This window comes from Leucopleurus acutus, assembly GCF_964270905.1.
Source record: "Leucopleurus acutus genome assembly, chromosome: 17".
In the NCBI taxonomy this organism is placed as follows: Eukaryota; Metazoa; Chordata; class Mammalia; order Artiodactyla; family Delphinidae; genus Leucopleurus; species Leucopleurus acutus.
In genome coordinates, this window is record NC_139159.1 from 35,045,089 (window position 1) to 35,189,267 (window position 144,179).

A 144,179-nucleotide genomic window follows, 5' to 3' on the forward strand; every position below is an offset into this window, starting at 1 on the left:
CTGCCCGAGGAAACCTGACATCAGCCCAAAAGCATCTCTGGAAATGGGCAGGAGGGAGCCTTACACCTGTCAGCGCCAGAGAAGAAAGTGCGCTCTGCAGAGTTCTCAGTTGTTCCACCTCTTGCGATGAAAGGAAGAAAAGGAGCGAATCCGCCACAGATTTACTGGAGACCAGGGTTACTTCATCCGGCTCCGGCCACAGTAACCCCTGAAGACCAAAGATGCATTTCCATTCCCAGCATTTCTTGTTGGCGTCTTTCCCTACAGGCTAGCCCAGTGCCTGGCCCCGGAGAAGTCTCTGCGTAAAGGTTCTTTAGGTCATCAATCAGCCTCCTGTGTGTATGTGTGTTTTTCTTAGGAAAAACTGGCACAGACGAATTAGCAGTACAGACTGGGGTCTCCCTACTACCCTTCATGCTTGGCGGCATCACCTTCGACTACCTCGCATTCTCCCGGCGCTGACAGTCCCGGCTCCGGACCTCAGGGTTGGAAGCAGTCAGCCCCAGCTAGAACCGCCCTGTCCGGGGCTGATGCCACCCTGTGCCTAGAATGTGCGTGTGGGTGCAGGCGGGCGAGCGAGCGGCTTCTACAGTGAGACCGAAGCAGGAGCTCAGCCTTCGCCTGCGACCTGCAATCCCCAGATTCCCTGGGGACCTCGAAACTCCGAATCGGAGGTACTCCCCCCCCCACAGCCGCCCACCCATTCCCTCCCCCCTTACCTCAGCACGCAGCCCCTCCCTGCGTGATGATGCAAAACCGTGGGGAGGGTGGGCGCTGGGAAGGGTGGGGAGAGCCTGAGAGCGAGCGAGGGTGGGAGGGAGTGGGCGGAGGAGGAGAGGGAGCCGAACGCGCATTTAAAGCGATAGCCATCCTCGCTCTCTCCCCAGTGCTGGGCTGTTGGAGAGCTCGAGCTGCAAGCCACCGAGCGCGAGCTCGAGCGCGGCGCGCTGGCCGGGGAACCCAAGAGCGCACGGCGCCCCAAGCTGGCAGGCGCCGCGGGACCCCCCACCCTCGCCGGCTGCCCTTCCCCGGGCGCCCCTACCCTCCTCGCCCGCAGGAGACCCTGGGCTTCCCCGGAGGAGCTCACCCCAAGGGGCCAGGACTCCGGCGAGCCCGCCACCGTCCCCTCGAGTGCCGCCGCCACCACCGCAGCCGCGGGAGCAGTATGGTCCAGTTGGGGAAGCTGCTCCGCGCCCTGACTTTGATGAAGTTTCCCTGCTGCGTGCTGGAGGTGCTTCTGTGCGCGCTGGCGGCGGCGGCGCGCGGCCAGGAGATGTACGCCCCGCACTCCATTCGGGTCGAGGGGGACGTCACCCTCGGGGGGCTGTTCCCGGTGCACGCGAAGGGTCCCAGCGGAGTGCCCTGCGGCGACATCAAGAGGGAGAACGGGATCCACAGGCTGGAAGCGATGCTCTACGCCCTGGACCAGATCAACAGCGATCCCAACCTGCTGCCCAACGTGACGCTGGGAGCGCGGATCCTGGACACTTGTTCCAGGGACACTTATGCGCTCGAACAGTCGCTCACTTTCGTCCAGGCGCTCATCCAGAAGGACACCTCCGAAGTGCGCTGCACCAACGGCGAGCCTCCGGTTTTCGTCAAGCCCGAGAAAGTAGTTGGAGTGATTGGGGCTTCGGGGAGTTCGGTCTCCATCATGGTAGCCAACATCCTGAGGCTTTTCCAGGTAGGGGGGCGCTCCCTCCGGGGCAGAGCGCGCCGTAGCTCCCCGCGCTCTTTATCCTGAAGGCTGGCTTGGACTCCAGGGGTGCGGGGTCTGGTCAGCCTTCGCTCATTTCCACCCTGGAGATCCTGCCGAATCCCTCCCACCTCACCCGAGGAGGTACTTGCCCTGCTTGATTCATTTCCCTTCCATCTCTCCCCTGTCCGCGCTCCACTCCATCCGGCTTGACATTCTGGATTTATGGCCCCATTGACAAGAAACAGTCTCCGAAAAACAAGGCGATGATTTAAATGGGTTTGCATTCCAGTGAAATATGGTTGCAAAACAGGCTTGTAAAAGTGCCGGGCTCCTGTGAGAGCCACTTAGGCGCAAAGAATATGAAAGATGAGAAGACGCCTAGAAACTAGGCATTTCTCAACTCCCCAGCTTCCCTGCCCCAAGCCGCCCGACAAGCTGCAGCTGCCTTGGAAAATTTCGAGAAGAGCTTAGGGAGGCAGTTCTTAAACCGAAGGCTAGGTCTTCACCTACATTTGGACGTGAATTGCCCATTTCGCTCGGGTTGGATTTCCCGACCTGTCACCTATCTCTGCGAGGGCATGGGGCGGAAGGCGTGGGGACTGTCCTCAAGCGGGGAGAAGCCACCCGCAGACGTGCCCCCAGGTGATTTGCTCTGGGCAGTTGTTTGCACCGTCTAAACCGCCTTTGCGATCCGGCCACTGGCAGGAGCCGGGCGATCAGCTTTCTACTCCTGCCAGCTCAGAGCCCGGAGGTGAGCTCATGCTAACTGCGAGACACAGTCTCTTTTTCTGCACCCACCCTGTGCCCATCCTTTCCCACGACCTCCCTAACGCAGCCCCCAACCCCAGTCCTGGGTTTTGAGGACGATTCTCAGAGCCAGACAAGAAGGCGCCTGGAGGGAGGCAGTAGGGTGCGCTGAGCAAGGCCGGGCGGTCCTCTAGCTCCGGGTACAGGCGGGCAACGGCGGAAGATGCGAGGACGGCGGATCGGGCCCGCTGAGCGGTGGGCGGTGCTGCAGTGCTCTCTCACGGCCTGCTCCCGCAGCCTCGGCCCCACGGCTCCTGTGCTGCCCTGGGTATAGATGGATGGCTTCTGGATGAAGAAATTGAGTTTCAGGGTCTGCGTGACTATGGGTTCTCTTGTTTCTCTGTCTTTCTTCCTGTGTGTCTCTCTCCTTGTGTCTCTTTCTCCCTGCTTTTTTTTTTTTTTTTGTCTCTCTGTTTTTATGTTCTCCCTTTCAATTTCTGCGTCTCTTTTCCTTCTCTACCCCTATCTCCAAGTTTTTTGTTCATCTCTGTCTTGAAGTGATCCTTTCCTAATGCACAGCTCTCTCCCTGCCTGGTAGGACCCAAGCTCAGTTAGTCCCTTCTCCAGATGTTCTGGCTGACCCTTATGCTCCCCGTAGCTAAAAAGTCGGCTCCCTCTCAAGTGCCTTTCCTGAAGCATGTTGGGTTTCTGGAGGGGACTCCTTGTGAGATTCAAGCTGTCACTACATCAGCACCCAGGAGTATGAAGTTTGTGTTTGTGCCAGAAGGAGGGGTGCCTGTCTAAAGCTGCAGCCTGGTATGGCCCCTCTGAGCCTCTGAGCATCCCTAGCACCTGTTGAGTATGCCACCTCTAGATGTTTGCAAGGCCAAAAGTGCTTCTGGGCAGCCTTCACTTTGAGGTAATGCTTTCAGGAAGAGCCTGGGTTGTCGTAAGCAAAACCCAGAAGCACTTCCTTTACCTCTGAGCTTAAACTAGAGAACCTGAGGAGGCAGCGCTGCAGGGAGGATGAGGCCAGAGGTCACCTGAGAAACACAGGGGCAACTCACAGTATTTTTATTGGAGCTCTGGGGGTTGAAGGCACATTTGCTGTTTGACATTTAAAAAATTATTTTGGTGCCTTCACTTGGAGCTTGGGAGCTTGCAGATGGGCCTGCCTGTCGAAAAAAGAGTGAAATCTTAAAGTCAAGAGAGAGCTTGCAGACTAGGTGAAGGATTGTGTTTGCTGAAAAAGATTCCAGGGGGAGCTGATTCCTTCTCTGGTGTGTGGATCTGAGGCACTTGCAAGAAAAGAGAACGCTTGCCTTATGGTTAGTTCCCCCCTTCCCTGGGCTGGGAAGGAAAGGAACTGAATGCCAGCATTAGCAGTGTGTGTTGGGACCAAAACCATTCAGAGAAAACACTGTCATTTTCCTCTAATTTGCAAATTGCAGCTATTCATGTTGGATTGAACAGCTGAGGGAAAAGAGCCCCCAGTTTTCACCTGCATTTATTGAGAAGAGGCTGGTAGTAGGAGGGATGCACCAACTTGTAGCTTGTGCTGCAAGCTGGATATAAGCTTGGTGTGAGCATCCTGGTTAACCACTGCCCATGTTCAAATATACAGAGATAGATTCCAACAATCTCTTCCAGTAGCCTTATTTTTGCGTGTGATCTTAGAAGCTCCTGGCATGTAAGTCCAGCCCCCAGTTTCCCAGCCTCTGTAAACCTGCAAAATGAATAGAGAGAATAGTGGAACACAGACCCCTTGTTCAAAGACACAGTCACTTTAGGGAAAGAGGAAAAGAACGGGTAGGTGAATCTTCTCTGGGATTGCAGGGTTCAGCTCAATGAAGACTGTCCTGTATAAAAGAAACTCCTCTAAATGGTTGAATTCTTAGCTCTCCAGAGATTTGAGTTTTCTTTTCCCCAGTCCCTGTGGGTTGCTGTGGGGAATGTGCCAAACCTATCATTTGAGATAAAAATTTATGGTGAGGTAAGCTTCTAGGCTGGGGGAAGGAAGACTTAGTGACTGAAATGGGGGATGCTAAGCACTGGGGGGCAGGAAGGAACAAGGAGCTAGTAATGGATGTAACAAATGCTGCAGCTGCCAGCAAAGCCTGGATTGAACTTCCTTCCTGAAAATGAGGACCCGGGCAAGAATGACCACTCAGATGTAAACAGTGTCTCTGACTGGGAATTCTCATCTGCCTGCCGGTGGGCCAGAGCTGAGCAAGTCCTTTCTCTCCTCTGTATGCACACTGAATTGGTTAGTAAGTGACATGTCAGAGGACAGGAATCATATTCAGTGGATCTTTCAAATCCAGGAGTTTGAGGCTAATGAAATTAGTGTGTGGCCAGGGCTCTGCCAACTAGAATTAAGGCACTGCAGCCACCCTGCAATGCATTTTCAGCCTGAAGGGAGCATCAGGGAGGAATTTCGGGAGATTTGTTTCTGAGCCTGTACAAAATAATACTCTCCTAATCCTAAGAAAGATTAAATGTAAATTAATATTGACTACGAGTAACATATTTAAAAAATAATCGCCGAGTGGGGGATGGCTTAAAGTGGAGAGATTATATAATATGGTGTGCAAAGAATAAATCTCTTCTGACCACTGTTTCATGGGCTATAAGTAAGATCTATTACAATGGAAAGTAATGGGAACGTTTTTATTCAAGGCTTCTCTGCTATTGACTTGAGAGCAAACACTCTGAGAGTATAAATTACTCTTGCTGTGTGCTGACTCTGAATGAACAATATTTCATGTGCAGTGACATGGTCTAAGCTATAGACTTGGAATTGAATGGCATCTGTTTCAATTGTTTTGTTCTCTCAAGAGCAACTAGATAGAAAAAAGTGGTCAATTTGACCCTTGTGGGAGCGTGTTGCAAATCTAAACCTGTGTCCCTCATACCATAAATGAAATACATTTGTAAATTTGTAAGTGTTTTCCTTCTGTTCATTGATGCTTGAGTATAATCTCAAACTGGCAGCAACATTTTATACATAAGTACTTGGTTTTCTTCCTTTCTTCTTTCTCTTTCTCCTCTCTCTCTCTCTCTCTCTCTCTCTCTGTTTCTCCATCTTATGTAATTGGATAGAACTGGGCACCTAGGATGATGTGGTGTTACTATAGTGGGATTTTTTTAAAAAAAAAAACAACTCTAAGTTACCCTTTTAAAAATTTCATAAATACAGGTGTCAGTGCCATTTGGAATAGTCTCTATAACAATTTCTGTCTCCACATTTACTGTGTTTCAGCAAATTTACCTAACAGATGGTGAGTGGGCAATTTTTAAAGGGGCATTTTTTAAAAGAGCGGAGAGGGAAGGAATAGAGACAGGCACATACTATATTTGAAGTTACCTCCACGTGTATTTTATGTATGCATACCCATACAATTAAGAAGTCTTTGGATGTCTTATCTTCAAGAATAATTCAGATAATGGATTACTTGAATATCATAAACATTTAGGGTTTAACAGATTTGTTACATATAGACGTTGTATCATGGATTTAAAAGACCATAGCAAGCGGGCAGCGGCGGGCGGAGCGACCGAGGGGCGACGCGGGCAGGGCGGCGGGTGCGGCGGTCCGTGCTTCTTCGCGGTAGAGGGCTGGGGTTCGCCGGAGACGCCGGGTTGTTCCGCGTTGCCAGGTTACCGAGCGCGTTCCCTGCGCCCGCTCTTCCGCCCGGGCCGCCCTCGGCGCCGCCTGAGCCGCGGTGCGGGCTGCGCGGGGCGCTGGTTCCGCGGAAGCCTGGGTCGGGCGCTGCGTGCGGGACTCTCGTCGCTCGTGGACGGGGCGCGAGCGCGCGGGGGACATAGGGCGCCGACCTGGGCCTCCCCGGCGCTCCGGCTCCGCTCAGGGCGCCCGCTCAGGGGCCTCCGGCGCGAGGCCCCCTTCGTGGTCAAGATGGCGGCGCCCAGGCGGGCCGCGCCGAGGTGAGCTGGAGCATGGCCCGGAGAGGGGCGAGTCGGCCACTCCTAGGACTTGCACCCCGGGCTGGTCTCCCGTCTCCCGGGGAGCGGCGGGTGAGTGGGCGCGGCCGCGCGTAGGTCCCTCTCGTGGGGTGGTCAGCTCTTCGTGCGTCCGCAGACTTTTGTCGTCTTATAGTCAGATCTGGGGTGGCCCAGGTTGGAGGCGAGGGTGCTTGATTGGGGAAACCTGAGGGGTTTAAGGACTCTATTGGGATCGTTTCAGACCCCAGCAAGAAGCTGAGCAAGTTTTCTCCTGACTCTCTTCCCGGCTAAGTTTTCTCCCTTCTCTGAAGGCGCCAGCTTTCCTGAATCACCTTGTTACCCGGGGGGATACAGTTGGTGGTTCTGACCGTGGAACGTAGGACCCGGCGCGGGGAAGCCTGAGCTGGTTCTAGTTACTTTGTTTGCAAAGCACTTGTCTTGTCTTTGGAATCTTTGTGTATGTAACCAACGTTGGGAAGAGCCAGCGTTTTCTCCTCCAAAACACTGCGAGGGGTAACTTTATACGTAAGAAACAAGTGGGCGTTCACATCCATCTCTTTTCCAACCACTGAGTTTTGGTTGTGTTTCTTTTCTTTAAGTTTGTCTCGTTCTGAAGTGATAACAAAAAAACAAACAAAAAAAAAGACCATAGCCAATTACACAAAGTATACTCTAGTCTCAGTCCTGCCATTAATTAGCTTAAGTCATTTAATTTTTCTAGGCCTCATTTTTCTCATGTGATGTTTTTTCTTTGAAAAAGTATAGTTTCTGGAAGTCTATAATCTCTGTGTCATAGTTCAGCTTGGAGAAAACCTGTTCTTATCCAAACTCCATGACATTGTATTTCCAGCTCCAACTTTGGACTTTGAGTGAGTTGGGGGCAACTTTTTAAGGATATTTTCACACAGCTTTTTTAGTTAATATCAGTCTAGCTGACTTGTCATACTTAGACTTTCTCCCATATTCTTTTACCAGTGTGTTCCTTAGTCATATATATAAAGACTGTTGTGGGAAAAATGACCTCCTGGGTCAGCTTACTGCATGGTCATCGACACAGGGCAGGGAGTAAGATTCTGTGGATTTTACAGAAGCAGATACAGGTTTCATTATCCATGTCCTCTCCCCTTTCATCTTACAAAAACAGCAGGCTTTTCTTGGAAAACTGCCAGATAATGCCATCCTGCCTCCTCATGAGCCCCGGGGATGAGTCGCCCAGGGACTGAACTCCAGTAAAGCAGGTGATTGGCTCATGGGTAGGCATCTGACCTCGGCTAAGTCTATCAGACTGCTCCCCAGGACTTTTGTCTCAGAGCAAAATGGAAGAATTGTCTTTTCTCTCTGGAATTTCTAAGCTGGGGAGATATGACTCTGGGACTCCCAGTGACCATCCAGCACAAGAAGAGACTTTCTGTAAAATAAAGTCTTGCAGAGGTAAGCAGGGCTGAGCGATGGAGAGAGAGCTGGAACCCTGCTGATACTCTGGAACTTCCAGATCCAACTGTATCTGAATATGGCTGCATCCCTGAATTTCTAGTACTTGTTTGTTGAGGTTGTTGTTGTTGTTTGGTTTTTGTTTTTAAATTTCCTTTGACTATTTTGAATTTGTTTTCAGCCATGTGCATTTGAAAGCATCATAGCTAAAAGAGCTAATTTCCTACATTAATGTCAGGTTTGCTGACTGGCATTCCTTAAGTGAAAAATCATATCCGCTATTTTCTTTAAATAAAATCCTTCTAGCTCAGGTTTGAGATATTCAAAACTCTGCCTCCTACCCCCCTCTTTTCCAACATTTACTATATCACCTTGAAGCATTTGTGACCACATCTTTCCCATCTAGATGCAGTTGAGAGAGAGAGCAAAGACTTCTGATATAAACTGCAACCTATACGCCTCCTACCTGGAAGCTTTAGAACATACTTGATTCTTGTCATTAAAGCAAATCTTTTGTTGTTGTCTCCAGGGCACAGAAGCATTTTCATGGCATAATGGAGTACAAAGTACATTAAGCCTAACTACTTCTCACCCTCTTTTACTTTAAATAGGCAGAAAAGCACAACCTCAAACACATTTTTCCAACAAATAAAATACGTATATGATTATGTTTAGAAGACATTTATTGCAACATATAGTTAGACTGATTAATTAATGGACCTTTCACCAATTGGCACAGTAAATATATATGTTCAATGTGCTTAATTAAAAAGAAGACAATAATATATTTTTACAGGTTGATTATCTGAGAAGAGTATTGTGCCAGCACACTTGATACTACAGTATTTCATGTTTGACAAGTAACCTTCTTTCAATTATATTTACTGCTAAATGTTTTTGGATCAAGCTATTAAATTATAAGGTCAAAAGTAAAATAATATGAAATTACAGTGATAAAGGGACACATATCCCACTTTATGAGAATAGAGGTTCTAATTTCTTTTCAGTACTACTAGTAGTGACCACAGTACTAATTTGAGCCCTTACTATGAGCCACTGTGCCCATATACATTTAGTTCTTACAGTAGTTCTGCAAAGGGCATATAATAATCCACAGTGTAAAGCTGAAGAAAGTGATTCTCATAGCTGAAAGTCACATAGCTGGTGAGTGGCAAAGTCTAGATTCAAACTTAGAGTCGTCTGACAATGCCCAGGTTGTTGACCACTATGTACACTGCTCAGTTTTTGCACCAATAAAGAAGTGCTCGAAATAATTATAGGTTTGCCTACCCCGAAACTGCAGTGATTTAAAGACATCAAAGTTGCCAGTTGCTTAACCACATCTACTTACAGTAAGAAATTACATTTTATTTCATTTCTAAAACAAGATTAGTTCTGCAGGCCCATCGAAACTTGAGCACACAAATCCTACCTCCAAATGAAAGATGCTTGTTTTCCATTATTCAACACATGGCCCTGTACAGAGGCAATAAATATATAGTAGAATTTTCATTGAAATAAATGAGAAGAGAGGTTTCTTCTTGTTCTGATTCAGTGCCCATCATTATGGATTATGATGGCTCTTCCCAAACTTTACTTCATTCACTCCACTCTTTCTACAAAACTCCAGTAATGGAATCCATCATTCAGATATATGTGCAAAGCAAAAGGACTGTATTAATACAGTTGCTGAAAGTCAAGTTGATCGAGCACAGGAAATACATCCTAATAAATGCAACATTAATGTTTGTGTGGGCCTTGGAGTGAGGGGTAGAAGAATTTTCAGTTTAATGGAATATTTTGCCTCTTGCTATGAAAGTGTGGCTTAATAGTCTTGTAATTGGTCATTTACAGAATTCTCCATCTCTGGGTTTCATGCTTTCTTTACTCTGCAGCTGTTGATTCCTTCTCTTGTTCTGGATGGAAGATAGCAACGAAGCCACTTCAAAGGGCTGAGCCTGCCTTTTTGTGTTATTGTTTAGATGAAGATATTTCCATTTATTAAAGCACACTATTTAAACATTTTTATCATGTTTCAAACTTGACTGTGTCCTGAAGGTATGAGCACAGGCAGACATAATGGGGGATGTTTTCCAGGAGAGAACATACCCTTATCAAAGGAATTATCAGAATTTTCATGTATGGATTGAGAATCAAATTCTGGAGTTAGACCTGAATTTAAATTCATACTCGCAACTTATTACCAGTCTCATCTTGATCAAAGGGTTACCACACTTCTCATCAATTTCCTTGTCTTTGAAAGTGGAATAAGAGAAGTATGCCTGGTGGAGTTACACATAAAGCTCATCTGATAGAATATTCATAAGGATTTTGCACAAAATATACATGGAAATATTTTAGCACCGAGTTTAGCATGCGATTCGTCTTCAATACATTTAAGAGCTATTATTTTATTATTATTATGCTATCATTAAATATCACTATTACTTAAATGTCATTATTGCTAAAATTGCTGTAAAACTACCACAATAACCCATGATGAATTCCCCTCTTCTGTTTCCTTTGTTTAAATGGAAAATATATATATAAATCTAGACAGAGAACACTTTAGTGATCCTATTCAGTGGAGTGAGAATTTCCATGGCACTGATTAAAACAAATCCTGAATTGCATGGACTTAAGATAGCAGAGAGGGGCTTCCCTGGTGGCGCAGTGGTTGAGAGTTCGTGACCCGATCCGGGAAGATCGCACATGCTGCGGAGCGGCTGGGCCTGTGAGCCATGGCTGCTGAGCCTGTGCTCCGCAACGGGAGAGGCTGCAACAGTAAGAAGCCCGCGTACCGCAAAGAAGGAGAAAAAAAAAAAAAAAGATAGCAGAGAGGCTAAGAGATTTGAAGTTAGACATCCCCAAGTGTGAATTCTACTGTGACCCTCTTCTAGCTCTAGAACCTTGAGGAAGTTACTTAAACTTTCTGAGCTTTACTACTAGTTTCCTCATCTGTATCTTTTTCAGGACTATTTATCAAGCATCTTCCTGTTCTCTATGCTTGGACGTATCAATGAATAAATTAGACAAGAGCCTTTGCCTGCGTGCTCCTTCTTGCATGCTTTCTCCCTCCTTACACTCTCGTGTGGAAACGGATGTTATAAATAAACTCTATGCTTTGTCACAAGGTTGATGGGCGCTATGGGATAAGGAAAAGGATGTGAAGCTCACTGAAGAGGCTTGGGTTGGGAGTGCTGGAGGAGTGTACAGGTAGGTTCTGATTTTAAATAGGGTAGTCAGGGTGGATTTTATAAGTTGACATTTGAGCAAAGACTTGAAGTGAGGGAGTTGTCAGAATGTATGATGGGGAGACCACTCCCTGGGAGCAAGAATAACCAGTCCCAAAACTCTAAGGCAGAAATATGCCGGGCAGCTTGGAGGAATATCAAGGAGGCCACCCTGGCTGACTTAGTCAGTGGGGAGGAAGAGACAGCAGGAGGGCTGGAGGTCAGATATGTGATGGGATGGATTGGGTAAGTCCTGGGAGGCCATCACATGCATTGTGTCTTTTACTCTAAATGTAGGCAGCCAGGGGCAGGATTTTAGCCGAGGTGTGGCATGAACTGTCTCTTGTTTGAAAAGCATAACTCTATCTGTGGTCTTGAGGATGTGGGGAGAGAGTGGAGTCAGGGAGAATCTCGGGAGGCGACTACAGGATCCTCGAGGTCTATGTTGGTGGCCTGCACCAGGCTGCTAGCGGCTGGTAATTCTCAGAAGTGGCACATTGGGAAGGTTGTGACAGCATTTCGTGGTAGATTGAATGCAAGAATGGAAAGGAAGAGGGGGTCAAGGGTGAATTCGAGATTTAGGGCCTGGGGAACTGGAAGGGTGTGGTTACTGTCACCTAAGATGGAAAAAGTTTGGGGTAGAGCATGTTTGGGGGATTAAAGACCAGTTTTGGAGGTATAAGATTTGAGATGTTTTCGTGACATCCAAGTAGAGATGCTGAGTACACAGTTGGATACACAAGTCTGCAGTTCTGAAGAAAGGTCTAAACTAGAGATACACTGTAATACAATGGAGATATTAAGAATAATTACATGGAAGCGCTATTTTAAAGATAAAATGAAGTAATGCAATTAGCACTGTGTCTTCTCAAAACATTTAATAACTGTTAGCTAAAATAATTACCTGAAATGAAAAAATACCTATAGTTTGTTTTGTTGTTTGCAGTAAAAGTGAATAAAATGTCACAATTATTTTAATAGTATTTGTGACACAGTAGTTTTAGTTAAGACACCATGACTACAAACATTTACACTAAACCTTTCAGTCTCCTGCTTTTCACTCTGATAGGGTACTTGGAACCATATTTTGTAAGGTTTAAGTTAGTTGTCATAGGGTACCTCTTTAATTAGAAGTAATTCTGAACTGCCTAGTTCCATGCAGTTTTATATACATATATGTATAATTATTATTTTATGATTTATCAAACTCAGTTGAAAATTTGCATCACTGATATACATTAGAATTTAAGCATTTACCCAGGTACTCAAGGAAAAAAATGTACTTGTCTTGTAATTTCCATAGGGGTACTTACTTTCACATCTTCCCTTCACTTTGCAATTGAAAACATGACAGGGGAAATATTATCTTACTGGTCTTTGAGTTCCCCTTAGCTATCTGCAAGTCCTTAAACAGCCTTTGTGGCTTAACCAAAATTCTCTTCCATCTACATTCCGCTAACAGATATTGGTCTAAGCATGTACTTATACTAAAAAATGCATGACCACGTTGTCTCTACACATCTGTAATTTTATGTTAACACTATCATTATGTAAGCTATACTTGAATTGTAATTATAACAGATTTTATGTCAACACACATCCATTTCTAGTGTTCATCTGGTGTTCAAGGGGAGAGCAGCATGTCGTAAATTTTATCAAAATATAACATCTGAAGAATAGAACAGAGGGTAATTGTGTAATTCTGTATTCACTCTAATTAAGTTCAGTGGAGTTGGCATAATAGAATTAAGATGAAAAAAAAAAGACATCGAGGTACCATGGCTCCCTCTCCTAACACACCCTTTTCGTATCCGAGAGCAGAGACTCAGCACCTTTCTGTACAGAAATGGAGACAGGAAGGGGCCAGAGGATGAATGACAGGCACGAATGAGGTGGAACTTTGAAGAGCAACATGGAAATGAAATACTTCTTTTGTATTTGGTAGGTGGGGAAAATGTACCAGCGTGTATGCCTACTGGGACCACGTTTTCCAGAACAGTTAAGCCCAGTGTCAACTGTGCTGTCCCACCTTCCTCATAAGTAGGAACATACTGTTACTTGAATCTTTGCTTCCTGTTTCTTGATAGCTGGTTGAGAAGATTATCACAGGAAGTGCATCTTGTTAGCAAATACACTGTTTTGAAATGATTGACACTCACTGAAGAGTGGCAACTCCAAGCTTGCTCTCTCTTGATCTTGGACTATTTAAGTCTGGAGTGCAGGAGTGGGTTATGGGGAAAGACCATTGGAATTCTTATGTCTTCAGCATAATGGTTATAGCATAATGGTTAGGAGTGTAGGTGCTGGTTCAAATCTCTGCTTTCCACTTGCTAACCATATGAGCTTGGGCAATTTACCTGATTACCTGAACCTCAATACTCCTGCCTATAAAATGATGTTAATAATATTTCATCCCCATAGACTTTTCAATGTTAAATGTTTTCAATGTTAAAATGAAGTCACTTACACCAAGCACTTAATACAATGCCTAGAGCATAGTAAAGTCTATTATTATTACTATTACTACTACTATTATTATTATTACTGTCACGATGCCAGGTGCTATTTTTCCTATGCCTTATTCCATTATCTTTTGCCCTGTCCCCCCATTTCTGTCTTGTTTCTGTACAAGGGTAGGTTTGTCACAGAGCATTTTCTTTCCCTAGTGTCTGACTCTTAGTCATCAAGGTGACTGGTCCACGACCCGGCATTCATTGCTGCTCGTTGAAGCAACCCATTTTGAGAAGGGGAGTTGGGTATTGATGCCAAGTTGGGTCAAGGAGAGAGAATTTTCTCTCTTCTGCACTCAGAGAGCTAAGTGAAATATTCAGGCCTCAGAAGGAGAATCAGGCAAAGGGCAACATGCTTAATTTCATACCTTAGTGATTAAGAACAAGTCAGACAGGCTGGATTTGAACTCATTTCCGTCATGTACTGACAATGGGATCTTAGGTGCTTTTGTAACCCGACTGAGGCTCAGTCAACATCTGAAAGAGACGAATAACATTATCAGGACCTAGCGTATAGCCTCCTTGTAATAAGTGAGTAAATCCTTTTAAAACGTTCAGCACGTTTTTTGGCATATAAACATGTAATAAAATTTAGCTTCTTTGACTACTCCCGCTGCTAATATTATTAAGTAGCTGAGCAGATCCGAGGCCCATTTTTTTCTTAGATTGCACATAATCATTTGGACAACCAGCTCACATTGATCAACCGTTGCTTATATATAAACCCCCATGAACCCAAAGGTGCTTTAACTCTCTCCCAGTCAGAGCCTGTTCTGGGGGCAGAAGCAACACCGGCACTACCCCCGTCATCTTTGCCTTTATTGTCACTACACTCGCCTGCCGTACTGAGCACCTTCTGTTTGCCAGGCACCAAATTTAGCCCTGCGTATGCACTGTATCATATAGTTCTCACACTCAGGTGGGAGACATTATCATCATCCCCAATTTGGAAAGGTGTTGGAAAAGTAAGAAACTTGACCCACAGCAAGAGATGGAGCCGGAGTATACAAACCCTTCTCTCTGACCTCAAGAACCCTTAAATATTAGCATACTACTACATCCTGGTAAGAAAATCTGCTTCCAGCCACTCTGGTGAGAGTAGAAATGATTCTCAGTCCCCACATTCCTCTATTGCCCATGCCACCCTAGCCTCAGGACTAGGGGGGAAAGGAAGTGATCTCTTCAAAGAGCAGCCAAAGGGAACTTACTCCCTTCTGCCTTTTCGTAATCAACTAACCAATATTTTATTTCCTTCTTAAGAGTCCCCACGTGTTCCTTTTGGTACTTAGCTTGGCCTTTTAGAATTCTGACATTCTGTACATGACTCATCCACTGTATTTCATGTTAATTTATTGAGGTCAAGTATAGGGTCTTACTCATCCTGAAGTCCAGTTATCCCCTGTCACATCTAACTCTGTTCTTTTCTTCTCGTAGGACATCTGCAGATATTTATTTGAATTTTGTTGAATTGTTCTCATCAATAGTACATTAGAAGTTATACAGAAAGTGCTTTCTTATAAGGAAAACCATCGAAATAGATTTCTAGCTCTTTACTTTTTATAGCACTATTGTAGAGATTATAGATCTCCAGGTAATATTTTTTAGATTGAGTTCTTCATATCATCTTATCTTTACATATAATGATAAATCTGAATTTTCTCTATCAAAGCTCCGAGACTTCACTGGCTTGTAACTTAGCTTGTTGATTATGTGTTGTTGACTTTTCCATTTACAATGATATTTGATCCTGATAAGGATGGGGCTGGGTGGGAAGGTACATCTTAGGGCCATCAATTGGTTTTGTAGAGAACTAACATAAAGATCTAAAGTCTCATCATATTTCTGCAGAACTCATGAATCATTTTATTATAATTCCATTCATTCAGGGAGTATAAAACCATTTTCAAATTGTTATTCCTAATTTGTTCATCTTCTCTTCCTTAGTCTTAGTGAGAAGAGAGCAGGCTGAATGGAAGAAAGTCATTATGACCACTGGGGCCACTAAAGTAGGCATCAGTCCCAGAGTTTTGTTTTCATCTCTCCGCTATGAATATTGGCTAATGTCTTGAGTGCTTACTTGGTGCAAATTACTTAGCCGACCATGGCAAATGGATTGTGTCATTTCATCCCCTGATAGTCATACAATTAATGTATGTATTATTATGATATCCCATAATGCATACATGGAACAGAGCCTCAGAAGTAGTTATTTGCTCACCAAAATATGGTAGATGTGGAATTTGGACTCAGGTCTGATAGACTCCTAAATCACTCCTAGTGATTTTTACCACGAAATTAAAGTTGTATACCTCTGGAGAGTAGATAGTTTCTAAAATTTCCTCAGCTCTAACGTTTTATAATTAAATTTTTGTCTGATGGCAAGCTTAACAGTTAAGATGGGTAGGAAGGAATGCCAGCCTGTTGAATGGAATTTCCCTGAAATGAGCCAGTTCACTCATTCATTCACTCAGCATGTATTGAATGTTTGCTCTGTGCAAAGGCATTTTAGGCATCACAGTGGAGTGAGCGCCCCTTCCATAGACTCTCCTGCAGCACTCAGAGAAGTCTTGGACTGGTTTGCCTGTTATGGAATGGGGCTTGGTGATAGAAGCCTGGTTTGTCCTCCACTGATAAAAGTAAGACATACTCATATGAGTTTAGAGGCATCTTGAAGCCGTGGGATAGTAACACACATGAATCTTACCATTTTTGCCTGGGATTAATGATATAAAGGCTTTGGATTTGGGTATGGAAAATGGGTGCAATTATGGGTGTCTTGGTTCTACATATATATGGACATCACGTGTCATCAGCCTGCAGCTACCTGCCATTTCTCACTACTCCTTCTTTTCACAAACCAAACAAGTACCTTCTTATCTCTCCTGTGGATAAGCTCTTGACAGTGGCACTAGGGCCTCCCTCAATAAGTACATCATTGGCTAAACCAGTGGTTTCTCAGATATGCTCATTGAACAACCCTTAAGGTGGATTCACGTTCCACTGCCTAGAATAGAATATGGTGTTCTTTAGAAATCGGGGGGAAAAAAATAGGCCACCAGATGTACTTTCTTTAATTTAAATTGTTTATATATATGAACAGTTGTTATATATGTGTATGTATACTTGTTCATATATATGAGTGATTTAAAATTGAAGAGATAGATATATACACATAGATATATACACACACACATATATATATATATATATGTATATTTAAATTTTGGCTTCTGTTAGTAAGTAGTAAATTAAATTATTAGCAGATCCATACTGCAGGGAAATAACCAATCAGATTTCATTCAATAGCTTGCTTTTTTGTAGATTTATGGTTGTGATTTTATATCTGCAGGTATGTTTGCTGAAGAAAATATTTCTGCCACTTTACACAAAATTAAATTCATTTAATACCAATGCGGCATGTCTCAAATGTCTTAATACAGTTTTAATCTTGAATCGCATCAGAAGTATGAGATTAGAAACATACCCCAAAATCATTTGAAGATATAATTACTTTCATTTCCCTTATACTTTTGAGACTTTTGAAAAACAAGTATTTAGTTGTACTTATCTGTTTCTGTCTCTCTAAGGATAGCAAACACTGAAACACAATTCTTTTTAAAAGTCAGTATTGAAAATATATTGTCCAAGATGATCAAAACTAAGGAAGTGGCAAAGAAATTCAAAAATTTAAACTTGCAAAGGGTGCTTTTTTTGTGAATGTGTAGTACTTGTTCTTCTGAAGGAATTAATCTTTTTAAAAATTTAATTAACTTATTTTTTATTGAAGTATACTTGGTTTACAGCGTTGTGTTAATTACTGCTGTACAGCAAAGTGACTCTGTTATACATATGTATATACATTCTTTTTCATATTCTTTTCCATTATGGTTTATCACAGGATATTGAATATAGTTCCCTGTGCTATATAGTAGGACCTTGTTGTTTAGCCAATCTATATATACCAGTTTGCATCTGCTAATCCCAAACTCCCAGTTCATCCCTCTCCCACCTGCTTCCCCCTTGGCAGCCACCAGTCTATTCTCTATGTCTCTGATTCTGTTTCTGTTTCATAGATAGGTTCATTTGTGTCATATTTTAGATTCCACATATAAGTGGTATCATGGTATTTGTCTTTCTCTTTCTGACTTACTTTGCTTAGTATGATAATCTCTAGTTGCATCCGTGTTGCTGCTGCAAATGGCATTATTTCATTCTTCTTTTTATGGCTGAGTAGTATTTCATTGTATATATGTACCACATCGTCTTTATCCATTCATCTGTTGATGGACATTTAGGTTGTTGCCATGTCTTGGCTATTGTGAGTATTGCTGCTGTGAAGATCAGGGTGAATGTGTCTTTTTGAATTATAGTTTGGTCTGGATATACGCCCAGGAGTGGGATTGCTGGATCATATGGTAGGTCTATTTTTAGTTTTCTGAGGAACCTCCATAGTGTTTTCCACAGTGGCTGCACCAACTTACATTCCCACCAACAGTGTTGTAGGAGGGTTCCCTTTTCTCCACACCCTCTCCAGCATATGTTATTTGTAGACTTTTTAATGGTGGCCATTCTGACTGGTGTGAGGTGGTACCTCATGGTAGTTTTGATTTGCATTTCTTTAATAATTGGCAGTGTTGAGCATCTTTTCATGTGCCTATTGGCCATCTGTATTTCTTCTTTGGAGAAATGTCTCTTTAAGTCTTCTGCCTATTTTTTTGATTGGGTTGTTTGCTTTTATTGTCATCAAGTTGTATGAGCTGTTTGTGTATTTTGGAAATTAAGCCCTTGCTGGTCGCATCATTTGCAAATATTTTCTCCCATTCTGTAGGTTGTCTTTTCATTTTGTTTATGGTTTCCTTTGCTGTGCAAAAGCTTGTAAGTTTGATTCAGTCCCCTTTGTTTATTTTCATTTTTATCTCTATTGTCTTGGGAGACTGACCTAAGAAAACATTGGTATGATTTATGTCAGAGAATATTTTGCCTGTGTTCTCTTCTAGAAGTTTTATGGTGTCATGTCTTATGTTTAAGTCTTTAAGACATTTTGAGTTTATTTTCGTGTATGGTGAAAGGATGTGTTCTAACTTCACTGGTTTATATAAGGCTGTCCAACTTTACCAACACCACTTGCGGAAGAGCCTGTCTCTTTCCCATTATATATTCTTGCCTCCTTTGTCAAAGATTAATTGTCAAAGATTAACTGAGGTGTGTGGGTTTATTTCTGGGCTCTGTATTCTGTTCCATTGATCCATATGTCTGTTTTTGTGCCAATACCACGCTGTTTTGATTACTGTGACTTTCGAGTACTGTCTGAGTCTGGGGTGGCTATGCCTCCAACGTTGTTCTTTTTCTTCAGGATTGCTTTGGCGATTCTGGGTCTTTTATGGTTCTGTATGAATTTTAGGATTATTTGTTCTAATTGCGTGAAAAATGTCATGGGTAATTTGATAGGGATCGCATTAAATCTGTAGATTGCTTTGGGTAGTATGAGCATTTTAACAATATTAATTCCTCCAACCCAAGAACATGAGATGTCTTTCCATTTCTTTGAATCATCTTCACTTTCCTTTATTAATGTCTTACAGTTCTCCGCGTATAAGTCTTTTGCCTTCTTGGTGAGGTTTATTCCTAAGTATTTTATTTTTGGGGTTGTGATTTTAAAAGGCATTGTTTTTTTACATTCCCTTTCCGATATTTCATTGTTGGTATAAAGAAATGCAACCAATTTCTGTATGTTTATCTTGTATTCTGCTACCTTGCTGAATTCGTTTATCAGTTGTAGTAGTTTTCATGTAGAGTCTCTAGGGTTTTTTCTATATAGTATCATATCATCTGCATCTAATGACAATTTTACCTCTTCCTGAAGGAATTAATCTTGACGTTCTACTAAGACTTTTGGGATACCTGTTTTAATGAGCCACTACTTCCTGCCTGAGATTGCACTATGCACCAGAGATTCTAGAATTAGCATAATAAAACTAATAATGCAAACAACAGCAACAAATCTTCACAAACCTTCCTTGCAAGGAAGTAAAGTCCACTGGAAAAACAGACAAGTGAAACACACATTCAAAATGGCAGTGATTCTCAAACATTTAGGTGCTGAAAAATCATGACAAGCATGATAACCAGGGCAATTACTAGACCCCTTCTCCAGCTGGTCAGGTGTAAGGTCCTGTAACTCTATTTTTGGTGAATGCCTCCAGGAGAGTCTGAGACAGATGTTCTCAGTTGTCGTCAACCTTTAGTGTGCATCAGATTTGCCTGAGAATATTGTTAAAACACAGATTGCTGGGCTCCAGTGCCAGAGTTCTAACCAGTTCCCAGGTGTGGCTGATACTGCTGGCCCAGGGACCACATTTTGAGAACCACCTTTCAAAACTCTGCAGTATGCGGTTGTGTGTGTTGTGAATGCAGTATGCGGTTGTGTGTGTTGTGAATGCAGTATGCGGTTGTGTGTTTTGTGAATGAGACGGGCCCAGAGAACCAAAGGAGGGCAAAGGGACTCTGCCCTAAATTAGCCAAAGGTAACAATAGCAGCTAGAATTGATTGACCCAAGAAAAAATTATAAGAACTTTACCTGCATTTGCTCATTTAATCCTTTCAGTAAGGTACATAGGTGCTACTTAGTGTTCCTCTTTTACAGGGGTGTCCAGAGAAGGTAACCACTTTGCCCACGTCCTAAACTGGTAAGTAACAGATTAAGAATTCAAGTCTAGGAAGTCTGATTCCAGAGCCCACACCTCTACCCTTTCTGCTTGTAGAGAGGAGTAAAGGGTTGTCAGTGAAGCCTTCCTGGGGGCCCTGGCCTCTGAGTGTAGATAGAAGGATGAGTGGACATAAAGATCATTATTTGTGTGTGGTGGGGGTAGGGGAGGAAGTATGAGGGCTTCCAGAAGAGCCCACCCTCCCCATACATCTGCTATAAGCAAGTCTGATGATCAGGAGTCTGGAACATGAGTATGACTATGGGATACTGAGAAGGGTTCTAGAACCCTGAGGTTAGAGTTCTGGATCAGTTAGTAGGTAACAGAAAGTGAATGAGTGATTTACCTTACTTTCCATGGGTAGCAGGAAGTTTGGAGATAGTCCCTCTAGTGTTAGTCCAGCTGCTGAAGGGCATCACCAGGGGACTGGGTTGCTTCGCTCTTCCAGCTTCCACATCTCTAGCACGTCCACATAGCTTCAAAGTGACCCCAGAATCTCCAATAGTGTTCCAACAATTTGGGCAGGAAGAAAGAAAAGGAAAAAAAAAAAGAAATTAAGTAAGGAAAAAAAGGCAATGTCTAACTCAGAGAGCAAATTTTTTACCACAGTTGGTCAGCAGACTTGCACTTAGATCTCATCAGCTCAGATTTTAAACTGGCCACCTTAGCCTTAAGGATAATGGGGTCTCCTAAACCAGGGCTCTGATGGTAAGGAATAAGGAGAGAGTGGTACTGATTAGCAGTGCCTGCTGTCCCAAACAAATATTATCCCCAAACTATTTGTTTTTATCCTATATTTTACTTTAAAGAATGGAGGGGAAACATTATGTATCTGTAAATAGCCTTTTAGAAAGGGTACAATTATATAGTTATACAACCCCCTGGAGGGCTCCTTTCTTCTAAAATCTCTTTAAAAACTGTTCAAGGTTAAGGACATTTTTATCTTAATTTAGTAACTTGCAGTCGATCATCTTGGAATGACATCCTCTCTCTGCAGATGTTCTGTCAGGCTTTAGAAAATTCTAGAAGTGGACAGAGAAGTGTTATGGTACATGTATTTGCAATATGCACGTCTTTGAAATGAAATCCATTTAGGGACCAAAAGGCATTTCATGTCTTTGCTATACATTTTCACATATTTGCCTTTCCAGAATTCCTTTGAGCAAATCTGTTAGATGTAACCCATCCGTTTCTCCCATCTGAATTCTTTATTACTAAACATTCTTCAGTATGCTCTCACTCCCCTCTGTCAAATGCGTTTCTCTGGGTCCTCACCCTTCTCATCTCATATGTGAATGCGTATCTTAAACTGAAGCAACAGTCTGCTATGACTTCTCCATAACTTGAAGAACCCGTCTTTGTGGGAAAAAAAGTAGACTTACTAACTTAAAAGGTAAAATGCGTGCAATGTTTCTGAGAATTAAAAACTAAGATAAAAACATAAGCAATGGAAAAAACTTACAGTGGATCCTTTTCAAAGACTTTATTTTACAGAGAAGGCAACTGAGGTTTAAAGAAAAAATGCGTTAGTTAAACACTAAATAATAAACCTTAAACTTCAGTGGAGCAACACATGGACAGTTCATTTCTCACTCACTCAGGAGTGTAGTATGGACTTTGGTGGTCTGCGGGTCAGTTTTCTGCTCAGTTATTCAGGGACCCACCACCTTCATCAAGTGGCTCTACGTTCGTCCTAAAAAGGAAAGGAGAGAGGAAGCTGCAAGCTACAATTATCAACTCGTTATCCTTCAGACATAAACTCTTCAGGTCACCTCTGGTCACATTCTTTGGGATAGAACCATACCCAGATGCAAGCGGAGATGGAGAATGTTGTTCCTATCTTGGTCCTAGTGATGCCTCTACAGGCTGGAGGAGCTAATTAAAGTGTAGTCAACAGCTCATTGTTTCTGCCACAATGAGTGATTAGCCTAAGGCTGTGGATTAATTATGTGTGTGTCACATATACATATAATACACACAAACATATATATGTGTGTGTGTGTATATACATTTTTTAGCATGAGTAGACACATGGGGCTTCTGCCGTATCAAAAGAGTACAAACTGCCTCTTGTTGCTTTTTCTTAATTGAAGTTGACTACTACTATCTATTTGCCTTCATTTTGCTACCTCCCCCCCGCCTTTCAGTATTATATGAAAATTCTGAAAGAAATAATTTCAAAGTTTCCAGTGCTTTTAAAGGTAATAGAATACTCAGACCTTAACAATTTTCCTGTGTGAAACTTTTGCCAGACTAAAATAGTTAACTTATGAAAAGTAAATTTAGATTGATACAAAAGAGAAAATAAGCTGATTTTTTTTCTTTTTTAAACAAATACCCTGAGCCAGGGTGGAAAATACATGGAAAACTGGAGGAATTTAGATCCTTTTGTTGTAAATTTAAATATTTTTAATTGTAAAAATAATACAGGCTCATTGCAGAAACTCCAAAATTGAAAGGATTTAAAGAAAAAAGGAAAAATAACTCAAAATCCCATTTCTGATAAATCATCTCTGTAACATTTTTGAGGGTATCTTTTGAAACTTTTTTGTGACGGGGTGCATATAAATACAATACAAGTATAAAATACCTTTAATTATTATATCAAACTACAAAACAGTTCTATAATATTTTTATTTAGTAATATAAGTATAATTACTCATCACCTAATAAAAATCTGCAGCATCATTTTTAATGGTTGAACAGCATTCTGTTATTTATTTCACCAGTCCCTACTGTTCAACATTTAGATTATTCCTGTTTTGCTCTGCTAAACAATGAGACAAGCATCCTTGTTCATATGTCTTTGAGCATTTGTTTATTTCCTTAGAATGGACTTCTAGAACTTGAATGGCTGGTTGTCAGTTCTGGTACATACTGACATATTGTCTTCCAGAAAGGTTACCGTGCTTTTTATTTCTACCAAGAATTTAACATCCAGTGTGGTTTCTTACACACACTCATCAGTACCAGTATTATCAATATCAATACCAGTATTATCAAGTTTTTTAAAACTTTGTCATTCTAGTCAGTAAAATATGACACCTGAATTATTTTATTTGTATTTCTTTGATTAATAATAGCAAGGTTGAACATATTTTCATATCTTTATTGGCTGTTAATACTTTTTAGTTTGTGACTTTAGACATCCATTTTTCATCGATGTATAAAAACCTTTTATATATCAGTGTGTTTATTTTGTTGTTTGTTGTAAATGCAATTTTTTTCTTTTCATTTATTAATTTTTATTTTGTGTGTGTTGAACTTCTTTAATACTGTCAAGTCTATTCAAAAACCCTTTAGTGAACACAACAAATGTGGAAAATCAGTCATTCTCCTGCATTTTGTAATCAATTTATTTCCTTTTGGGCAGTATGGAAATGTAAGTTCTTATTTCATCTTATGGTTAGAAAGAATCTATTCCCTCAGAAAGGGATTATAGTCTCCATGATGCAGTAATGGGAGATTTTATAGGGTAGGCAGGGTCTACAGAAGAAAACACCCTAAATCACACTCCATTGGTGGTTGCCTTATTTATAAAAATGGCATTTGAGGTTGTGTGACTGCCATCAGGTAAGCAAAATTAATTTTTAGCATGAAGTACTCCTATCAGCGAGAACAGCCTAGGATAGGCTAGCAGTAAGAAGTGAGGGGTTATGGGATTGGGGCATAGCCTCTGTTTCCTCTAATGCAGCTGGAAATTTAAACTCTGGGGCTCCTGCTTGATCCAATCAGCCCAGCTAGTATGTGTTGCCAGGTAGGGTGAATAGACTCAGAAGTACAAGAGCTCATCCTTGGTCCCCTCTGGAAATGAGCAGAGAATACTGTGTCAAGCAGAGGTGATCGATCAGTCCATGGTCTGGAGACTTGGATCTCCTCACATAGTCCTTAAAGTCAGGGTGAGACAAAATGCCAATACAAGTTATATTGATGACAGTATCAATGAGGTGACATTGAGTCCTTTGACCCAACGTGTGTCTGCAGTGTGCCATCCATTAGTAAATGGGCAAAGCCATTTGACAGATCTATCTGATACAATGAATGAATCTGACACTCACATTTTGAAAAACTGAAACTGTATCCATTTGTCAAGAACAGTGGCTACTTGTTCTGCTTTATTCCCCCTGGTAGAACTAGGTAACATTGCAGGCAGTAAGACGTTCCGGCATTTCACCCTGGAGTAGCCCCAAAACTGAAGAAGCTGTCTTATCAGTAGTTAGCTCCTTGTCGCCAAGAATATTAAAGTAGATTTGTATGATTAGCAAATTAAAGAGACTGTAGTGCCTACCACTACTGTATTCACTAAGGCACCCAAGTTATTCTAAAGAAATCCTAATAATACATTAGGACCATTTTGAATATTTTTATTTGATTAGCCATAATCTTCTAGTTATAACATCCATCACCATTTTGGCCTTCTTTTCTTACAGCCTAGCCCTGTGGTCTTGGGCTAATCACTAACCTGCTTAGATACAATTTTCTTCTCTATGAAATAGAAACAATATTATATGCTTTGAAGGACTGCAGGAAGATGAGCTGTAATGTTTATCAAGTGCCTAGTAAGTAGCCTGGCCCATAATAAATACTTGGCTAATTGTAGATGTTAGTTTCATTTTTAGTTTTATTTCCAAACATTGCTCTTTACTTTTGGAACTCTAAAATTTGTTTTGAGAGTGGAGGACTTGTTTGGATTCCTCCAACACTCTCTGTATATTCTGTACTTCTATCCCTACATCATTTATATTAATGGAATAAATGATCTTTGGTCTGGTGATTCCAAGGTGACGAGGAGCTAAGTGGAGGTTCCGTATACACCTGGAAGTATGGATTTTCATGCCCAGTGCAAATGTGGGAAAGGCATTATTCCCACATTATAAATGGGGTAAAGACCTCCAACTTGAGGAGACTCTGGGTTGAGAGATGAGAGATTTACAGGTACGTGTTTATCCTACAGGGTACCACAGGGGCTTTTATGTTCTGTAGCAAGAATTTGCACCTTATACCCTTGTAGTTAGAAGTAAAGCATACCACATAACTAATATCTAGTAAGCATTAGAGTTAGAATAAATACCGTTTCCTTTGTGTTAAGCATTTTACAGTTACAACATAAGGATGGATACTATATTGTAATGGTTAAGAGTGTAGTTTTTTGAGCTGGATAATCCTGGATTGGAGTCTCATCTTTATTACCTCTTTTTTTTCTGTTTTATTGAGGTATAATTGACAAAACTGTAAGATAGTCAAAGAGTATATCATGATGATTTGATATACATATCTGTTGTAAAAGGATCCTTCCCATCACGTTAATTAATACATCTAACAGCTCATGACACCTTTTCCTTTTTTTCTTTTTTTGGTGAGAACACTTAAGTTCTATTCTCTCAGAAAATGTTAGTTATACAATACAGTATTATTGACTGTAGTAACTATGTTATACAGTAGATCCTCAGACCTTATTCATCCTGCAGCTGAAAGTTTGTACCCTTTTACCAGTCTTCCCCTCTTTTCCCCACCCACACCCCAGCCCCTGGCAACCAGATTTCTACTCTGTTTCTATGAGTGTGGCTTTTTTTCTTTTTAGATTCCATATATAAATGATATCATTCGTATTTATCCTGTCTGGCTTATTTCATCAGCATAATGCACTCCTGTTTCATCTATATTGTCACAAATGAAAGGATCTCCTTCATTTTTTAAGGCTGAATTATATTCCATTACCTCTTAAATGAGTGACTTTTGGTACATTGTTTACACTTTCTAAGCCTCAGGGTTTCTTTTCTTCTGAAAAAAAAAAATATATATACTAACAGGTTATTTTCTGATATGTGGAATGTTTGTTGAATCAACAAATATTTAGCTGAGATCATAAATGTGACACTTAGCACTGTATTAACATTTATTAATACTCTCCCTGTTAATTTCTACAATAAATTGTATAATAAGTAACAATAATAATAGTACTACTGTGGGACTCGAGGGACATTGTTCCAGCTAATGATTAAGAACTCTCCAGACAATAGGGGCTTCTTAGACAATGGGTAAATTTCCAGGATGTCTGGCCCCCTTCCGAGAAGGAGGGAGATAAACAAAATGTAAAAAAGGTGTCTGTCAAAGACCAATCAGGAAGCTGGGGACAAGTTCCCTCTCTGGTCCGAGCCTAAACCGGGACCAATCAGCAGGAAAACACAACCAAATCTATAATTTACATACGGGGAAGTGGGAACCTATATAACTGACATATTCGCGCCCAAAAGGGGTTCCTTCTTCGACCTCCTGCGTGAGGACCAAGGAGCCCCGGTGCACCGGCCTTCAATAAACCTCTTGCGTTTTGCATCGGCTTCCGACTCTTGTTGTTTCCTGGGCGAGTCGAAACTCCTAGGGGACCACGAAGGTCTAACATTTGGGGGCTTGTCCGGGATTCCACTCGCCCCGGACCACAAGAACATCGGGAGTTGGAGGTACCAGGTAAGCTCGAGCTTGATTGTCTGTTTGTCCCTTGTTCTTTGTGGGCCATTATCGGAGGAAAGCCGTAAGAATCGGCTTATTATGGAATCTGTATCGGACCTCTGGCTAGGCAGACGTGCTAATAGCCGGCGTCCATGAGCCCTAGGGGACGCCCTGGTGGCTCATCTGGAAGGAGAGGCAAACTCTGTCTCCCCTTCACTCGGTTTCGGCAGTTCCCTTGGTGATAACTGCCATCTGAAGAGGTTTCGGTTTTGAAGCGAGCTCGCGGTGGCCCATGCGTATATGTGTTTCGTGGAGTTTTAACTGTTTCTGTATTGTGGTCTATTTTTCTTCTCTGACGGACGACAATGGGACAAACTATGACGACTCCTCTTTCCCTTACCCTAAGCCATTGGACCGAAGTTCGGGCCAGAGCCCATAATTTTTCGGTAGAGGTAAAGAAAGGAAAGTGGCAGACTTTGTGTGCCTCTGAATGGCCAACATTTCAGATAGGATGGCCCCCCGAAGGATCCTTTTTATTAGACAAGATTAAGCTGCTGAAGTCTAAGATATTTAATATAGATCCCCACGGACATCCAGACCAAGTACCATATGTCTTGGTCTGGGAAGATTTAATTCTCTCCCCACCTCCGTGGGTCCGGCCCTTTGTTTCCTCAACAGGTACGTCCGTGCACACATCAGCAGCGTCGGAGATATTAGCCTTAAAGAAAAACCCCAACACGGAGAAGCTACCCGACGCCCCGGATCCACCGAAGGCGATTTATCCTGACCCGCAGTCCGATTTGCTTCTTTTGGATTCCCCACCCCCTTATCCTCCGGCCCCAAATCCCCTACCACCTAGAGGACCCCCAGCTCCACTGCCCTCGGCACCAAGGGAACCATCCATGATGGAAAAAAAAAAAGGGGTCCCTCAGCGGGCACTAGGAGGGAGGGCTATCTCCCCAGACTCCACTGCCCTACCTCTTAGAGAATATGGCCCCCCCGACGGCCAAGGGAATAGACCTCTCCAATATTGGCCCTTTTCCTCTGCAGATCTTTATAATTGGAAAATGCATAACCCAACTTTTTCCGAAAATCCACAGGCCCTTACCGCTTTAATAGAATCTCTTGTTTCTCCCACCAGCCCACATGGGATGATTGTCAGCAGCTGCTCCAGACTCTCCTAACGACTGAGGAGAGGCAACGGGTTCTTTTAGAAGCCAGAAAAAATGTATTAGGCGCCAATGGGCAACCTACCCAGCTGCCTAACGAGATTGATGCTGGTTTCCCACTCGTCAGGCCAAACTGGGATTTCAATGCCCCGGAAGGCTACTGGGACTCCAAGTGGTCCAGAAAGAAATATGGTCCCAACTCGCCGAGGCCTACCAACCGGGAACACCGGGAGAAACTCATCCTTTCCAAGTCGGAGACTCCGTATACGTCCGTCGGCATCAAACCCAGACGTTGGAACCTCGATGGAAAGGACCATACACCGTCCTCCTCACCACCCCAACGGCCATAAAAGTGGACGGCATCGCTGCCTGGATCCATGCTTCACATGTGAAGGCTGCACCAGCGACGGCATCACCAGGATGGCGGGCCCAAAGAACCGACAACCCGCTCAAACTCAAGCTTCTACGAACCTAGGACTTATAATTTTGGTTTTACTGCCTTTATTGACTGTAAGTGATTTTAGCCCTCACCTCCCCCAACGTTTAACTTGGCAGGTAATTTCTCAGACTGGAGATGTAACCTGGTCCATTAGTCATACTGCACCCCCCTGGACCTGGTGGCCAGATCTTTTTCCTGATGTTTGTAAATTGGCTATAGGAGCACCTTATTGGGATACAGAAGATTCTCATGATATGAACACTGCCCCTTCCAAAGTTTCGGAAACTGATTGGTTTGGGCCGGGTTGCAAAAATGCAGGCAAAAGAATGATGCTTGGTATCCTCACTTTCTACGTATGCCCCGGGTTCCACCGCCCTCGATCTCTGAATTATAAATGTGGTGGAACTGAAAACTTTTATTGCAAAAGCTGGGGATGTGAAACTACCGGGGATACTAATTGAAAACCCACCTCAAGTTGGGATTTAATTACTGTAACGGCTAATTATTCTCATAATGAGGATACCGGACACCGGAGTAAATGTTCAGGATGGTGTCATCCCCTTAAAATTTCCTTTAGTAATCCTGGAAAAAGAGATAAAAAATGGATAAATGGTCATTCTTGGGGCGTTAGATTTTACATGAGGGAATATGATTTAGGAATATTAATGACCCTTAAGCTAAAGATTGAGACTCCTGCTCCTATATCAATAGGCCCAAATCCCGTACTTGGCCCCCCTTTGCTTCCCCCGGCCCCTTCAACTACGTCAACAAAGAATGAGACTAATGAAACCTCTGGATCCAAAGAACCCACAGTTAAGCCTGGGACTCCTCAGGATAGGATGCTTTCTTTGGTGCAGGCAGCCTTTACGGTTCTCAATGCTACAAACCCAGAGGCTACAAAATCATGTTGGCTTTGCTATGCTGCCCCTCCCCCTTATTATGATGCTATAAGATATAACTCCAACTATACTAATTCTACCTCCTCAGACCAATGTCGATGGAAGCAAGAAGGGAACAGTAAATTAACCCTGTCCTCGGTTTCTGGAAATGGTACTTGTATAGGAACACCTCCCCAGTCCCATAGACACCTTTGTCATGATTTTAGCCTCCCTTCAAGCTCAGGATATCTTGTACCTCCTCAAGATGGATGGTGGACATGTAACACGGGGCTCACCCCTTGTGTCTCTTTAAAGGTTCTTAATACTTCAGCTGACTTTTGTGTGTTAGTGCAATTAGTCCCTAGATTTATCTACCATTCAGACTCATCCTTTTTAGATAAATATGTAGGAAAAACAAAAAAACAAAAGAGAACCTGTAACCCTCACATTGGCTGTCCTTCTGGGACTAGGAATATCTGCCGGGATAGGAACAGGAACCACAGCCCTCATACAACAACCCCAGTATTATGCAAGTTTAAGACAGGCTGTAGACATCGACCTTCGAGCATTAGAAAGTTCCATAACTCAACTAAAGGAATCACTCACCTCACTTTCAGAAATGGTGTTGCAGAATAGAAGAGGCCTAGATTTGCTGTTTCTTAAGGAAGGGGGATTATGCGCCACTCTAAAAGAAGAATGTTGCTTTTATATTGATCATTCAGGAACCATTACCAAAACCATGGATAAACTAAGGGAACGCTTAGATAAAAGGCTAAGGGAGAAAAAACAAAAAAGGATGGTTTCAATCATGGTTTGATAAGTCCCCCTGGTTTACCACCTTAATCTCTACTCTGTTGGGACCTCTTATTGTTTTATTGTTGATTTTAACTTTTGGACCATGTATCCTAAATCGCTTGATAGCATTTATTAGAGAACATATCAGTACTGTACAAGTTCTAATGTTAAGACAACAGTACCAAAGTTTACGAACAGAAGGTTAAGATTCCATGATTGGAATCAATAGTCACAAGAAAAAGGGGGAAATGTGGGACTCGAGGGACATTGTTCCAGCTAATGATTAAGAACTCTCCAGACAATAGGGGCTTCTTAGACAATGGGTAAATTTCCAGGATGTCCGGCCCCCTTCCGAGAAGGAGGGAGATAAACAAAATGTAAAAAAGGTGTCTGTCAAAGACCAATCAGGAAGCTGGGGACAAGTTCCCTCTCTGGTCCGAGCCTAAACCGGGACCAATCAGCAGGAAAACACAACCAAATCTATAATTTACATACGGGGAAGTGGGAACCTATAAAACTGACATATTCGCGCCCAAAAGGGGTTCCTTCTTCGACCTCCTGCGTGAGGACCAAGGAACCCTGGTGCACCGGCCTTCAATAAACCTCTTGCGTTTTGCATCGGCTTCCGACTCTTGTTGTTTCCTGGGCGAGTTGAAACTCCTAGGAGACCGCGAAGGTCTAACACTACTAGTAGTTTTAGAAAATGCATAGGATGTGCCAGGCATCATATACTGTACTACCCTCCTTCATGTGTACCACAAGTTACATGTGGACATCATCTTCCACGTTGTTTCCTTTAAAGAAAATTGAAGCTCAGCAAGATTGAGTAGCTTGCTCCAGATGTGAACTCAGGTCTGAATCACTCCACATATAGGTTCTGAATGACTCCATGTCTTTAATTCCACATCTGCATTTCTTTGTTGTTGTTGTTTTTAACTTTCCAAGCATCTGATCTGAAATTCCTTTCTCTTTGGGGAATTTTCCACTTTGTGGGTCTTGGTGAGAAACAGAGCCTTCCTCTCGTTTTACAAGCTGAACATGTCAGGTACACTGTTTACTCACATGCTCAGTCTCCCTTACAGATGGAAAACAGTCAGGCGACCTCGGGTTGGCCAACTGCACCCCTCTCTTGGATTTTGAATTACAAATACATGATGTAAAGAAGCAAGGCCAGCAGTGCTGGGTCAACCTCCTGTTTCCTGTTCCTGCTTGGTAGCAAGGCCAGCTAGGACTTATAACATCACTTTGGCCTGATCCTATAATTGCAATAGCATAGCCTTGGCTTTCGGTTGTTTAGTCTGCTTCTAGTTACTGAGACCTAGCCGTAAACTTCCAAAAGTTTCCTTTTCTGCTCAAATTAGCCGTATCTGGTTCCTGATAATTACAAATAAGACCTTTCCTGATATACAATGGTGACCTACTTATCCAGGCAGATGTAACATCGTCCTGGCAGGGACAGAGGGCAGGCAAGTTCCTTGAACAGCTGAACAAGAAGAAAAAGACCTAAGAAGGAAGAATTGAAGCCAGTTCTGCTTGTGTTATAATTCTACCCGCAGCTGCCTCTGTTTCACAGAGCACATGCTAAGGACCATGTCCCTTCCCCTGTAACAGAGGAGCAAAGTAGACCCAGGCCTTCCAACCCAGAGACCAGCTGAGCTGTACCGTGGGCAATCTAGGATGTGAAAGACTTCACTCAATGTCTTTGTCACTTGACACATTGTTCCTCTCTTTGGGAAGTAGCTTCTTTGTGTGACAAGAATATGCTAAACCAACAGTTAAGTGGACAGAGGTGAAAGATGCCAAAATTAGCTACAGAAAAAAAGGCGTAAAGACTTGTATTTTCTGTTATTTGAAGGTGTTAAGATCCCACATGGAATATGAGTCCTTTAAAGGAAAGTTGTGAATGGCCCAGGGAATGTTGAATTTCCATGTGGCAATATGTTCGTGATCGGTCATGATGATGATGGTAGCATCAGTAGCATTTATCAGTGTTTCCTGGGTGAGAGGTACTTTATCCTAATGACCTTTTAACCCCATGATGACCCTGTGAAGTAGGAAATACTGTTTCAGCATCTTCAGGGTTTTTCTTTTTCTTTTTGTTTTCATCAGGAATTTACCCTAGATCACATTTGGGTGGTAGAACGACCAGAACTGGACACTAGCCTTTCCTGAATTCCCAGAGTGTGATCTTAGTAGTTGTATTGCCTGATGCAGAGCCATGTAAATGTTGCCAAAGCAATGAAACGTGTACTATTTCTAACAGATTCTAACTCAGAAGCTCTGGGGTTAAGTGCAGAGGAGTTGAGTGTGATTGTCTTTACAGACAGTAGATAACTTAAGAGAAGTTGTTTAAAAGTATATTTGCATATTGCACTACACTGTCATATCTGTGATTGGTTAGCTATTGTGTAACTAACACAAATCCCAATCCCATCTCTAATCTCATTCATCTCTTGTATGATATTTCACCTAACTGAGGCAGTTTTTTTTTGTTCTTTCCCACAAACACACATCGAACATCCAAAACATGCTTACCATTTGTGAGCATATTCTCTTAGTTATTTAGGAGTTGAGTAAGAGTGAGGGAGAAAGGCTTCCCTGGTGGCGCAGTGGTTGAGTGTTCTGCCTGCCGATGCAGGGGACGCGGGTTCGTGCCCCGGTCCGGGAAGATCCCACATGCCGCGGAGCGGCTGGGCCCGTGAGCCATGGCCACTGAGCTTGTGTGTCCGGAGCCTGTGCTCCGCAACGGGAGAGGCCACAACAGTGAGAGGCCCACGTACCGCCAAAAAAAAAAAAAAAAAAAACAGAGTGAGAGAGAAAAAGACACATAAATATGAAATACGGTCATCATTTTTTTAATATCCTTTATGTTGTTAATCCCTCTTAGCATTTACTGCCATTCACTCATTTGTATTATTTGGGGTATAGCAGTTTATTCACACAGCATTTTTACATATGGCTTATCATTTGTATTCTATTTTAATAACACTAATAATTATAGACTATTGACAAACTCATCAGACCCTACATATTCATTTCAAAATCATGAAAATAAGGTGGAAAATGAGGTGTAAAGTGGAAAATCTATGTGTATGTTTTCATTGGTGGAATGAGGAGCTACCTGAATATATCACTCCTTTAGCTTTTCCTTCAAATGGTGCACTTTTTCCTCCATGCATAGGAGTCCCTTCCATTAGGTAAACAGTAGTCTTGAGGGCAAACCTCAGAAGTAGAAACAGGAGAACTTTTCAGTTATGGTAAAATCAAACATATTTTTCTTCAGTAGTGAAAAAAAAAATTCTTCATGAGAAGTTCAACAACCGTGAGTTCCATGGTGAAAAACTTTCCACTTATAGATGCAACTTCCCCCAGAATTCTGAGAAATGTCGGTAGTAGAGAGGGGTGTTGCATACACCTGTTTCATTTCCCTCTGACTTTTCCTTCTCCTTTCTCTATTGACATTAAAAACTATAGTGAAAGCACATAGTAAGCAGTCTAGGACAATTGACATGACATTTGATCTAAATCTCCAAAGCCTATTTTAGATGGGGATGCTATGAGAGTCACAGGAGGGGAAAAAATCTAGAATTATTCTTATGTGATCAAATGTACTAAAATAACAAAAGCAAATCTTATTTCTAGCTAATAAAATAGCATTCCTTATATGATGTCATATTATGGCAGAAAAGAAATATATGCATCTATTTTCTTCTATATTAAAACTGCTAAGGAGTGGGGACCAATGAACTAAATCAATTGTTTTGGGTTCAAGTTGTAGTTTTTAGTAGCCATCCTTCTTAGCAAGTTTTCCGAAGCAAATGTAGTTCGTTTACTATCACCACTAAATGTGCAATTGTGTAGATTTGTGGAAAAAAGTATTGTCAAATATATATACTTCAAAATGATTTGTGTAAATTTATCTATTCATATTATTATTCTCCCCAAGTAAATCAAAATCTACTATATACTGTATTTTTCTTCTATAGCTTAAAAGGGGAATGTATGTTGAAACTTATTCAAATATTTATTAGGTGTCTACTAAGTGCCAGGCACTCTACTAGGCAGTAGAGATGTTGTATTAGAAGTGGAAAATGTCCTTGACCTCCAGAACTGATACTCTTGTAAGAGAAATACTGGGTCAAACTAAGTCAACAGTTTCTTTGCTACAGAGCTTTTTATGAGTCTTGTGAATTATGAGTCTCTGATAAGGAGATGTAGTGGACAACAGATCCCAAATTTATTTGAAATCTTTTCCTTCATGGACTGTCTCATAGGATTTATGATCCACTGAACACACCTTGAGAGACACTAGTATTCTGCAGTGGTTAGTTAATTGTTTTCTATTAAACAACTATATACTGAATCCGTGATATTATTATCTGGATTTTTTGGAGGATACAATGATGTACATGGCCACTGTGATGATAAGGGGGTCCAATTTAGTTAAGAAGAGAAACCACAGGAGTTATAACTTAATGTAACAAAGAAATACATACACATATATATATATTTATATGTAAATTACTATTTATATAGTATACAGTGTCTTCTGAAGAAGATAGAGTTGTTTGTAACTTGGGATCTCACAGGAGGTTTCACAGAGAAGGTAGACCCTGAGCTGGGCAGAATTTCAGTAAGTTAATTTGGTTCTGACCGTACAATAAAATCAGGTATTTGCACTGGTCAATCTGACCTTGATGGAACAGCATTCCATTTGCAGGGAATGGTGTGATCAAACATGCAGTGGTGGAGATTGCCAGATTGTAATATTCCAGTACCTGGAAAGTGTTGGAACATGTGCTTTCTCCACGGTCTAGAAAAGTGAATCTTGAGTGAAATGCAAGTATAATGGAGGCCAGTGCTCTTTGCTTTGTACACTGCTTTGATTCTACAACATGCAACAATGTAGTGATCTGTTTCAGATTGTCATTATTCGAGAGGGTTCTTAGTAACAGGAGTGGAAAAGGAAGACCTCTCTTCCTGTGTTTCTGCCCTATGCTCTTAAGCCAGAAAAGGTACCAACATCACTGACCTGACCTTGTCTCAGGTATCTATCAGGATCTACTAGAATCATTCTAGTGAAAGGTAACTAGACGTCCAAAGGACTTAAAAGATACACTATAACCTTTGTATACTTTATATACCTGGTGAAACAAAAATGTCACCTGAGTGGTCCCCTTCCCTAGAAATACCAGTATGTTTTTCCAGTGCATGGCAGAACTTTGCAGGTAAAACTGGGATAAAGGTGAAGAACAGTCTTAAAATTCTAGTCCTTGAACAGCACCTAACACACAACAGGTTTTCAATAATCTTAGCAACAGTATTCACAAATAATGACCATCGGTGTAACTGCTCTTTTGTGCCAAAATACATTACCATATTACTTTTTTTCCTTCAGCTTTACAACTTGGGTTCTATTATTGTTTCCATTTTACAGATTAGGAAAGTGAGGCTCAGAGATGCTAAGTCACTTGGGCAAGGTCACAGAGCTTGTAGGAGATAAAACTGCACCCTTACTGTTGGATCCTACAAAGCAGACCATAATTTAAGTCCTTCAAAATATACCTCAGAACATTTGAGTAAATTAATGAATAAATCCTCCTAGTCAGACTGACCAGATCATTATATTAGGTTCAGCTATAAGTGGAGGAAAGTCATAATCATAGTTGGACAGTTAATACAGTAATTTACTTGCTTTGAATTTTCTAAATGATGTTTAGCTGGTAGTTTCAAGATGATAACCATCGAATAAAAACAGGCATATTTTGGTGTTTGGAATAAGATCTCATATTGAGTAAAATACATATTGATTCCTAGACCTATATGATGTGAGTAACAGATGACATTGAGATGTCATCTAGAAGTACTCCTGTGCAGTTCATCATGTCAACCCAGCTAATAATTTTAGAATGTTCAGAGTGAATAATATATGCAGCCATAAAGCATATTTCTAATCAATGCAAATAATATTTTTCCTATGCTAAACCCATAGTTAAGTTATAACACGCATCATAAGATTAATTATTAAGATTATTAAGATATTAATAATTAATAAGATTAATGGGCCATTTTTTCTTCATCACTTTGCTAAATGACTTAGTCTGGAAACCATTCAGAAGGTTGCGAATTGGAGCTGAGCAGTAGTAGTGAGACTGTGCCTCTGATGATGAAACTATTTCCACCCCGACCCCTACTGCTCCCTTCTTGGGAAAGAAGGCAACATTTCTCCTAGAAAAAGTCACAGGTTCATAAGCTGGCTTGTATAATACGTTTGGAGGAATAGTGTGTCTTTTAAGCAGAGCCTATCTCGGCATATAATATAATTTTTGCCTACCATTTAATGAAATTAACACTCACTTTGAGGCTAGGTCTTTTGCCATTTGACTCCTGGATCACGTCTATGAATATATTTTTTTCTTGAGACGAAGTGTGAACCCAATATAGTATCCATCATTCAGTCTATCTAGCTGATGTACATCATCTGAAGCACAAGCTCCCTGAGGCCAGGCACTTTATCTGCTCTATCAGTGTAGCCCTGATGCCTAGTGTCTAGCTTTTGGAGATTCTTAATAAACATTTGTACTGAATAAGGTATGTATATGGTGAGCAAAAGTTGGCTTCCCATTTTACAGTCAAGAGTATCCCACTCATGTTCTGTGAACACTGGATAGCAGAATCTTACTATGTTGTTTTTCTGTTCCCTTTGCAAGTTTCCTGAAAGGGCATTTCTGTCCTTAGAATGTCCATCTCCTCCCATCTTCCTGGAGAATAACTCTTCTTTCTTAAATACTTAGCCCCATTATTGACTCTTTAAGATTGAATGTATTACCTCCTTACAAACAGGAAAATGCAGTGCTGTTTTTTTTTTTGGACATTTATCACCAGAAAATTATTCTAACACCTGAAATTCTGGACCTAAAATGCCTGGACTAGTGGTTCTCAAAGTCTGGTATCCAGACCAGCACATCAGCTGCACGTAGGAATTTTTAGAAATGAAAGTCTTGGGCCCTGCTCCAGACCTACAGACTCAGACACTCTGGGGGTGGGGCCCACTACCTGTTTCAGCAAGCTCTCTTGGTGATGCTGATGCATACTCAAGGTTGAGAGCCACTGCTTAGACCTAGAACTTAAGGTTTAGGCTTTGGACAGATCTGAGTCCTAAACACTACTGAGACACTGGAGTGACCATGAGCAAGTTACTTCTGGGAACCTCTTAGCATCTGTGTGCCTTGCTTAGCTAATAGTGATTTAAATTAACTAGAATAATGCACACGGTGTACTCAAGAGAGTAACCAAAGCATACTTTATGTTCCATAAATTCTAGCTGTTTACCATTATCATCAATCAGAGCTTACTGACATATCCTGAAGACATTCTTCTAATAAGTGTAATAATGTGGTTTGTAAAATTAACAGATTAGAAGAGCATATTACAAAGTTCATCAGACAGGGTCTCAGCAGGAAATCAGGGGTACATCAATAAGGATAAATTGAGCCCAATGTAGAGAATCAAGAGATAGTGTAGTGCCCTGGGTTCAGTAAAAGTATGGCTACTTTATAGAACATGAAAGAGAAAGGAAGCCTTGCTGGAGAGAGAGTCCTCCCCAAAGATGCTGTGATGCCCCACAGAGAAGCACTATACATTAGTTGGGGGATGCAGCCAACTCCCAGCAATTTGGCAAGAATTAATACCCTAACTTCACTCCCCTCCTTCGTTCCCTACAATCTTCTATTGGTACTCTTCATTGGTGAGCCAAACAGAAGCCAGAGCAAGGACACTTACTAAGATAGGCCATGCAAGCCATCCATATAGAGTTGGGTGGAGAAAGGATGTGGAAGGGCAAATAGGACATATTTCCCGCAGGTGGTGAGCGAGCTGTAAAATCACTCGCCCTTCTAACATCATTGCCATTGCAGGAGCACGGAGGAGCAAGTGGTTAGTTCTGACTCGGCAGATCCAGGAGACTGCAGGACAGAACTGGTATCTGAGTTGGGCTTTAAAGGTAGATTTGAATTTTAATGGAGAGTATGGAGTAAGAAATGGTGAAGAACCAAGGAAAAGGGAGATTCATTGCAAATGGAGAAAAGAAAAATGGCATAAAGACAAGAACAGTCAAGACTTATGGAAGAGATAGCAAATAGTCTGCGTGTGACTGGAGCAGAGAATGGGTAGACGAAGGCTGGAAGTTAAGATGAAGTCATCCTTGAATAACATTAAAGTTTCCTCCTTTAACCTCAATTTCCACCTTCTACTCCCTTCACTAACATTGGAAAATTAAAAGTGAATTTGACTGAGTTGGTGGCAATGGCAGTATGAGGCAAAGAGAGGAGAATAAGAGTAAAAAATTTAGTAGTACCTTGGCGAAGCTGGGTAAATGATGGGTGGTGGTGTCACGTCAAAGCATGGGCAAGTGATTGTGACAAATATAGGCTTATTTCTTGACTATATGACTTCAGTTAAGGTACTTAAGCCCTCTAGGCTGCAGTCTCCCAACCTGTAAAATGGGGATAAAACCTCGCTTCCTCCAAGGTTTCTGTGAGGATCTAATGAGCAATGGAAGTAAGAGTTGAGTCCAGTGATCAGTTTTTAATACATATAAACTAATGTGAGGATAAGGGTAAGAATACTTGCTATCATTTATTGAATACTTATTATGTGTCCAATATTGTGCTAGTCTATTTACATATCTTTTCTCACTTAGCTTTCTTTTCTCTTATCTGCCTTTCTATAGGCAAGAGATAACTGATGGCTCAGTTATGAGGAAACGCAGTTGTGAGGAAAATGTCAGAGGGAAAATGTACCAGAAAGTTAATTCCTAATGGATCTGTCAGCCTTAAACAGAGCACGTCTGTGCTAAAATGTGTAAAATATCTGTGCTAAAACTACTCAATTGGACAAGTTTTGATAAAGTATTAACTTAATGAATAGGCATAAACAGCTTGGAGCTTTTTGGAGGGTATGTGGTAATATTAGTATTGGTGTGATGACTTTTGAAAGTTCTATGGCGTATAGAAGTCAAAAAGAAGACCCGGAAAGGGGCAAAACTCTCTCTGAAAGTTATTGGGGAAGTCTGGCTAGTAAGACTCCAAAAGGGAGAATCAGTAAGAGGCCAGGTTATTCATAGGCCTTCTAAGAATGTGTCCATGAGAAATATTTACAATGATTGGATGCCAGAATAAAGGAGAACACTGGCTCCACAAATGGTAACTTATTTTACACAAACAGGCTAATGATAAAAATAATGAAAATCTGATGGATTTTTGAGAGTTTCATTGACCAAACTGAGACAAAAGTGCATAACAGCTAGATGCTCATAGTTTTAATCAGTTCCCTTTGGAGTCAAGCAAAGATAGCACCTGAAATGGTAAGGGACGTTTATGCAAGGTCACAAAGATTTTTGGTGGTGCATTTGGGATATAAACCCATTTCCGTAAGAATTCTTTCAGAAGTCAAATGTTTTCTTGTCAAAAATAGCATGAACTTACTTCCAGGAAAAGTTCCTAAGAAAAAATAATTTGAGTAATGAAGAACACTGATGTAAGAGTTAATTTAAGAACCCAGAAATAGAGGTAAAGAGTAAAGCAATTATGGGTTAAGAGTCTGCATAAATTCCCCTGGAAGGGGGATATCGTCAGAGATGGCAATTTGAAAACAGTGAGTCACCAAAAGTAAAAGTTTAAATTACAAGCTGTTTTGGGGGTCTTCAAGAGAGATTTTATAGATTGAACAACAACAGCAGCAAGGATAAGATATAACGCTGTCATGTAGACTGCAGCCTGAAAAGAAAGCATTGCAGAAAAGCCACATCATCCTGAATTTATATTTCCGTGCATTTGAACAGATTGGAGAGCAGTAAAGTTGTTTTAAGAGCGAGTGATTTAAGTCAGCCAGCTTGTGAATAATACGAGATATTTTTGCATTTACATTAACTTATGTCCATAAATAACGAACTTTAACAATGAACAAAATCCATAATCCTGATAATGCTAAGAAAACTGGAAAGATACCTTTACCTTGAAAAGACAGGATAAAGAAGACAGCATAGAAATTTAGGGAGATTGCAGTTTTGGAAAAATCATATTAACATTTATTAGCTGCTACAGCTTTGAAATGTGATGATTTAAAGAAAGAAGTAGACTGTTGATTTCTAAAAGGTAATGTGTTGGCTGAAAGAGAAGAGAATCTTGTTGAGACCTAAAGTGTTCTTTTAAGGATATATTTCAATGTCATTTCAAAAAATAAACACATTTCCCATAACAAAACAGTGAGGTTAATGGAATAACGCAGGTGAAAGCTTTTTGGCCCAAAGGAGTTCCATCCTTTGGAACAAAGTTTTATTGAACACACCATGACCCGGGCCTGTGAGTGCCAGCACAGTGTCTGTTTTTACAAGATCTGGTACAATATGCACAGTAGTTCTGGCCTTAGCACTAGGCAAGGATCATTCTTTTTGTATCTTCCTGATTGCTTCCTCTACAGAAATGGGATAATCCCTCCTCTTCTAAACTGGAAAGTAGTTTTTTCCCTCAATAAAACTAGTTTCTTCTCCAGGTTGAGCTTTTCCAACTCTTAGAGGTCTAAAATGAATGATATGAAACATAATATATTTGCATCTATTTTTATTTAAGAGTTATCTAAGATTTATCTAATAGGAATTTCCTAAGAGATGCCAAAATAAACAATCAACAAGTTTTCTTTAAAGATCATATATATTATATAACAAGATCCACCTAAGAGTTAAAATATAAGTAGGTATACAATTTAACTATTTGAAGATAATTTTTCTTCTTACCACTGAAGCAATAAGCAGGTAGTAGTACAATTTGGGGAAAACAATATTTCTGGCTTTTGTTTTATTTTAATTTGTGATATTCATGAGATCTTTTGTGAATCTTTTGGGTATACAGTAAAATTCATGGGTTTTTAACTTTGTATTGACTCGTATTTTTGTAGGTTTAAAATTTTTCTTCTGGCTTTAATTTATACTATCTCCTTTTACTTCTTCATTTAGAAATAATGTATTTTTCTCAGGATTGCAATCTCAGTGCAGTCCTCTACTTTTCTATTTGTTGGACATTCTCTTAGACGTCTACATTTTTGTCTAGTTAGTACATTTCTAGTTTTTTATACAATTGATAAGAACTCTTTAATCTTATGAATTCTTTATATTTTCTCTTTGGAGACAAAATTTATAGGGATTTCCTTGGGCTTAAACTACGAATTTGCATATGAAATGTTGAAGACTTTGTTACAAAGTGGGTTAGCATTATGTGTATGTTTGAAATAAACTACTTCAACCAGAGCATCTAGCTGTTAACCTCCAGATTAATATCTATCATAAAATATGTGCATGCTTCCAACACATGGCATTGCCTCCTATTACTGCATGTCCAGGAGAAATGGTTTTGTCTTGTAGCAAAAGGCATTAGCTCTTTGCACATTTTTTTTTTTTTAATGACAGCTATCCAAAAATCAAGCTGAACCCTTGTATATGAGGACAGAAAAGGACAATTTTTAGACAGGTCTAATATCCAGTTGTACCTTTCAGTCACTTAGAGAGAAGGCTTAGACCCCTGAAGCCCAAAGTCACAGGTTTTTTAGGATTATGGTGGTATATACCTCCAGTTTATAGGAAAAAAATGCGTTGTAGAAAATCCAAGTTAAATTAGGACTAAAATCCAAGTTAAATCTAGAACTAAAGTTTTACTGCCCCAAATACTTGTAAACTCTAGGTTACTGCTCTGTTGTCCATTTCATCAGTTGCAGAATATTCAAGTTAGTCTTTCAATGCTAACAAGAACATAAAAATGCATTATGTCTAAAAGCAGAACATGATTGCCAAGCCAGATCTGCGTATTACCTGAGAATTTGGGCGGCCACCCAAGCGGCATCTACTTGTTTGCTACTGACCTTCAGTTAGACTTGCTCAAGAATTGTTACAATGTAATAACATACACGCTTATGTACTCTTGAGTTTATTGAAAACACACAGCAAATGTGCACACACACACACACACACACCAGCACACCAGCACGCACCTACTCTAGAGCCTAGAATTTTAAGAGTCAGAACTTTTTATTTGCTTCTGGATTAAGATGGACCCTGTAGTTCCTCAGCATGCTAATTAGAAACTCTATAAACAATTCAAAACCAGCTTCTTAAAATTCTGTTTTACAAAAATTGATGTTAAATATTGTCCTCAGAGAGTTCTACTCTGATTTTTCAAATTGTTTTTTTCTCCCTTCATGGGATAAACAGTTAGGGTTTCTTTTTGTTTGTTTTTTATCTCTCATTGTAAAAAATTCTATCTTAAAAGCTGATTTATTATTTCTTCCTTAGCATGGATGACATGGGAACAAAGATGATATTTCATCAGTCTTGTTTTTATTTAAGTTGAAAGGTTATATATTTCTACTATCTACTGCAATAATGCTAAATATTTTTATAGTGCTTGTAAATCTTATGACATTATTTTTTTAGTTTGTATTTAAGGCATTTACTCAAAAGGGACCATATGCCTCAGTTCATGTCACTCTATCATCAGTGTGTATGGTCACTCTATTTTCTAATACTTTTAAGATTGGTTTTGGCCCCGACATTCCTCTGCCAGATTTATTTCCTTTATTTTCCCCTATATAGCACCATTTGGGCCATTTAATAAATAATTTCCCAACTCACCTTTCATAGTTATTTTAAACATGTGTATCTATTAGAAATACCGAATTGTTTTGTATTTTCTAATTTTTGCAAAAGTAGTATCGACTAAAAATCACATCCTATTCTTTTATTTTTTCTACACAAAATTATTGTTTTAAAATTTGTCTGTGTTGCTCCATAGAAATTATTGCTTCTGGCCACTGTCTAATATTCCACCATATGTTAATACCATATTTTGCTTATCCATTACCCTGGTGATACATACTTAGGCTATTTTCAACACTTTATGTCCACCATAAAGCATTAATACACTCTTTCCACATGTCCCCTTGAGTAACAGTGCAGAGTAACAGTGCAGCTGTGGAATGGCTGAGGTAGAAGTCATATATATGCCTTATTTCACAGATTCCTCCCCAGAATAGCTGTACCATTTTCCCCTCACCAGCAATATTTGGAATTTCTCTCTTGCCATATCCTTTGTCACCACATGCTGTTAATCTGCATAAAAAATTAATTTATTTATTTTTGGCTGCATTGGGTCTTCGTTGCTACCCTCAGGCTCTCTCTAGTTGCAGCGAGCGGGGTCTACTCTTCGTTGCGGTGCGCAGGCTTCTCATTGCAGTGGCTTCTCTTGTTGCGGAGCACAGGCTCTAGGCGCGCGGGCTCAGTAGTTGTGGCTCCCAGGCTCTAGAGCGCAGGCTCAGTAGTTGTGGTGCACAGGCGTAGTTGCTCCACGGCATAATTTGCATTTTAACTTCTGGAAATTTGGCATGTGTGGATTCATATGAAGTAAGGTGTTTTAATTCTGCATTGCTCTGATTCTAGAAAAGTTAGGTCTTCATATACTTTCTTGCTATTCATGTTTTCCATTCTATGAATTGCCTATCATGACCTTCGCTCATTTTTCTATTGAGTACTCTGTGTCTTTAGAGATGTAGAAGTTTTTGTATTCAGATGTTGAGTCCTTTATTGGGTTTTAGATATGTATATGTCTTCTACCCATCAACTGTTTTTCAGTCTGACTTTGGTATCCTTTATTGTACATAAAATTCTAATTTTTTATTACAGTATAATTGATTTACAATATTATGTTAATTTCAGGTGTACAATATGGTGATTCAATATTTTTATAGATTATGCTCCATTGAAAGTTACTATAAAATATTGGCTATATTCCCCATGCCCTACAATATATCCTTGTATCTCATTTATTTTATACATAAGTTGTCTGCACTTCCTAATTCCCAGTCTGTATCTTGTCCCTCTCGCTTCCCTCTCCCCACTGGTAACCACTAAATTGTTTTCTATATCTGTGAATCTCTTTCTGTTTTGTTGTATTCATTCGTCTTATTTTTTAGATTCTACTTATAAGTGATATCATTACAGTATTTGTCTTTGTCTGACTTATTTCACTAAGCATAATACCCTCCAGGGCCATCTATGTTGTTGTAAATGGCACAATCATTTTTTATGGCTGAGCAGTGTTCCATTGTGTATATATGGCACGTATTCTTTGTTCATTCATCTGTTGATGGACACTTAGGTTGCTTCCATATCTTGGCTATTGTAAACAATGCTGTTATAAACACTGGATGTGGGTGCATGCATCTTTTCAAATCAGTGTTTCTGTTTTCTTCAGATATATACCCAGGAGCGGAATTACTGGATTATATGGTTGTTCTGTTTTGTTTTTGTTTTTATTAACATCTTTATTGGAGTATAGTTGCTTTACAATGGTGTGTTAGTTTCTGCTTTACAACAAAGTGAGTCAGCTATACATATACATATGTCCCCATATCTTCTTCCTCTTGTGTCTCCCTCCCACCCTCCCTATCCCACCCCTCTAGTGGCTACATCAGTTAACATTCCCACCAGCAGTGTACCAGGGTTCCCTTTTCTCCACATCCTCACCAAGGCTTGTTAGTTTTGTTCTTTTTTATGATAGCCATTCTGACATGTGTGAGGTGATCTCTCATTGTGGTTTTGATTTGCATTTCCCTGATGGCTAGTGATGTTGAGCATCTTTTCATGTGCCTGTTGGCCATCTGTATGTTTTCTTTGGAAAAATGTCTATTCAGCTCTTCTGCCCATTTTTTTAAATCAGATTTTTTATATTAATAAATTTATAATTTTAATATAGTTAAATTCATCACTTTTGCTTCATACAATGTATGCTTTATTTTTCAAAGATCTATTTCATCTCTTACCCTGAAATCACAAATATATTACCTTGTAATTTCTTTTATTCTCTCTAGATTTTATTTTTCACATTTAGATATTAAAACTATTGTATTTTAGTTTTGTACATTAGGTGGAATTATATAACATAATGGTTAATAGAATGATTTCTGTGGGGTTTAAGTTCCAGCTCCACCATGTACTTCTTAGGCTAGTCATTTTATCTCTCATACCTCAGTTTTTCCACCTGTAAAATGAGGATAATAGTTTATGCCTTGTGGATTTTTTTGTGAAGATTAGGTGAGCTATATAGGACTGGGTACAACATAAGTGATATCACTAGGTTAAGATCCAGTCTCATCTCTCTTTTGAAAATGAGACTGTTTCCCCAAAAGCTGTAATTCAACTTCCTCCATTGGACTATGATTCCATCTCTTTCATGTGCCAACTTCCTCTCTGTATATAGCTCTATTTCTAGGCCACCTGTTTGATTTGTTTTCTTGTTTGCTGTTTCTTCCAAGGGCATCACAGAGTTCTTATCTATCATGACTTCCCAATATATCTTAATGTATAGGGCACATTCTCCATTTTGAGCTTATTTTTCAAAACTACCTTAGCTGTATGGAGAACTTTATTCTTCCAGGTACATTTTATTTTATTTTATTTTAATTTTTTTATAGGAGATAGAGCAATCTGCTCTTTTTTTTTTCTTTTGGCTGCATTGGGTCTTCATTGCTGCGTGTGAGCTTTGTCTAGTTGCAGCGAGGGGTGGGGCAGGAGGCTACTCTTTGTTGTGGTGCACAGGCTTCTCATTGCAGTGGCTTCCCTTGTTGTGGAGCACAGGCTCCAGGCTCGTGGGCTTCAGCAGTTGTGGCTCGTGGGCTCTAGAGTGCAGGCTCAGCAGTTGTGGTGCACCAGCTTAGTTGCTCCGTGGCATGTGGGATCTTCCTGGACCAGGGATTGAACCCGTGTTCCCTCCATTGGCAGGCGGATTCTCAACCACTGCGCCACCAGGGAAGTCCCCCAGATACATTTTAGAATCACTTTTTTATGCTGTCCCTCAAAAAAAAAAAAAAAAGAACTTGGCCTTTTATTACAGTTGCATTTAATTTTATAGATTAATGTAAGGACATTTATATTATTATAGTAAGTCATCTCATCCATACCTGTGATATAAATTTCTTTTACTCATGTGTCCTCTAATAAAGTTTTCATTATGAAGATTTTCTGCATAATTTATTAGGTGAAACCCCATACTCTCTATAGGTTTTGTTACTATGGTAAATTCATCTTGTATTGTATCTAGATATTGATACTATGGAGGAACACAATTGATTTTGGTGCATTAATTTTTTTCCAGTCCCTGTGTTGAGCTCTTTTCTTAGATTTAATAGCTTATTGATTTTCCTGTGTTTCCAATTAAATACATAATCAAAACAATCTCTAAATATGACATTTTTATCTATATTCTTCTAAACCTTCTCTCTCTATTTCTCTCAATACACAGCTCCAAAAAGGTCAGTTCCAATAGACCAGTAATTTTAGAAATCTTTATCTCAATTCTCTCCTTAAAGGAAATGCTAATTTTTTAAAAAAATTAGTAGTATAATAATTTTTGTTAGTGTATACATGTGCCATGTATTTTTGGTATATAGCCTTTATCAAGGAAAGATAGTTATTATTTGGATCTAGTTTTATAAAATTTACCCTACCCAATAGATTTTGAACCTCATGGGATGCTTTTTATCTCTTCTATCTAAAAAGAATGATGATATGATTTTCTCCTTTTATTTAACTAATACAGTGAATCACATGATTTGACTGGCTGATACTGAACCAACCTTGCATTCTCAAGGATAAACCCACTTGACCAAATTGTATTATAGTATAGATTAGCTTTTACTGTATTACAAACCACCTCAAAACTTGGTGGCTTAGGGAGATCAGCTTGGTGCTTTGTGACCACCTAGAGGGGTGGGATAGGGAGGGTGGGAGGGAGGGAGACACAAGAGGGAAGAGATATGGGAACATATGTATATGTATAACTGATTCACTTTGTTATAAAGCAGAAACTAACACACCATTGTAAAGAAATTATACTCCAATAAAGATATAAAAAACAAAACAACAGGGGCTTCCCTGGTGGCGCAGTGGTTAAGAATCTGCCTGCCAATGCAGGGGACGCGGGTTCATGCCCCGGTCCGGGAAGATCCCACATGCCGCGGAGCAGCTGGACCCGTGAGCCATGGCCGCTGGGCCTGCGCGTCCGGAGCCTGTGCTTCGCAACGGGAGAGGCCATAACAGTGAGAGGCCCGCGTACCGCAAAAAAAAAAAACCAAAAAACAAAACAACAAAAAACTTAGTGGCTTAAAATAGCAATTACTTGGCCATTTGGGACTGGATTCATCTGGGTAGTGTTTTACTTTTGGTTTTATCTGGGCTCCTTCATGCAGTTTTAGTCAACTGATGGATCAGCTGAGTGAGAGCTGGTCTGAGACAGCCTCACTCACAGGTTTGGTGGTTGGCATGGACAGTGGGAGCACCTGGTCCACTTGTCTTCAGAACCTAGTGGGCTAGTCCTCGGCAACTGAGCCATCAAGCTCTTTTGCTATTGTCTCATCATGTGGGTTGAGTATGCCAAAGCCCAGTCCTGCTGAAGTGGTGACTCAGGAATGAGGGTGTCAGAAGGGGATTGCACCATAATTTTTGAAACATCCTATCACAATGTTTTTTAATATACCTTAAAACTCTGTGGAATAATATTGTATTTAGGTTTTTGACTTATATTTTTAATTGGAAAATTTGATTGTAATTTTTTTTATATTGCCCCTGTTTGGTATAATATTCTTCTTGCACCTCTAGCCCCATTATTCTAGCTTGGGATACTTAAAATGTATTGAAGGGGATAGAAATGAGTATTGCATCTTAAATAAAATAGTCTTAGACAAGTGGTTCCCACTTATCACTGAGGTTGTTCAAAAGGCTGCACTCTCACAGTGGACTATTGAAGCCTTATGCACACCAAGCATTACATCTCACTCATACCTTACTAGCATTCTTGTGCTGGTTCCTTGATTTTAATTTAAAAAGTAATAAGTCCTTGAAAAACTACAAAGTAAGAAGCAAAAACCCTCCATCACCCTAGTCTCTTTCCCTCACAGGGGAAGCAACTATAAAGTTAAGATGTCAATTAAAAAATATTTACAAGATGAAAATGATTCTTCAAAGTCCCTGGGGGCATTTAATCATTGAAGGGTATGCTGAAGAAGGTAAGTAACAGTTTGACCTCCAATCCAGAGACTATTGGCAATAAGTGTAAACAGTGCTCTAACAACATGGCCTAATAGAACTATAGAACTAAAGAAAAAGCTAGGATTAGGATTATTGGGCCCAAATTCACATTGTTCCTAATGAAGAACCTTAAAATCATGAAATATTGACTGATCTCTAATTCTAAGTCATTCCAGAATGCTATTTTCTATGTCGAGGAGTGGAGTTTGAGAGAGAAATAAGGAATAAAGTCCAATTTGGTTTTAAAGAATCATGGAGAAATGAAGATTATTTCTTTCATAATTTCCCTGTAGATAGAGCTCTTTTATGACTGGCTGTTTCACTAAGCAGGGAAATACAGGGTGTTATCCAGAAAATCATATCAGTTTACTTCAAGTCAGTCCTCTTCTGGGCAAACACATCTTTAACTTCATTTGTATTATATAGTATTTTAAATTATAATTGTTTTGTCTTCTCTGGTCAGTTTCTTCTAGCCACGTGGGTTTGTTCTCTATTTATTCCTTCCTCCTTCCCTCTCTTCCTTCTTCTCTCCTGTACTCCCTTTTTTATTAGTGAATTGGAAAGACGATTTCCTTATATATGCTAAACTATGCAATAGCAAAACCCCAAAATATAACTAACATTTTATGAAGAAGACAATAAAGAAAAAAAATTATAGTGGAAAAATCTTAGGAAACTGGAAGGAATTTGGGGGTCTTTCTGTCTCGAAGTAGATTTGGAATGTGAATTTCAGGTTCTCTTTTTTAATGCAAGGTTGCTAGGTGAGCCTTTCTTTTGTTTCCAGGAAAACAATCAGCTTACATGATTTTTTAAACAAGGTTTTCTTCACCTTTGGAAATTAGTAATGATTAAAAAGAATATTATATAGTTAAGTGATGTCTAACTTTTTTCCTCATGGGTTCACCATAGTTCAGGTTATAGCCCTGATCTGTTTAATCCTCCAACAATCCTGAGAGGGAGCAAAGGGGCAGATGTTCTTTCCTCATTTCACAGATGAGAAAACTGAGGTTCAAAGATTCAAAGTGAGGTTAAGTGCTTCTGCCAAGGTCATTCTCTGAGGTGAAGCCGGAGCCAGGAATAGCACCTCATTCTCTTGTTTTCTCTCATGTGATTCTCCATCCGCTGACCCACTCTCACTATAAAAACACACTGTACCAGGCCTCACACAATCCCTGAAACGTCCTTTTAGTAGGACACTATGGTAGTGACAAGATTGAACAGATATAAAGAATGCTGTAAAAAAGGACCTGTCTTTTTTGTTGACTCCGTCCCGTAAACTTCCACAGCCACACTGCATGAGAAACATGAGACATCCATTAAGATCATGTTCCCATTAGTTCCCAAAATCTAGCTAGAACTCGATTTTGCAGAAATTGAAGACACATCTTGTGGCCTGACTGCTGAAAATGAGTGTCTCAGGAGTCAGAGAGGCATTGCTGCTCAACGAAGTCAAAAATGCCCTTTGCTAATTGTTTCTCCTCCATTTCTGAGGGAAGTTAAATTCATGATCGGCACCATATATTATACTTCAATACTATTCATCATCCATCTTGTACGTATTTGCAGTAAAGAATGTTGCCCAAGTCATTATATCCCGCCATGATTCACAGTCGTATGACCTTAGGTGGCAGCTCAGCAGGAGCTTACCGGTGCCTTAAATCATCCCTGTTGTGGACATACAAGAGCGTGACCTCCGACTTCCCAAGCTGTCTCTTCATGAAATGAAAATGGAACTGAGAGTTTAGGGGAACGTTTTGAAAGTGTCTGGCTCTTGTAGTCATCTAATGAGGTCCTCATTTCTAGCTGCTAAGCATGCCCTTTAATTGGTGGTCACTCGAAAATCAATGATAATATAACTGTCCAACTCTTTGGAGCTATTTTTCTCTCTGCTTTCTATCCTGCAAGTGCACGATAAAAGAAACCACCCATTCAGCCATTATCTTGTGTCACTTACTATTCAGAGATCAGTCTTCCTTTATGTGCTCCTTCAGGAAAGACCTGGGTTGTATTTTTCACTTGCCTTTCAGGCAGAGAGTAGAGTCCTTGGCACAGATTAAGTCCTCAGAAATGTTAGATGGGTGGATGGGTGGGCAGTGGATTGCAGCACATGAGCAACTACAGTAGCATTGTGATACATGACAAGGAAATGACCTCAGTTGGGGAAATAAATGCCTAGCACATATGCCGCCACTTTCCCCTTCCATCTTCATTACAGTCCTTACTAATCTATTATGACATTTTTTCCCATTGGGTCTAGACATGACCTCAGGATGCTTGTAGAATATAAACAGTTCTGTGCAATGTAAACCTTGTATAATGTAAACAATGCTTTACTGTTTGATTTGAGTTGGGACACGAGAAGAATCCTGTTTTCGTCCATAACATAGACGTTGGGAATAATAGCTAATGCTTATGTAAACATATAGATTCATAGGATAGAAAAAATAATTTTTAAGAAATGACCTAGTACAGACTCAGGGGGAAAATATATGTTAACTTGATTATAGAAATTTGGTTCAGCCACTCAGCTTCAACCTTCAAAAATCATGTCACTTTTTATTTTAAACCAACATATGAATCCAAGGTATAGCAAAATAAACCATAAACTTTGCAGAACAGGGCCCTTCTAGATATGATCTCGTTAGGACCTGATCCTCCATGGTTGTATCTACACAGAGGGGTAATGCCAGGTCCCCTACTGGGAAGTTGAATTGGAGGAAGAGATAGACATAGAGGTACTATGGGTAATTCTAGACTGACATGGTCATCAAGAAGTCCTATGAAAAATAATTTCTGGTGAGTATAGAGTAAATCAGCAATGAGAAATGGAGAGGATTGGAATTAAGTAGACTCATCACTAGTCCGTGGTTATTACCAGTGTACCAGTTTAGCAATGAATTACTCAAGGTAATTGATGCTAGGTAGTCTAACAAACACTCCTGAAAGCCAAGTGTCTTAACTTAATAAATGTTTATTTCTCTTGTCAGAGACCAGTGTGAATTAGGTGGTTCATTCTTAGCAGATTGCTTTCAAGTAGTGAATCAGGAACCCATGCCCCCTCCACCTTGAGGTGTTGTCTTAAATGCATGACTACCTAAACTACAGCAGAAGGGAACATGGGTAATCATGCATAATATCTCCTGGCCAGGCCTGAAAGTGGTAGACCCATACCCTTTCAACAAGAATGCAAAAACTTGACCTCTGCCTGGCTCCAAGGGAGGTTAGAAAAGGTCATTGTTCTGTGTGTCCAGGAAGAGGAGAATGAAATGCATCTCACTGTCTCATCCATAGCTAAAGGCAGGTAATCTGTGACAGAGAGCAGTGTTTGCAGATGGTGATACATGAAGGTTGAGGAAGATTGATTTCTCAATCATTGAGGAGTACTGTTCCATCTAACTGAGTTCGGAATGGTAATAAAGTCATCCACTGAAAACTTACCAATCTAGTTTGTGTGCAAGATATTATGAATTATAGTCTTACCGTTAATTTAGCAGACCCACAAATATTTACATCTACCAAGCACCATGCTGGCAACTGCAGCTTACCAGTACTTCTTTCCTGGGCCCTGGATAATTTCCAGTAGTTGGTATCAGGATCTAAGCTATCCACTTGATGTGGACACTAGTCCCCTTGTAGCCCTCTCACAGGAGCCTTTAAGCATTCGTTGCCAAAAACAAAGGAAATGGGAAGAGTTACTGCTATGCTTATCAGAAAGTGTCTCCTAAAGTCTTGTCTCCTAAATCATTTTTCTGGCCCCTTTGTAGTAATTCTTTCTTTATTCACATTTCCTGGCCTACTGAACACTATAATCAAATCCTCCCTCAATTTTCTTTTTTCTGAAGTATGTAAAACTACATTTTCTTCAGCATTTTTTTAAAAAAATGATAATCTTGTTTATTTGTATTTGGAAAATCTAATGAGATCACATATTTAAAAATCACATACTATCAAAAGGTAAATAGTAGTAGTAATTCCTTCTGGAATATTTTTCCCCCTCATCCAACCAACGTTAGGTCCCTTACCCCCTTTCTTAGCAACTTTTATTAATTTCTTTTGTGTCTATCAGAAGTTTTTTGTGGCAAAGGTACACGTGTATGTTTCAGAGGTTACTGTTGTCATGAATTCACAGAAGCCAGAGCCTGGAAAGCATTAAGTGGTCCTGAGCACCCCATTTCCAATGAGAGAGCGTAGCAGTGCTCAAACGGCTGGGTGTCCTATAATTCAACTCAATTCTGGCACTTTCTACCTGTAGATAGCATCAGATCTCACATGTGAAGGGCTCAGTCCAGCAGGAATGCACACACCCACTTCAGGTGCCAGTCACCAAGTATATGTTGTCACCTGTGCTTCTGACCCTTGTACCACAGATCAGAGGTTCCAACGACCCCCTTCTTAGCTTTAATTAATTTGCTCAAGTGACTCATAGAACTCACAGAAATATTCTATTAACTAGATTAACCGGTGTATTATAAAATGATAAAACTCAGCAACAGCCAGATAGAAAACATGTATAGGACGAGGTATGGGGAGAAAGCATGGAGCCCACTCTCCCCAAATCTCCATGTGCTCACCAACTGGGAAGCTCCCTGAACCCTGTAGTTGGGGGTTTATGGAGGCTTCAGTACACAGGCGTGACTGAATGACTCATTGGCCATGGGCGATTGAGCTCAATCTTGAGTGGCTCTTCCCTGCCCTGAGGTCAAGGGGGTGGGACTGAAAGTTCCAACCTCTAATCACAAGGTTGGCTCCACAGGCTGCCCCGCTCCCATCCTTAGGTGCTTTCCAAAGATCACCTTGTTAACATAACAAAAGGCACCATTATCATCTCATCACTTAGGAAATCCCAAGGGTTTTAGAAACTGTGGCAGAAACTGGGACAGAGACCAAAAATATAAATCTTATTACTCCTAAAGCACAGTTATCTAGGTAAATGTTTGTATCACCCCAAACAGGCAGTAGTCACCAGGGAAAATAAGTTAATTGCCAGTCTTTTCTATTAATTTTTAAAAATCAGATTTAAGAAGAGAATTTTTTTAATGGCCAGTGAAAATGTCTCTTACTTTAGCTCTTACCTTTTTCTACTTATTATTTATTTTTTCAATTTTTAGTTTAGTTTTGAAAAGTGTCTTTAAGTTATTTTAAGGTTAGAACCGAACGTTCCAGGGTTAAAAAAATATTGCGTCACTTGAAAGAGATTATTTTAGACTTAGTGAAATGGATTTGATGCTAGAGAACATGTGACATCATACATTTGACCTTTTTGAAATGATTTACATTATATCAGCTACATTTTAAGTCCAGCAACTGTAACCCAAAAAAAGAAAAAAAAAAACCCTACTAATTAAGGCAACTTTGCAGATTGATGGCAGTAGATTATCAATTAAGATCTCAGTTTTAAACCAGATTTTTCCTCTAAATAGTGATCCAAGGAACACTAGTTTTATGGTCAGTCTAATTAGTCAGACAGCCTTCTGATTGTTTAGTGCCTTCACTTGAAGTTTGTTAAATATTTTTGAATAGCACCTATGCTCCCTTGGGACATTAGTGAATGTGAAGTCAACAAAAAAGAAAAAAAAAGTAAGAAAAAGGATTTTGTAGTAAAATAAACTTGAGAAATCCTGGGTTCAGGAAATTTAAACATGTTTCGTGACTGGAGGACTTTTGAGATGTGGAATGAGCTATAATGTGCTCTGTGAATTTCACTGTTAAGTAGAGTTTGGTCTGAAGTGTTTTTAAACTTTATTTGGCTCTACAACCCTTTGTCAGTGGAACATTTTAAAGGACTCTTTGTTTCTAGCAACTTTGGAAAATGCTGTTCTGGTCTCAGTTAAGCCCTTGAAATCTTAGCATTTGGAAGGAGATCCACACACAAGCTCATCCAATTTCTGGTACAGAAATCTACCATGTATCCATGCTATAGGCTCACTCAGCTGTGGATGAGTATTTTGATAACAAAATGCTCACTACCCATAAATCAGCTGATTCTATAGTCGGAATGCTGGTCTGTTAGGAGGTTTTAACCTTTTAAGTGCCTTTTACTCTTAGAAAATTTTAAGTTTTAAAATTTTGTCTATTGGACCTAGATCTGATCTCTGGATTAAGGTAAGTCCTACTCAAGTAAAAGAATCCTTATTTTTCAAGGATGATTTGTACATGAAAAAAAAAAATCCATATACTTAAAATCATCTGTAAATAGTGACTGAAGAGTAATTGAAAATACATTTGAAAATAATTTTCATTTGAAATTTATGTCAAAATATGTTATTATATAAACGAATCCAGTATATTTTCTCTTATAGCCAGTAAAATTTAGGTTAAATTTTAATTAAGCACAAGTGCTACAATTAAAAAAAAAAGAATTACATTTTGTTTTGAGTGATTATTTCAGCAAAACTGGTTTATGGGACAGTAAACTGTCCTTCCCTGCATGTTCAATGTTAGCAGCTCAAGCAGGCTAATTCTGGTAAAAATTTAAGTTTTCCAAGGCCTTCTCTTAATTATTTGATACTCAATTGTTTTTTCTTTTACTTCTATTGTATCTCTTTTTTAAATTGTTAACTACACATCCTCATTTATCAGTGGCTTTGTATGTTTAACCCAGCAGATCTCTGGTATTATTTACAATGGCTTCATGATATTATATCTTTAAAATTCAGAATTTCACTTTAAAGTTGATTTGAATTTTATTTCTATTATACGGTATTATGTTTATGTTATGAATCCATCAGTGAGTAATTTTCTGAAACAGGATGAGCAGTTTGCTGACTTAGAAGGGCTGGAATCTATAGACACCTTAAAATTAGGATGTAGATAACGAATAGTTGGATGACAAGAAACTCTGTTATATGAAAACAGGAATAATAATGAGTGTTCCAAATCTTATCTTTTCTGTTCTTACTTTTCTCCAAAGGTTAGTTCTAGAGTACTTAATTCTCCATTCAGTATTAAATGATTGACTATTTGCAGCCTTCCCACCATTCTCCCCACTTCTAGGTCTGAGTTGGATAAACCTTTTGGTTTCATCCTTTCTTTGTGAAGTAGTGTTCCTAGTCAAGCCAGAAGGCTGTTCCATTAAAGGTTTAGCATTTTAGTGATTTTAGTAGTAAGGGTAAGGATAAGTGGTCTTCAACCCGTCACAGTCTTCCACCCAACCTTTCATCAGATGAATTTCCTGCAGTAGAAAAATCAGACAACCAGGCTAAATGATTGAGTCCCTGACTATGACTAGCAATGAACTACTCAGCCCTGGCTTCCTGGGCATGCCATCCTTCAAAAACAGCCTGCCAGATGGAATCTCAATCCCCTAGCTTGGCATTCAAGATACTCATACTCTAATCCACCAAAATCCAGTTCCAGTAGTTCTCCCCACTTCTTTCATACAGCAAATACCATTCACCCAACTGCATTCACTTATCTGGAGTAGAAGTTCTTTTCCTTATATTCCAATATATTCCTATTTCATCTGCCTAGGAAGTCTTTCAAATTCTTCACAATCCTAAATCCTACATGGTCTTTACTTTCCTACCTTTACAACTTGACCTTAAGAAAATTTTTGCTTTCCAAGATCTATGAGTCAATCAATCAATAAACCATTAATAAGTTCATAGGCTGCTTCAATACAGTTCTCCTCAATACAAATATAGTTGTCAATCCTTAATAATAACAGCTTATATTTGATCACATAGAAATGTATTTTAACTCACATATTTGTTATCTAAAATGATAGTATAGCACTCTTCATTTTGTTGGTTATTTTCACATGTTTTAATGTCAGTATCACCTCTTTGAAGACTTAAAGTATATGTTGTCCATTTTTTCAGTATTTTAGTATCCTGCCCTGTTTTACACTTAGTGGGTGTTCAATAAATGACATTGACACTTCACAGAATGGAGAAAATTTTCCCTAATCCTACCTAATCCTACAAGCGTTGACCCTCTCTGACTTTGCACATCACTTGTTAATGGCAGCTGGGTAGTTGTGTTTGATAGAAATTCAAGAAAAAATTTCTACATGTTTCAAGACCAAAGCCACAGTCATATGAGGACCTTAGTCAGCATCATGAATATATTCTTAAACATATACAATGGAGAATTGCACTTTTATGATTTTGGGATGAATCACATGTAAAACAGTCATTCACATTTTATTTATTTATTTATTATTTTTAAATATCTTTATTGGCGTATAATTGCTTTACAATGGTGTGTTAGTTTCTGCTTTATAACAAAGTGAATCAGCTATACATATACATATATCCCCACATCTCCTCCCTCTTGCGTCTCCCTCCCACCCTCCCTATCCCACCCCTCTAGGTGGTCACAAAGCACTGAGCTGATCTCCCTGTGCTATGTGGCTACTTCCCACTAGCTGTCTATTTTACATTTGGTAGTGTATATATGTCCATGCCACTCTCTCTTTGTCCCAGCTTACCCTTCCCCCTCCGCGTGTCCTCAAGTCCATTCTCTATGTCTGCGTATTTATTCCTGTCCTGCACCTAGGTTCTTCAGAACCATTTTTTCTTTCTTTCTTTTTTTTTCTTAGATTCCATATATATGTGTTAGCATATGGGATTTGTTTTTCTCTTTCTGACTTACTTCACTTTGTATGACAGACTCTAGGTCCATCCACCTCACCATGAATAACTCAATTTCGTTTCTTTTTACAGCTGAGTAATATTCCATTGTATATATGTCTCACATCTTCATTATCCATTCATCTGTCGCTGGACACTTCCATGTCCTGGCTATTGTAAATAGAGCTTCAAAGAACATTCTGGTACATGTCTCTTTTTGAATGATGATTTTTCAGGGTATATGCCCAGCAGTGGGATTGCTGGGTCGTATGGTAGTCCTATTTTTAGTTTTTTAAGGACCCGACATACGGTTCTCCATAGTGACTGTATCAATTTACATTTCCACCAACAGTACAAGAGTGTTCCCTTTTCTCCACACCCTCTCCAGCATTTATTGTTTGTAGATTTTTTTGATGATGGCCATTCTGAGCGGTGTGAGGTGATACCTCATTGCACTTTTGATTTGCATTTCTCTAATGATTAGTGATGTTGAACATCCTTTCATGGGTTTGTTGTCAATCTGTATATTTTCTTTGGAGAAATGTCTGTTTAGGGCTTCTGCCCATTTTGGGATTGGCTTGTTTGTTTTTTTGATGTTGAGCTGCATGAGCTGCTTGTATATTTTGAGATTAATACTTTGTCAGTTTCTTCATTTGCAAATATTTTCTCCCATTCTCAGGATTGTCTTTTCATCTTGTTTATGGTTTCCTTTGCTGTGCAAAAGCTTTGAAGTTTCATTAGGTCCCATTTGTTTATTTTTGTTTTTATTTCCATTTTTCTAGGAGGTGGGTCAAAAAGGATCTTGCTGTGATTTATGTCATAGAGTATTCTGCCTATGTTTTCCTCTAAGAGTTTTATAGCATCTGGTCTTACATTTAGGTCTTTAATCCATTTGGAGTTTATTTTTGTGTATGGTGTTAGGGAGTGTTCTAATTTCATTCTTTTAAATGTAGCTGTCCAGTTTTCCCAGCACCATTATTGAAGAGGCTGTCTTTTCTCCATTGTATATTCTTGCCTCCTTTATGAAAAATAAGGTGACCATATGTGCGTGGGTTTCTCTCTGGGCTTTCTATCCTGTTCCATTGATGTATATTTCTGTCTTTGTGCCAGTACCATACTGTCTTGGTTAGTGTACCTTTGTAATATAGTCTGAGGCCTGGGAGCGTAATTCTTCTAGCTCTGTTTTTCTTTCTCAAGATTGCTTTGGGTATTCAGGGTCTTTTGTGTTTCCATACAAATTGTGAAATTTTTTGTTCTAATTCTGTGAAAAATGCCGTTGGTAGTTGAATAGGTATTGCATTGAATCTGTAGATTGCTGTGGGTAGTATTGCCATTTTCACAATGTTGATTCTTCAATCCAAGAACATGGTATATCTCTCCATCTGTTTGTATCATGTTTAATTTCTTTCCTCAGTGTCTTACCGTTTTCTGCATAAAGGTCTTTTGTCTCCTTAGGTAGGTTTATTCCTAGGTATTTTATTCTTTTTGTTGCAGTGTTAAGTGGGAGTGTTTCCTTAATTTGTGTTTCAGATTTTTCATTATTAGTGTATAGGAATGCAAGAGATTTCTGTTCATTTATTTTGTATCCTGCTATATAACCAAATTCATTGATTAGCTCTAGTAGTGTTCTGGTAGCATCTTTAGGATTCTCTATGTATAGTATCATGTCATCTGCAAACAGTGACAGCTTTACTTGTTCTTTTCCAATTCGGATTCCTTTTATTTCTTTTTCTTCTCTGATTTCTGTGGCTAGAACTTCCAAAACTATGTTGAATAATAGTGGTGAGAGTGAACAACCTTGTCTTGTTCCTCATCTTAGAGGAAATGGTTTCAGTTTTTCACCATTGAAACTGGTGTTGGCTCTGGGTTTGTCATATATGGCCTTTATTATGTTGAGGCAAGTTCCCTCTATGCCTACTTTCTGGAGGGTTTTTATCGTAAATGGGTGTTGAATTTTGTGGAAAGCTTTTCCTGCATCTATTCAGATGATCATATGGTTTTTCTCCTTCTATTTGTTAATATGGTTTATCACATTGATTGATTTGCATATATTGAAGAATGCTTTCATTCCTGGGATAAACCCCACTTGATCATGGTGTAGGATCCTTTTAATGTGCTGTTGGATTCTGTTTGCTGGTATTTTGTTGAGGATTTTTGCATCTATGTTCATCAGTGATATTGGTCTGTAGTTTTCTTTCTTTGTGACATCTTTGTCTGGTTTTGGTATCAGGGTGATGGTGGCCTCGTAGAATGAGTTTGGGAATGTTTCTCCCTCTGCTATATTTTGGAAGAGTTTGAGAAGGATAGGTGTTAGCTCTTCTCTAAATGTTTGCTAGAACTCGCCTGTGAAACCATCTGGTCCTGGGCTTTTGTTTGTTGGAAGATTTTTAATCACAGTCTCTATTTCAGTGCTTCTGATTGGTGTCTTTATATTTTCTATTTCTTCCTGGTTCAGTCTCAGAAGGTTGTGCATTTGTGTGTTTCTTCCAGGTTGTCCATTTTATTGGCATAGCGTTGCTTGTAGTGATCTCTCATGATCCATTGTATTTCTGCAGTGTCTCTTGTTACTTCTCCTTTTTCATTTCTAATTCTATTGATTTGAGTCTTCTTCCTTTTTTTCTTAATGAGTCTGGCTAATGGTTTATCAATTTTGTTTATCTTCTCAAAGAACCAGCTTTTAGTTTTATTGATTTTTGCTCTCGTTTCCTTCATTTGTTTTTCATTTATTTCTGATATGATTTTTATGATTTCTTTCCTTCTGCTAACTTTGGGGTTTTTTTGGTTCTTCTTTCCCTATTTGCTTTAAGTGTAAGGTTAGATTGTTTATTTGAGTTGTTTCTTCCTTCTTGAGGTAGGCTTGTATTGCTATAAACTGCCCTCTTACAACTGCTTTTGCAGCATCCCGTAGGTTTTGCGTCATCGTGTTTTCATTGTCATTCGTTTCTAGGTATTTTTTGATTTCTTCAGTGATCTCTTTGTAATTTAGTAACATATTGTTTAGCCTCCATGTTTTTGTATTTTTTACAGTTTTTTTCCTGTAATTGATATCTAGTCTTGTAGCATTATGGTCAGAATAGGTACTTGATACGATTTTAATTTTCGTACATTTACCAGGGCTTGACTTGTGACAAGTCAATATATGATCTATCCTGGAGAATGTTCCATGAGCACTTGAGAAGAAACTGTATTCTGTTCTTTATGGATGGAATGTTCTATAAATATCAATTAAGTCCATCTTGTTTAATGTGTCATTTAAAGCTTGTGTTTCCTTATTTATTTTCATTTTGGATGATCTGTCCTTTGGTGAAAGTGGGGTGTTAAAGTCCCCTCCTATGATTGTGTTACTGTTGATTTCCCCTTCTATGGCTGTTAGCATTTGCCTTATGTATTGAGGTGCTCCTGTTTTAGGTGTGTAAATATTTACAATTGTTATATCTTCTTCTTGGATCGATCCCTTGATCATTATGTAGTGTCCTTCTTTGTCTCTTGTAATAGTCTTTATTTTAAAGTCTATTTTGTCTGATATGAGAATTGCTATTCCAGCTTTCTTTTGATATCCATTTGCATGGAATATCTTTTTCCATCCCCTCACTTTCAGTCTGTATGTGTCCCTAGTATGTGTCTGAAGTGGTTCCTTTGTAGACAGCATATATAGGGGTCTTGTTTTTCTGTCCATTCAGCCAGTCTATGTCCTTTGGTTGGAACATTTAATTCATTTACATTAAGGTAGTTATTGATATGTATGTTCCTATTCCCATTTTCTTAATTCTTTTGGGTTTGTTATTGGAGGTTTTTTCCTTCTCTTGTGTTTCCTATCTAGAGAATTTCCTTTAGCATTTGTAGTAAAGCTGGTTTTGTCGTGCTGAATTCTCTTAGCCTTGGCTTGTCTGTAAAGGTTTTAATTTCTCCGTCGAATCTGAATGAGATCCTTGCTGGGTAGAATTATCTTGGTTGTAGGTTTTTCCCTTTCATCACTTTGAATATGTCTTGCCACTCCCTTCTGGCTTGCAGAGTTTCTGCTGAAAGGTCAGTTGTTAACCTTATGGGGATTCCCTTGTATGTTATTTGTTGTTTTCCCTTGCTGCTTTTAATATGTTTTCTTTGTATTTAATTTTTGATAGTTTGATTAATATGTGTCTTGGCATGTTTCTCCTTGGATGTTTCCTGTATGGCACTGTCTGCACTTCCTGGACTTGAATGTCTATTTCCTTTCCCATATAAGGGAAGTTTCCAACTGTATTCTCCTCAAATATTTTCTCAGTCCCTTTCTTTTTCTCTTCGTCTTCTGCGACCCCTATAATTCTACTGTTGGTGTGTTTAGTGTTGTCCCAGAGGTCTCTGAGACTGTCCTCAATTCTTTTTATTCTTTTTTCTTTATTCTGCTCTGCAGTAGTTATTTCTACCCTTTTATCTTCCAGGTCACTTTTCTGTTCTTCTGCCTCAGTTATTCTGCTATTGATTCCTTACAGAGAATTTTTAATTTCATTTATTGTGTTCTTCATCATTATTTGTTTGCTCCTTAGTTCTTCTAGGTCCTTGTTAAGCGTTTATTGTATTTTCTCCATTCTGTTTCCAAGCTTTTGGTTCATCTTTACTATGATTACTCTGAGTTCTTTTTCAGGTGGACTGCCTATTTCCTCCTCATTTGTTTGGTCTGGTGGGTTTTTTCCTTGTTCCTTCATCTGCTGTGTATGTCTCTGTATTCTCATTTTACTTAACTTACTGTGTTTGGGGTCTCCTTTTTGCAGGCTGCAGGTTCGTAGTTCCTGCTGTTTTTGGTGTCTGCCCCCAATGGCTAAGGTAGGTTCAGTGGGTTGTGTAGGCTTCTTGGTGGATGGGAGTGGTGCCTGTGTTCTGGTGGATGAGGCTGCATCTTGTCTTTCAGGTGGGCAGGACCGCATCCTGTGGTGTGTTTTGGGGTGTCTGTGACCTTATTATGATTTTAGGCAGCCTGTGTGCTAATGGGTGGAGTTATGTTCCTCTCTTGCTAGTTGTTTGGCATAGGGTTTCCAGCACTGTAGCTTGCTGGTCGTTGAGTGGAGCTGGGTGTTAGCGTTTAGATGGAGATCTCTGGGAGAGCTTTCGCCTTTTGATATTATGTGGTGCTGGGGGGGGGTCTCTCGTGGACCAATGTCCTGAACTTGGCTCTCCTGCCTCAGAGGCACAGGCCTGACACCCTACAGAGCACCCAGACCCTGTCAGCCACATGGCTCAGAACAAAAGGGAGAAAAAAAGAAAGAAAGTAAAAAATAAATAAAATAAAGTTATTAAAATAAAAAATAAAAAAATATTAAAAATTTTTAAAAATTAAAAAGTAATTTAAAAAAGAAAGAAAGAAGAGAGCAACCAAACCAAAAAAGAAGTCCACGAATGATAACAAGCCCTATAAACTATACTAAAAAACAAAAGACGTACAGACAGAACCATAGGACAAATGGTATAAGCAAAGCTATACAGACAAAAATCACAGAACGTCCACCGCCTCAATTTTGGGATGATTCATTGTCTATTCAGGTATTCCACTGCTGGGATAGATTTCCCTTTTTCTTCTTTGTTCGCACAGCTCCTGGGGCTCAGCTTTGGATTTGGCCCCACCTCTGCGTGTAGGTCACCTGAGGGCGTCTTTTCTTCACCCAGGCAGTACAGGGTTAAAGGAGCAGCTGCTTCGGGGGCTCTGGCTCACTCAGGCCGGGGGGAGGGTGGGGTACGGAGTGCGGGGCGAGCCTGCCGCAGCAGAGGCTAGCGTGATGTTGCACCAGCCTGAGGCACGCCGTGCGTTCTCCCGCGGAAGTTGTCCCTGGAATTCGGGACCCTGGCAATGGCGGGCTGCAAAGGCTCCCGGGAGGGGAAGTGTGGACAGTGGCTTGTGCTTTCACACAGGATTCTTGGTGGCTGCAGCAGCAGCCTTAGCATCTTATGCCTGTTTCTGGGGTCCCGTGGCTCGCGCCCATCTCTGGAGCTCGTTTCGGCAGTGCTTTATTAATCCCCTCTTCTTGTGCACCCCGAAACAGTGGTGTCTTGCCTCTTAGGCAGATCCAGACATTTTCCTGGACTCCCTCCCAGCTAGCTGTGGCACACTAGCCCCCTTCAGGCTGTGTTCACACAGCCAACCCCAGTTCTCTACCTGGGATCTCACCTCTGAAGCCCGAGCCTCAGCTCCCAGCCCCCACCTGCCCTGGCAGGTGAGCAGAGAAGCCTCTGAGGCTGGTGAGTGCTGGTCAGCACCGATCTGTGCGGGATGCTCTCCGCTTTGCCTTTCGCACCCCTGTTGCTGTGCTCTCCTCCGTGTCTCCAAAGCTTCCCCCCACCCACTGCTCCCTGTCTCTACCAGTGAAGGGGCTTCATAGTGTGTGTAAACTTTTCCTCCTTCACAGCTCCCTCCCAAAGGTGCAGGTCCCATCCCTATTCTTTTGTCTGTTTTTTCTTTTTTCTTTTGCCCTACCCAAGTACGTGGGGAGTTTCTTGCCTTTTGGGAAGTCTGAGGTCTTCTGCCAGTGTTCAGTAGGTGTTCTGTAGTTGTTCCACATGTAGATGTATTTCTGATGTATTTGTGGAGAGGAAGGTGATCTCCACGTCTTACTCCTCTGCCATCTTGAAGGTTCATTCATATTTTAAATACTCTTCAGAGCACAATTTTTAAACTTCTATTTCTCGAAACATAATTATTTAATAATTAAGAGGTGTCAAAATATTACAGTTGGTTTTTCTTGTCATTCTGTTTGTTTGTTTGATTCCATATTGTATCTTGGAGATTTTGGGGCAACTTATATTCTGTAGCAGTATACAGTATATATGCACAATGTTTTAAAAATCTGATGTATAAATATTGAGTTTTACTGTCACCTAGATGGCAGATATGCAAAAAAATAAATTCATTAAAATATTTCTAATGTCCTGGTTTTAAAATAGGGAGCACTTTGTCAATGTTCATCTCCTCACATAGTCATAAAGTTTCCTACTTTAACAAAAGTCACTTGGTTCTCTGCGCGCCAATGAACTTGAATGTTAAATTTACCAGTTCATGCTAATGTGTTCTCTGCTAAATTTGGGAAGTTTTCTTTCTGTGTGTCCAGTGATATTTCACTATTTATCATGGTGGTGTAAATGCTTGGGTTAGCTTGACCTAAAGGCATCCAAATTCATGGAAATGAATGTGGAAATGGGACGATATAATTAAATATCACAATTAATGGGCTTGATGCTCCTATTTCATTCTTCACACAAACATATTAAAAGTAGATTTTTTTTTATTACGTAAGACTTGGTTCTATATATAGTTCAGCCAGAAGTAAAATTATTCCTAAATCACCCTGTCTCTCAACCTAATGCATCAGCTTCAGCCTGTACACATAATGACAGTCAGACCTTGATTGGCTTTTTTCTCTTCCAACTGGTGGTGTGGACAGCAAACAGGAACCCTGTCTGAGAAGAGTTTGTGTATAGACCCAGAGAAAAATTTTAACATGGCACTGTTGTTTATGTTATGATCAACCAAATTTATTGATCCAGTCATTTATTTATTTGTCCTTACAAAGTCCTGCATTCATCCATCCATCACATTTCCTGAATACTTACCATGCACCAAATACTGAAAGTACAGTAATAAGCAAAACAGACATAGCCCACGTAGTCCCAGATTTCATAATTTGGAAAGCACAGCTGGACTAGAGTTACCCTTAGGAAAAATACGTTCAAATATAATTAGATAATCACACAAATATGTGAAATGAATAATAAACATATGATGCTGTAAAAGCAACGAGACCCAGTATTTTCAGGAGGTCAAAGAAAGGCTTCTTTGTGTCAGTGGCATTTGAACTGAGATGGGAAGGATGCATTAACTAAACAGTGGCAGTGATGGGGAAAGTAATCACTAGCTATCTGACCTCAGACAGGTTACTTAACCACTTTATGCATCAGTTTTCTCATCTATCAAATGACAAGGTTAATAATACCTACTTTATAGGGTCTGGTGAGGATTTGGTAAGAGTTTAGGACTATGTTCACTACATGGGCTCTATGTAAATATTACATATTGTTGTTACATGGCATTTTTACCCATAGTTTGCTAAGTTAGAAACATACTGAAGAAAATAAAAATACTTAAATAATACTGAATGTTGATTTCAGATTTATTCAAAGTAAGATGCAAGTGATAAATAAAACTTTCCATACAAAAAGTCACAATTCAGGTAGGGAGACAACATGGAAAATGTTGAAAGCGATGAAAATGATGATGTGAACTGCTTACAATATATGCATTATGAAATGACACCTAGGAAAACTGGAAATCAATGAAGTTGTGTTAATTGCTAGTTTTTCTGGAAAGGGAAGATGGATGCTTGCAATAAACTTAAATGAAAGGTTTTTAAAAATGGTGCCCTGGGAACAGAGAGGCACAAAAGCATGCTCATAATTTTGTGGCTTGGGCTGAAGCATTTCTCAAATGTCCTTGAAAGTTTCCAAAGACAGTCTTTCCTCAGGAAAGTATTTCTCCTGTGAGTAAATAATGTTCTTGCCCAGAAATGAAATGCAGTAATATATTACATTGCAAGTGAACTGTTAGCAAGACTGGCAGCAGAAGTTCAGAAACAAATGTCGCATTGCAATCTAGAGTTTGAGGCTCTGTATCTGAACTTCCATAACTTCTAAAGGGATGCCCTTTGTATGAAATCAAAATAGTCCAGAGAAGAATTTTGACTTCTCTTTACTTAACTATTAGAAGGATTTATTTGGAATTATTATTGTGTCATGCATGTTCTGCCTTAAATTTTCTGTGGTTGAGTTGCACAATTGATAAGCTAAGGTTTCTTTCCACCATAAAAAGGCTCCTTTTAAGGAGTCCTATAATAATGACATTTAAAATACTTGCTTGCTTTTGAAGAAAGCTTCATGCTTTCCAAAGTGCTTTATAAACGCATTTCTATGAGGCAGGTGGAACATGTCCTGTCAACAGTATTTTACAGAAAAGAAAATGGAGGCTGTAAAAGAAAGCTGCTTGGTCGAGGTCATTCAGTGTGTTAGGCGAGTTTTCATCACAGGAGTACTCACAGTTGAGCAGGGAATCCAGCAGGGAAAGCTTAAGGCTTTAGTCTATCTTTACACACGTATTTTTGCATAAATGAAAAATTTACCCAAAATGAAGTGCATTAGGTACCTAGTACTGCCTTCTTGTTCCTTAGAGTCTAGTGAGGGATATAGACTGAGCATATTCTATCCCAATGAAGATAACTTAGATTTTTCTGAGGATGATCACTTGGGATTCAGAATCTGAATTCCAGCTTGACCCCTTACATGAAGGAAGTTACTTAATCTTTCAGATCCTGTTTCTCCATCCCTTAAATGGCAATTTGAATGCTCTCTTATATGTTTATTAACTCATTCACTTAACAAAGCACCTGCTAGATCTCAAGTACTCTGCTAAGAATGGTGAAGCTTTTCTAGGAAGCCAGAAGGCATCCTTCAGTGGATAGCGGAGGTCAAGAGAGGTTAGAGTTAACATTTGAATTTGACAGTGGGAGAAGATGAAAGGTTCACACAGCAAGGAAAAGAGAAAAAGACTATTATACAGGTTAAAGAGCTAGACCTGGAGATATTTGGAGTGACAAAATTTCTGAATTTTGATGTACCATACTTCCTGCCTCAGTTTCCACATCTTGGAAATGGGAATAATGATTAAACATGTTTCACAGTATTCATTTGGTAGAGATTAAATGAGGATTAAATAAGCATGGAAAGTGGCATAGGACAAATTTGATAAATTATTATGTATGGAAGTGTGTATAAATAAAATCAATTGCCATGACCCCTCTTCGTACCAAGTAATCACAGCACGCTTTAATTTTCTAGCTGAGTCTGGATATGGATTCGTAACTTTATTCAAACAGTGTATCAGGCACCACTTAACCTTTGGATTGGCTGGAAATTTTTGCTCCTCTGCTCTGCTACAATTTAATTTTAATTTTGGTTTTTAAGGTACATACATGGGTATAAATAAGAAGAGTGCTAAAGAAATGTATTTCAGATTTTAAATTCAAAAATGTAGTGTTAGACCTTCGCGGTCTCCTAGGAGTTTCGACTCGCCCAGGAAACAACAAGAGTCGGAAGCCGATGCAAAATGCAAGAGGTTTATTGAAGGCCGGTGCACCGGAGTTCCTTGGTCCTCACGCAGGAGGTCGAAGAAGGAACCCCTTTTGGGCGCGAATATGTCAGTTTTATAGGTTCCCACTTCCCCATATGTAAATTATAGATTTGGTTGTGTTTTCCTGCTGATTGGTCCCGGTTTAGGCTCGGACCAGAGAGGGAACTTGTCCCCAGCTTCCTGATTGGTCTTTGACAGACACCTTTTTTACATTTTGTTTATCTCCCTCCTTCTCGGAAGGGGGCCGGACATCCTGGAAATTCACCCATTGTCTAAGAAGCCCCTATTGTCTGGAGAGTTCTTAATCATTAGCTGGAACAATGTCCCTCGTGTCCCACAGTAGAAAAACTTTCTTTTACTATTTTTCATTTTACCTTTGGGTGCACTGATCAGCTACTTTTCCTTCTGCACCCAGGCAAAAGGGATTCTGAAGAAAACACTTTAAAATTTTGATTTCATTTATAAGATAGTGGGAGCCTCTGCCTGCTTGATTTACATTTGTGCTCACCTTCCACTTTATGCGGGAGGGGGCATACGAATAAAGGAAACTTTTATATGATTTCAAGTTATTTAATTCCTGATATTATATTTAGCCATGATAGAGTGTTATGATTTGCCTACAACATCCATCCTTCCTTTTCTTGTACCTTACCTTGTTCAGAGAGGACTTGTGCCTGTCCTGCTTTGAATTTCTCAACCAGTTCAGCTGCTAAAATCACAGGTGAAGCTTAGTTTCTGCTGATTTAATCCACCCAATCGAGATAGAGTTTCTCATTTTATTCAGCAAATATTTACTCTGCCTTAAAAAAAGATTTTTAAAAAAATGCATGGTCTTATTTGCTAATGCTGCTGGGAATTAATTAAGTTTTAGGTTCACAGTAAAATTGAGCACAAGGTACAGAGATTTCCCACACATTCCTCTGGTGGGAATGTAATAAATTGGTACAGCCACTGTGGCAAACAGTACGGAGGTCCCTCAAAAGCTAAAAATAGAATTACCATATGATCCAGCAATCCCACTCCTGGGCATATATCCAGACAAAACTATAATTCAAAAAGATACATGCACCCCAATGTTCGCAGCATCATAGAGGCGTTATTTACGATTGCCAAGACGTGGAAACAACCTGAGTGTCCATCAACAGATCAATGGATAAAGAAAATTATATATATATATATATATAATTTAAATTTATATATTTGCATACATATATATATAAATACTACTCAGCCATAAAAAAGAATGAAATTAATTTTGCCATTTGCAGCAACATGGATGGACTTGGAGGGCATTATTCTAAGAGAAACAAGTCAGACAGAGAAAGATAAATACTGTATGATATCACTTATATGTGGAATCTAAGAAATAAAACAAACTAGTGAATATAACATAAAAGAAGCAGACTCACAGATATAGAGAACAAACTAGTAATTGCCAGTGGGGGAGGGGGGAAAGGCAATTTAAGAGTTGGAATTGGGAAGTGGGAAGTACAAACTATTTGGTGTAAAGTAGGCTCCAGGATGTATTATACAACAGGGGGAATATAGCCAATATTTTGTAATAAATGGCAAGTAGTCTTTAAAATTGTATAAAAATATTTTCTTTTTTAAAAAAGATACTTCTTAGCTGATAGAAGCTTTAGAAGTCTACAGAGGCAGATAATTTTTAAATTGCAGCATATAACTTCTGGAGCCTGGCTGACATTCTCATAGGAAGCCGCATGAAAATTACTTTCAAAGGCAATCATCACCTTAGCTTGCAGGAGCCTGTTCCTTCAGTGTGTATTAGTCCATGGTGCATCCTTACTTTGACTTATCTGTGAGGTTCACTTCTCGCCCCCAGGAACAAAGCCTGCAGAGGGGCAACTTGTTTGGCTTGGGAGCCTGCCCAATATGAAAAGTTTGCAGGCAAAATCAGAAAGAACAGCTGCAGGAGGAGAGATGAGGGTTGCCGACAGCTAACGATTCAGAAAGCAATTTGCATGAGAGCCTTCTGCTTAACAGGAGGCAGCATGTGCAGGGCAATGGTTTACCATCCACTGCCAAGCTGGTTTCTACACCCTGAGTCCGCTTTCCATCAAAACACATGTCCTGAGGGAACGCCCAGCCACCAGCTTCCACTTACCTGAGTTAGCAGGACCTGCCATCTAGAATTTCAGAGAGCTTTTCATTTATTAACTCACATGAATCTACTTTATCCTGAGGCTCTGGATACTAGTCCCATGCAAACTGACTTAATAACAAACATTTAAGTGCAAAGCCAAGGTCATCTAGATAATATTCTTTGACAGCTTATTGCATATGAGGCACTGCACTGTGCAGTTTTTATACCATATCGGACTTCATAACAGACCTCTGAAGTGGGTGGTTAAGTTTCCTGCCAAGGGATCCATACACAAGAAACGATAATCAGAAAAGACCAAAGTATTATTTATTACTAGTGAGCTAGTCGCTGTTACTTCATTTTGGAATTCTAATTGAGGCTTTCCTTCTCTCTCTCTCTTGCCCCCAAATCACAGATGACTAGGTCATGGGACAAGCTTAAGCTAACATGCCTTATTCTGTGAATCATAAGCTGAGCTACTGGGACAGAACCATGTGACACGTTTGTCCCTTTCAAATGTAATAATTCTACCCATTGCTCCATAGATGTTCTGGTTACTGACCAATAACGTTAACAATTCCTCTTCCAAGAATAGGATGGAGGGGAAAGGCACTGGATCTCCTATGCCTCCCAAACATGTGAAGGCCAAAGCATGGTGGGAGGAGAAGCATATCTCTTTGTAATATGTTTTATTCCCTGTTTTATAGATGTGCATATGGAAGATTAGAAAGGCTGAGTAACTTGTCCATGTCATGTAGCCCATGCTTTTAACTTTTTTATTATACCACTTATCCTTCTCACCTATCAATTTGCCTTTTATATTGATGTCCTGAGAAACAGACCACTGTATGGTATAGAAATGAACAACCATAAATAAGCTGGAAATGCATTTCTATTTACATTAACTAAGATAGTCACGATGTGCTTCCATTGATTAAACAAGAATTCTCCAATATTCCATAGAAGAATCATACATTTCTTTAAGCCCTGTGTATGCTTCTAGGGTTTAGATTCTAAATCAAATAGGTTTCTGTTTTTCATTAAAAAAAACGAACACAGGATTTCACTTGTAAATTTATTAACTTTTTTTTTCTGTCTAGCAGCAAGCAGTGACTATTGTTGGGTTGGTGGACATAGTAGAGATGGCCATTCAGAAAATCACAAATTTTAGGAACTCTAGCATTCATGTAGCTCAGAACTGTAAGAAGAGACCAGAGGAAGATCAACATGCTTTAAAGTATATTACAAATCAATATTGAAATAGAGCTTAACATATAATTCATCTGGAAAGAAGCTCAGAACATAATTGCCAGTTATTTAATATTCTGGTCAAAGACAATGGAAGCACTATTAAAGTATGGCATTTTGACTGCCATTGGAAAGGTCAGGTTTCAAACAGCAGTGCACTAGTTGTGCTCAAAATGACTAAAGAATGATGAATAATTAAGTGAAGAGGAAATGGGAGACCTGCACTCTAATCTTGTTTTAGCCATTGATGGGAATCATGTGGACTTTAAGCCCATCACACAGTCATTTACGACCTTGGCTTTCTCACCTGTAAAATGAGGGAGTGACTATAGTTCTTTAATAATCCTTGATGATCTTTAGCGCTATGATTCTAGAAGCATCTTGATTTAATACAGTTTGAGGATTTATGTCTAAACTCTAGCAAGCAGAAAAACGTTCTTTTATTTCTAAAATGGACTTGACATTGCGTTAACAGAGCAAATGAAATCTTTTGAAGATTGTTCAAAGAATCACCAACTTAAAATTCATCTCCATTGTTGGTTTTTATTGTCTGTTTAACTTTTACTAGATCTATAATAGTTCTATTTATTTTCCTTTGCACCTGGACTGGCAGCCTGTGTGGTTGGAGAAACACACCACCACTTCTTTTAGATACTTTGTTATCAGAGCCAACTCTGTAATCTTTGCTCCGCCTGTGAATTATTTATTTAATTTGATGTGTTTTTTCCTGGATTCATAGAATTTCCTTTTGTCATGATGCTTCTTTCCATTTATGGGACTGTAAATACAGCTGACTAAACCTCTCTAGTGGCCGATACATATCAGGTCTTTTGTGTGAAGGATGCTAGCTAATCTTCCCGTTCATAGGCTGACTACATTTTTATTCATTTGCTTTTTTTCTACTCACCCCTGACAGTAGTATCTGTGGAATAAATAAAATAATGATACCTACTACTTATTTAACTTGGATCAGAAAACTTGACCTTTTCCTAATTTTTTACATTTGCTAGCTTTGTGGCAATATGCACCCCTATTTTTCTCTGAATCTCAGTTCACCCTCTACATGGGAATAATTGCGCCAACCATACACGTGGTGATCATAAAAGAAATTCTGCCCATCTACTACCATATTGGGGAAAAATATTTGGATTGACTTTGACCAGACTTGGAGGCACATGTTTGCAGTGGCCTGTTTGAAAATACTGACTACATGGGGTACAGTGGGATACTCTGAAGCCACCTTACAGAGGTAGATAATATCTCTCCCAGGGCATCAACGCTAAAAGTGAGAAGCATTTTGATTTCTCATCAAGAAAGAAATGTTCTATGATGTTAATGGTTCTTAACTTTTGGTGATTCATTGAAATCTCCTGGGGAGCTTTTGATAATCTTAAAGCCCAGCCTGTAATTTATACCAATTAAATATGAATTTCTGGGGGTTGGACTGAGGCATTGGTATATTTTAAGGTTTGCAGAATGTAATGGTTAATTTTAAGTGTCAACTCTCAACTATATCCTGAGATACACAGATATTTTGCTAAACATTATTTCTGGGTGGGTCTGTGAGGGTGTTCCCAGATGAGATTAGCATTTGAATTGGTAGATGGAGTAAAGCAGATTTCCCTCTCCAGTGTAGGTGGGCCTCATCCAATCTCTTGAGGGCCCCAAAAGAATAAAAAGTCAGAGGAAAGGAGAATTTGCTCTCTCTGCCTGAGTGTTTGATCTGATCCCCTGCCCTCTGACTGTGGCTTACGTCAGTTCTGAAAACTACACCCCTGGATTTCCTAGTTTCCAGCTTATATTTCATATACAATATATTTAATATGTTTAATACCTATTACATATGTTAAAGCAATTACATACATTACATTATATTTATTATATATCTCCTATTGGTTCTGTTTCTCTGGAGTACCCTGACTAATATGGTGCTTCCAATACACTGTAAATATTGAGAACTACTATATATGTTAAAATACTATGGCTAAGGTATTACAAAAGTGGATGCTCTGACAGTGTAGTTCTGCTTCTTAAATAGGCAACTCAGTGAGGATAAGTAGCAATGTAAATTATTTTTTTCATTTTAAATGGTGGCCAGTCATATATATATAAACACTTCGGGAGGCTATAAGACACTAATTAAAAGAACTTATAGGATATAAGCACTAAAACCACATCGACTCACCACTCAGTAGAAGGAATTCTAGGCCCAAGATATAGAAACCTCCATACCTGAATCATTGGAAAAGATGTAGAAAAGACTCTAAAACGATTGAAATTTTCAGAGATCCCTTGTGACCCTTTTGGAGGTCATGATATCAGGACTCACTGTCCCCTGAGTCTTGTTTTGTAATACAGAGAGGGACCCACAGTTACATAGTAAATTGACACCCGAGACTTGTTTTTTTTTCAGCTAGAAGTGGAAAGGAGAAATATCTTTCACTGAAGCAGAGAGTAGAGGTATAAGTGGGGAAGACAAGGTAAAGAAAGAGAAAAGAAAAGAATCCATTTAGAGAAGACTTGCTCTTGGGGCAAGCCCTGGACACATAGTCATTTATATATCCTATTTCAGGATACATTGCATGCTTTACTGTAAGTAAGCATTTAATGATTTGTCTTCCACATACTTTGCTTCATTAAAGAGATTCACTTTTGCTGGCATTTTGTTTCATGGGATCCCAGGCCCTTAGCATAGTCCCTTAGTAAAGTATTTGTGGAATGAATCAGTCAATATGTCCTCAAACTCAGTACCCTTCTCAAATCAGTTACCTGCTTTATACCATAACTGAGATTATATTATCATAGTGTTAGGACTCAAAGGGAAATATGATCTCGATTTTAGAAGTTGACGTCATCTGTTTTATCACCTCATCCAATGTAAGAATTCATGCTATAAAAGTACTGGTAATCTGGCCTCTGTTTGAGCACTCCTCGTATCTTGAATGCTCTACTTGGTGAGTTAAGTCATCCAGCATACGAACAGCTATAATTTCTACAAAGTACTTCCTTATAGTTGCCTTCCTGAAGCATGTCACCCATTGGTCTTAGCTTGACCTGATGGAACTACAGAGAAAAATATTTGAGTTTCAAATACCTATGTTTGCACGTCACATCTTTGTAGTCCATTAACACACAACTGAAGTCTACTTTTCTTCAGGAAAACATCTAATGTTTTTTCCTAAAAATCCTGTGAAAGTATGTCTAGACCCTTCCCCATCTTGTTTATTGATGTTTGTAATAAATAAAACTATTTATTTCATGTGGCTATCTGAAACATCAGTGATTTACATGTGTTTCTTTTTTTTTAACAGATTTGTGTGTGTGTGTGTGCCCATGATGAAAACATCATTAAAGTAAAATATCATGAATAGACTCTTAAGAAGCAGAGTCTACTGGAAAATATGAAAGCACTAATATTCATGGACAGCTCTACACTCTGAAAGTTACTCCAAATGTTGTTGATCTCTCTTTTGTCTAGGAGTTTTTCAAATTTTCTACCATGATCATTTGTTAGTTTTATAATTACATAATAAAGGCATTACATCATACAATCTTGTGTTATCCATTGCAGTTTTAAAACTATTCCTTTCCTTGTCCTCAGCAGATATGTCATAGATTATTAGTACACAAGCAAAGACTTTCAACGTAACAGTACTTTATAGTGAGAAGAACTATACTGAGCTATCTCTATCCTAAGACAATGCACTAGGAAAGCACTAGGAATTCTTAAGCACTAGGAATACAGAGACGATCAAGGGGCAAGTTCCTTGCCTTCGAGTATACATGATCATTACAGCAAATGCTTAAATAGCACTTAGTATGTAACTCACCACAGCAGTCTTATTATCCTCCTTTTTGATAGGTGAGCAGAGGAAGCCACAGGGAAGTCATAGGGTAAAGCCAGAATTTGAACCTAGGTAGACTAGTACACTCTCCACGGCTTTAACTACTACATTAAAATATATATATATATAAAAGTTATATATATATATATATATATATATATAACTCCAAGTATTCCAAAGTTACAAAACACTTATCTACCAAAACTCAAAAAGGAGCACACAAACTTGCACAGAAAATAAACATGTAAAAGTTCATAAATAAACCACAATATAACCTGCTCCACATAATATACTGACTGCAGTGTCCTGGGTCTCTCCCATCCTTAGGTAGCCAGAAATTACAACAAAATAATACTTTTCACCTTTGGAAGCCACACCATCTCTCATACCAAGCAACCAATTACTTCCTTAGAGAGAATAGGAAATTAACCTGAATATCATTAAAAAAAATATATATATAGCATTACTGATGTAGAATCTTTGTTTAAAGACAATAATTTCAATAGCAGAGGGAACGTTACCATTGCAGGCTTCAGATAACATGTATATTTCTCAGATTTCATGCTAAATCATATAATGCCATATTGTGTCTGAAGCTATTTTTTCAATAGTCCATTTTCTTAAATGGACTAGCAATGCCGTAAATACTGAGGAACATTTTGGCTCCCAAATCCTAAAGCCATTCTGATTATGCCTGTGTGATCATGGGGACGTCATCGGAACTACCAGAGGACTGGCTGAAATACCAGTGTTCTGGCCAGCTTACAAATTAGAAATTATACAGAATCCAATTTTATTTTTTTGTTAAGTAATTCCTGTGAGGCTTTTGGGATGTCAATGTAAAGTCCTTTCATGTGTAATCTTTATCCATTAGATAGGGAACAATGCCAATCCCCGTCATAAATACTTTCACAACCTGACACTGAAAATCCACTGTAGGGCATAGGACCTGCAAATAGGATGTGAATCACACACATCCACTCATTCAGACAATCCACAAATATTCATTTTTAAGTCTACTATATGCCAATAATGTACCGGCCTCTCAGATGCTAGACCATGCTAAATGCTGAAACAGACATACTCAGTTCGGGCCCTCCTGGAACTTATTACCTACAGAAGTGCCTTCATTGTAAATGGTCAGGTCTCAGCCAATGCTATTATCATCAGCAGGTGACCAAAGGATAGAGCTTGCTTTCTAAACAAGCTCCACACTCTTTGCTTTCAACATTTTTGCTTTCCTTCAAGGCACATAATCCAGTGGTCAGTTTCTCCCAGTTAGTGAGGTTTGGGGAAAAGGTACCCAGTGAACAATTCCTTGTGGCCTCACTCTTTCCTCACACTCTCCTCTGTGCTTTTGAGCTAAAGAGACCTGGATTAAATTCACTTGCTCTAACCTTATTATTTTAAAATACGGCTGCTCCTGCTTTGAGGATTTCCACTGGACCAACACAGCAGCAAAGCAGCACTGAATCAGAAGCAGGTAAATTTCAAAATGACAGCTCTAAACATATCCACTCTCCTTTTGTTCTCCTCCTATCCCTTTGCTCTGAACACCTCTGCCCTGAGGCTTTGCCTTTACCCTTCTCTGATTACTGCTCCAAAAGGGTTTCCAAGAGCGGGGAGTATTTATGGTTTCATTTGCTCCCAAGTCCTTGGTGGAAAAGAATGCTTGCTTCCTGATTCTTACTAATTCCACACTCACATTATCAACACAAAAATCATCATTAAAAAAAAAATTTCCTCAGCTTCATATTTCTTCTGGGCCAACACTGAAAGAATATTTTCAAAGAAACAATATCCTCTCTCCTTTGCTCTTCTGAGTTTCACGTTCTTACCTCCAGTCTCATTTTCAACCCTTATTACAGGATGCATCACAAAAACAGAAGAAAGTTCTTTGTGCTGTCCTGTACCAGCTAATTATTCTAATTTGTTCTGTCTCTACCAAACAGAATGCGAAATCAACACAAAGGCTGATTATGGGACCTCTTCCAAGGGAATGGTCTGAGAGTTGTCTATTTACTAATGAAGCTCAGTGTGTATTAAGGGTTGACTGAAGCAATCATCAGGAATTTTCATCCCTTAAATTAGTCTTTTCTACCAGATGCACATCTTTCATTTCGGATAATATAACTTTTAAGTTCAGGATACAACTGGACAAAAGAAAAGAAAAAAAGGTAACCAACACAACATTTGCAGTAATAACACAGTAACAGCTCTCATCCTTCCCTGAGGAATTCAGCCTACTTTATGGACACAATTTAGTACAAACTCATAAGAAAGCTAACAAAGCCCCAAACCACTTCACAAGAGCATAGAGAGGTAAAGGTCAGAAATTATTACTGCCAGACCCAGCAGACAATGGCACCTACCGGAAAGAGCACAGGACAGGAAAACCTGGAAGCCTGTGTTCCAGTTTCGGTTATTCCTGTAAGCATTAGTACGATCTGAGTGAACTCAGCCTGCCCTGCTTTTTCCGTTTATAAAAACCTACATCATCCTCTCAGAATGAAATGCCACATCTGAAAAGTTGCAGATCTCTGTAGGAAAGAAACAAAACTCATGCTTTCCAACCAAAATGGAATAATTCTGTCAATGGAGACTTAATAAAAATCTGCCATAAAGCAATTGTTTACTTGAAATCTATCTTTTGTGGTATATTTATTGGGGTAAGGAGTGTAAGCAAATCGTAGTTAGAGTTACCGATTATTCCAGAAATCAAGGTCATTGAGTTCAGATTCCAACTTTGACCCTGACCCAGGCTTACAGAGATGTAAGATGTCCCAATACCTCATATCCAGCATACATGGGAGAAACAAGGTATGCAGACAGATCCTCTTATAAATATCCCATATGTAGTGGTTTTAATACAGGGTCTCAGATTCATTGCCATTCTTCGCATCCAGATGTGGGCATTTTCCCTTGAATTTAGGCAGGCTTTCCATGGCTTCAAACAATAGAGCAGGGGTCAGTAAATTATGGCTGGTGGGCCAAGTCTAGGCCTCTACCAGGTTTTATAAATGAAGCTTTATTGGAACACAGCCATGTTCCTTAGTATATGTATTGTTTGTGTCTGTTTTCACATCACAGCAGCAGAGCTAAGTAGTTGCAAAAGAGACTGTATGGCTTGTAAAGCCTAAAATATTGACTGTCTGACACTTTATGGAAAAAGGTCTCCAACGCCTGCAATAGTATATAATGAAAGTGATGCTATGTAACATCTAAGACTAGGTCATAAAAGGCCATGCAGCTTTTGCATGATTCTCGTGGAATGCTTCAACCCTGGACACTCATTCTCTTGGAATACTCTATCTTGAATCCTAACTACCACGTTATGAGAAGTCCAAGCCACCTGGGCAGCCATCTATAGGCACTCCAGTCAACAGTCCTTGTTGGGCCCAGTCTTCAAGGGCCAGACATGTGAATTAAAATTATCTAGATGATTCCAGCCCCAGCCATCTGAATCCTCATGAGCTGAGGTTTCAGATATCAGTCATGGAGTAGAGACAAGCCATCTCCTCTGTGTACTGTTTGAATTGCTGACCCACAGAATCTGGGCACATATTAAAATTTTTGTTTATTTCACCACTAAGTTTGGACTTCTTTATTATGTAGCAATAGATAACTATAGCACTGTGTCTGTACACAGGATATCTACATTTCACAGAGCACAGATTTTTAGATGTGAATGTTGACTGCTCAATTTCTAAGAAGAACGTATACACACACATAGGTACAAAATGTTTATGTATATGTAAATATTAGACCTATATAATAAACTAATCTATATTATCAATAAAATGAGGGGGCCTTGATAATGGCTAACATTATTTTTCGGTATTTATTGTGTTCCAAGAACTGATAAATTCTTGCATTGTATGAATTTTCTCTTTCACCCTCATAGCAACTCCCTGAGAGAAGTAATGGTATCTCTATTTTATAGATGAGAAAACTGAGGCAAAAACAGATAACATGCTCAAGAGTACTCAACAAGTAAATTTTAGAGTCAAGATTTGAACCCAGGTTCTCAAGTTTTAGATCCCTTACTCATACTCACCAAGCTATATACTGAGGAAGGGGATGAAAGCTGACGCCATTACCTCATGCTCAAGAAGTTAGACAGAAACTTAGCAGGTATGGTTGAAAGAAGGCAGGACTTGGAGTCGTAAGTCCAGAGCCTGAGTTATGAGATGAAGTCTCCTCTCATCTAGATATAGGTTTGTTTTTAGAAAATGAAGAAGATCACTGCATATTTTGATTGTTAATTTCTGTACTTAATGATTACCAAAGAATGGAATTTTACCAGGGAGGTATTTTGCAATGACATAAATTATTGATTCAAACTCAAACCTTTATTATAAATTATTGATTCAAAATCAAATCTTTATTAAGTCTCCCTTGCATCAGAAGTTTTTCCCACTCTTCATTTCTTTGAAACCCTTTCCTGTCTACTCTTGGCCAAAGCTTGAAGCCTAATTTAACACTTGGAAATAAAATAATGAAATAGTCATAACACAGCAATTCCAATGCCTACTGAAATGGAAGCTCTAAATAATTTTTCAGATAATTTAGGAAATTAAAAATATTTACATCATAGATGCAAAGACAGAAGTTACTTGTGTAATAAATGGTGAGACAAAAAGTTTCTGGTCAAGTAGATTTGTTTAAATATGATCACTAATCTGAGTTCTACCCCTGTGCTAAAACCCAGTGACAGGTTGCATACAGCTTCTAAAGGGATAGTTCAGTGCATTGGGTCAAATTCATGCCATAAAATGTGGTATTAGTAGTAGTACTAGAAGACAGAGTGACTGTCTTCTTTGGGACATAGATGAAGACCCCAAGATAGACAATATCAAGGACAAATTATGTAGAATAAGATATTATCTCAGTCCTTGGAACATGTCATCCAGGATAGAACAAGAAGTAGATTTATTATCAAGTACATGAACCCAGAGACAGTAAGCAATGAGTGGTAGTTAGTTAAAATAGACAGATTTTAGAAGTAGAGGCATGGATGTAGAAAACAAACTTAGGGTTACCAGGGGATTGTGGCAGGGAGGCTAAATTGGGAGATTGGGACTGAAATATACACACTACTATACATAAAATAGATAACTAATAAGAACCTGCTCTTCTTATTAGCCCAGGGAACTCCATTCAGTACTCTGTAATGGGCTATTTGGAAAAGACTCCAAAAAAAAAAAAATAAAAGTGGGGCTTCCCTGGTGGCACAGTGGTTGAGAGTCGGCCTGCTGATGCAGGGGACACGGGTTCGTGCCCCGGTCCGCGAAGATCCCACATGCGTGGAGCGGCTGGGCCCGTGAGCCATAGCTGCTGAGCCTGCGCGTCTGGAGCCTGTGCTCCACAACGGGAAAGGCCACAACAGTGAGAGGTCCGCGTACTGAAAATAGAAAAAAAAAAAAAAAGTGGATATATGTACATGTATAACTGATTCACTTTGCTGTACACCTGAAACTAACACAACACTGTAAATCAACTATACTCCAATAAAAATTTTTTTAAAAAACAGGTTTTAAGAACCATAGTCAGGGAGCAGTGTGGATTGGAAAGACCTGGCAAGAAAAATTTCTGCATCCTCAGACAATGCTCCCCAAGCTGGCTATTGCAAGGGTGAGCATTTAAGAGATCTTTGACCTAAGGAGGACATGAGATTAACAATCTATCCCAATGTGCATGAATTATTCTCCTCGGTGCTATCAGAAATCAGATGGCATCCTAGAGCAGGGGTCAGCAGATCTTTTTTGTAAAGGGTCAGATAGTAAATATTTTGGATTTTCTGTACCATACGTCTCCATTGCAACTGCCCATCTGCTGCTGTAGCACAGAAACAGCCATGCACAATACGTTAATGAATGGATGCGGCTGTGTTCAAGCAAAACGTTATGTACAAAACCAGGAGTCAAGCGAGATCTCATCAGTGGGCCAGAGTGTGCGGACGCCAGTTCTGGGTCAGTGTTCACAGCTGAATGAGTCATGAGGCCTTAAGTTCCAGTTCTCATTGTACTACTTTCTACCTGGGTGAACTTGGGTTCATCCTTTTATTTATATGGGCCACTGTATTAGTCAAGGTTCTCCAGAAAAACAGAACCAACAGCATGTGTATACAATGTGCCCATATATACTGATAGATATAGATCTAGATATCGATATTGATACCTAGATCTATATCCATATCTATATAAAGATAGAGAAAGAGAGAGAGATTTTAAACAACTGGTTCACACAATAATAGAGGCTTGGTAAATTCAAAATCTGCAGGTTAGGCTGTCTAGAGACTCTCGGAAGAGTCGCAGTTCAATTTCTGTAAGTCTTCTGGCAGAATTCCTTTTTGCGACAGGGAGGTCAGTCTTTGTTTTATTAAGAGCTTCACCTGATTGGATGAGGCCCATGCATATTATGGAGGATAATCTGCTTTACTCAAAGTCCACCACCAATTTAAATATGAATTTCATCCAAAAACACCATCACAGGGACTACCCTCCTGGCACAGTGGTTAAGAATCCGCCTGCCAATGCAGGGGACACGGGTTTGAGCCCTGGTCTGGGAAGATCTCACATGCCGTGGAGCAACTAAGCCCATGCACCACAGCTACTGAGCCCGTGCACCTAGCACCCATGCTCTGCAACAAGAGAAGCCACCGCAATGAGAAGCCCGCACACCACAACAAAGAGTAGCCCTCGCTTGCTGCAAATAGAGAAAGCCCACGTGCAGCAACGAAGACCCAATGCAGGCAAAAATATAAATAAATAAAACATAAAAATTTTAAAAAACACCATCACAGAAATATCCAGAATAATATTTGACCAAATAACTGGGCATGGTGGCCCAGACAAATTGACATGGAAAATTCACCACCTAAGCCTTAGTTTTGTCACCTGTTACTGAGAAATATGACTTATCTGAGCTATTTTGATACCTAGAAGATACCTTCTAGAGGTAACACCCTCAGTATTTTACATGGTAGGCAGTAGAGGGAATGAGCCCATTTGCCCAGTCATATGACACCTAAAGGATAAAATTCTGTCTTCTCTCTCCAACCCACAAGGATGAATGCCAAAAATACATCACTTATATCTGCTTTAGCTAACATAGGATAGGTCTGGAACAGACCTATGCTCCCAGTAAGTCTCATGAAATGCTGTTTCATTAAGGAGAGACTTTACTTGCTAAGAGTAGAAGCAAAAGAGGGTGGTGGATGAAAAACTGCCCAAGGATATAAGCTCATGCAAGGAAGCAGGAGAGAGAATGGGTATCCGAAGATGTGCGCTCTGAGCCAACACTAATTCCACAGCATCAGGTTATAATTCAGGCAGCCCAACCGCTGGGGGTTTTTTCCCCTTCTTCTTTTCCCCCAAAGAGGGACAAGCATACTGACAAAGGAAGAGCATCAGTCACCACAGATAAATTGCTTTTTAGAGGTGATCTCGCAAATGATTTGGCTCAGTGTAGACTATGATTTGGCTCCCCAAACCATAAGCTAGAGCATTTCATTCCAGGTCCCTCTTCAAATATCCACGATAGGTAAAACTTTGGCATCAAGTAGGTCTTGAAATCTCCCCAGGTGATTATAATATGCAACCAGGGCTGAGAATCTGGAGATGTAGAGCAAATTTAAATTGAACTTTAGTTAAACAGTAAAACAAGCTCTGACTCTACTGGCTGGAGCTAGACAAGGGATATGGATTTAGTGGGATGAGAAGATAAAGGACACCAGGGAGTAAATCAAATGCTTTACACCTGTGCTTAGCTAATTGCTACTCAGATAATTCAGACAATCTTACAGAACCTGAACCCTGAAATGCCTTAGTTCTGTTTAAAAAAAAGTAACTCTTCAAGTAACTGAACTCTGAGAATCATGCCAATCATAAAGAAAAAGAAGAAATCTTATTGTTTGAATTAGTTGATTTCATATATACTGTTTCACTTTCATGATATTAACTAGTTATCTTTCTTTCCATTTTATGTTTGAGGAAAGTAAGGCTTTAAAGTCTCAGTAATTTTCTCAAGGTCACTTGTTAAGGGTGTGGTAGGCAGCATAATGGCTCCTAAAAATGCCCTCACCCTAATCCCTAGAACCTAATAATATGTTACCTTACATGGTAAAGAGGACTTTGCAGATATGACTGAAGTTATAGGCCTTGAGATAGAAAGATTATCCTGGATTACCTCATGGAACAAATCTAATTGCATGAGTCCTTAAAAGCAGAAAACCATTCCCAACTGTAGAAAGAGAAAGAGAGAGATGTCCTAATAGAAGCAGAATCAGAGAGATGCAACATTTTGGGTTTTGTAGGTGGAGAAAGGGGACTCTGAGTCAAGGACTACAAGTGACCGCTGGAAGCGGATAAAGTCCAGGGAACAGAAACACCCCTAAGAGCCTCCAGAAAAGAATGTAGCTCTGCCAACACTTTTTTTTCTTTTTTAACCATCTTTATTGGAGTATAATTGCTTTACAATGGCGTGTTAGTTTCTGCTTCATAACAAAGTGAATCAGCTATACATATACATATATCCCCATATCTCCTCCCTCTTGCATCTCCCTCCCACCCTCCCTTGCCTATCCCACACATCTAGGTGGACACAAAGCACAGAGCTGATCTCCCTGTGCTTTGTGGCTGCTTCCCACTAGCTAGCTCTTTTACATTTGGCAGTGTATATATGTCCATGCCACTCTCTCACTTCATCCCAGATTACCCTTCCCCATCCCTGTGTCCTCAAGTCCACTCTCTATGGCTGCGTCTTTATTCCTGCCCTGCCCCTAGGTTCTTCATAACCATTTTTTCTTTTTTTTTTAGATTCCATATATATGTGTTAGCATATGGTATTTGTTTTTCTCTTTCTGACTTACTTCACTCTGTATGACAGTCTCTAGGTCAATCCACTTCACTACAAATAACTCAATTTCATTTCTTTTTATGGCTGAGTAATATTCCATTGTATATATGTGCCACATCTTTATCCATTCATCTGTCGATCCTGCCAACACTTTTACTCAATTGAGGCCAATGTCAGACTTGTAAGGTAATAAATTTACGTTGTTTTGAGTCACTAAATTTGGGATAATTTGTATGAAAGCAACAAAAAAAAAATACAGAGGTCCTACAAGAGCCAGGCTATATATTTATACTTAAGTATTTCTGAAATGAATTTAACCTTGTGATTGACAGCAGCAGCAGCAGCAGCTTCCAAGGGATCCCACCACACACCTGAGGCAAAAGGAGCCTAATACAAAGCAGTGACAGCAGCAGGTCACTGCCCCACACTTGGGGTAGAGGGGGACTTGATCTACTGTAGCAGCAGCATAGCCTGAATGGGAACCCATCCTCCTGTGGCACTAGTCCCATCAACATTAGTCTAATCTGCTAGCATCTGCTGTGCCAACAGGCCCAACATATACAAAGCCTCCAACTCAGTAGCATTAAGTGAGCCAGGCTCAGTGTCTCCTGAAACTCATATCCAGTTGCCCTGGAAATCCAAGATATCACCTACTGTTATGAAAACATAAACAATAACAGAAGACTGGGAACTTCAGAAAGAAAAGGGGAACAATGGAATGCGTGAAAACAAATGGGGTAAATATAAGAGACTATCATTAGCCTCATGAGTTTCTTAAATTCTATATGATGGTCAAAGCAAAAATGATGACACCATCTGATGGGGTTCTCAATGTAGAGAAAGGAAATACTACAGAAAATCATACTTTAAAACTGGGGAATATTAAGAGACCTAAATGGAAGTAAAATTTTGAAACTTCACTTGAAGTAATGAAACACTGATTCCAGTAGGCTATGATAAGTTACATATGTATACTGTAATGCCAAAAGCAACCGCTAAGAAAACTATACAAACAGTATACACAAATGATTATAAATGAATTAAATTAAAATGGACTTATTAAAAAATGTTTAAGTAGAGCTCGGAGAACGCGGGGCGGCGCGCGGCGTGCGGGTGGCGGCTGAGCTCGGCGATGGCGCTGGCGCCGGCTGCCGGGGTTCGCCCGGGACTGCCTCAGGCTCGCAGAGTGTGCCGCCGGCCCGGCAAGAGGGCCCGCCTGACCGCGCCGGCCCGTGGTGGGAGCTCGGGGACCGCGTCCGGGAGGCAGTGGCCGCCAGCGCGGGGCAGTCGGCGGCCACCCCCTGGGGACCGGGGCTGTGCGGCCGCTTCCCGCCTCGCGGCGCCGCCAGGCCGACCGCCAAGCTTGGCTCCGCCGCGCCACGGCCGCGGCATCCGGCCCGGGTTCCGCGCCGCTAGGGCGCGGGCGGGGTCGGGGGTTGCGTGGCCGGCGCTGCTCGCCCGCCTCGAGTCCGCGTCCAGGGCCCTGGCGGCCGGCGAGCATGGAGGAGAAGTACCTGCTGGAGCTGATGGCGGAGAAGGACTCCCTGGACCCCTCCTTCACGCACGCCCTGCGGCTGGTGAACCAAGAAATAGAAAAGTTTCACAAAGGAGAAGGCAAGGACGAAGAAAAGTACATTGATGTGGTGATTAATAAGAACATGAAGCTGGGACAGAAAGTGTTGATTCCTGTAAAACAGCTCCCTAAGTTCAACTTCGTGGGAAAACTTTTGGGGCCACGTGGCAATTCTCTGAAGTGCTTGCAAGAAGAAACCTTGACAAAAATGTCCATCCTTGGAAAAGGCTCCATGAGAGACAAGGCAAAGGAAGAAGAGTTGAGGAAAAGTGGAGAAGCAAAGTACTTCCACCTCAATGATGATCTCCATGTTCTGATTGAAGTGTTTGCCCCGCCACAGAAGCCTATGCCCGGATAGGACATGCTCTGGAGGAAATCAAAAAGTTCCTCATTCCGGACTATAATGATGAAATCAGGCAAGCACAGCTCCAGGAATTAACATATTTGAATGGTGGTTCAGAAAATGCAGATGTACCAGCTGTTCGAGGGAAACCTACCTTGCGTACAAGAGGTGTACCAACCCCAGCAATAACCAGGGGAAGGGGAGGAGTCGCGGCCCGGCCAGTGGGAGTCGGGGTACCGCGAGGGACGCCAACTTCCAGAGGAATCCTTTCCACCCGAGGGCCAGTGAGTCGAGGAAGAGGACTTCTCACTCCCAGAGCAAGAGATGTCCCCCCAACTGGGTACAGACCTCCACCGCCGCCCCCAACACAAGAGACCTATGGAGATTATGACTATGATGATGGATATGGCGCTGCTTATGATGAACAGAGTTATGATTCCTATGATAACAGCTATAGCGCCCCAGCCCAAAGTGGTGCTGATTACTATGATTATGGACACGGACTCAGTGAAGAGACTTATGATTCCTACGGGCAAGAGGAGTGGACAAACTCAAGACACAAGGCACCCTCGGCAAGTACAGCAAAGGGCGTCTACAGAGACCAGCCATACAGCAGATACTGATTGTACTGTCTGATGTTGTGACATAGCCAGTCTCCACCAGTCCTGTATACTGTTCAAAGTAATTGTTTTCTATGAACAATTCCTTTTTAAATAAATCAAAATGCTTAACATCTGAATGGATGGAATTTAAAATTACTTTGTTGAAACATCAACCTGGGCAGAAAAAAAAAAAGACATGTAAAATTTTGTTATTTCCAGTCTGTATATGAAAAAATAGGTCATCAAAAGGAAAAAAAAAAACTTTGATTAACTAGTGTTAAACAAAAAAGATAGGTTTACTAAATATGTTAATCCATCCTTTTAACATAAGCCTCACCTTTCATTTTAAAGGTTTCCATAGAAATTTAGTTATTTTATCTTTCAGCCATATGCTAGTGTTTTTTTCTCTTGCCAACATGCGTAAAAAGGGAAGCCAATTACAAGTGCAAATAATGTGGTATTCTTTTGTAACTCAAGTCTTGAAATGTTCTGTAGTGTTAAGCAAAGTCTCCTCTTGCTTGATACTAAATAAACTTTTGAAAGAAAAAAAAAAGTTTAAGTAACCCACAAGAAGGAAAAATAAGGGAAACACAGGATTGAGAAACTAAGGTAAAAGACAAAACAAAAAATAACATGGTAGACCAAATCTTTGACATGGCAATAATTACATTAATGGTAAATGATCCAAATAACCAAGTCAAAGACAGAGATTGGAAGAGTAGATTAAAAAGTCGCAAGCATGATCCAACTATATACTGTCTATAAGAAGCTTACTTTAAACATCATGATATAGGTAGTTCAAAGTAAAAGGATGAAAATGATATATCATGTGAACATTAATCAGAAAAAGCAGGAATGGCTATATTAATATCAGATAAAGTAGACTTCAGAGCAAAGGAAATTATTAGGGGCAAAGAGGGTCATTACATAAAGATAACAGGAATAATCCACCTAGATGACCTAGTGATACTAAATGTGTGCGCACCAAACAACAGAACTTCAAAATGCATGAAGCAAACACTGAAAAAGGTAAAAGGAGAAAGTTTTAAATCCACAATTATTATTTGAGACTTCAACACAGCAATTTATACAACTACCAGAGAGAAAAATCAGCAAGGATATGGAAGAACTGAAAATATCATCAATCAACAGGATATAACTGACATTTAAAGAACACACTCAGTAAGAGCAGAATACATATTGAAGTGTCCATGGAACATTCACTCATATACCATATACTGGGTGATAAAAAAACATTAGCAGATTTAAAAGAATTAAAATCACAGAGAGTATGTTCTCTAGCCATAATGGAATCAGACTAGAAATCAATAAGAGAAAGACAACAGGAAAATCTTCAATCACATGAAAACTAAACATCACACTTCCAAATAACTCATGGGTAAAAAAGACAGCATCAAGGAAAAAATTTTTAAATGCATAGAATAAAATAAAATGGAGATATAACAGATCAAAGTTTGCGGAATGAAGTGAAAGCAATGCTGAAAGGGAAGTTTATAGCACTAAATTGGGAAAGAAAATATTTCAAAGCAATAATCTAATTTTCTATATTAAAATAGTAAAAAAGGAAGAGGAAAAAACACTAAACAAGCAGAAAGAAGGAAATAATAAAGATGAAACAGAAATCCATGAAACTGAAAACAGGAAAATAGGGGGGAAAATCAATGAAACAAAAGGCTGGTTCTTTGAAATAAACAATCTAACCAATAAAGATCTAGAAAGACTGATAAAGATAAACAGAGAGATGGCACAAATCACAGATATCAGAAATGCAACCAGGGATACCATGACATATCCTGCAGGTTAATGAGGGACAAGTTACTATGAACAAGTCTACACTATAAATTCAAAAATGTAGATGAAATGGGCCAATGTTTCTACACCCAAAACTACCAAAACTCAGCCAAGATGAAATAGATAATCTCAATTTTCCTGTAACCATTAGAAACACTGGTTTTTCATTTAAAAACTCCCAAAAGAAATATTCAGGCTTAGATGTTTCACTTTTACCCAAGACTTAAAGAATTAACACCAATTTTACATGATTTGATAAGAAATAGAAGTAGAGGGAACAGTTTCTAATTAATTTTATGAAGCCAGTATTACCTTGATACCAAAACCAGACAGGGATAGTATAGAAAGAAGAAACCTACAGACCAATATTTTTTATGAAATTGGCTGAAAAACCCTCAGCCAAATATTAGCAAATTAAATCCAGAAATATATGAAAAGAATAATATACCATGACCAAGTGGGATTTATTCCAGTTATGCAAAGTTGGTTAAATATTTGAAAATTAAACAGTGTAATCCACCATATCCAATAGATTAAGGGGGAAAAGTCATGTGATCCTATCCATTAATGCAGAGAAAGCATTTGACAAAATCCAATCCCATTCATGATTTTAAAGAAAGAAGAAAAAAAACTCCAAGCAAACTAGGAATAGAAAAGGAACATACTGAAACTCATAAAGATGATCTACAAACAACCTATACCGACATGATATTTAACTGTGAAAGACTGGATGCTTTCTCTGTAAGATCAGAAACAAGGCACCGATATCTGGTCTCACCACTTTTATTAAATATATCACTGGAGGTTCTAGTAAGAAAATAAAGCAAAAATAAATAAATACATAAGTTTAAAAGTTAAATTTTTTAAAAGTTTATTTAAAAGATAAAAGACTATTCCTACTACGTTGCATAGGAAGGAACATATCCTACTGAATGTTGAATAGCAATATATCCTATTATACTGAATAAGGAAAAGTAAAACTGTCTGTATCTGAAGATGAGATGATAATCTAAATGGAGAAAATACCAAGGAATCCACAAAAAGCTTGAGAAATAATATTAGTTTGTAAATGATTTAGAGTACAAGATCACCACAATTTTATCAAATTATATATTAATAACAAATGTGTAGAAGCTTAAATAAAAATATGTGATGCCATTTACAACTGACCTAAATAAATACTTAAATATAAGCCCAATAAGACATTTATAGGACCTCTATACTGAAAATTACAAAATGCTGATGAAGAAAAATTTTTAAGTCCCAAACAAATAGGGAGACATACCTTGTTCATGGATTAGAAAACACAACATGATAAAGATGTCAATTCTCCCCAAGCTAAGAGGCTTAACACAATTACTCTTAAAATGCCCTCAAGGTTTTTGTGGATATAGACAAGCTTATTCTAAGATTTATATGGTAAGAAGAGGCTGAAGAATAGCTAAAACAACTTGTAAAGGAAGATGAAAATGGGAGGAATTAATCTACCCAATTTCAAGATTTTGCAGTAATGATGGAGGGTAGATACATAGATCAATAGAATGGAATAGAGAACCCAGAAATAGACTGACATCAATACATATAACTTGTTTTTGACAGCAGTGCAAAAGCTATCAAGGAAGAATAGACTTTTCAAAAAAATGGTACTGAAACAGTTGGACATCCCTCGACAAAAACAAACAAAAAATGAACCTTAACCTCCACACCTTACACAAAAATTAAATCAAAGTGGATCATAATCTTAAATGTAAAAGAAGGGCATTTTTAGAAAAAAAATAGGAGAAAATGTTTGGCATCTAGAACTAGGGGAATAATTCTTAGACTTGACACCAAAAGTATGATCAATAAAGGCAAAAACTGATAAATTGGATCTCGTCAAAATGAGTTAAAAATGCTTCATAGAAGATCCTTTTAAGTGGATGAAAACTCAAATTACACAGTAGGAAAACATATTTGAAAATCCCATATGAGACAAATGACTTGTATCTATAATATACAAAGAACTCTCCAAACAACTTAAAAAAATCCAACTAGAAAATAGGCAGAAGACAGGAACAGACATTTCATGGAAGAGAATATACACACGGCAAAGGAGCACATGAAAAGATGCTCAGCAGCATTAGCCATTAGGGAAATGCCAATTAAGACCATAATGAGATGTCAGAGAGTAACTAAAATTAAAGTATAGTGACAACATCAAATGCTGGCAAGTACATAGAAAAATTATATCACATCACTGGTGGGAAAATAAAATGGTTTAGCCACTCTGATCAACAGCTTGACAGTCTCTTTTAATCCTGAAAGTAGATTCACCCTACAACACAGTAATTGTACTCTTGAGCATTTATCCAAAAGAAACAAAAACTTAATTAAGTTCCCACAGAAACTTACACATAAATGTTCATAGCAGTTTTATTTATAATAGCCAAAAACTGGCAACTACCCAAATGTCTTTCAGTGGATGAATGTTGAAACAAATTGTGATAAAATCTTATGATAGAATACTACCGAGCAACAAAAAGGAACAAATTATTAATATACGCAAAAATTGAAATGAACTTCAAGGGAATGATGCCGAGGGAAAAATTTTGAAAAGCCGATCTCCGAAGATTAAGTAATTCATGATTATGTTTACATATTATTCTTAAAATAACAAAACCGTGGAGATGGAGAACAGATTAGAAGTTGCCAAGGGTTAGAGGGGGGTAGAAGGTACAGCGGGGGAACTCTGTGAGGTTTTTGTGGTTCCAGTACAAATAATACAGCAATCTTGGTTTTAATCCCTAAAGATTTCTAAAAGCAATTCCTAATAAGAGGTGTCCAGATATTTAGCAATGGCAGATTAGAGGTATAGCTCCCCAACAGAACAACTTCAAAAGAGAACATACTAATTCAATGCATATGTTAATTTCAAAAAAAACGGCCAGTCACAATACTTAAATGGTATATATCTTAACTATATTATTCTAAGTATTCAGCTATACCAGATGGACTAGCAAGATTTCCTGTACATTCAACCTTATTTAAGACAGTAAATCTTACAATAAGACAGTTAGAAAAAGAAAAAAAAAAACAAACCTCAACTACAGTTGGATATTCTCATAGGAAGATGAGGTGAAAATATGCAGCAGCGGTTCAAAAGCTTAAGCAGTGACACCTAAATTTGGTTGTGCATTAGAATCATCTGAAGCACTTTTTAAAAACCCTCACACTGACGGTTGGTCATCGTAGACCAATAAAATCATTTTAAATCTCCTCAGACGATGCCAATATCTAGCCAGAACTGAGAACCAGCGGACTAAGCAGAAGGGGATGTTTCTACAAAGATCTCTTAACAATAAGTCCTTTCACCCAATCAGATTTACCTCCCCGCAAAGGGCTAAAGAACGCTAGTGTTGTCCATACTTGCTTAGCTTTAATTAGCACTTGTGACTTGCCCAAAACCTAGATCATGTTTCCCCTAAATTTCATGTTATTCCCTACGTTTTTCAAACCCAGGGCTAAGGGGTTTGCCAGGATGAGATTTTAAGTGCTCACACAGGGCAAGTCCCTGGCAAACCAGGACAGCGGTCCCTCTACATTGAAATGTAAAGCATCCTAAATAACCCTGCCACTGCTCCCAGATCCTAGTCTGTGCCAACCAGTGGAGAAAAGGCATTCTCCATTACCACCACGGCAAATGCTGCTGTACTTGCCTTGGCTGGTCCCTATCTTTTCCAGGCACCACTCCCCTTCACCTGCTGGTGGACGCTTTGGCCAGCTGACAATGCAGATATTTTCAAACTTTAAGGTGAATAAAAATCATCTGGAGGGCCTGTTATAACAGAGATCACTGAGCCCCACCAGAGTTGCTGATTGCATAGGGCTGGGACAGGGCCCTAAAACTTGAATATCTGACACATTATCAGGGGACGCTGGTAAAACTGGTCAGGTTGTTACCGAATGCAGGTTCGTGTGTCTGAAGCACAGTGAGGCCAAACAAACCTAAAGGTTGGAGTCTGGAGTAGAGAAAGGTTTATTGCAGGATCGAGCAAGGAGAGGGGTGGCCCGAGTTCCAAAACACCCTGAAATCTCCAAAGGATTTCAGCAAAGCATGTTTAAAGGCCAGGTGAGGGAGGGACGTCCCAGGGAATGTGATCAGCTCGTGCACAATCCTCTGATTGGTTGATGTGGAGGCCACAGGGCAGGTAACATTAACCATCCTTAGGTGCCAGAAGGTCTGGGGGCTACGTGCTCATGATCATCAAGGAGTTAATTTCTTCCATTGGGTGGTGGTTTTTAGCATCTGAAAACTCAAGAAATATGCCTGAGATACTATTATCTGAGTACTTCAGAGAGGAACTACAGCAGAGGATATGGGGGATGGGTCTGTCCTAGGAAGGCCCCATAGGGTACTGCTTGGTTACAAGGTGACCATACTTTGAGAACCACTGCTCTAGTGGCTTGGAATGTTCAGAAAGTAATGGAAGAATCCCTTCCCAGGTCTAGATTCTAGTATCGCCAGCTATTTTGGCGGGGGGAAGGGTAAGTTTTGTCCTTGCTTGGACTTCTGGTTCATTTATATCAAAGCCTATTTGAGGCAGTGCGCTCGGCAGTCCTGCAGTTCTGTCTTTTGCTTCAACAGTGTTTGGAATGAACAGACCCAGGGACGCTCCTTGCTCCAGCCCCCGACCACCCTCCAACCTTTCTTCCTGTCGCAACCTTTGGAATCAGCCACTCAGCTATCCTCAGCCTCCAGGACAGGCCAACACCGTTTTTTGAGCTTAGCTCCTTATCACTGATCAACCACGAGTTCCCAGGTGCGTCAGAATTATTCCATCGAGGTGGAGGCCGCCGTCCACCGCCTGTTCAACATGCATCTGGGGACACTTACCTCTCTCTGAGCTTCTATTTCGACAGCAACGATGGGACTCTGGACAGTGTGGGCCACATTTTTCGCCAACTGGCTGAGGAGAAGTGTGAGGGCGCGCAGCGTCTCTTGAAAATGCAAAACCAGTGCTGTGGCCGCGCCCTCTTCCAGGATGCGCGGAAGCCTTCTCAAGATGAGTGGGGTAAAACCCAGGACGCTGTGGAAGCCGCCATTCTTAGGGAGAAGAGCCTGCACCAGGCACTATCAGATCTGCGCGCCCTGGCTTCCGCCCGCGCAGACTCCCACCTCTGTGACTTCCTGGAGAGCCGCTTCCTGGAGGAGCAGGTGAAACTCATCAAGAAGATGGGCGACCACCTGACCAACCTCCGCAGGCTGGCTGGTCCGCAGGCTGTGCTGGGCGAGTATCTCTTTGAAAGGCTCACCCTCGAGCACAAACAGGAGTCTCTGAAGTCCAGCGGCCTCTGAGGAGCCCCTCTGGCATCAGAGCTTCTGCCTGAAGCCCTGCTCTGCAGCTACTAGGCAGCTCTGTAACCGCCCTGGAGCCCTCTCCCAAGCCTTGGACCAAATGGAAACAATAACGCTTTTTGCAGAAGGAAAAAAAAAAAAGCCTATTTGAAACACAAACAGAATAAAGAGGAAAAAAAGAAATATATATATATATATATATTCATGTTTTTTTTCCTTTTTTTAAAAATTTATTTTACTGAAGTATAGTTGATATACAATGTTTAGTTTATGCTGTACAACAAAGTGATTCAGTTACACGTATATATAATTTTTCATATTCTTTTCCATTATGGTTAATTACAGGACATTGACTATAGTTCCCTGTACTATACAGTAGGACCTTGTTGTTTATCCATCATATATATAATAGGTTACCTCTGCTAATCCCAAACTCCCAATCCATCACTCCCCCACCCCCCCTTCCCCTCGGGAACCACAAGTTTGTGTGCTATGTCTGTGAGTCTGTTTCTGTTTCATGGGTAAGTTCATTTGTATCATATTCTAGATTCCACATATAAGTGATATCATATGGTATTTGTCTTTCTCCTTCTCACTTACTTCATTTAGTATAATAGTCTCTAGGTCCAGCCATGTTGCTGCAAATGGCATTATTTCATTCTTTTTTATAGCTGAGTAGTATTCCATTTTATATATATCACATCTTCTTTATCCATTCATCTGTGAGTGGACATTTAGGTTGTTTTCATGTCTTGGCTATTATAAATAGTGCTGCTGTGAACATAGGGGTGCATGTATGTTTTCGAATTATAGTTTTGTCCAGATATTTGCCCAGGAGTAAGATTGCTGGATCATATGGTAGCTCTACTTTTAGCTTTTTGAGGAACTGCCATAGTGTTTCCATAGTGGTTGCACCAATTTACATCCCCACCAACAGTGTAGAAGTAAGTCAGAAAGAGAGAGACAAATACCGTATGCTAACACATATATATGGAATTTAAGAAAAAAAAATGTCATGAAGAACCTAGGGGTAAAACAGGAATAAAGACACAGACTTACTAGAGAACAGACTTGAGGATATGGGGAGGGGGAAGGGTAAACTGTGACAAAGCGTGAGAGAGGCATGGACATATATTCATGTTCTTTTAACATATGAATTGCCCCACTTTATCTGTGTGAAATAAGTTTGTTCCCATTATTGGGCTGCTTCTCAAGCTTTGCTGCTCATTTGAATTACCTAGAGAGCTTTTAAGAAAAACATTGGTGTCTGGGTCCCAGCCCCCGAGATTTTGATTCAGTAGGTCTAGGGAGGAGCCTGGGCACAGGGAGGTCTCAGAGTTCCCCAGGTGATTCTAATGTGCAGCAACTTTGGGAACCACCTCTTGGCTTCAATCCAGCTAGTGATCAGATATTAAATCTAAGACACATGCGCTAGTGCGTGAGCTCTAGGAAGATTCGTGCCAGGGAAAATGATCGATAGTTGTGTTACTTCTCTGAAATGGATTGAAATTTCCAATTCGCATGAACAGGGGAGGGTGAATGGGTGAATGCAATAAGGTGTATCATTTACGTATTGCCCTATGTGTATGGCTAGAAGCTTTTGCAACTGAGGTCTGCCCTACTTTTCATGCTAATGGTAATGCTTGTCCTCCTAATGCAGCTGTAAACTTTATAAGCCCATAGGTAGACAGCATCACAAAATATTTACCCCTCCCCACTGGCCCACTCTCAAGCTTCTCTCCCCTTCCCCAATACACAAATGTACATCAATGCTCTTGAGACCACTATCAACATATTGACCTTCAATTCTTCTACTTTGCAGCTTCCCTCTTATCAGAAGATGTCAGCATTTAGTGCAAGGACAAATGCTTGCCTCTTGGTGAGTAATGTAGGCAATGCCTCCAAGAGACAAAAAGCCCTTAGGGAGGGGGAAAAAGTCTTTCAAAAAGGTTGATGCCCAGAGGAGGCATTTTCAGTCATCTCAGCTTAGAGGTCAAATATCCAAAATTAAAAAGGTTAAAAAAAAGAAAAAGAAGAAAGCAAGGAAGAAAAGAAGGAAACAATTTTCTTATCTCATAGTAATAAGGCAGTTTTCCTTAAAAAAAAAAAGACTTAAGCCATAAATTCTCTTTCCTAATCAAAATGTGCTTTTCGGTCTTTAGACTATTCCTCTTATATCCTGTATTATTCATGACGTTTAATTCTTGAAATAGCACATGGCTGAAAACAGAAGCTAACCTCTTGTCCACTATGAATTAAATCTTCTTTTCCTAGGACCTGTCTACAGTGTACAATTTGGGGTTTGCCAACATAATTATTTTTTCTGAAATAAGTTACAGCATTTTGCCTTTTCAATATATAGTTATACAATATATTGTTAACACAACATAGTTAATATAGTCAATATAGTAAATACAACTATAACACACGTGATATGATGCCACTTTGGTGATTTTCTTCATCCATGTAATTCTGAAATTTGACAGTATAGTTTTCATATTCTAATGAGCTGAGTATTACCTTTGCAAGGATAGAAAAATAAAATAAATTCATAATATTCTTGTGTGGTTTGCCCCTGGGGTGGATTACCATAATGGGGGGATATTTGAGCCTTTACCCAAGTCATTAAAAAACCTGCAGCGAGCAGCCCCTTGTCCTCTCCAGGGAGTGGGGGGAAAGGATCTTTAATCATAATAATCCTAGGGGGAGAAATCTCAGAAAAAAGACATCTGCTTCTGTGCCTTGTTGTTTTGCAGAATAGCAATGATTGCTTTAGCAGCTTCTATTGCCATGTGTGTACAATAAGTAAATGAACATAAAATTGAATGAACGCATAAAAGAAGGATAAACCCACCCAGCTTAACAAATCCACTCTCTCACCTGCTGTGCCCTGAAACATGAAAGAAAGAATCACGGGATCATAAGGATTAATAAAATAACAGTCTCTGTTAACAATATTGACAGAAGGTATAGGAAAATTTGTCTGATGTGGGACCAACAGCTTAACTGCTTAATCCTTTTTTTTTAAGGGCAACTCATTCATTTATTGTTTAAAGATTGCAAGACAACTTCTGAATTTCTGTAGCACAGTTTAAATGTTTTACTTTTTTGATAAATCAGAGTATAATAGAAAAACAATTAGTTTCCAGTAATATCTATATGTCTATTCAGAATTAAGTCTTCCACAGACATGTAACCCGGAAACAAAATCCTGTTACAATAAGCAAAGCTTCAACAGAGCTGCTACTTTTTGGGCCAGGGAAAGGTTCATCCCTATAGGAGGAGGATGTGCTATGTAAAATGGCTGCAAGGTCACAGCCTTCAGGGCGCTGGAAGTCTATTATCCTATCCCACATTAAGTAGTTTGGTGAACTTCAAACGTCCGTTCATCTGCAACCAAGCTGGCAAACTTTAACTGATATTTCAAGCAGGTAAAAAATAAATTAAAAGAAATCCTTACACTGATGTTCCTTGATTCACACTGTTAAATGGTTCATTAACATGTAATTCTGGCTAAGAATTACATTTGAGACTCCTTGCTCAGATTTTGGTTAACAGTACAAATCTTTGAGAAATTCAAGTTCTTATTAATCAATAATTTGTCAGCTAGGCTACATTCAGGCATCAGCTGCAACTACAGAATAGGTGCACTGCCTCAGCGCTTTGGAAAGACATAATCTAGAACACTACTAGCAGACAAAATATCTGTTACTAGACAGCACAGGTGCAGTACAGCAAGACAAAAACATATATTCATGTGTGCCGCGGACCAGCCGGAGAAAGAGGATCTCACCGCCCAGGGTCAGAAGGGAAGGGGTAAGGAACTGAAGTAGCACCGACGAATGGGGTCAGAAGGACCAAGACAATTGATGGTTGCAAGGCAAATTTTATTGCGCTACAGTTGCAGATTATCTAGACTAGAAAAAGGAAGGTTGCCAGATGGTGGTTTACATTATCTACAGACTGTCTCGGCTCAAGGTTAACTTCCCTGGGAGGAAACCCATAAACCCAGAAGCATCAAAAATAACCTGCATGTGCAGGGGGAAGACAGCTTTGCTTGCCTCATTTTACATTCTTTCTGATCTCTGGGCCCTGGTGATTTATCTCCCATGGAAAGGAACAAGGAGGGGAACAAGTAGGGACAGTCCCTTCAAGCAGCGGCGGCACGCCTGGCATGTCCTTTTCTGCTCTCAAGGCTGACTGGCTTCCCACAGGTCCCACGTTTTTATTTTTTAACTTTTGCTGCAAAATAATTCCATGAAGTTTAGTGCCGAGAGTAGTGTACTGTTGCATGAGGATACGAAACAGACATGAGAAGATTATTATCAATAATAGGCAAATTATGGCCAGGGTAATAAATCCTGACAACCTTCCAGTAATCCAAGACTGAGGGTTTAACCACTTTAAATGATCCAGTAAAGTTTGAATTACATCTTCTGGCGAAACATCATCAAGATGTTATTTTGTATATCCTGAATTTCAGCATTTAATTTCTTAAGATTAAGACTAATATTATTATCTGATCAAACACTCAGCAGATGCATTTTTACTTTTTCCCATTCCCAAATACAGTCACTGTACTTTTAAGGAGTAACACACATCCATGTATACTTTGCATGACAAGCTAAACGCATCCTCAATTTTAATGCTGCCATCTGATCTCCAATCCCCAAAATTGCGTTTTTAAATTCATCTAACTTGTTATTAATCCGTAAATATATGTGACTTTGTAAAGATAAAGCAAGACTGGTATGTTGAGATAACTGATTAGCAAAGTGAGCATGATAAATACTCTGTGAAAGGGCAAGACCGGCAGTAGCCACGGTAGCAGACAGAGCAGCCGAGGCAAGTAAACTTACTATTAGCCACCCAAGAAAGCGTCTCCTCTGCAAGGCTTTAGACAGTTCCACCCATGCCTGTACTCCAGTATCTTCATACCAAGGTTCTCTCAGATGTACAGGCACCATAACATACATGGGTTGCTTTAGTATAAGCACAGATTGCGTTCCTGCAGAAGGGAACATACAACTGCTAAAAATACAATTAACACAGCTAATATTATATCCTCCTTTGGAAGAATTACCAATGTTAATAGAACCACACAAACGTGTATATGGAGGAGCAACACAAGTTATAACAGGTGTATTGGAATAAGTTAGAGCTGGTTTCCATATATCCCTGTTCTTTTGAAATGTGATAAACCTATCTATGATGGGAAAAGAAGAGATAAGAATTGACACCTTGGTATAATCTATAGTACCATATTTGGTTATTATTCCAAGATGCATTGCAACGTTCAAAATTGGATGCAGGAAAGTTAACGGTCATAAGGGGAGGCAATTGATTTTTTGATTTTCTGTTAAGCATAGTAACCTTATGTCCAGCTATAAGTATCCCTTGTCCTCCAAGTAAACGCTTCATACAGAAATAATTTCCTGAATCTTCACCTGTAACCTTGGCTATAGTAATAGCGGAATCCCTAAGTGGTGAGGCGTATGAGATTTGACCTCTAATATTAATAGCTTGCCCATTTTATATCAAATGATGGTATCCTTAAGATCCTCTCGTCGGCTGGTAGCCAGGCAAGTAAGAGTAATGTTGGTTCCTGTAAAACGAAGGATGCCTGGAGAGCCTGACAAACTAATTGATTGATCCGTTCCCTCATAAACATCTGTATGCTCATAACTAATACCCTTTACACGTCCAGTTTCCAGATTCAATGGGCTAAGACAGACAGGATGGGTACTAAACCAGTTAGTATAATTTACAGACATATTGATTTGTTTTATATTCCCAATAAGAGGCCCATAAACACTTATCATTGTAAAATACAGGAAACTCTGCTTCAGACCAAGATATGGGTTGTAATAGTGGAGGATAAGGTACATAGGCCCAGTAAGTTGCTGCATTAACAGCGGGAACACATGAAATGGTTGCCAACATAACCAAAAATAAAGTTACAGGTGTAACAGGATTATTCTGTTGTTTCACTGACTCTTGAGCTCATGAAACCAGTTGTTTAATTTGTCCCCAAGTTGGAACATCACTCCTTTGAGTCGTCCTGGCAAGTGGTCTCCTCTTCTTCTTCTTTTTCTCAATCAACACTGTCAAATTTTCCGGAGAGGTGCAGAGCTTCTTCATCTTCTGAACTAGGTGAGCTGTGGCGAGCCATCTATTTGCTTGACTAAGCGCTCAGGAAGCCAGCAAGGTCCAGGCGCTGATCTGGGAAAGATACACACGTGACCACGTCCCCAAATCAACACAGGATCAGGACCACGCCAAGTGCTGGTTAACGGATCTTTCCAGAGGACCTCCGGAGATTGAGAGGCAAATCTTGGCTCAGCCACCAACCTTCTCCCTGCAGAGCAGCCAAATTTGTCAACAGTGAGAACATTTAAAATAAACAGAGCATCATTTATAAGGTTATGTGGCGTTGTTCTATACAATTCCCCCCTTTTTATTTTTTCAATAGTTAGCTTTAAAGATCTATTTGCACGTTCTATAATACCTTGTCCTTGAGGGTTATATGGAATGCCTGTAATATGGGTAATTTTGTAATGAATTACAAAATGTTGCAAAAGCAGCGGGCCCATTATCTGTTTTAATAATTTTGGGAAGGTTCATGAAAGCAAAACAGTGTAATAAATGAGTGATAACATGTTCAGTAGCTTCTCCGGTCTGTGCTGTAGCACAGAGGAAACCAGAATAAGTATCGATAGTGACATGAACAAACTGTAATTTCCCAAAAGACGGGATATGAGTAACATCCATTTGCCATAAATGCCTAGGTAATAATCCACGAGGATTAACAACATAATGTGGAACAGGAAGGTGAGGTAAGCATTGTGCGCATTGCTTAACAATTTGTGGGGCGGCTTCACCAGTAAGGGAAAATTGTGTGTGTAATGTAGCCGCTGACTGACGGTGTAAAGCGTGCAACTGCTGTGCTGCTTGTGAAGCAGTTTGATCATAACTTACCATAATATGAGGGTGTACAGGACATGGACCATGAGTATCAAGAGTATGAAGATAATGAATGCAGTATATTAGCCATTCTTGACAGCATGACGAACGGAAAGGAGGAGTACGGTAAATTGGGACATGTCCTGCTTTAGGGAAAAGAGATTGAGGAGGAGTAACTTCAACTCTATTCTTGGGAGGAAAATGTACAGGATAAAGATCACGTTTAGATCGAGTTAAAACATCTGCATTCGCATTAAGTTTAGTCAATGGACCAGGCAAGTTAGAATGAGCACGGATATACAGACCTGCAACAGGACCATCATGGGAACGAATAAGCTGTTGAAGCAAACGAAAAGAGGATGATAATTCAGGGTCATTAGTATGTCCTATGCTTGCAGTCTCCAGAAGAAATCACAAGCTAATAAGATATTTACTATCAGAAAACAAATTAAAAGATATAGAAGGCAAATGTTTAAAAGACATAATGACAGCATACAGTTCAACACGTTGAGCTGAAGTCCAGGAAGTTTCTTTAACGAGGTTTGTTCCGTCGTCAATGATTACAGTAGCCACTCCTGAAGAAGAACCGTCCGTAAAAACCAAAGGTACATGAGGAACAGGCTGTTGACTAATTATAGAAGGAAAGATATGAGTTAAGTTTGCTGAATTGGATCAATTTATCAGCAGGGTAATGGCATTCCAAGGTACCTGAAAATCCTGCAAGAGCAAGACCCCATTCATTACTATGTTGAAAAAGCCAATTTTGTGGACTAACTGAATAAGGGGTAATAATTTGAGAAGGTTCTATACTTATAGGTTGTAAGCATCTAGTTCTACCTTGCATTATTAAATTACTAAAAAGTTCATAATAAGGGTTAATAACTTTAGAGGGTGTAGATTTCATATGAATCTATTCAATAATTCCAACAGTTTGCCATAAGACGGCAGTAGGCACATGAGGAGTTGGACAAATTATTAAGAAAATTGGAAGGTGAGTATGAATTCTAGTTAATTGTGTAGAACTGATAGATCTATTGACTATTTGTAAAGCTTGAAATCCTTCTGGAGTCATAGAGCGTGAAGAAGGAGGATCTGAGTCACCTTTAAGAATATCAAACAAAGGCTGTAATTGAGCAGTAGTAAGTTTTAAGGAAGGCCTTAGCCAATTAATATCGCCAAGTAATTTTTGAAAAGCATTTAATGTTTTTAAATTATCAACTCGAATTTGCAGTTTTTGAGGCCTAATAGTAGTGTTATCAATATATTTTCCCAAATATAAAAATGGAGATTGTCTTTGAATTTGTTTTGAGGCAATGACCAAGCTAAATGATTGTAAGGACTGTTGTAAAAATTGAAAAGCAGTCTCTAATAAAGAAATATTATCAGTGGCTAAAAGTATATCATCCATATAATGTATGAGATATAACGATGGAAACCTTTTTCTCACGGGAGTCAAGGCCTGAGCCACATATTTTTGGCATAATGTAGGACTATTTGCCATGCCCTGAGGCAATACTTTCCATTGAAATCTCCTCATGGGTTCCTTAAAAATTAAGGCAGGCAAGCTAAAAGCAAAATGTTTTCTATCTTCAGGAAACAAAGGAATAGTGAAAAAACAATCTTTTAAATCTATAACTAAAAGATGATAATTGTGTGGTATGGCTGTTGGAGAGAATAGGCCTGGTTGAAGAGCTCCCATTATTAGCATAGTATTATTAACAGCTCTTAGATCCTGTAATAACCTATATTTTCCAGGTTTTTTCTTGATAATAAAAATAGGAGTATTCCAAGGACTACTGGAAATTTCTAAATGCCCTAATTGTTCCAGTACTAATTGTTCTGCAGCTTCTCATTTCTCCTTTGTGAGGGGCCATTGGTCTACCCATACAGGGTCATCAGTCAGCCAAGTAATTGGATCAGCAGTGAGTGGAGGAGAATCCAAGGCCCCTAAGAAAAACCCAAACCTTGTCTATCATTTTTTATTTTCACATCAATAGGATAGACAGTTCCTTGTTGATTTGTTCCCAGCGCTTTTGTGGGAAGAAATCCTTGATCCAACATCATATTAGAGACTTGAGAGTTTGGACTATAAAGTAATACTCCCATTTCTTTTAATATATCTCGGCCCCAGAGGTTTAAAGGCAGCCCAGGCAAAACATAAGGCTGGAAATATCCTGAATGGCCCTCACTATCTTGCCATAAAAAAAACTGACTACTTTGCATAGGAGAAGAACTTTGTCCTATTCCGTGAAGTTCTGTAATAGTAGGACTGATGGGCTAACGTTTAGGCCAGTGTACCTGCGTCATAACAGAGACATCAGCTCCAGTGTCTAACAAACCTGAAAAAACCTTTCCATTAATGGTTCATTTCATTTCTGGACGTTCTTTCCCTATCTTCTGAATCCAGTAGGCAGCATTAGACGATCCAAAAACCTTTGTTTCTCTCTTTTGATGTTGTAAAATTTGTCCATGAGGTACAAAGGGCAAAAGTAGCAATTGTGCAATTTTATCACCAGGAGAAATAGTTATTATATTTTTAATAGTTTGTGCCATGACTTTTATTTCTCCTTTGTAGTCAGAATCTGTGACTCCTGGCATAACAGTTAAACCTTTCATGATGACACTACTTCTTCCCAATAATAGTCCCATCAAACCCTTGGGTAAAGATCCACAGATGCCCGTAGAGAGAGCCTGAGGACCCATTTCAGGAGTTAATACATATCGGACGGAGGTACTGAGCTCCAGTCCTGCGCTTCCTGGTGTTGCTCTGGAGAGCGAGGATATTGTATGTTTTTGTTTTTGGTTAATGTCTGATTGATAATTTGAGGAGGATACACAGACATTGCCCTTATTATTTGTTGGGGCCGGGGAAGGCCCCGGGAGGAGTTTCCCGACAGTGGTGGCCCATCCTTGTGGGCCACTGAGCAACAATCTGTGCCCAATGTTTTCCCCTATTGCATTTAGGGCATAAACCAGGGATTTTCTGACCATCTGGAGGTTTCTGAGTAGGGAAGGAAGGACTAGGGTTAGAATTAAAAGATCTACATTCTCTAGCAAAAGGACCTGTCTTTTCTGCATTTAAAACAAATCTTTGTTTTCTTTTGATTGTTTTTAAACCCCACTTTAGTTAATGCTGCAGCCACAGCAGCACCCTGTATATAAGTAGGCCCCATGTCTGCACAAAGGTGAATATAATCCTCCAATGTTCCCCGTTTTCTCCAAGGTCGAATCGCAGCCTGACACGCATTATTAGCATTTTCAAAAGCAAGTTGCTTAACTACAATCGTACCAGTGAGTCCGTCCACAATGAGTCTCCCCACCGCCTGTGACAACCTATCTACAAAATCAGCATATGGTTCATCAGGTCCCTGTCTAAGTTTTGAAAGATCTTCAGTTTTGTGTGTAGAAGGACATTTCCTCCAGGCTTGTAATGCCAAATGATTTATTTGAGGATAAGCAACAAAGGGATAAGTTAATTGATCTTGTAAAGAAAGATATTGTCCTTCCCCAATCAGCATATGATAATCAACTGGAATATTATGGGCAGCATTCTTTTCTGCTTGTTCAGCAGCCCGTTCATAAAAATCAAACTTCCATATTAAATAATCTCCACCATTTAAACAAGCTCGTGCAATAGACTTCCAATCAGCGGGGGGAAGAGCTTCTCCTGTCAACCATAGCAGTAGTAAAAGGAGCAGTGGGCCCATATTGAGCACAGGCAGATTTTCAATCTTTCAAACCTTTCAAAGGGAGAGCCTGATGCTCCCTAGTAGCTTGTTGAGGATTATTAGGATCAGGTCTTTCTATGACGGGACAACAGAAAATAGGATCTTCTCCTCGTTTTATTGCTCCTTGTACAGCGCGCTGCAAGGGACTGAGCATTTTTACAGATGTGGATTTTTGAGGAAGACAGTCCTTATTAACCTGCAGCTTTTTCACTGACTTATCTATCACAGCCATTAGAAAATCATCCTCAGGATATTTCTCTCTTTTATGTTTACAAGCCTCATCTGTTAAGTCAAAATGTTCCTCTTCATCTAAAATATTTAAATTAATTAGCTCTTTTGGTTTAGGAAGTGGTGACACAGTAGTTGATAATACAGTCTCTCCTTCTGTCAGAGGCTTATGTTTTTCTGACTTTACATTCAAATCAACACTATCATGAGAAGAATCTAAACATATTTTTATCAGATTCCACAAACTATATGTAACAACAGGAGTATGAGTAGGCCCTCGAGACTCGTAATAATTTTTTAAATCTTCTCCAACTTTCTGCCAGATTTCTATGTCAACAGAGCCGCCATCAGGAAACCAGGGAGATACACCATGGATATGCTGTAAAAATTCAGTCAACAATAAAGTTCAGAAACTTTATTACCCCGAGCTCTAAGCATCAAAAGTAAAACCTGAGCAAATAATTCATACATCTTTGAGCCCTTTTGCCCCATCTTATTTTACTTCTGACTATTGCCTTATGCCTCTATTAGTTCCACTTTTACTGGTGGCCACACATATTTTGCATAAGGGTTCTCTTACCTGCACTTTCTTTTTCTTTTAATTGCCTTCACGCTTCAGGTCCCTGTTCGAGTGCCACTTGCCGCGGACCAGCCGGAGAAAGAGGATCTCACCGCCCAGGGTCAGAAGGGAAGGGGTAAGGAACTGAAGTAGCACCGACGGATGGGGTCAGAAGGACCAAGACAACTGATGGTTGCAAGGCAAATTTTATTATGCTACAGTTGCAGATTATCTAGCCTAGAAATCGGAAGGTTGCCAGATGGTGGTTTACATTATCTACAGACTGTCTCGGCTCAAGGTTAACTTCCCTGGGAGGAAACCCATAAACCCAGAAGCATCAAAAATAACCTGCATGTGCAGGGGGGAGACAGCTTTGCTTGTCTCATTTTACATTCTTTCTGATCTCTGGGCCCTGGTGATTTATCTCCCATGGAATGGAACAAGGAGGGGAACAAGTAGGGACAGTCCCTTCGAGCAGCGGCGGCATGCCTGGCATGTCCTTACCTGCCCTCAAGGCTGACTGCTTCCCACACGTATGTTGCCTTGTTTAAGCCTCAAGCCCTCGATCCTTTGTTGAAATACAATAATTTCATTCCTATGGTTTTCAATACCAAAAACTCAACCTCCAGGAGGGCTAAAGTCTAATTTGTACTCCAAACCAAGTAGCAGTGCAGTTCGCTACTACTGAGACTGAATCCATAAAGACTTCAAGACCACATCCAGAAGACAAGTTATTATATATAATACCCTAGAAGGTCTGAAACATAATTATCATATACATAGCTGGTCCTTCAGAGCTTTTTACCTATAACATGTTTTCTGATGAAAGTTATTTAATGTACTGGAGATAACTGTGACTTACTGATCAAATATTTGAATACGTATACTTACCTGGGATTTCATTTCTGCTGAAAGAAAAAGGTAGAACAGGACTCACTAAAAAAAACAAACAAACATTAGAAATGAAAGTAAAAATCTTAACACACACTATCACTTTTGGAAGCAGCATAGAGGGGCAGTCAACGGTAAAACACTGGTGAAATAGGTCAAAACTCTAGGCCAAAAATCCATTATTATTATCATCAGTGACAGTACCACAACTGTGCCCTTCAGAATTAATAATCACTCCTAAGAATCTTCATTTGGCACCAGATGATGCGGTTAAGAGAAACACTCTGGGAGGTTTTGAATCAGACTTGGTTTTTTGTTAGCCAAGTTACAGGAGAATTTTTAAAGTGGGGGGAAGGGAAGAAGGAAACGGACCAGGAAAAGAATTTAAGCCATCATCTATAAACCAACAAAGCACTGATACTTCCGAACATTATGTCAGACACTAAAATGACTGATATAGGCTCAAGTGGTTTATAAAACCTATAAAAAGACTACACCAGCAAAGTCCCCATTTATCTGTAGAGTTCAGAAACTAAAACAAGGAATATTTTAGCTTAAAAGCTTATCTCAAGAGAATCATACACACTTCACATGAATAAAAATACCTGAAACCAAACATTTTTAAAAGCTCCAATACCCAAAATATAAAGAAAAATATTAATTCAGAAGACTCGATCAATCTATGATAATCACAAAATGGCTGGGCAATCTCTATCTCCCCTCCACACTAACCATCCATCCCATGGAAGACCAAGGGAGATCAGACCTTCCAGACTTACCGTCCAGACCTTCCAGACACCTGGCTGCTGCAAAATTCTATGGAGACTCCTTGTGCAACAGCAGTTTCCCATCTCTTGTGTCTCTCCCTATCATGATCATGGTCATGCAGGAAGCAAGTCTGGCTGTGCTATTTCTTATCATTGACTGTCACCCATCTGCAGCATGGTATTGTACAGATAAGGAAAAAGTAGTTCCCTTTCCCCCAGAAGGTTGAGGCTCAGGTACAGGGTAATTCTCCTGTGCACACAGTCATTATTTAGGCCGACTCAGTGACTTCAACAGGCGTAATCATGTGATCAGGTTTGTTGCCAGCTGCGTAATGCTCCCACATCTGTAGATAGAGCCGCTCTAGGTCCATTGTGTATTGTTTGGTGTTGAACAGAGGGCTAGATGTTCTCTGCTTCCAGACTTTGCCACGAATTTTCTTCAGGTATTCTAGATCAGTTCCCAGTTTCACAGCTATGTCTTCATATTCTTGTCTATTTTGAGCAATAAGCTCAAGACAGCCTAAACAAGTGAGCTGGGAAGCTGCAACTCGGGAAGCAAGAGTCTCTCCTGGCATAGTCACCACGGGTGTCCCTGACCAAAGGACATCCATCCCTGTGGTGTGTCCATTACAGAGTGGAGTGTCCAAGCAGACATCAGCCAGCTGGCCTCTCCGAACATGTTCCTCTTTAGGAGCAACAGGTGAAAAAATGATACGCTTCTGGGGAAGGCCCATATTTTGTGCATACTGTTGAATATTAGGTTCTCCTACTGCTGGAAAACGCAACAGCCACAGTACACTATTGGGAACACGCTTCAGAATATTTGCCCACATCTGCAAAGTAGATGGGTCAATTTTATATAACTGATTGAAGTTACAGTACACAATGGCATCTTCCGGTAACCCGTACTGAGAACGGGTGGTTACAATAATGGTACGGGGAACCTCCTCTCCAGTGGCAGCCTTAATGTTGATCTGGGTAGTTGCCAGTCCATTGCTAAGACTGAATCCATTAATTGTTATCTGAATTTGTCCTCTGTTAATCATTTCAATAACTGCTTCTGCAATAGTATTCATAGGAATGACAGGCATATTAAGAGCCGTATTACTGCTGTCTGCGTTGTCTCCTCCATCAGGACATTTCATCTCGACAATCTGCACATCTGGGAGACTATCAAGAAATGCTTTGAGGTCGATGCCATTCAGCACAATCCGATTGTCATAAATGTGCCCATTGGACTTAAAATCGATGACTGCCTTCTTCTTCAGGTGAGGGAACATATTAGCATGATCACCAATAAAGAAAGTACGGGGCATATAAGCCAGTTTCTCAGAATACTGCTCAGCAACTTCAGCAGGTGAAGTTTCCTGATCAGTGATGATATAATCCATGAAAAGCACGCCACTGGTCCCAGGGTAGCCCAGCCACATTGCCTGAATAGGAGCTGGCCTGAGAGCAAAGAGTTCATTTCGAGCACCCCTGGTATAACCATTCATATTTACAAGGATGTGTATACCATCTTGATGGATGCGATCAGCTGCTTTCCCATTGCATGGAATCTGAGAAAGATCAATGAAATGATGGGCTTCTGCCATCACCTTCGCTCGGAAGTTTGTGCCATCATCTGGGCTCAGGGCATAACAGAATACCTCAAATTTATCAGGATTGTGCATGCCTGGAATAGACTGCATAAGATGAGAAGTAGGATGATTCCCAAAGTCAGAACTCACGTATCCTACACGCAGTCGACCATCACTGAGCTTCAAGTCTTTTGGATGTTCGTACGGTGGTTTATGAAGGGCACTGATCTCATCCAAGCAGAGGTTCCCATGGCTCTCAGCAATAGCCTTCCTGAAGCCATGAGAAAGAGGATAGAGCATACTATGATGAGGCTGCACAGAAGGCAACCTATTCTTCTCCAGCTGGCCAGCCACAATGCTGACCAACTTCTTCATTCGCTCATCATAGTCTGTCCAATCACAGACAATCTGCAGGCAATGAGCCAAATCACAATAAGCGTCAGGAAAATCAGGTTCAAGCTTCAGAGCAGTGCGATAAGCAGCAATTGCTTCTGGAATATTCCCTGAATACTTGTGAATGGAAGCCAGATTGCTGTGGGCATCCGCAAGTGCAGGGTTAATCTGAATGGCACGAGTATAACACTGCAAGGCTCCCTGAACATCCTGCATCTCCTTTAGAGTGTCTCCCATGTTACAGTAGGCATCAGCAAAGGTAGGACTGATTCGAACAGCCTCCTTATAATGCATCAGAGCTTCCTGCAGTTTTCCCTGCTGCTGCAATACACTTGCTAAATTTGAATGGGCAACAGCAAACTCTGGGAAGACTTCTAATGCTTTACAATACAAGCGAACTGCCTCTTCAATGTTTCCCTGGTCTCCTTTGATATTGGCTAGGTTATTTAGAGAGTCTGCATGGGTGGGACACAGCCGCAGAGCTGTATTGTAACAATCTTCTGCTTCGGCAACACTGCCCTTCTCTTCCAGAGCGTTGGCTAGGTTGCAGTAAGCATCAGGGAAATGTGGTTGCAATTCAATAGCTCGCCTGTAGGTGTCTACTGCCAGATCCATCAGGCCTTGCTCATAGTATACACAAGCCAGGTTGGCATGTACCACTGCATGATTTGGGCTCAAGCTTAGGGCACAAAGGTAAGCTGCCACAGCTCTGTCAAAAATCCGTGCCTCTTTCAAGACATTTCCTAAATTGATATAAGCATCCAGAAAATTGGGGTCAAGGGTGACAGCCTTTTCAAAGTGATGAATTGCAAGCCAAATCTCCCCTTGTGCATTGAAAACACAGCCAAGATTACTCCAAGCTACTGCAAAGTTCGGTTGCGTCTCCATTGCTTTCAAATAACATGCCTTGGCTCCTTCCAAGCGACCCAGGGCTTTGAGCAGGTTCCCCAGGTCACTGCGAACACAGTACAAATCAGGATTGCACTGAAGAGCAGAGACGTAAGCTTGTACTGCCCCTTCCATGTCGCCTGCTGCTACCAAAGCGGCTGCCAGGTTAATATAACCATCGATGAAATCTGGTTTGAGATGCAATGCATGCCGGTAATGCTCAATTGCTTCCTGCAACTGCCCTCTTTCCTTGTACACATTCCCCAAATTCGAATAGGCTTCTGCCAGAAGAGGGTTCTGTTTAATTGCCAGAGTACTAAAGTGGGCAGATCTGTCCAGCCTTCGACACTGGAAGTGTAGAGATGAAAGTAATAAAAGTACTCCAGTATTGTCTGGCTCTTGTCTCCACAGCTGCATGCAGTGTCTCTCAGCTGCCTCAAAATCTCCTGCCTGATACTCTCGATGTGCCAACTCAGCTAACCCTTGGAAGGAAAGCATACGTTTCGTTGGTTCTGTGCTGTCGGCCACGTTGCCCACAGAAGACGCCATCTGGAGCTTCTGGAGAGAGTGAGAAAAGGGGGTAATTGAGTCCCGCTGCCGCCACTACTGGCAAGAATGTTTCTAGAGGTAGCAAATACGAGGGCAGCAGCCGTACCACTGCTTTGGTAGGCTTAAGCGGCGGCAACAGTAACACGCACCGAAACTTAGGAACTCTGGTTGGCCATCTACCTCTCACGCTCTTGAAATCTTAATTCTTAACCCTGCCCTCTTCCACCATTTTTCTCCTAATCAGGGAATAAAAATTACCTATACACTTGCCTTAGAAGAAATCAAAAGTCAGTAGTCCAAACACTTTTTAAAATTTTGTTTTCTGTCCAGTTGGAAAGGAAATACACGATTGACTTTACTTCATCATTCATATAGTCAATGTGGAAAACATTAGGGCCGTGAATTTCAATACAGTAAGATCAGAAAATTTTAAATTGGCCTTCCCAAACCACTAACAAGTAACCAATGTTGTATATAATGCTAAAATCTTAGAGACTGAGTTTGATATTTTAAAAGTTCTGAAAGGATTAGCTAATTTCTCCTCATCATACTTCTCATGCCTCAAACCTGAGTCTTACTTTTTTTAAATTAAATTTATTTATCTTTATTTATTTATTTTTATTTTGGCTGCGTTGGGTCTTCAATGCTGCGTGCAGACTTTCTCTAGTTGTGGCGAGCGGGGGCTACTCTTTGTTGCGGTGCCTGGGCTTCTCATCACAGCAGCTTCTATTGTTGTTCCACAACTCTATGGGTTCCTTTTTAGGTCCTATGAAGAACCCTAGAAATTAGTTCATGGAATTATAAGTTTTTGCAAAATTGTCAAAAGTGAGATATTTTAACTTCCATCAGGTAAGACCAGCGTCTCTTTCTTTGCCAATTTTCCTTCTATCATATTCCGCTATGTTGGATCATATTGGAATGGCCACAGGCTTTTTTGAAATCTGGCTAAGGAGATTTTATTTTTTCTGTGGTACGCGGGCCTCTCACTGTTGTGGCCTCTCCCGTTGTGGAGCACAGGCTCTGGACGTACAGGCTCAGCGGCCATGGCTCACGGGCCTAGCCGCTCCGCGGCATGTGGGAGCTTCCCGGACCGGGACACGAACCTGTGTCCCCTGCGTCGGCAGGTGGACTCTCAACCACTGCGCCACCAGGGAAGCCCTAAGGAGATGTTTTAAGTGAGGCTATTATGTGATTTTCAGACACCGCCATATGTAATTGACTATATACTATCGCATTACAGGAATAACTTCCAGTACTCATACTGACTACTCTACTGACTTAACCTAGCACAAGACACAGAAGCATAAGGACAAAAACCACCTTACAATATAGCCATGTCTTGCACTTCACAGCTCTCAAAGCATGTGCGTTTGAAGAAGAAAAAAAAGAACTGAAAAGTACAAAACCAGAAGCTAATCTGTGGAAAATTATTTCAATCATCAGGCATGTGAAAGATAAGTCAAAGATTCAGTTCTCATCAATGCTTAGTCAAAACGGAAATTTTCTTCTGTCAAGAATATACTCCAGGGGCTTCCCTGATGGCGCAGTGGTTAAGAAGCCACCTGCCAATGCAGGGGACACAGGTTCGAGTCCTGGTCCGGGAAGATCCCACATGTCACGGAGCAACTAAGCCGGTGTGCCACAACTACGGAACCTGCGCTCTAGAGCCCATGAGCCACGACTATTGAGCCTGCGAGCCACAACTACTGAAGCCTCCGTGCCTAGCGCCCGTGCTCTGCAACAAGAGAAGCCACCGCAATGAGAAGCCTGTGCACCGCAACGAAGAGTAGCCCCCAGTCCCTGCAAGTAGAGAAAGCCTGCGCACAGCAACGAAGACCCAACACAGCCAAAAATAAATAAATAAATAAATAAATAAATAAATGAATGAATGAATATACTCCATCAACAATGTGTGTAATGGAATGGTATGAATGAGTATTTTATCAGAATCCCTGTAATGCACAAACCTATAGCAGTACTGAAATCAGTAATGCATTTATAATAGTAAATACTTATGAGGAAGTAATCCATAGAGGTTTTCTCAAAGTTAACAATGAAAATGAATGTGACATTATCAATAATAAACTGTGAAGCTGAAATAAACTTTTCTAAACTATTAATAACTAGAAGCAAATTCTAATCAACCATGCTACAAGAAATCTATGTCTAAAAACTACAAAGTTTATTTCTTAAAATTTTATTTCGAAAATACATAAACTGTCGTATGAGGAGGCAGTTAAAGAATATATAGCTAAAAGAGTGGGGGAAAAGTTTTATAGAGACACATCTGGCAGTAGTTCATTTTTAAATGTCATTTTTCTAGATTTTGTGACACCTATAGTATTGATATTTGAAAGCATTTAAAAAATTGTAATTTGAAGATTTGCTACTTCCAGGTAGAATAAAATATTTTGAAGCAAAACAACGTTTCCACTGAGAAAAACAAAAAAAGCCAAATAAAATAGCCAGCATTCAATCAAAAAGTTCTAGACAAACCAAGAGATAGAATCATATGGCTAAAATTCTAAGAAAAGAACAGATAATACAAAAATATTTATATAAGATATTGTGTGTCTTTATCAGGAAAAGTCTTTATCAAGAAAAGACTTTAAAATCATCAGAATTAATATTATATTTTATTTATTTGTATATTATATTTATATATAGATATTTATATATTTATATAAAGAACTTAAAGATAAAGCCCTAGTTAAGGCAGTGACAATAGCAGTAACAGTGGGAGTGAAAAGAAATGGTTATATTCAAGCATATTTTGTCAGGAAAAGTCCAAGATCAAATGTCTGACTGCATACATGGGATGGATAGACGGAGTGGGAAAAATCAAAGTTAACTATAGAGGTTCTAGTGAAGATGGGGTTGCCGTCACCCAACCCAAGGGGCTGCGATCATCCCCAAGGTCTAGGAGACTCAAAGGGAAGGTCATGGTCAGAGGCAAAGTTAATTGGTGGGAAAATAAGACTCCCAGTCTCTCCATCTCCTTATACCAGTTTTTTTTGGTAACATCTTTATTGGAGTATAATTGCTTTACAATGGTGTGTTAGTTTCTGCTTTATAACAAAGCAAATCAGTTATACATATGTCCCCATATCTCCTCCCTCTTGCATCTCCCTCCCTCCCACCCTCCGTATCCCACCCCTCTAGGTGGTCACAAAGCACCGAGCGCATCTCCCTGTGCTATGCGGCTGCTTCCCACTAGCTATCTATTCCTTATACCAGTTTTGTTTTTCTGCTCATATACGTAGCAGCATTTCATTGAAGGGGAATGTCATTGATCTGACTGGTCAAATTAAACAACATAGTTCAAGGCACATTTACAGTGGTTAGTTCCTCCACAATTTAGAAAGTCACATTCACAATTTCCCTCTTCCTACGCCGCGGAACACATTGGCCATTCCTCCAAAGTTTCCACTCCACAGAGTGGATCAGAGATGACGTGAGCCCAGAACTGAGAGCTTGGCATGAGACGGTGTCAGCCCCACGTAGAGCTCTGGCATAAGTTATAACCCAACCCAGCTCTACAGAGAGCTCTGCATGGAATCCTGGGAGTAAACTCAGCCATAATAATGTGATTCTGTTTTTCATTTGCTTTTCTTCCTTGCTTAACTTTCCCTGGCCACTCTGACAAACAAACTTTCAGGCATTCCTGGGCCACTCACTAACTTTATTCCATTTTATGTCATCCAGATTCCCAAGAAAATTACTAACTATAAGGAGGGAAATTTGGGACATGGTGAGTTTTAGATGCCTGAAATATATAGGTCATTGAATCCAGTGAAGTAGCAAATTATCTGGATCTCAAATATGCCAGTAGAATAGCAGACTAACCTCAATTTAATGTACTCTTACTGGAGACACACGTAAATTCTGCGTCAATTTTGAAAAAGTTAAAAGGACATAGCTGAGATTAAAAGAAAGAAAGGAACACCTGCATGTTTCAGAAAGTAACAGAGAAATTAAATCCAGAGAAAGAAGAGCGGACTGATGTCTGTGGGTTCCGTTCCTTAGTATAGGCCTTATGTAAATAGGGGCTGGAGCTAGAAATCTAACATTACCTTGAGGCCAGGAATTTAGACTCAGGATGGAACAATATTGAGAAGTTGGTACAGATATCCTACAGAAATTTCATGAGGAACTGCTTAGTCCATTAAGAGGGCCAAGGGCGGTGGTGAGGAAGATTGATATCTCTTGAAAACCTTCAGGTACAGAAAACATCAACACCTCTGAAAAGTAGGCCTCTCCTTCCCAGCGTTGTGATGGCCAGGTTGTCACTAACCTGTAAGGCCCTGTATGAATCAGAAACTGCAAGGAGAGTAATTCAAAGAAAAACAGATGCAGGATGGGTGTGGCAATAAATCCTAGGACCCTATCAGAAACAAAATTAAAACCACTCTAAAGGGAAATTTTAACAAACCAGAGCAGATAGTATCCTAACCAGAATAGAATAATAATTCTGAGGAAGTTACTTTAGTTATTTAAGTAATATTCAACATCCAGAGCAAAATTCACTTAAGTACTGTACTGGTGGAAACTAGGCAGCACTATGGAGACAATAAAAAGGTGTTTACCATCAAAAAACATCAAGGTAAGAACGATAATGTCTAATTTTTAATTATCCTGTGGTTTATTGAAATCTTTTGGAAACCCAAAATAGAGAAAACCTAGGAGGCAATGAAGACTTAAATTTTTAGAGATTTATCAACTCATCTATAAAAGCTTTATTAATCTCTTCTTTTAATACCACTCCTGAGAGGTATAAATGTGTCCAGTGATAGGGTTGAAGAAGCCTGAGAGAATTTCAATTGTTTACTATTCTTGGTCAGCTATTAAGACCTTTCAGGAGCATCTTGATTTTCATGGCATCATCCAACAAAAAGCAGGATATTTTGCAGAAAGTCCTGGTCCACTTTTTGGCTTGCTTTTGTGTTTATGTTTTTGGTTTTCTCACATTGGGCGGTACATTAGGCTACCTATTGCACACTCCCTCATTCATGCATGCATTCATTCAAACAATATTTACTGAGTTGAGATATTTAATTAACACCCAATAAATGATGTTTAGATGAATGAATGCGCTTTTTATCAAAGTAAGTGTAAGTACTGAGAAAAATTACAGAATGTATGATCCCAGCCCCACAAAAGCGTATAATTGTGTTGAGGATATAACATATGCTGGTGAAATAACTAATATATCACATTGGACAGTTTCTAAGTTCAAAAATGAGTTTTTGTAAATAATCAGAGCCTAAGGAGGACAAAGAAGGGACAGTTCATTATGGGTTGAATCTATCAATAAATGTACATTTCAGATGAGATTTGAGATTGACCTTAAAGAAAGAAGAGGACTTAGATATATGAACAGAGAACAAAAAAGGCATGGTGATAGCATGTGCATAGATAGTGTGGCCAATATTTATGTTCTTCATTAAAGACAGTCAGAGATAACCCAAATGTAACTGTTTCCATGGGTCCATTCTCAGTATCCAAACAAAACGGCAAATCCTATCTTAGTAAAACTAATGAAAAACACAGTCTTTAACAAAGACATTGTGAAGGAAAGGGGGAGAGAAAGGCTTGCGTCCCACACCACACAACAAAACTTATTTAATTATTTGTTTCATTTTCTCCCTCTGAAAATTTCCTCTCCCTCTCTCTGTACGTCTCTCTTCTCCCACCACATCTGGCCACACTCTACCAGCCACCTTTCCAGATCTTTCCAGAACTCTCCATCCTAGTTTCATTATGCCACAAGTTAAACATCTCACAGGTCTCCAGGATGCATCCTCATCACTTATTCCACAAAGACAAACAAAGGACACTTCTCAGGATCAAGTTTCTTGGAAGGAAGAGGTCACGAGGAGTGATTATAAATAATATAAGGTGGAGAGCACTGACTTAAAATACCATTTTTCCTCTTAGAATGTGAATACAGGGAACTTTGGGAAACCAGAAAATCTAGAAAGGATTCATTGATAATTATTTATTTTCAATGAATAAAATAAAATGTAATAATACGGCTAAACTCTGACAGATTAACTTTTTCAAAAGTTGCTTTCACACACCTTCACTATTGGGATGTTTGATACACACATCTTTCTTCTTTATTTGCAGATACTGGCACCAAACTTTCAAACAATAAGAACCTTCCCATAAGTCCCTTGCCAGGCAAGATTAAGGTATAACAATCCAAACAGATTTTTGAAGAAGATAACTGGTTGAAAGCACAGGAAAAGAGCTGGGTTTCTCTTTTTCAACAGTCACATAATGAGTAATGTGGGAATTGGTTTACAAAGTCTCTCTCCATGAGGGGCTAAGGTTAAGATTAGAACTTCTGAGGCCAGAAGAGCAAAATAACTACAACAACACACATAGTTTCAAGAGCCACCCTTTGGATGTGAGGGATTGATTTTTCCCACGCTTTTTTCAGCAACCCAACTGGTGTCTTTAGTAAATGACATAAGAGAATACAGTGTGGCCAAGAAGGCTTAGATTTCCTTAGCCCCAAGTCAGATATTCTCAAGTGACTGTCCACTCAAATTAAAAAGAGAGATTTACAAGAGGAAACTGGATACAACTGAGTGTACTTTTATTTCAACCCTTTACCTGAATGTTTTGTTTTGATTTCAGTTCTCCACTGAAGTTGCCTACATTAATATATTTTTAAGAACATTTCCTTAAGTTGAAGCATTCATTCAGTATATTCATTTACTATAATTGAGAAAAGCCAAATGACTTAGGCAAATTCATTTCTATATTGCCACAGCAGTGTATTGTGAACTAAATGACACCTGGCAGTTCTTTACTCAGATACTAACTCAATTAGAAGGCAGAACAAGGATACCTACCCATTGAGGGAAGGAAAGGTCACTTAGCCTCTGTAGCTGTCTTAGGTCTCTTATCATCACAGTAACAAACTGAAGACTAAAAACCATACGATCATCTCAATAGATGCAGAAAAAGCTTTTGAAAAAATTCAATATCCATTCATGGTAAAAACTCTCCAGAAAGTGGGCATAGAGGGAACATACCTCAACATAATAAAGGCCATATATGACAAGCCCATAGCTAACATACTCAATGGTGAAAAGCTGAAAGCATTTCCCCTAAGATCAGGAACAAGACAAGGATGCCCACTCTCACCACTTTTATTGAACAGAGTTTTGGAAGTCCTAGCCACAGCAATCAGACAAGAAAAAATAAATAAATAAAAGGACTCCAAAATGGAAAGGAAAAAGTAAAACTGTCACTGTTTGCAGATGGCATGATACATAGAAAATCTGAAAGACACCATCAAAAAACTATTCGAGCTCAAACATGAACTTGGTAAATTTGCAGGATACAATAGATTTCTATATATAAATTTTGTATTTCTATACACTCACAGTGAACTATCAGAAAGAGAAATTAAGGAAACAATCCCATTTACAATCGCATAAAAAAGAATAAAATGCATAAGAACAAACCTGCCTAAGGAGGTAAAAGACCTGTACCCAGAAAACTATATGACTCTCATAAAAGAAATGAAAGATGACACAAACAGCTGGAAAGATATACCATGGTCACGGATTGGAAGAATTAATATTGTTAAAATGACCATCATACCCAAGGACATCTACGCATTCAATGCAGTCTGTATCAACATATCAAGGGCATTTTCCACAGACCTAGAACAAATAATTTTAAAGTTTGTATGGAAACACAAAAGATCCTGAATAGCTAAAACAGTCTTGAGAAAGAAGAACACAACTGGAGGAATCACGCTCCCTGGCTTCAGACTGTGCTACAAACCTACAGTAATCAAAACAGTATGGTACTGGCACAAAAACATCCATCACTGGAACAGAATAGAGAGCCCAGAAAGAAACCCATGCACTTATGGTCAATGAATCTATGACAAAGGAGGCAAGAATATGCAATGGAGAAAAGTCTGGGCTTCCTTAGGGATGGTTTCATCAATTAATTTGTTTTCTTAAATGGACCATACTTTTCCATGTCTTTGTATACCTTGTGAGTTTTTTGGTTGAACATTTGGCTTTCAAATATTGTAATGTGGTGTCTATGGAAATCAGATTCTCCCACTTTCCCAGGGTTTTCTGGGCTTTGGATTGTTGAAGGCTGTAGTAGTCTGTTTGTATAGGGACCTTTCCAAACTAGTTTTGCAATGACTGTACCCCTTATCGTATGTAGGCACTGAAGTCTCTGTTCCTTTAGTTCATGTTTAGCTAATGTTTTGACAGAGATGTCCTTGAATTCCTGCACCTAAGACAAACAAAAACAAATATACACAAGCACATCCACATGCACACTCAAAACCACACACCTCTCCCCATTGTGCAGATTGCTGGATCACTCCTTCAACATTTAGCTGACCTGCACTGAGTTCAGGGCTCAGCCCATGGTAAAAGCTTAGAGACTCCTCTGGTGTTTTCAGAACATGCATCTTATCTTGAGTATGCATGTGGCTTTCTTAATTTCTCTGGACACATGTGTACTTTTTGTATGTTCTAAGTTCCCAAAGAATCTCCCCCAACTTTTGCTCCTGCATCTTATGTGGTCTATTGTATTTCAATGCACAGTCTTCTGCCCCAGCCATCTGTGCTTTGTCAGTTCACCTTGCACTTTTTTTGAGCAATGACCGCTGCTTTTCCAGACTGTGTTCCAGGTTAGCTAAGACAGAGATAAGCATCTTGTGTCAGTCCTTCAGGTAGCTCCCAGACAGGTTAGAACAGATACACATAATAATCCGAGAGTATGGGCTCTTCTGCTCCCTCCTGAAGCAGGATTGAGGGCCCCATACTACGAATGGTCTGCTGCTACTTTAAGACTATCACTGCATTAAGACCCCACCACTTTAAGACCACCACTACACTAAGAGTAGATGGGGCAAGGGCAAGTAAAAATGACACAAAGCTTTCCTGCCATTTTCATATTGCCTCTTCCCTGGTTCAGTATGTGTTTGGTTGCTGTAAATCTTTGCCTGATTTCAGGACTAAGAGAAACTCAAGGAACGCCACAACAAGAAACAGTATAATCAAACTCTCAGATGCCAAAAGACACAGAAAGAATCTTTACTCCCAAAGGAGAAAGAAAAAACAAATTTGTTACAAAGCAGGGATCCTCAAAAAGATTCATAGCTAATTTCCTATCTGAAACCATGGAGGCAAGAGGCCAGACATATTTAAAGTGCTGAAAGAAAAAAACTGTCCACCAAGAATTCTATATTTGGCCAAACTGGTTTCAAAACTTAGGGAGAAATTAACACATTCCCAGATGAACAAAGGCTGAGGGCGTTTGTTTTACAACTTCCTAACGCTGCCCTATGACAAATGCTAAATTGAACCTTCAGGTTGAAATGAAAGGACACTAGACAGCAACTCGAAGCTGTATAAAGAAATAGAAATCTCCAGTAAAGATAAATACATGGGCAGATACTAAAGCCAGTATTGTGCTACTGGCTTGTAACTCTACTTTTTATTTCTTACATGATTGAAAAAACAAATGCATAAAATAATCATAAATCCATGTTATTGGGCTCACAAAGTATAAAGGTGTAATTTGTGACAACAATAATGTAAGGAGGAGGAATGGAACTGTAGAGGAACAGAGTTTCTGTGTGCTATTGAAGTTGGTTTCAATTCAAATGATATTGGTTGAACTATAGAAGGGTAAATGTAATCTTCTTGATAACCACAAAGAAAATATCAATAGACTATATGCAAAAAGAAATGAAAAAGGAATCAAGAGTTCACTACAACAAAATCGGCTAAGCACGAAGAAGTCAGTAATGGAGTAAATGAGGGGCAAAAAATGCATAAGACATACAGAAAACAACCAGGAAACAGACAGAATTAAGTTCTTCCTCATCAGTAATTTTTGAAAAAGTAAGTGGATTAAGCTCTCCAATAAAAAGATAAATATTGGCAGAATGGACTTTAAAAACATCCATAATCCAAGTATATGCTGAGCGCAAAAAACTCACTTGATTTCAGGAGACACAAGTTAGTTGAAAGTTAAAGCACGGAATAAAATATCCCATGCAAATAGTAACAAAAAGAAAGAAAGAGAGAGAGAGAAAAAGAAAGGAAGGAAGGAAGGAAGATAGATCTGGGATGGCTACGTTAATATCACACAAAGTAAACTTTAAATCAAAAACTATCACAAGAGGAAAAGGAGGCCACTATATGTTGATAACAAGTTCAATCTATCAAGAAGATATAACAACTATAAACATATATGTACCAAACATCCCCCAAATATGTGAAGCAGACATTGACAGAATTGAAGGAAGAAATAGATAGTTCTAAAATAATAGCTGGAGATCAATACCTTGCTTTCAATAATGGATAACACATCTAGACAGAAGATCAGTAGAGAGGTAGGGGGACTGACTAACACATTTAACCAACTAAACCTAACAGCCATATATAGATCACTCCACTCAACAACAGCAGAATACACGTTTTTCTCAAGTACACATGGAACATTCTCCAGGAAAGACCGTATGTTACGCCACAATACAAGTACCAATACATTTTTAAGAAACTGAAATCATACAAAGTATCTTCTTTAGCCACAGTGAAAGGAAGGTAGAAATCAATAACAGAACCATTGGTAGCCATTTCCCATCATGCCTGCCACACATGATATAAAGCAATGAAGGGAAAAACATAATTGACCATTTAGAAAAGTGGGAAAGAGGACATATCATTGACACAGAGTGTGTGCTGTTTCCCGTTGTCAGAGATAGAAATAAATTAGCATCATTTATTCATTAGTGTGTTAATTTCTTGGTCAATCATTGCACAGCCAGTGTTTCTGCCTGATGGGAAGATTTCCTATACTCAGTGTTGAGTGGAGACAACCTTGAAAGGGACATTTAAAAGGATTATACTGTGATGGGCTTAGCAGTACCCTTCCTCCTATGCCAGTATTTAGGCTGGGGTATTTCCATGCAGCGTGTACAACCGTAGGCCCCAGGTCACCAGAATTTAGTTGGATTCGTTTTGTTAATACATTCCCTCAGTACTTTGTCTTTTATTTCACTGTTGCATTTACTTCATTCTTTATTATCACTGCGAAACAACTTTGTTTCCTGTTCAGATGCCAAAAAGTGGATATCAATACCTCCTGAGTTTTACACATCACAGATCTGTTTTACATATCAGAGACAGAGACAGCAACTATTTCCAATGACTTTGAGACATGCTTTGAACATGTGATTAACATGTTGAGTGTTGAAATGTGTGTCGAGCTCATTATACTTGCTCTAAAAGGTTTCAAACTGCAAAGATTTAAAAATCTTTATCTTTGAATAGTTTTCCTGTGCTGTCCCTTTGTGTCAGACTGTTAATGTGCAGTCTGGCACCTTCAAATAATGTGGCTTTGTAACCAATTATTTACATGTTGTTTTATCCACAGAGAATCTTTTTTTTTTAATAGATTTATTTATTTTTGGCTGTGTTGGGTCTTTGTTGCTGCACATGGGCTTTCTCTAGTTGGGGCGAGTGGGGGCTACTCTAAATTGTGGTGTGCGGGCTCCTCATTGCTGTGGCTTCTCTCGTTGCAGAGCATGGGCTCTAGGAGCTGGGGTTTCAGTAGTTGTGGCATGCGGGCTTCAGTAGTTGTGGCTCATTGGCCCTAGAGCACAGGCTCAATAGTTGTGGCGCACGGGCTTAGTTGCTCCGCAGCATGTGGGATCTTCCCAGACCAGGGCCCGAACCCATGTCCCCTGCACTGGCAGGAGGATTCCCAACCGCTGTGCCACCAGGGAAGTCCCCACACAGAGAAGCTTAAGGTCAAAACATACAACTCAATTAACTACACGTCCTCCTGTTCACATTTCCCTCATCTTTTCTTCATCTTCTATGTTTCCTTGGCACTGTTTATATTAAGTGCTTTTGCCATTATATTTGATTGTCTGTATTCCGATGAGTTACCACAATGCTTTATGAGACACGGTAGGATATAAATGCATTTAAGATATATATATATATATAAAATATATATATATAATTTGCTTTAGTGCAGTGTTTTTTGTTTTCTGTACTGAATTCATTAGCATGGGTCGGTATAAAATTTAGCATAGGTCAATATGTAATTTGTAAACTAATAAGGTCTTAAAAGTGAGGAATTAAGTCTTTTAAATTTAATTATTTATTGTAAAGAGCAGAATAGCATACATAAACAGGTGCCTAAGGAAAACTTGTATTCTAATACGGAACTCTCATGAACACCTTTTTTTTTTTTCTTCTAACGGTATGATAGTAGGCCATTTGATTATTTTTATGGCTTTAACTTTACAACAATGAAATATTCGTAAATTTTAAAAAGTATTTTTCTTTATTTGATGCGGGTGGGATACTAGAGAAATGAAAGGTCAAACACCTATTGAGGAATCCATACTTGTCTATATATTGTGTACTTTTATTTCAATAACTGATTTAAAATTCCTAAAAGGATGCTATAATAAGTTATTATGCCATTTTACAGACTGAATTAAGTGAATTTCAGGGAGGTATGAAACTTGCCTAAGGCTATCCAGCTACCAAGCGGTAGAAGTGAGAATTAAATCCAGGTATACCTATCGCCAAAGTTTCTGCTCATCTCTTTACATCATCCACTTTTAATAGCCAATGCTTTCCTGCTTACAAATATGACTGAGGTTTCCAGACAGTCAACAGTCCTTTTTAATCAGATAGAAAAATTACTGTTGATTCTCTAAAGACATATTCCTTTTCCATTAAGTGACTTTAGTTGTTCATACAGTTGGAGACTAAGAACAGACAGTAGTAATCATACAGTTGGAGACTAAGAACAGACAGTAGTAATCATACAGTTGGAGACTAAGAACAGACAGTAGTAATCATACAGTTGGAGACTAAGAACAGAACTCAGGGATGTGTCTAGCAGTCAGTAAAGACCAACTGGGCTCACTGATGATATTTACAGTCATTTCCTCTAGACTAACATAATCTTATTATAAGACCCTAATAATTCACAGTACTGCCCTTGCCTGATTGTTTGTTCTTCTCCCTCTATCACTCTCTCTTTCCCCATATTATTATTATTTTGGGCAATTTTTGGTGAATTAAATTCAGGGATTAGTATTCAGGAGTACTTGTCACAAAAGCAGAGAATCTTAGCTCACACCAAAGGAAGAAAATAGAGAAAAAGTATAAATTATATGAATACACACACATACATACATGTGCCAAATATATGTTGCACTTCTCCAAAATCTATTCAGTATCTGCACATTTACTGTATATTAGCAGTAAGACCAGAAATGAGCGTAACGCTCTGTTTACAAGGCACAGAAAACAGACCCAAATATGGAAATTACTAGCAATGAGAATGGGGAAGAAAGACTACAACAAGGAATGTAGATGATATTTTTGTTTCCTAGCTATGATGCCAAATATTGAACTTTCAACTTGAGACAAGGAGGCCATAAAAAGTTGTATTAGTTTCCTAGAGCTGCCATGACAAAGTACCAGAGACTGAGGAGGTTAAACAACAGAAATTTACTCACTCACAGGTCTAGAGGCTAGAAATCTGAGATAAGGTGTCAGCAGGATTGATTTCTTCTCAAGTATCTCTTCTTGGTTTGTAGATGCCATGTTTTCCTTTTGTCTTCACATGGTCTTCTCTCTGTGCATGTCTGTGTCCTAATATTTTCTTTTTATAAGGACACCAGTCATAGTGGATTAGAGCCCACCCATTTGACCTCAGTTACCTACTTAAGGGCCTTATCTCCAAATACAGTCATATTACGAGGTATTGGGGGTTAAGACTTCCACATATTAACTTGAGCAGGACACAATTCAGCTGATAATAGAAGATAAGAGTAATTTAAGCAAGTAAGTAACTATTGTTTACAGTGAGTTGCTTAAGGATATGAATTTACTCAAGAAAAACAAGAAGAAATTACATAACACTGTACGTTATACAAAGATATTAAATTAATCATCATAACATCCTGTGAGATGGGCATTAAATTAGACTAAGCAAGATGAAGCAACTTATCCAGAATTGTATAGTTGGTACTTTCCAGAATTTAAACCAGGTATTTTCCCAGTTCCATTCTATGTTATATATTCATTTCATTATTTGAAATGAATTTTGAGTCTTCATTTTGCTTAGTTTCTGAAGTTACATGGGGATAAAATGGAGTTGGATATTTTCAGTGACATTCACACATGGGGAAGGAAATTGAGTCCAGAAGCTTCAGCAATGTTTCCATGGAGAACACTAACAACAGAACCAGAAACACCGTTATCCTTTTGGTTCAGTGATCTTTCCTGAAGCACTACAAGAATCAATCTTAAGAAGCCCAGTGTTTTCCAAACTTTCACCAATGGGCTCTGTAGGGTCCTCTAACAGTATCTAAGAGACTAACTAGTTTCACATCCCAAGCCACTTAAGACAAGGAGTTCTGATTGTCTCTGTGAGGAAATCAAGTGACAATCATAGCTGGTGATTTAGGATAGTTTCTTCAGGGCCCAGGCAAAACCTAATACACAGTAATAATCATTGTTAACTGCATCTTTGACAAGGATTAATCAGGTATCAAAGAGGTCTATAAATTGGGAGAAATTATGATCAAAGAGAAACATAGACCACAGATATTTAATTAATGCTCAATTTTTTATGAGTTTAACTTCGGTTAACCTAATTTTCCTTCTTCTAGACAATTTCCAATTCGTCTCCACAAAGAGACCAGAATAAGCACCTTCCAATACAAGATTTATTGTGTTGCTTTAATTTAAAGCATACAATGACTTCTACATTCACTCCACCAAGTTTTGCCAGGAGAGAAAAGGAGATGTTATATAGTTTGTCTTGAATTAGATATGCCACCATACTTGACTTAGCTCATCCTACTGGAAGCACTTTGAGGGCAGATTCTACAGTCTTGTCTTACATCCTCTATGGAATCAAGCCAAGGGAATCACACACAGTTACAGCTGGAAAAACATTTGTTCTGGGTTAATACTTTTAGCCTTTACCACCAAGACTTTATCACCAAGACCTACATTTACAGTCTCTAAACAGGAGACCTTCTTGCCTTCCCTTTTCATATTGACTAGGAAGGTAAAGGGAAGAACTGAGAAGTACCCAAAGTCAGCTAGCAGCCAGCACAGATAAATCACCTGTGGAGATATTGTTTCTTTCAAAAGATATAAACATAAGAGGAAGTCCTAGTGTTTGAAGCAACTGTGCATAATAAAATTCCATGAAAACCTAGAAATCCAGATGCAGATCAGTAACATATTGGTTAAATAAGCTGTTATGTTCATGCAATGGACAAGTGTACATACATTAAGAAGAATGAGATACTCTTTTCTATGAGATTCTCTTTTCACTGAACTCATCAGTACTGCAAACACAATGTTACATAATACTTTTTCTTTAACATTATATCAGGCATCCTCATCTTGTCCTGCATTTATTGCCAGTGTTACTGAAGTCTATCACTTACCTCTTTCTCTTTTAGACATATAATTTCTTCTTATTTTGGAAGCATTCATCAATCCCTATTTTACTCTTTCTTTTAAAATACAAATGAATATTGAATTTTATAAAATATCTTTTGGGGGATATTTCAAGTGATTGTATACTTTTGCTCTCCTTTGACCTTGTTATATGGTAAATTATATTTTGTTATTTTATATTGTGCTATTTATTATATATTGTATTATGTTTACTAATGACATTTATTATATTATAATTACATTATTTTTAAGGTAGCATTTTGTTTTAGATAGACAAAACAACCAGTGGAATAGGAAGCATCTTAAAATTAGATGTAAGATATAAGGGAATTGAGATTAAAATAAAATTCACGTTTTGGATCAGTAGCAAAAATTATTCAACAAAAGTGGGAAAATATAGCTATCACAGAATTACTAAATTCTAGATACAGCAACTAGTTAAAAGTGAAAAAATAATGAAAGTGTAAAAGTATCAGAAACCTGGGAGACTTGAAATAAATTATTCATGAGGAATATCTTTCTAAGATACAAAGAAAAAAGGATACATTTAATTATATAAGAATTAAAATTTTCCTCATGGCAAAATGCACTACAAAGGTCAGAAAACAAGCAAAAGAAATTGGGAAATATATTTAGAAATGGATATGCCTTCTTTACAACTTTTGAGAGAAGCACATGTTTCTTTTTCCTTTAACCTGTTATGTGGGTATTAATCTATAATGTAAGTGCATGGTTCCTTTCCTTTAACCTGTAATGTGAGATTTAATCTATATGGTAAGTGCATGGTTCCTTTCCTTTCATCTGTAATGTGAGTGTCAACATGGGGCACTGTTTCCAAGCACAGACTTTGGATGTTCCTGTACTGGTCCCGTCACTGACCATCCACAAAAACTTACAAATGTTGCTTTACTTTCCTGAGGGTTAGAGTCTTAGCTAAGAAATGGAAGCAAAATAGAACTTTCCCCCAGGGATGATAGAAGGTTTAAAGGAGTAAATATGTAAGTGACTTGGCACAGTGCCTAGTACAAGAGAGATCAATATAAGTACTTACCAATTTTTTAAAGAGACACATGAAAGAAATAAAATGTGGTGATTTCAATCTATTGATATATATTCTTGACATTAAACTACATTGGATGACCTAACTTGCTCGTGCTTTTTCTTACTCTAGTGAACGTGGGTAGGTAATATCATAGTTTAAAATTTTTCCTTTTATATTTACAAGTAAATTTGACCTGTAAATTTCTTTTTCCTTACAGTCCTAATCTATTTTCAGTATTAGAATTATATAGACTTCATAAGATGACTAAAGGAGCATTCTTCCTTTGCTACTCCCTAGAAGTTTTTCTTTGTTAATATTGATGTTATCTGTTTAACAGAAGTTGGATAGAATTCACCTCCCAAATGATCTGGCCGGGTCTGGTATTTTCTTGGTGAAAGCTTGTAAACTATTGACTTAATTCCATTACTGGTGCAAGAACTCCAGCTACAAATTTCCTCTTGTGTCAGTTTTGGTAAACTTTAGGAGCTAGGAAATTGTCCACTTTACAGAAATGTTCAAATTTACTGGCATTTCATATATTCTCTGTTTGTACTCTCTGCTATAACACTGTCCTGATTCTTTCTGTATATTGTTTACTTACGTTTTTGTTTTGCTTAATCAAAGTTTGTTTTTTTAAATCTTTTCAAAGAATATTCTTTTGACTTACTAAATCACCTCAATTTTATACTTTTTTCTGTTTTATTAAGTTCTGCTCATATCTTTATTGTCTATTTTTCTATGTTCTCAGGGTTTATTGTTTTACTCTTCTGATGTCAATTAAAACACTTGGTTATTAATTTTAATAACTCTTTTTACTTATAAATAGTTGAACTTTTTGAAGGTTCCAGTTTAGTTGTACGTATCTAAGGGTCAGCTCCTCCTCATAGTTGCTGGCCTAAGGTTTAGTTCACCCTATAGCAATGTATATATTGACATTTTTTCCCCTCAACTTTCTGTGTTTTGCTACTTCTCACTTCTCTTTGCAGAGAAGCCCTTTGAAATACCCTTAACTTATTTTACAGCCAATAAATCTTTAAAATACTGTGTATTTTTTAAGATAAATCAACTTATATAATTAGGCAGGAAATCGGATCTGCCATATTTTTAAAAACAGCATAAATTCACTCTTCTCCACGATTAACCTGCTGTATTACACAACCTTCGAGTTTTTAGCTTTATCAATGACATGTACTTTAAAAATGTTTGAAAGATCCTACCCAGTCTTTTAAAACATCCTTGCTCCTTGTTTCAGTTCTAGTTTTATGTATATTTTCTGCCTGGCACCTGATAATTCCAACATCTGATGGATGGCCTTGGGAAGTTAATTCTGGTATTGATTGTTTTTGCTGATTCTCTCCACCTGTAGCTGATTTCTTCATTATTGTGTAAATTTAGATCATGAGCTCACGTTTAGCTAAACTTTATCTGTGGGAACGCTATAGGCCTGTGTTGAAGGTCTACCTCTCCAGAAAGGGTTTAGTTTTGTGTTTGGAATACCACCGATTTGGGAGCATGTTAAGTTAATTTCTTAGCTTCTGTTTGCAAGACCGCAAATAAATTTGCAACCCAAACACTGTGAACACAGATCTGCGGTTCAGAATTCTCAAGATTTCCTACCTGTTTCCTACCCAGAGCAGAGGCCAAGAGAATTTGCTCTTAGTCTCCCTTTGCCAGCAGATATTTTTTTCTCCTGGCACACCCTTTCATTACAGGTGAAGCCAGGGATAGGTAGGTTTAGTTCTAACTTCCCATCTAGTAGGGATGGAGTCTTACCTCCTGCCTCCCATGTGGTCATGGCCATTTAAAAACAAGTCTCTATACCAGGTGTGTCATTCAACTATGGCCTGTATTCCAAATCCAGACAGCTGCCTATTTTTTATGGCCTATGAGCTATGAATAATTTTCACATTTTAACTGGTAGCATTTTAAAAGGTTACCTAAGTACCTAAATAATATCCTCAATTTTGCCTCTTTGGTCTACAAAGCCTAAAATATTTGCCATTTGGCTCCATAAAAACAGGATTTCCAGCTTCTGTTCTAAGCTATCAAGATCTTCAATCCACTCACTCTTAATAGAGCTATCACTCTCACACATGGACCACCGTTCCTTCATGGGTCCTGGAAATTTCGACTGCACACTTCCAAAATCAACCACGCACTTAAAAATAAGTTGTGTACATTTAACCTAGCATACCTAACCCATTTCTGTTAGGAGAGTTTTTCAAGTAATCTTGCCCACCGTATTCTTCAGAACTTCATTAATAATGGCAAAAAACTGGGCTTACCTGGTTGCACAGTGGTTGAGAGTCCGCCTGCCGATGCAGGGGACACGGGTTCGTGCCCCGGTCCGGGAAGGTCCCATATGCCGCGGAGCGGCTCGGCCTGTGAGCCATTGCCGCTGAGCCTGTGCGTCCGGAGCCTGTGCTCCGCAACGGGAGAGGCTGCAACAGTGAGAGGCCTACGTACCAAAAAAAAACAAACAAAAAACAAAAAAAGGCAAAAAATTAAAACAACATTCAACAAAAATGCGAAATGTTCATAACAATTATAGAAGCACATACAGTAGAAAACTATAAACTGTTATTGAAACAGTGAGACATAACTTTTTATTCTTAAAGAACTATATTTAGGTCCCTTTTGTTTAAATAAGTATATTTCTGTGTATGTATGTATACAGTCATGTGTTTATATACACATACATTATTTGTATATTTATATAAACATATGAAATACATACCTATACACATACCTTTGATTTACATTTGTATACATAGACAGGAATATAATTATATATTATATATTTATGTACATTGAACTGAAAACTGGTAGTATACATATATATCGTGTATAAATGTGTGTCTACGTGCATGTGTAGAAAAGCGGGTTGACAGATATGGAAGCATGAGTTAGACAGGGTTCAAGATTTTAAAAGTACTTATGTGTAGGTAGTGAGGTTAAGGCCCATTTGATTGAAAATATTGCATATTTTTACATCAATTGTTATGATGACCAGATTCCTATGTCAATAAAATTATAAATAGCTATACATACTCGTATGTGTAATGTATAACTAAAAGTTATATAGTTTTATATATGTATTATATTTATATTATATAATACAATTATACTAATACATTATATATTGTTATATAGAATATATTAACTATAGTGTATTATATCAGATAATAATAATTATATATTTATATATTATGATATAATTGTTTTATAATCAATATTACAGGATATATCATATTAATATTATGAACATATTAACCATAGAAATACATTTCATTACTCATATATTTTGTATATAATATATGCTAGGCAAAAATATATATTAATATAATACATAATTGTTATACACTAATATAAATATTAGTATATTACACTTATACATCAATATAATATTTAATATTGGTATATTTATATTATTTTTAATATATACATAGCTAATGCTCTTTAAAGCCATCTGCTACAAGTAGAGTAAGACCAGGAGTATGGCCAAAGCAAATTGTAAAAGTATTAGATTACTTATATTCATTTATATGTCATTTTCCTGGAATCTGCATCTGGCTATTAGAGAGGACACACAGCAAAATCAACAAAAAGTGCCCAAGACATAGGATCCTTTATTCATTGGAACCTCAAAGGAAACACAGTGCTATTCAGTCCCCCTTCAAAGAGCCAAGAGCAAACCTTGAAGCACCCAGTAAAAGCCAATTCAAACAAAAAAGCTTTTCCACTTAAACTGGAAAAAGTTAAGTTCCCAAGAGACCCCCTACATCAACCACTGAAGCTCATTTGGCAGTAAAAACAATAATGTTCACCCAACAACAAGAAACGCAAAACAACAGGTGTTTTACCAAAAACACAAAAAAACAGCTAATTAGTGTCTTTCCTGTTTGAAAGAAGGGGGTGGGAAGTGGGCAGACGACCTGATAGGAAAGATAAAAAGAAAAGGAAAAGGAAAATAACAGTTTCCAGTTTGACACTCAAGCTGTCTTCTACATCCATTTCGTCAAGACCACCAAGTCAATGTGGAGGCTTTTTCCTCCTTCCCTTTGCTTTTCATGAGACCCACCACAACCAGCACTGCAGATTCCATCGAATTAAGGAATGCTATTGCCTACATGTGTGAATGAGCTGTGAGTAAAGTACTGAAGTAGAGGACACCTAAAGTGAAACGATTTCATGAATGTCCACGTGGCTGAGCAGCAAGTTAACCTTTCATAGATGTGCTAAAGAAGAAGAGTTGGGTTTTATTTTATTTACTTTTCCCTGGACTGTGTTGAATGACTATCATCGACAAGTTCAGGCTACTTTTTGCTGAGGATTAATGCACTGGGAGAGCTGAGAGAACACTGAACAGTAGAGCTGTCTTTTTCTTGACCAGTTCACCTTAGTTTCCCAAACTCTAAGTCTTTCCCTAATTCTTTCTCCTTTTTATTGTAGTAAAATGAACATAACACAAAATTCACCATTTTGATCATTTTACAATTCACTGTACCATTCAGTGGAATTTACTACTGTCACAATGTTGTGCAACTATCACCACTGTCCAACTACAAAACATTTTCATCACCCCTAGAGGAAACATACACCCATTTTGAGGAGTCATTCCCTATTTCCCTCTCTTCCAAACCCCTGGAAACCACTAATGTATAATATTTTCCGTGTGTATGGATTTGCCACTGCTGGACATTTCATATAAATGGAACCATACAATATAGAGCCTTTCGTGCCTGACTTCTTTCACTTAGTTGCATCCATGATGTAGCATGTATCAGTAATCCATTCACTTCTACGGCTGAATTCCCTGATCCTGTTTTCTTCATACTGTTTGAATACAAAATTTAAAATAAGTTGAGAGTGAAGCTCTGTTTTAAGGGCACATCTACGAGGCCAACTCTTTTTAAAAAGGTGAAAAGGGAGATATTGTTGTGAAATGATAATCGTTGAGAAGCCTCAGCCAATTTGATAATGAAAAGTTTGGGAAATGTTGCAAAAAATTATCTGCTTTATATTAAAAGCATTTTAAGCAAGGATTCAGGAGACTGTCTTTTTCTTGCAGGTAACTTAAATGAGTCAGAAGGAAATAACTGCCCTTTAAAACAGATTTTGAAAGGATTCTATTTATTCTTAATAGACGAATGGGAGTACAAGTAGTTCACATCCAATATGGACTCCCTGTCCAAACACTGTTTATCGTTTTAGCCACCACTATTGAATTATATTTCTTGAGAGTAAGGCAGCTCAATTCCTGCATATTACTTTTTTTTCCTGCATATTACTTTTTAAAATTCATCTATCAAATTCATCAATCCATTAATACAGTATAAAGAAGAGATGTTCATGTTTCAGTGCAGTTTAAATATCAGGTATAAAGAACCACCAGCAAGAAAAAGAATCCTATATCTCTTGCCAGAATGTGGTCCGCTCTGGGGTGCTTTGCTAGCTGAAACACACTTTCATTGTTAAGAGGATAGAGGCTGTTTAAGAGGGATGAGAGCCAAAAAATGTTAACTACGTGTATGTGTTAAGAACAGTGCTAGGTTATCTCATATTCTATATCAGCCATTTTACATATGTGAAAAGCGAAGTTAGAAGTGTTTTAGTAGGGCTTCCCTGGTGGCGCAGTGGTTAAGAATCTGCCTGCCAGTGCAGGTTTGAGCCCTGGTCCGGGAAGCTCCCACATGCCATGGAGCAACTAAGAGCATGTGCCACAACTACTGAGCCTGCACTCTAGAGCCCGTGAACCACAACTACTGAAGCCCACACACCTAGACCCCGCGCTCAGCAACAAAGAGAAGCCACCACAATGAGAAGCCCACGCACCGTAACAAAGAGTAGCCCCCGCTCACCACAACTAGAGAAAGCCCGCGCATAGCAAGGAAGAGCCAACGCAGCCAAAAATAAATCTATTTTTTAAAAAAAAAGTGTTTTAGTAACTTACTAAAAGGCACACAATCAGTAAATTTGAGCAAGAATTCAATCCCAAATCTGTCACACTGAAGTTTAAGCTAATACATGAGATTAATAAAAACAGCACTAAATTAAAAGTCCAGAGATATTTTTAATTTCATACTCTTTCACTAACGCTCTTTGGAGATAAATCATTTCTTTTATATGGGCCTTAGTTTTCACAACTATAATAGTTGGAAGCTTGACTAGATGATCTGTATGTAGTCTTCCAATTCTAAAATGTTCCACTCATTTGGATTCCTACAATAATTGCCCTTGCATTGCCCATGCATGCTGCCACCAAGCAGCCGCAGAGACTATTAGTTCCTTTTATATCCCTAGTGGGGAGTGCATTTTGACATCAGACTTACCGGTCAATAGTACAACCTGTTACTATAACTATAAAATAACAAAATAATCTGGTATTATTTCCTGTAAAGCAGAAGCTTTCCATTGTCTGTGAATCATATCAGAATCACCTGTAGGTTTGTTTGGTTGTGTTTTAACATCTTTATTGGAGTATAATTGCTTTACAATGGTGTGTTAGTTTCTGCTTTATAACACCTGTAGGTTTTTAAACATAGAGGAAATCCATAACCCATTGAATGAGAATCTTCAGAGACAGGACATGGGCATCTGGATTTTTGGGCTCCCATCATCCGTATATTTTACTTTATTTTATTTTTTGCCTATGTACAATATTTGTCACATCCTCTTGAACCTTTAAATGTTTCTTGTTTTAAAATTTTGGAATATTCCATAATCTTCACCTACTTTTCATAAGGTGTTATCTGTTATGTTTATTCGATCTTGTGCTTCTCCTGGTTAAGTCTTCTTTTTTTCCTTTTTTTTGGCGGGGGGGGGGAGGTCCCTGCCTCATGGCTTGCAGGATCTTAGTTCCCTGACCGGGAATTGGACCCCAGGGCCCCAGCAGTGCAAGTGCCAAGTTCTAACCACTGGACCACAAGGGAAGTCCAAAGACTTCTGTTTTAAATGACTTTTTTTTCCCACTCTAATTCATTCCTGGGATCAGTTTCATGTTTGAACATTAAACCAACCTTGCATTACTAGAATAAAGCTACTTTGATTGTGATATACGATTGTTTTACATACCATGGATATAGTTTGTGCTTCTGTTTACACATTTTGCATGCATGTTCAAAAGAGAAACTGGCCTGTGATTCTATTCTTGTAATATTCTTTTTAGTTTTGATCTGAAGCTTATGTTGGCCTTATAAATATTTTGAGCAATATATACTTTTCTGTTTCCTGGAAGATTTTCATGTAAGATTACCAATATTTCTTCCCTAAATATTTGGAACAATTTACTTGGAAAGCCATTTATCCCTGGAAATCATTTTCTGTAAAGGTACTTAATTATACAAACAACTTTTGCAGTAGATATAGGTTTTTGAGATATGTTTTCTTTCTTGGGTTAGTCTTGTTAGCTTGCATTTTTAAAGAATTTGTCATTTTCGATGAATTTTCAAATTTATAAATATGAAATTATCATAATTTTAACAGCTTTATTGGGATGTAATTTACATACCATAATTTCAACACTTTAATGTATACGATTCAGTGGTTCTCAGTGTAACCACTAAAAGACTTGTGTAAGCATCACAACAATCCAATTTTAGATTTCTGTCCCCCCACAAAAAACCCATTACACATTAACAAGCTTTTTTCAATCTCCTCAACCCTCTCAGCCCTAGGCAACCACTCATCTACTTCCTGTCTCTACAGATTTGCTATTCTGGGCATTTCATATAAATGGGACCGCACAATATGTGATCTTTTGTGAGTGGCTGCTTTTACTTTACATAATGCTTTCATGGTTCATCCATGTTGTAACATGGATCAATAGATCATTCCCTTCTATAGCTGAATGCTATTCTATTGTATGGATATTCCACATTTTGTTTATTCATTTATCCGGTTGTCATTCGAATTATTTCCACCTTTTGTTTTTAGAAATATGCTTCTATGAACATTCACGTACAAGCTTTTGTGCAGACATAAGTTTTTATTTCTCTTAGGTATATATTTAGTAGTGGAACTGCTGGATCATAGGGTAACTCTATGTTTAACACTTGCAGGAATTCTCAAGCTGTTTTGTAAAACGGCCGCACCATTTTACATTCCCACCAGCAATGTATGTGGGTTTCAATCTCTTCTCTTACAGCCTAGCATGTCATCTATGCTGGAAAACGTTTCACATGTAGTTGAGCAGGATGAGTATTTTACTGTTTGGTTGAGTGTTCTGTAAACATTTATTAGGTCTTGTTAATTCATAGTCTCGTCCAAGTCTTCTATATCGTTGTTGATCTTCTGCCTAACTGTTCTATCCATTATTGACTGTGGAGTACTGAAGCCTCTACCTAATGTTGTGCAAATATCTATTTCTTCCTTCAATTCTTCATGGATTTTGGTATTTTCTTCTTCATGTATTTTGGTTTTACCTTATTCAGGGCAAATATGTTAAAGATTTTTGTATCTTCCCTTTCTTTATCATAAAATGTTCCTTTTCATATCTAGTAACCTTTTTGTTTGTTTTAAAGTCTATTTTTTCTGGTATTAGTATAGCCACTTCAGCAATGCTTACGGTTGCTATTTGCATGATGTATATTTTTTCATCCTTTTACTTTGTACACATTAGACTTTTGAATCCAAGCAGTGTCTCCTATAGAAAACATTTTTAATACCCAGTTCGACAATATCTGCCTTTTGATTGTACTGTTTAATTCATTTACATTTAGTTTTTATTATTGATATGGTAGGATTTATTTATGTCTATCATTTTACCTTTGGTTTTCTACATGTCTCATGTTTTTGTTTTTTTGTTATTGTTGTTGTTCCTCCATTTTCCTTTTATAGTAAGTAGATATTTTCTACTGTAACATGTAATTCCTTTAATGATTTTTAACCACATTGTTTGAGTAATGGCTGCACTAGGGCTTATGGAATACATCTCAGAATCTCTTCAGATTTTTACTAGGTTCATTCCAGATAGAAACAGAAACTGTACTGTTACAGAGCAGTATGCCTTCCCCTCTTTTTTGTTTTTATTACATTTATATATGTTACATACTTAACAACATATTATAATAATTACTTCTCACAAGCTTATTTTTTCAAAGAGCTTAGAGAAGAAAGTTGAGCAAATAAATATTTTTGAGTTTGTCGGGTAATCTATTTACCATTTCTGGTTCTCTTCCTTTCTTCCTGCGGATTCAGCTTATGATCTACTGTCATTTTTATTCTAACACAGCTTTGTTCTCACTGCCTTCGTTGTGCCATATCATCAAATATATGATTTTTTTTATGTTATATAGAGAACAATCCAAATATAGTCATATTGGTTAGGCACTTCCTTTTTAAATTTGTTAAGAGAAGAAAGGAGAAGAAATTTGAAATTACAGTATCTTTTATAATTCCCTACACAACTGCTCTAGTCAGCATTCTTTGTTTTGTTTGTATGGCTTGAGTTACTGTCTGCTATCATTTGAAGAACTTCCACTAGTATTGCTTGTGAAGCCCGTCTGCTAACAATGAACTCACTCAGTTTCTGTTTCTGTTTCTGAGTTATGGTGAAGTATTGATGATAAGTTGTGGAGTGGTAGGAAAAACTAAAATGCGATGTGCTGTATGATGTATGTTTCACTGAAGTGTCTTGGTCAAATTCTAATGATTTATGATAGAAATCACATAAAGCAAGCATCACAATTCTCCAGGAATGCTCTGTAGAATGCTAATGTTAATGATGAATATGTGATCCCAAATCTTTCACTTGTATTGACCTTATCTCATTAATTCTTCTCCCAACAATGCCATAACTAGAGTTGAGTTCTAAAGTGTACCTTCCTCTTTTCCAATAGAAATGGTCCCACAATTTCAGAAAGTTCTCAAAGGTGAAAAAGTGCACACGGCGCTTATCACGTTTGCAAATGCCAATGAAAATGCTAAGGTAACACTGTCCAAAAGGCACTATTCTTCTGTGAGGGCACCCAACTTTAAACAAATACACATATTCTAAATACAGCTTAGATCTGTGACATGTTTTGGCCAATGAAGTGTGAGCAGACATGATGGCCTTCAATGAGCAGCAGAGGCCTTACATGGGCTTGTGCAGTTGGGCTCACCTCTTATGTTTCAGTGAACTTTGTGAGAAGACAGGGCCTGGGAGCTGCGGCCTCACAGTTGGGCTCCAGAGGAACATGTGTGTTACAGACCTCAAACTGACCCAAAACACGGAGCAAAACCAGCCATCTAGAGGTCTAAAAGAGAGCCACTGCAGCTAGCCAATAGGTCCAAGAGAAATAAATTCTTGTTTATGGAACTGAGTTTTGGGTCGACTTGTTCCAAAGCATTATCACAGCAAGAGCTGACTAACACAACATCCTCCAAATCATTGTTATGTAAATGGATGCCACCATGCCTACAAGTAAGGCAACTGTGTACTCAAATTGTGAGAGTTCTTGAACTCTTGGTGCCTCTCCAACACAATGTACATGGCTAAATTTCCACAAATAAGTTCACTAATATACCACAAAGATCTCCCTAAGCTTTTATTAAATGTAATGCAAACTTCTTTCTTTTCATTTTCTGCTTCTACATAGTTAAAATGCTTTTTATCAATGTAAAATGGCTCTTACCTTTTGGCTTCTGTCGTGAGAGTCTTTTGAACTCTGAAACACTGTAGGATATCACCTATAAATGGAATCTAAAACAGACAACAATTGAACGAATATAACAAAAAAGAAGGAGAGTCACCGATATAGAGAACAAACTAATGGTTGCCAGTGCGGAGGGGGAGGAGGGGGCAATACAGGGGTGGGGAAGTGAGAGATGTAAACTACTGGGTGTACGACAGGCTCAAGGATGTATTGTACAACACAGGGAATATAGCCAATATTTTGTAATAACTGTAAATGTAAAGTAACCTTTAAAAAGGATATAAAATTTTTTTAAAAAAGAAATCATACTTAAAATTCGAAACAATTTAAATGTCCATCAACAGGAAAATGCACATATAAATTATTGGATTTCCCTACATGGGAATCCTACGTAGCGAGGAAAGTACATGAACTAGACAGATCTTTACGTGTCAGCATGGATGAACCTAGCAAAGATAACACTAAATAAAGCAAGTAACAAGAGAAAACGAAATAGAATACGATATGCAGTTTAAGAATACTTAAAATTGTAGCCTACATAGAAAGACATCCATGCCACTGATGGAGACCAAGTTCAGAGGAGGGGTTACCCAGGGTCAGCTGGGGAGTGGCTGTGTCTGGGAAAGTGGTCACACCAGAGACTCTTCAACAGGAATGGTAATGTTTCACTTCACACGCTGGCTGGAGGACGGAGAAGTGTCTGCGATGTTATAATGTGAGCACGCTGCATGTAAAACCCATTGCTGACCACACCTAGGGGAACTGATGCGTGGGAGCTGGTAGTGGGTGGAGGCATCCAGAAGGTGGTGGTAGAAGAGGAACGTTGTACACGTAACGCCTAAGGCCTGACCAGAGGACGACCACTGCTCTAGAAACTGGACACAAATCCAACTTCTACGGCCAATCTTAGAAGACAAACTGAGGCATATTTAAAATTTTAACACTTTATGTGCGCAAAAATAGATTCAATTCAGGCAGCACAAAGCGGAAGAGGTGAGGAGCACTCCAGCCACAGGAGCTGCAGAGATGTTTATTTTAAAAGGGCAGAAGCAAAGCAAGGAAACGAGTGATTTGCTATGGCTTTAACGCCTAGTTGGTGGTTTGGGACTGGGTGTCCTCAGCGCTGTTCGTCACCCTGAGGCGCTGACAGGCTTAGATTTTGGTTGGTTTAAGTAGGCGGCCGCATCGCTAGAGCCACCGCAGGCTAACGGCCTCCTTGCAGGGCTAATTTACTAACACCAATTGTCTGAGTCCTTCCTCTTACTCAGTCACTTCACTTCCTACGCCTCACTTTCTCTTCTCTAAAGTGGATATTCAGTAATAAATTCTCTGTGGAGGTGTCAGTACAAAACAAAGTGATTATTAGGAACCACGATCATGTCCTGAATGCACGGAACACGTCACCGTTTGCCAACCACCGTGTCAAGTCAGCAGAAACGACAGAAATTAAGAGCTCTCCGCAGAAATTCACACACCTGTGCACCAGGTAAGGGACCACAGGCAGACGTTCACTCAGCCTTTCCTGCGTCCCTCACGGAGTTCACGCTCTCTCCTGGGCGGGGCGAGCACTGACACTTTGCGGGAGTTTAACTACTTTTAAAATGCACTGATACAACCATGTCTCACTTTTGTTTGGATCAGTCAGCAAACGCTTTTTGGAAACCCCAAATTCTCCACACCTCCTACCTTTCGCGCTGCCTTAGTCTCAAAGCTGCCGACACCGCCCCTCAGGCCGCGTGGTCAGGGGAGGCGGGTCGGCGTGCTGCTCCTCAAGCCGCGTCGTCAAGGGAGGCGGGTCTGCGTGCGGACGCACGGCGAGCGCGCAGAAGTCCTCGAGCCCCGCCCCCACGGGCCCGCCCGGAGGCTTAAACCGCAACCCCGCGGCTCGGGAGGGCGTTGATGCCCGCGCCAACACCAGACCGCGCGTGGGCTCCAGAGCGCGGCATGGAGGGCCCGGCCTAGCTGGGGCCCGTGGCCCTATGTCTTCGGGCCTCAGCCGCCGGGCGGCGGGCGCCCGAGGGGCCGGGAGGCGAGCCGGGACCCACAGGCGGGTGTGGGCATCCTGTCTGCAGCCAGCGTCCCCGAGGCCGCGCTCAGGCCATGATCACTCGGTGAAGCTGCGCCCGGACAGCGCGGCCGACTCCTTCTCGCGCTCTGAGGACCTGTGCGCGCTGCAGGACTCGGTGCCTCTGCCCTCCGTGTGGGCTTCCCTGAGGGAGGGCCTGCTGGACTTAACGCCGACTGCCTCCGCGGGTAGACTGGGCGCCGCTCCTGAGCACCCTCTGCCCCTGATCTGTATCCAGAGCTTCTTCCAGCCACGGCTTGTCAAGACAGGTTTGTACTTCCCGCTTCCAGGGGCCCTCGTGTGGGCGCTGAGAAGCGGGGTTTTAAATGGTTAAAGGTGGAGGGTGGGCACTAGAACCAGTGCCCAGTGCCCGGGTGTGCGTGCACTAGACGGGGCGTGCGGCCTAGGACTCTCGCCAGCTCGGTGACCCCGGCCGAGTGCCTTAAGGCTTCAAGGTCTCAGTGTTCTTATCTGTAGCATGGGCTTAACAGGACCCAGCCTCCGTGGCGGTTACAAGGATGCACTGTGTTAATGCTTCTCGACTCTACAAAGTAGAACACTTAGCACAGTTTGGAGTATCGTTAATTGTTGCACGGATGTTACCTGGTCTGTTGAATGACTTTGCCTGGTACACACCAAAGCGATTAGGAAATGGATATATCCCAGCTTCATTTCCTTTCCATTCAAACGGGGCTCAGGAAAAAAAAAATTTTTTTCAATAGGTGTATCATATATAGTGGGAAGAGCACCGGTGTCAAGGCAGCTTAGGGTTTGAATTCCAGAGCTTATGCTCTCTGTGGCCTGGACAGGTTTCTTTTGCACTACAATCCCCACACTTGTAAAATGACATTAAAAACCACTCTTTCTGTGGGTTCTTAGAATTAATTAAGCAGGTTATGTGTGTAAAGTATCCTGGCACTTGAATGAGTTGTCAGAACCAAGGGCTGCTGGAGACCATGCTTCTGCCCTAGGGAATCTTCCCTTCTACTGGGCAGCAAGTAAACACAAGCACAGGAGTCAGTGCTCTGGAAGAAGTGAGTTCTGCTGCTACAGAGCACAGAATCTCTTTTTTCTTTGATTTAATTTTTATTCTATATTGGAGGATAGTTGATTTACAATATTGTGTTAGTTTCAGGTGTACAGTAAAGTGATTCAGTTATACATATATCCATTCCTTTTCAGATTCTTTTCCCGTACACTTTGTTACAGGGTATGGAGTAGAGGTCCCTGTGCTATGCAGTAGATCCTTGTTGATTATTTTATATATAGTCGTGTGTCTATGTTAATGCCAAACTCCTGATGTATCCCTCCCCGCCATCTTTCCCCTTTGCAGAGCACAGAAACTTGGAAGGGCAAGTTCAGGGTACGATTCTTGGAGGAAGTGCCGTCCTTTCTAAGGATATGTAGAAGCTCCTGGGGTGGCAGGAGAAAGCAGTGTGTGTTGAAGTTTGAGAAATGTAAGAAAATATGGCAAAACTAAGGTACAGGACTGGAACTCAGGGTTTGGGAAAGAAATGAGAGTCGATACTGAAAACTTAGTGGGGCCCAACAGAAAGGCGCCTTGTTTGTCCTGTCAGAAGTTTGGATGTTTATCCTGAAGGCTGCGGGAAACACCAAAGAACAGTGAAATGGAATTCTGGTTTAGAGGCTCACTTGGACCTCCATGTGGAAGGCAGTTGATTGGGTGCAGGGTGAATTGTAATCTAAGGGTCCCACTTAAGTTATAAAAGGTGGGACCGGGTTTTGCAGATCTGAGAGAGAATGGGTGAGGCCTGGTGACCAGTTAGAAAAGGGAGGGCAGCAAGCGTGGGTGACAGTTTACAGCTGCATCTTTTTGAGAGATACAGAGCACAGTAGAAAGGGATTGGGGGTGGCAAGAGGATCTTACTTCATCTTCAGTGCTTTAGAGGGGCCTGGTAGACAGGTCTGGGCCCAAGGTACAGATGTGGGCTTTTGGGAGGACAGGTGTTTGAAGGCATGGTAGAGACTTAGGTTATCCACAAGAATATCCAAAGAATCATAGGTCTGAGAGTGTTTTTAAGTGGGTATATTTGAGGATGTTTATAAGCTGAGAGAAAGTAGCCAACAGAAGAAGGGTGTAAAGATCTAGGAGAGGAAGTGATTGTTCATTTGTTTTTGAAAAGCTGAACACTTATCGTGTGCCTGGCCCGTTTCTAGGATCTGGGGTTCACACCATCTGTTATCTCTTCCGCAAGGACAGTTCAATTCATCCCCTGGTGAACAGAAGTCAGATTATTCTTTGCATCCCATTCAGGTGTAAGAACTGTTTTGTACCTCTGAAGGGAAGCAAGCTCTATCCTTTGGTCACCTGCTGATGATAATAGCATTGGCTGAGACCTGACCATTTACAGTGAAGGCACTTGTGTAGGTAATAAGTTCCAGGAGGGCCCGAACTGAGTATGTCTGTTTCAGCATTTAGCATGGTTTAGCATCTGAGAGGCCGGTACATTATTGGCATATCGTAGACTTAAAAATGAATATTTGTGGATTGTCTGAATGAGTGGATGTGTGTGATTCACATCCTATTTGCAGGTCCTATGCCCTGCAATGGATTTTCAGTGTCAGGTTGTGAAAGTATTTATGACGGGGATTGGCATTGTTCCCTATCTAATGGATAAAGATTACACATGAAAGGACTTTACACTGACATCCCAAAAGCCTCATAGGAATTACTTAACAAAAAAATAAAATTGGATTCTGTATAATTTCTAATTTGTAAGCTGGCCAGAACACTGGTATTTCAGTCAGTCCTCTGGTAGTTCCGATGACGTCCCCATGATCACCCAGGCATAATCAGAATGGCTTTAGGATTTGGGAGCCAAAATGTTCCTCAGTATTTACGGCTTTGCTCGTCCATTTAAGAAAATGGACTATTGAAAAAAATAGCTTCAGACACAATATGGCATTTTATGATTTAGCATGAAATCTGAGAAATATAGAGGTTATCGGAAGCCTGCAATGGTAAAGTTCCCTCTGCTATTGAAGTTATTGTCTTTAAACAAAGATTCTACATCACTAATGCTATATATATATTTTTTTATGATATTCAGGTTAATTTCCAATTCTAAGGAAGTAATTGGTTGGTTGGTATGAGAGATGGTGTGGCTTCCAAAGGTGAAAAGTATTATTTTGCTGTAATTTCCGGCTACCTAAGGATGGGAGAGGCCCGGGACACTGCAGTCAGTATATTATGTGGAGCAGGTTATATTGTGGTTTATTTATGAACTTTTACATGTTTATTTTCTTCTTTGCGGTATGCGGGCCTCTCACTGTTGCGGCCTCTCCCGTTGAGGAGCACAGGCTCCGGATGCGCAGGCTCAGCGGCCATGGCTCACGGGCCTAGCCACTCCGCGGCATGTGGGATCTTCCCGGACTGGGGCACGAACCCGTGTCCCCTGCATAGGCAGGCAGACTCTCAACCACTGCGCCACAAGGGAAGCCCACGTGTTTATTTTCTATGCAAGTTTGTGTGCTCCTTTTTGAGTTTTGGTAGATAAGTGTTTTGTAACTTTGGAATACTTGGAGTTATATACATATATATATATATATATATACACACACTAATGTAGTAGTTAAAGCCGTGGAGAGTGTACTAGTCTACCTAGGTTCAAATTCTGGCTTTACCCTATTACTTCCCTGTGGCTTCCTCTGCTCACCTATTAAAAAGGAGGATAATAAGACTGCTGTGGTGAGTTACATACTAAGTGCTATTTAAGCATTTGCTATAATGATCATGTATACTCAAAGGCAAGGAACTTGCCCCTTGATCGTCTCTGTATTCCTAGTGCTTAAGAATTCCTAGTGCTTTCCTAGTGCATTGTCTTAGGATAGAGATAGCTCAGTATAGTTCTTCTCACTATAAAGTACTGTTACGTTGAAAGTCTTTGCTTGTGTACTAGTAATCTATGACATATCTGCTGAGGACAAGGAAAGGAATAGTTTTAAAACTGCAATGGATAACAAAAGATTGTATGATGTAATGCCTTTATTATGTAATTATAAAACTAACAAATGATCATGGTAGAAAATATGAAAAACTCCTAGACAAAAGAGAGATCAACAAAATTTGGAGTAACTTTCAGAGTGTAGAGTTGTCCATGAATATTAGTGCTTTCATATTTTCCAGGACTTTCAGTAGACTCTGCTTCTTAAGAGTCTATTCATGATATTTTACTTTAATGATGTTTTCATCATGGGGACACATACACAGAGAAATCTGTCAAAAAAAAAAGGCATGTAAATCACTGATGTTTCAGATAGCCACATGAAATAAAGTGAGAAAGGTCAACAAGCTGAAAGAATGTGGAGTAGCATCTCCTTAATTGCTTACATAACTCTGATAATTACCTCTTTGTGGATAAAGTAATTAATGGGGAATCTAATTCAAGAAAAATGTATGAACTTCAAGCCTTCTCAAAGCCAAGTATTTATTTCCACAAAAGGTTACTTTCCTCTGCCATTCTTCCTTATTACCAGACAGGGAAAGAGTATTGTATGGCAAAGGATCTTCCTGAAGGAGGGTGCTTCCCACACTGATTGTCATAAATGACTTCGGAATTACTGTTGCTGTATTACCAAAATCTTAAACTAGGATATTTTTGTCAAATGCGGTTCTTAGTTAATTTTTAGAGCTACAAACTGTCAGATGGCTCTGAAATAACAATTGTCTGGCTATTCTTCAGGGTGATCACAATATGGTAATGACCTTGAGGTATGACTAAAAAGCAGGAAGGTGTGAGTCTTCCTTTGGTGCCAGAGTGAAATGCGAGTTGGAGTTGGAGTTGGAAAAGAGGCCCACAACCAAGTGATAGAGAAGGAAATGTGAGGTCATTGGTGAAAAACCAGGTTGAAGTTAAGGTGAAGAGGCATGAGGAAATGGGCAACTGTTACAGTATTACAAAGATCATCAAGAAGCAGATCCATGAATGTGGTTTGTATTGCAATCTGCTGAAAAAGGGACAAATATCCTGGCCTGGCCTTCATGGAGATTATATTTTATTGATTCTAATAATAGATTATTGTTGAAAAGGGCCTCCTATAAATTATAACCATGCAAAGGCAGCAAGATAATTTATTTTTCTTTATGTTTGTTTTTCTAATTCCTACTCACTTCTCTCTTAGGGGAAGAGAAAATCACACACAAAAAATGTCAAGTCTCAGCTATTCCTTTTCAAAATAAGTTTTTTCCAAATTCCAGTGGAGGCAATAGGTTAACTGTTAAGATTTGTAAGGCCCAAAAAGCTAGATTTTTACAAAGTGTAGCCAAATTCCATTCCATAAATAATAGCTTTGGAAAGAATATGTGGTGATGCAAAGTTGGAAAAAGCTGGTTTTCCTTCTGTGAATGGCTTCACTGTCTTGGGAGAAGAGGCAGAGAAGAAATCAAAGTAATTAAACATGGGGTGAGTTTTCCTGATAGGGGACTCTAGTGCTTTAAAATAGACTAGATAACCCTAGGGATAATCTGAGGGTAGAACAGACCAATGCCTCATTTCCAGTCTGGTACCCTGGAAGAAAACAGTGTATTTCCTTTGAGGTCTTGAGAGGTTTTTCTTCTGCTTTGTTTTGGTTTTGGTTCATTTTGTAATCAACCTTATTAAGGTATCATTTACATACATAAAATGCAGACATTTTTAGTCAACGGTTCAGTGACTTTTAATTAATGTATACATTTGTATAACTACCACCCCCATAAAGATAGATAACAATTCTAAAACCCTAGAAAGTTTCCTCCTAGGCTTTTGCAAAAGTATCCCCATCTCCTACCCCAAGGCAACC

At 39.5% G+C, this 144,179-nt stretch overlaps 2 protein-coding genes and 2 pseudogenes across 4 annotated transcripts; 3 read left to right on the forward strand and 1 right to left on the reverse strand.

The window, feature by feature from the left end:
- Positions 1-1,165: 1,165 nt before the first annotated feature.
- Positions 1,166-84,329, forward strand: LOC309973979 (metabotropic glutamate receptor 7-like; the record flags this gene model as incomplete). The annotated part of the gene is made up of 4 exons (XM_082858440.1): positions 1,166-1,684; positions 13,019-13,113; positions 14,490-14,548; positions 83,992-84,329. 4 exons carry the CDS (start codon positions 1,166-1,168, stop codon positions 84,327-84,329), a joined length of 1,011 nt encoding a protein of 336 aa, XP_082714566.1.
- Positions 84,330-84,412: 83 nt separating this feature from the next.
- Positions 84,413-85,452, forward strand: LOC309974204 (KH domain-containing, RNA-binding, signal transduction-associated protein 3-like; annotated as a pseudogene). The gene has a single exon. The product of its transcript is annotated as a KH domain-containing, RNA-binding, signal transduction-associated protein 3-like (transcript).
- Positions 85,453-85,847: 395 nt separating this feature from the next.
- On the forward strand, positions 85,848-92,578 carry LOC309973980 (ferritin light chain-like; annotated as a pseudogene). Its single transcript has 2 exons — positions 85,848-85,888; positions 92,036-92,578. The product of its transcript is annotated as a ferritin light chain-like (transcript).
- Positions 92,579-105,983: 13,405 nt separating this feature from the next.
- On the reverse strand, positions 105,984-109,124 carry LOC309974060 (UDP-N-acetylglucosamine--peptide N-acetylglucosaminyltransferase 110 kDa subunit-like; the record flags this gene model as incomplete). The annotated part of the gene is made up of 1 exon (XM_082858512.1): positions 105,984-109,124. One exon carries the CDS (start codon positions 109,122-109,124, stop codon positions 105,984-105,986), a length of 3,141 nt encoding a protein of 1,046 aa, XP_082714638.1.
- Between the last annotated feature and the right edge of the window lie 35,055 nt (positions 109,125-144,179).